This window comes from Salvelinus namaycush, chromosome 13 (genome assembly GCF_016432855.1).
Source record: "Salvelinus namaycush isolate Seneca chromosome 13, SaNama_1.0, whole genome shotgun sequence".
Lineage (NCBI taxonomy): Eukaryota > Metazoa > Chordata > Actinopteri > Salmoniformes > Salmonidae > Salvelinus > Salvelinus namaycush.
The window spans coordinates 24,208,018-24,352,196 of NC_052319.1; the positions used below are offsets into that span (position 1 = coordinate 24,208,018).

The following is a 144,179-nucleotide window of genomic DNA, read 5'->3' on the forward strand; positions in this document are numbered from 1 at the left end:
ATCTCTGTGGGTGACTACATAGAAATATAATCTCTGTGGGTGACTACATAGAAATATAATCTCTGTGGGTGACTACATATAAATAAAATCTCTGTAGGTGACTACATAGAAATGTAATCTCTGTAGGTGACTACATAGAAATGTAATCTCTGTGGGTGACTACATAGAAATATAATCTCTGTGGGTGACTACATAGAAATATAATCTCTGTGGGTGACTACATAGAAATATAATCTCTGTAGGTGACTACATAGAAATATAATCTCTGTAGGTGACTACATAGAAATATAATCTCTGTGGGTGACTACATAGAAATATAATCTCTGTGGGTGACTACATAGAAATATAATCTCTGTAGGTGACTAGCCTACTCATGAAAGTAAGGTCACTTACAGTAGCAGAAAGTGGGAGTCACTATCATCTAAAAGTCTTCAGAGTGTTTATTCTGTGGAAATACCTTTTCATTTGGGTTGTTACAAAAACCAAAAGCAAAATTATAAATACATAGAGTTGAAATAAAATATCCTTCCCTGGATAAAACACTAGCAAAAGAAAAATCAACAAAAATGTATAAAATTGATAAGATAACAATAATCAGAATCATTATCATAATAATAAGGTGACAACATGATTTGACCTCCCATCCAATGATTTGACACATTAACACAAACAGTGAAAACTCTCCCCCATAAGCAGCAGTCTGAATTTGTCCCAGCTACACTGTATTTAGACCAGGCTTTTGTAATGACAAAAACATCAAACCACCAGCCCAATTCTGATCATTTTTCCACAAATTGGTCTTTTGACCAATCACATCGGATCTGAAAAATATCTGATGTGAAAAGATCTGATGTAATTGGTCAAAAGACCAATTTGTGGAAAAATGATCAGAATTGGGCTGTCTGTGTAAACGCAGCCTATGTCATGTCCGTTGGAAGTCATGCATTCATGGTCTGATGTTTTTGTCGTTACAAAAGGCTGGCCTAAATACAGTGTAGCTGGGACAAATTCAGACTGCTGCTTATGGGGAGAGTTTTCACTGTTTGTGTTACTGTGTCGAATCATCATGAAGTCCTCTTTACAGTGGGTCTGATACAATGGAGGCTGCTGAGGGGAGGATGGCTCATAATAATGTCCAGAACGGAGTAAATGGAATAGTATCAAGCACATTTTTGTTCCATATGTATGGTACCATTCCTTCCACTCAATCCCAGCCATTATTATGAGCCATCCTCCCCTCAGCAGCCTCCATTGGTTTGATATATGACATTCATGATATCCCCTTAGAATCCATGTCAGTAAGCTCAACCAAATGGATCTAGTCATAAACAAACATAAAACCTGAACACTGAACTTTTAAAAAGCCCAAAAGGACAGAGTTGTGCCCTGTTGCAGAGACAACACGAGACACCATTTCTACTGTACAGAGACATTTGTTGTATGTGTCAGCACTCAGCAGACCAATGAACATACAAATATGCTTATGAATCCAATGACTTCCAGAGTCTCTCACTAACACCACAGATGTCACTATCACCACAGATGAGCTTTGGACAAAGGCAGATGTTTCACCTCAGACTTTTACATGTTAGAAATAGATGAATTCAACACCGTCTACAATCATTTACATAGAGCATGTGGCGAACCAATCATATCATTTACATAGAACATGTGGCGAACCAATCATATCATTTATATGACATTCTAGAAAGATGGATTTGATTGTGACTGCGCTGTTTGATTCAAGTCTTTGCATTCATTTTTTACAATGTATTTCCCAAACCCCTAACACTGCCCCCCGCCAAAATACATTTCTCCATTAGTTTAAGTTACATCCATACATGGTAAACAACCTGCATTCATAATATATACCACATAAAATACCTCAGTTCATAATCGAACAGATATGAAAAGCCATAACCTGGTGCGATAAAGATATACCATTCTAGAGTACGGACAAGAACCTTAGCATAACAGAACACACACAGTCTTTAGACAACATAGCATAATGCAAGCAACACTGAATAATGAGCTATTAAAACATCCATGAAGGAACCCTATCAGTCTGTGTACAGGGCATAGATATTGGTCTGACCCATAGGCCTGACCCAAACAGAGTGCTGTTACGGTGTATGGCCACATTGTATATTTAGTTGAAGTCGGAAGTTTACCTACACCTTAGCCAAATACATTTAAACTCTGTTTTTCACAATTCCTGACATTTAATCCTAGTAAAAATTCCCTGTCTTAGGTCAGTTAGGATCACCACTTTATTTTAAGAATGTGAAATGGCAGAATAATAGTAGAGAGAATGATTTATTTCAGCTTTCATCACATTCCCAGTGGGTCAGAAGTTTACATACACTCAATTAGTATTTGGTAGCATTGCCTTTAAATTGTTTAACTTGGGTCAAACGTTTCAGGTAGCCTTCCACAAGCTTCCCACAATAAGTTGGGTGAATTTTGGCCCATTCCTCCTGACAGAGCTGGTGTAACTGAGTCAGGTTTGTAGGCCTCCTTGCTCGCACACGCTTTTTCAGTTCTGCCCAGAAATGTTCTATGGGATTGAGGTCAGGGCTTTGTGATGGCCACTCCAATACCTTGACTTTGTTGTCCTTAAGCCATTTTGCCACAACTTTGGAAGTATGCTTGGGGTCATTGTCCATTTGGAAGACCCATTTGCGACCAAGCTTTAACTTCCTGACTGATGTCTTGAGATGCTGCTTCAATATATCCACATAATTTTCCTGCCTCATGATGCCATCAATTTTGTGAAGTGCACCAGTCCCTCCTGCAGCTAAGCACCCCCACAACATGATGCTGCCATCCCCGTGCTTCACGGTTCATTATGGTAAACAGTTCTATTTTTGTTTCATCAGACCAGAGAACATTTCTCCAAAAAGTACGATCTTTGTCCCCATGTACAGTTGCAAACCGTAGTCTGACTTTTATTTATGGCAGTTTTGGAGCAGTGGCTTCTTCCTTGCTGAACGGCCTTTCAGGTTATGTCGATATAGGACTCGTTTTACTGTGGATATAGATACCTTTGTACCTGTTTCCTCCAGTATCTTCACAAGGTCCTTTGCTGTTGTTCTGGGATTGATTTGCACCTTTCGCACCAAAGTACGTTCATCTCTAGGAGACAGAACGCGTCTCCTTCCTGAGCGATTTGACGGCTGCGTGGTCCCATGGTGTTCATACTTGCATGCTATTGTTTGTACAGATGAACGTGGTACCTTCAGGCGTTTGGAAATTGCTCCCAAGGATGAACCAGACTTGTGGAGGTCTACATTTTTTTTTGTCTTGGATGATTTCTTTTGATTTTCCCATGATGTCAAGCAAAGAGACACTGAGTTTGAAGTTAGGCCTTGAAATACATCCACAGGCACACCTCCAATTGACTCAAATTATGTAAATTATTCTATCAGAAGCTTCTAAAGCCATGACATCATTTTCTGGAATTTTCCAAGCTGTTTAAAAGCACAGTCAATTTAGTGTATGTAAACTTCTGACCCACTGGAATTGTGATACAGTGAATTATAAGTGAAATAATCTGTCTGTAAACAATTGTTGGAAAAATGACTTGTGTCATGCACAAAGTAGATGTCCTAACCGACTTCCCAAAACTATAGTTTGTTAACAAGAAATTTGTGGAGTGGTTGAAAAACGAGTTTTAATGACTCCAACCTAAGTGTATGTAACCTACCAACTTCAACTGTATATACGCACGCACACGCACACACACACACGTGCAGTGAATAACAGATATCTTTCTCCCCAGAACATTTTGCGAAGCAACTCCCGTTATTTCAACAAAAGGAGTATATTTGAGAGACAGAGGAAAAAAAAGAAAAAAAGAAGACAGAGACAGTGAATAAAATAGAACCAGAAAAGGCCGGTCCGTTTCATACACAACACAATTCCTTAGTGTAGAAGGGACGCACATTCAAATACAGAACACCTCCTTGTGTTCAGTGTTTAACACCACTGGTGTCAACGTTGGATTCAAGTATTTTTAGATGGAGAATAGAGTAGCAGAACAGAGTAGAGGTGTGGACTGGACTGGGATCAGGATCAGACTGAAATGGAATGGACAGGACCAGTGGGAGGCAGATTGGGGGAGGGGTGTATCTGAATGGCTGACAATACACATGGTGAATTGTGTGAAGATGTTTCATGTTTTTCAGGATGTGTGAATTATTTTGCATATATGTGTGTGTTTTTGCATTGTTTATTAGTGGAATACAAATCCTTCCACATCCTAAGCTGTAGGTTTAGATCACATTGGTCTCTGTGTGTGTGCACATCGTTTTGTGAGCACATCGTTTTGTGTGTGTTCACACATTAGCCTGTGTGTGTGTGTGTGTGAGTGTGTGTCACACAAAGGTCTCTGGCCCCGGTGCGTAGTAGGCAAAGCCAGCCCCTGAGAGGCGGAGCATGTAGGGGCTGAGGGTGCAGCGGTCTGCCCCGCCCCCATCAGTCCAGTGGGCCAATAGTAGTTTGTGGGGGAAGGACTCAGACCTGTGGAGTGGGAGGGGCTTCGGAACCCTGATGTGGAGGTGGGAGGAGTCAGTGCTCTTCCGTTTGGAGGAAGGGCCAGAAGGGCATGAGAGCACGGGGGTCAACTCTGCTACACTGCCCTGCAACAGCTTGTCAACGTCCTGGAGAAGGAGGGAAGGAGACAACGGAGAAAAACAGAGGGAGTGTTTAAATCACTGAAAATACCCTAGTCTGTTTCAGGTTGAACTCACATTCAGATGATCAGCATGCAATGAAAATGAAACGTTCACACACATGCTGTATCATCTTCTAACAGCAGAGGTCAGTGTTCCTCATCCAAATGGCCACTAATGTTGCCTGATCTTTTATTCAATTCAGTGTACAGAACAATAATCAATGCCATTGTTTTCCCTGTGTGTTAAATCTTCATGTTTAAGATTCCAAATATATTTATTTGTACAAAATTGCAGTGATATCATTGACTCTGACCCCCGTGTTGGAATGGACAGTATGAGAGTGATCCAATATTAAGACAGAGCTCATCCACCTTACAGCAGCTCTCAGCAGGACAGAAGGATAGCCAGAAAATGCCTCTGTTGCACCCCAAGAGAGTTTACAATAGAGTACCAACCCAAGCAAGTCACCCTGACCCTCCAGACAAACCACCCGAAGAAAATCATGACAATCAAAATACCCAGACAGCCCCATGCGTTGCATTCCACAATTGTGATTCGTCCCAAGTGAGCAAGCCTCTCAGCACAGTAGAGCACCTAGCATCACCCCCTAGCAGGAAATAAAATGCCCCCCAACTATCAGCACCCCTCCAGAACCACAGTGCAACAGGCAGCCATATTAGCAGCATTGCCACTCTTGACATATTCTGTGGCCATTGGCGTTCAGTTACCGTAGCAACCCTAGTTCTCTGTTGGGGAATGGTCTAGGGGCTGGCTGAGCAGGTAGTTAGGGTTGTGTGACATCATGGAGTCATAGGTCCTGGTAGCTTGCACCCCTCCACCTCCTCTGTCCCTCTCACAGGTCCTAGCAGGGCAAAGCATGTCTCTCTCACTGCCTCCACCTCCAACAGGACTGGCGTCCGGGGCAGAGGACACACTCCCCATCAGCCTTCACCCTCTGTGGGCAAACAGTAGGGTGAGCAGGGGTCAGGAACCAGGAGGTTCTAAATAGAAGCCATGCGGTGAACCATTGAACTGTAACAAACTGTATGTGGCATGCAATGATAGCCCTTCAACTTCCCAGTGTCCTGCTGAGGATTACTCCAGTGTAGAAAACAAAACATCAGTCCAAGTTAGCATTTGGATGGAATAACACATTCATGTACATTTTATACATCAATTTCCAGTAGATACATTTGAACAGCATCCATAGAGGAACATGAATAGAAGAGATGCTGAATATGGTACTGGGTGAGATTGTTAGGCTAGCAGGATGCTAACAGAAGGATCAAAATTAGTACAACCTGTTATCAACTGTAGCATGGTCAGCAGTAGCATATATAGCAGTGTGAATGATAGTATTGTCTGGTAATTGAGTTGAATTGTTTGAAATGGAAGCCCTGGATGGTGAGAGCCCTGGATGGTGAGAACCCTGGATGGTGAGAGCCCTGGATGGTGAGAGCCCTGGATGGTGAGAGCCCTGGATGGTGAGAGCCCTGGATGGGAACACTACAGTGATTGTGATTGATGTTTGAAAGTTGGGAGTTAATGTTGAAACACTGATTTAACTGAATGAAGGTGGACCACTGATGTAATTTTGACATTGGCACATGCCACCATGCACATAAAGTGTTTAAAAAGTCACCTCCTCCTCCTCTGCAGTCTCTCTGCCAATCAGAAACTCAATCTGCTATCGGACTGAGAAAGCACGAAGATGGTGGACGGCTCCACGGTAAGGCACGGGCGATTGGACTGTCGTTTCCCCAGGTAACGGGGTCAGAGGGCGGAGGTTACAGGAAGAGGAGTGGAGGAGGGAGACAGAGAGAGCGGTGGGGAGAGGAGAGAGATAGAAAGGGAAAGGGGGACGGTGGTGGGTTCAATTAGGAAGCAGAGCAGAGAGAGAGGGGAAGAGGAAAGAAATCCGTTAGATTTAGCTACAGATCCGTTTCCCAAATGTACATCTACAAAGCATTGGATAGGTATAAGCAATATGATATGCTTCATCTTGCCTTCTGAGAGGCTGGGTGTAATCTTCACTATGTTGCTCACACCTATGCAACGGTGTCAGATCTACAGGAGTGCTAAGGGCTGGCTAAGGGTCTATTTGGAATTCAGCACTTGAATCACAGGAAGCAGGAAATTCAGCTAAGCAGTGACAGGAAGTAGTAATATCAGATGAAAGGAGGTCGACAGGAGTTTTTACAGTGTGGGTTAACACAGGGTCAATCTTTTAGGACATGGGTGTCAAACTAAATTTCCCAGCGGGCCGCATTTAGTCTTCACCAGACTGGAGGGCCGCATTTAGTCTTCACCAGACTGGAGGGCCGCATTTAGTCTTCACCAGACTGGAGGGCCGCATTTAGTCTTCACCAGACTGGAGGGCCGCATTTAGTCTTCACCAGACTGGAGGGCCGCATTTAGTCTTCACCAGACTGGAGGGCCTCATTTAGTCTTCACCAGACTGGAGGGCCTCATTTAGTCTTCACCAGACTGGAGGGCCGCATTTAGTCTTCACCAGACTGGAGGGCCGCATTTAGTCTTCACCAGACTGGAGGGCCGCATTTAGTCTTCACCAGACTGGAGGGCCGCATTTAGTCTTCACCAGACTGGAGGGCCGCATTTAGTCTTCACCAGACTGGAGGGCCGCATTTAGTCTTCACCAGACTGGAGGGCCGCATTTAGTCTTCACCAGACTGGAGGGCCGCATTTAGTCTTCACCAGACTGGAGGGCCGCATTTAGTCTTCACCAGACTGGAGGGCCGCATTTAGTCTTCACCAGACTGGAGGGCCGCATTTAGTCTTCACCAGACTGGAGGGCCGCATTTAGTCTTCACCAGACTGGAGGGCCGCATTTAAATTGGATTATATCCGGCCTTGAGATTGACACGCGTTTTAGGAGTTTTAGTACTGGGTCGTCTGGCATGTGAGAGGCAGCTATACCTGGATACATTTGGTCAGTAGAGAAGGTATTTTTGATGTGATTATACATTTAGGTCTACATACTATCTACTGTACATATTGAGGGCCGCAATCAAATAACTCTTCAATTAACTGGTGCAGTCGTATTTCCTGAGCTGTGGTCAAGTTGCGGTCCTACCTGTGCAAGATGGGTGGCGGTGGGCCACAGTGTTCTGCAGAGGACCTTCTTGACCACATCAGGCAGCAGGCTGACCATAATGAGCAGGATGATGCTGAGCCAAGCTGGACCGCTGGACAACATCTGCATGAACACATAGTACATCCTCTGGTAGTTCAGGAAAGGCCTGGAGGGAGAGGAGAGGATCTAGTTATTCTATATCTATGTTTAAGGGAAATTAATAATGTACAGAGTAAGAACCAGTCAGTTGTAAGAATGAGAGGCCTACCAGATGATGCCTCCCCAGAGCAGAGAGAAGATGACATAGAAAAGCAGGGAGCCCCAGATGACAAAATGGTTGATCCAGGTCCAGTGGTGTGTGTCCAAGGCAAGCTGCAACACACAGGATACACACACACACGTTATCAATCAGTCCATAGTAACGCCTCCAGGGCTTACAGCTCTAACGAATGATGAGAAAGTCAATCAATTATCTCACAGACATATACATGCAAAGAGATTATTCAATCCACTATTATCAGATTCACTCAGTCTCTTACTCCTTCACACGGTGTAAACACACACACACACACCTTGAGCGTGACCGTGAACACCAGCACAGTAAAGACGAGAGTCCCGAAAGTCCAGTTCCCAAACATCTAGAGGAGAACAGAGCAGGAAGTCAGCCACATCTCACCAGGCACACATTTCATCCATCCTTTATACGCATTCGGAAAGTATTCAGACCCCTTGACTTTTTCCACATTTTGTGTTACAGCCTCATGTTACAGCCTCATTCTAAAATGTATTGTATACATTTTCCCCTCACAATACCCCATGACAGAGCAAAAACTGGTTTTTAGAACTGTTTGCAAAATTAAAAACTGAAATACTTTATTTACATAAGTATTCAGACCCTTTGCTATGAGACTCGAAATTGAGCTCAGGTGCATCCTGTTTCCATTGATCATCCTTACGATGTTTCTACAACTTGATTGGAGTCCAATTGTGGTAAATTCAATTGATTGGACATGATTTGGAAAGGCACACACCTGTCTATATAAGGTCCCACAGTTGACAGTATGTCAGAGCAAAAACCAAGCCATGAGGTTGAAGGAAATGTCCGTAGAGCTCCGAGACAGGATTGTGTCGAGGCAACGATCTGGGGAAGGGTACCGAAACATTTCTGCAGCATTGAAGGTCCCTAAGAACACAGTGGCAAACTGAGCAATCGGGGGAGAAGGGCCTTGGTCAGGGAGGTGACCATGAAACCGATGATCCCAGAGCTCAAGAGTTCCTCTGTGGAGATGGGAGAATCTTTCAGAAGGACAACCATTTCTGCAGCACTCCAGCAATCAGGCCTTTATGGTAGAGTGGCTACACGGAAGACTCTCCTCAGTAAAAGGCACATGACAGCCCACTTGGAGTTTGCCAAAATGCACAAAAAGGACTCTCAGACCATGAGAAACAAGATTCTCTGGTCTGATGAAACCAAGATTGAACTCTTTGGCCTGAATGCCAAGCAAGTCTGGAGGAAACCTGGCACCATCCCTACGGTGAAGCATGGTGGTGGTAGCATCATGCTGTGGGGATGTTTTTCAGCAGCAGGGACTGGGAGACCAGTCAGGATTCAGGGAAAGATGAACGGAGCAAAGTACAAAGAGATCCTTGATGAAAACCTGCTCCAGAGCGCTCAGGACCTCAGACTGGGGCGAAGGTTCACTTGACAACAGGACAACGACCCTAAGCACACAGCCAAGACAATGCAGGAGTGGCTTCGGGACAAGTCTCTGAATGTCCTTGCGTGGCCCAGCCAGAGCCCGGACTTGAACCCGATCAAACATGTCTGGAGAGACCTGAAAATAGCTGTGCAGCGACGCTCCCCATCCAACCTGACAGCTTGAGAGGATCTGCAGAGAAGAATGGGAGAAACTCCCCAAATACAGGTGTGCAAAGCTTGTAGAATCATACCCAAGAAGACTCGGCTGTAATCGCTGCCAAAGGTGCTTCAAGAAAGTACTGAGTAAAGGGTCTGAATACTTATGTAAATGTGATATTTCCGTTTTTTATTTTTAATACATTTGCTAAAAATTACAAAAAAACGTATTTCTTTGTCATTGTGGAGTATTGTGTGTAGGGGTAATTTAATAAATTTTAGAATAAGGCTGTAACATAACCAAATGTGGAAAAAGTCAAGGGGTCAACACCATCATTGATCATCTGTTGAAACCATTGACTTGTATAAATATCAGTTGGAACTATTCACAGCGATATGAGCACAGAGCACTGTGATTACTTCATTTAAACCTGTGTTGTAGTTGATTCTAAACGCACGTAAATGCCGTTCACACATCTTTTACATTTTTCGCGAGCGTCTACCCACCTTTTGTGGCTAAATGCATTTAAGAATAGGTAACATTACTTTACTTACCATGAACGGCGATCAGCTTTTACCCATATATTCTGTACCACTACATCACTGATTACAATCCTAAACCCTATAGTGTTTGATGCTGCAACAAGCTACGTCCATTTTACCTGTATTTCACCTGGTCTTTTACTGATGTATGGCATCCCATTCACGTAGGTCTCATATTAAGCTAATTATGGTAAATAACCTTGAAACTTGAGAGCAAAAGCAGGATGCCAAATATATAAATATATACATATATAAATTTAGAGTAAAAAATAGAGCAAATCTACTCTTTTTTCATTAGCCATCTCCCGCGCTTTCTCTCTCTCTGATGCCAAATGGATCTCGTGCTCTTTGAGGATGTGTTCTCTACTCACAGATGACAAAAAACTGCCATCAGGAAGGAACAGATGGAAGAGGAGGAGGAGGAGGAGGAGAAAGAGACAGGGAGTGAGATGGCAAGCAAGAGAGAAATATGGAGGAGAGGTAGAGTGAGAGATGGAGAGCAAGAGAGAAATATGAAGGAGAGGTAGAGTGAGAGATGGAGAGCAAGAGAGAAATATGAAGGAGAGGTAGAGTGAGAGATGGAGAGCAAGAGAGAAATATGAAGGAGAGGTAGAGTGAGAGATGGAGAGCAAGAGAGAAATATGAAGGAGAGGTAGAGTGAGAGATGGAGAGCGGGGGGTGGAAGGAGGATAGTGGAAGGCAGTTGGAACCTCCATGTTCTCATCCCTGACTACCCCTCCTCCTCTAACATCAGCCATCTCTCAATTCACACCCTGGCCTAATCAACACATGTACACTAGAAATACACCTCTCTCTACACTAGAAATACACCTCTCTCTACACTAGAAATACATCTCTCTCTACACTAGAAATACATCGCTCTCTACACTAGAAATACATCTCTCTCTACACTAGAAATACATCTCTCTCTACACTAGAAATACACCTCTCTCTACACTAGAAATACACCTCTCTCTACACTAGAAATACACCTCTCTCTACACTAGAAATACACCTCTCTCTACACTAGAAATACATCGCTCTCTACACTAGAAATACATCGCTCTCTACACTAGAAATACATCGCTCTCTACACTAGAAATACATCGCTCTCTACACTAGAAATACATCGCTCTCTACACTAGAAATACATCGCTCTCTACACTAGAAATACATCGCTCTCTACACTAGAAATACACCTCTCTCTACACTAGAAATACACCTCTCTCTACACTAGAAATACATCGCTCTCTACACTAGAAATACATCGCTCTCTACACTAGAAATACATCGCTCTCTACACTAGAAATACACCTCTCTCTACACTAGAAATACACCTCTCTCTACACTAGAAATACACCTCTCTCTACACTAGAAATACACCTCTCTCTACACTAGAAATACACCTCTCTCTACACTAGAAATACACCTCTCTCTACACTAGAAATACATCGCTCTCTATACTAGAAATACATCGCTCTCTACACTAGAAATACACCTCTCTCTACACTAGAAATACATCTCTCTCTACACTAGAAACACATCTCTCTCTACACTAGAAACGCATCTCTCTACACTAGAAACGCATCTCTCTACACTAGAAATACATCTCTCTCTACACTAGAAATACATCGCTCTCTACACTAGAAATACATCTCTCTCTACACTAGAAATACATCTCTCTCTACACTAGAAATACATCTCTCTCTACACTAGAAATACATCTCTCTCTACACTAGAAATACATCTCTCTCTACACTAGAAATACATCTCTCTCTACACTAGAAATACATCGCTCTCTACACTAGAAATACATCGCTCTCTACACTAGAAATACATCGCTCTCTACACTAGAAATACATCGCTCTCTACACTAGAAACGCACCTCTCTAGACGAGAAACGCATCTCTCTACACTAGAAACGCACCTCTCTATACGAGAAACGCATCTCTCTACACTAGAAACGCATCTCTCTACACTAGAAATACATCTCTCTACACTAGTCTACACTAGAAATACATCTCTCTCTACACTAGAAATACATCTCTCTACACTAGAAATACACCTCTCTCTACACTAGAAACGCATCTCTCTACACTAGAAATACATCTCTCTCTACACTAGAAATACATCTCTCTCTACACTAGAAATACATCTCTCTCTACACTAGAAATACATCTCTCTCTACACTAGAAATACATCTCTCTACACTAGAAATACACCTCTCTCTACACTAGAAACGCATCTCTCTACACTAGAAATACATCTCTCTCTACACTAGAAATACATCTCTCTACACTAGAAACACATCTCTCTACACTAGAAATACACCTCTCTCTACACTAGAAATACACCTCTCTCTACACTAGAAATACACCTCTCTCTACACTAGAAATACATCTCTCTCTACACTAGAAACACATCTCTCTACACTAGAAACACATCTCTCTACACTAGAAATGCATCTCTCTCTACACTAGAAACACATCTCTCTACACTAGAAACACATCTCTCTACACTAGAAATACACCTCTCTCTACACTAGAAATACACCTCTCTCTACACTAGAAATACACCTCTCTACACTAGAAATACACCTCTCTCTACACTAGAAACACATCTCTCTACACTAGAAATACACCTCTCTACACTAGAAATACACCTCTCTCTACACTAGAAACACATCTCTCTACACTAGAAACACATCTCTCTACACTAGAAATACACCTCTCTCTACACTAGAAATACACCTCTCTACACTAGAAATACACCTCTCTCTACACTAGAAACACATCTCTCTACACTAGAAATACACCTCTCTCTACACTAGAAATACATCTCTCTCTACACTAGAAATACATCTCTCTACACTAGAAACACATCTCTCTACACTAGAAATACATCTCTCTACACTAGAAATACATCTCTCTACACTAGAAATACATCTCTCTCTACACTAGAAATATATCTCTCTCTACACTAGAAATACACCTCTCTCTACACTAGAAATACATCTCTCTCTACACTAGAAATACATCTCTCTACACTAGAAATACATCTCTCTACACTAGAAATACATCTCTCTCTACACTAGAAATACATCTCTCTCTACACTAGAAATACACCTCTCTCTACACTAGAAATATATCTCTCTCTACACTAGAAATACACCTCTCTCTACACTAGAAATACACCTCTCTCTACACTAGAAATACACCTCTCTCTACACTAGAAATACACCTCTCTCTACACTAGAAATACACCTCTCTCTACACTAGAAATACACCTCTCTCTACACTAGAAACGCATCTCTCTACACTAGAAACACATCGCTCTCTACACTAGAAACGCATCTCTCTACACTAGAAACACATCTCTCTACACTAGAAATACATCGCTCTCTACACTAGAAACGCATCTCTCTACACTAGAAACACATCTCTCTACACTAGAAATACATCTCTCTCTACACTAGAAATACACCTCTCTCTACACTAGAAACACATCTCTCTCTACACTAGAAATACATCTCTCTCTACACTAGAAACACATCTCTCTCTACACTAGAAACACATCTCTCTCTACACTAGAAATACATCTCTCTACACTAGAAATACATCTCTCTACACTAGAAATACACCTCTCTACACTAGAAATACATCTCTCTCTACACTAGAAATACATCTCTCTACACTAGAAACACATCTCTCTCTACACTAGAAATACATCTCTCTACACTAGAAACACATCTCTCTCTACACTAGAAATACATCTCTCTACACTAGAAACACATCTCTCTACAAATGCCTAGAGAGTTTTCAGCTATACTTTTCGTGGCTGTTTATTTACCACCACAGGCGGATGCTGGCACTAAGGCCGCACTCAGTCAGCTGTATAAGGAAATAAGCAAACAGGAAACCACTCACCCAGAGGCGGCACTCCTAGTGGCCGGAGACTTTAATGCAGGGAAACTTAAATCAGTTCTACCTAATTTCTATCAACATGTTAAATGTGCAACCAGAGGGAAAACAATTCTATACCACCTTTACTCCACACACAGACGCGTACAAAGCTCTCCCTCGCCCTCCATTTGGCAAATCCGACCACAACTCTATCCTCCGGATTCCTGCTTACAAGCAAAAATTAAAGTGGGAATCACCAGTGACTGAGTCAATAAAAAAGTGGTCAGATGAAGCAGATGCTAAACTACAGGACTGTTTTTCTATCACAGACTGGAACATGTTCCGGGATTCTTCCGATGGCATTGAGGAGTACATCACATCAGTCACTGGCTTTATCAATAAGTGCATCAAGGACGTCGTCCCCACAGTGACTGTACGTACATACCCCAACCAGAAGCCTTAAGTAGGCAACATTCGCACTGACCTAAAGGGTAGAGCTGCCGCTTTCAAGGTGCGGGACTAAAACCCGGAAGCTTAAAAGAAATCCTGCTATGCCCTGCGACGAACCATCAAACAGGCAAAGCGTCAATACAGGGCTAAGATTGAATCATACTACACCGGCTCCGACGCTCGTCTTATGTGACAGGGCTTGCAAACTAATACAGACAACAAAGGGAAGCCCAGCCGCGAGCTACCCAGTGACACGAGCCTACCAGACGAGCTAAATCACTTCTATGCTCGCGTCGAAGCAAGCAACACTGAGGCATGCATGAGAGCATCAGCTGTTCCGGACGACTGTGTGATCACGCTCTCTGTAGCCGACGTGAGTAAGACCTTTAAACAGGTCAACAAACACAAGGCTGCGGGGCCAGACGGATTACCAGGACGTGTGCTCCGGGCATGTGCTGACCAACTGGCAGGTGTCTTCACTGACATTTTCAACATGTTCCTAATTGAGTCTGTAATACCAACATGTTTCAAGCAGACCACCATAGTCCCTGTGCCCAAGAACACAAAGGCAACCTGCCTAAATGACTACAGACCCATAGCACTCACGTCCGTAGCCATGAAGTGCTTTGAAAGGTTGGTAATGGCTCACATCAACACCATTATCCCAGAAACCCTAGACCCACTCCAATTTGCATACCGCCCAAACAGATCCACAAATGATGCAATCTCTATTGCACTCCACACTGCCCTTTCCCACCTGGACAAAATGAATGCTTATGTTTTAATGCTATTCATTGACTACAGCTCAGCATTCACCATATTACCCTCAAAGCTCATCACTAAGCTAAGGATCCTGGGACTAAACACCTCCCTCTGCAACTGGATCCTCAACACTGGAGCTATAGCAACACATCTGCCAGGTTGATCCTCAACACTGGAGCTCCACAGGGGTGCGTGCTTAGTCCCCTCCTGTACTCCCTGTTCACCCACGGCTGCATGGCCAGGCACGACTCAAACACCATCATTAAGTTTGCAGACGACACAACAGTGGTAGGCCTGATCACCGACAACAACGAGACAGCCTATAGGGAGTAGGTCAGAGACCTGGCTGGGTGGTGCCAGAATAACAACCTATCCCTCAACGTAACTAAGACTAAGGAGATGATTGTGGACTACAGGAAAAGGAGGACCGAGCACACCCCCATTCTCATCGACGGGGCTGTAGTGGAGCAGGTTGAGAGCTTCAAGTTCCTTGGTGTCCACATCAACAACAAACTATAATGGTCCAAACACACCAAGACAGTCGTGAAGAGGGCACGACACAGCCTATTCCCCCTCAGGAAACAAAAAGATTTGGCATGGGTCCTGAAATCCTCAAAAGGTTCTACAGCTGCATCATCGAGAGCATCCTGACTGGTTGCATCACTGCCTGGTACGGCAATTGCTCAGCCTCTGACCGCAATGCACTACAGAGGGTAGTGCGTATGACCCAGTACATCACTGGGTTTAAGCTGCCTGCCATCCAGGACCTCTATACCAGGCGGTGTCAGAGGAAGGCCCTAAAAATTGTCAAAGACCCCAGCCACCCCAGTCATAGACTGTTCTCTCTACTACCGCATGGCAAGGGGTACCGGAGTGCCAAGTCTAGGGCAAAAGGGCTTCTCAACAGTTTTTACCCCCAAGCCATAAGACTCCTGAACAGGTAATAAAATGGCTACCCGGACTACTTGCATTGTGTGCCCCCCCCAACCTCTCTTTTTATGCTGCTGCTACTCTCTGTTTATCATATATGCATAGTCACTTTAACTCTACATTCATCTACATACTACCTCAATTGGGCCGACCAACCAGTGCTCCCGGACATTGGCTAACCGGGCTATCTGCATTGTGTCCCGCCACCCACTAACCGGTGTCTGTATGTAGCTTCGCTACTTTTATAGCCTCGCTACTGTATATAGGCTGTCTTTTTACTGTTGTTTTTATTTCTTTACCTACCTATTGTTCACCTAACACCTTTTTTGCACTATTGGTTAGAGCCTGTAAGTAAGCATTTCACTGTAAGGTACACTTGTTGTATTCGGCGCACGTGACAAATAAACTTTGATTTGAAATGCTAGAAATACATCTCTCTACAAATACAGAAACGTAGTTAGGGTGAGAGATCACCCTCCAAGACAGTGCAGCTAGAATGAATCCATGTTATTAAAACAGCAGAGAGACCGCTTTTTTCACAAAATGTATTGTCTATGTACTACTACACACACACACACACACACACACATTTCTCACATGCACAGACACACACACACAGGTTATTTTAAGTCTACTACCAGGACAACACATAAGGATGTGGGGGAGAGACTAGTGTATGTATATTAGTAGAGTGGAGCTGCTGACGTCAGGTGTTGGGCTGGGTAGAGAGGCCCTAGATGTGGTACCTAACTACACAGCGGAGGGAGGATGGATGGATCAATGTTTTGGGATGAAACGGTAAAACTCAAAGCTAAACTCATAACTAAAAATGAACAGAAGTTAAAAGCACATGATAGACAGAGACAGACACAGAGAGAGACAGACAGAGAGAGAGAGAGGCTTACCATCTGTGTGTTGGTGGTCATAAGCTGAGGAACAGGAAGAAAAGCAAAATAAAGAGAGAAGCAGCAGAGGAGGAAGACGAGAAGAAGAAGCAGAGAGGAGGAAGAAGAGAAGAAGAAGAGAAGAAGAAGCAGAGAGGAGGAAGAAGAGAAGAAGAAGAAGCAGAGAGGAGGAAGAAGAGAGAAAATAATCAGGACATAGAATAAATTAATTCCAGGGTGTTTCAACTTAAAGAGAAAAAACAGGACCAAAGGCAACAGTTAATATGACATAAATCAACAGTGCAGAGAAAGATGCTATAGCGTTGTCCATATGAATGGAATCCTGATGGTTGCCAAGCTAAAGAGGACCACTGAGACCCTGAACACAACTAAACCACAACCTGACCATAACTTACCCATAGATAACCAGAACCTGACCACATTGTCTTACTCTGGTGTTATGGGACAATCACGTGGAGATGGGTGTTCTAGAAACCATCACTATGGTGACTCTCAAATGGAATCCTTTGACCTACACACAGTGCACCTCTTCTGACTAGAGCCAAACAGGGTGTTGTTGAATCAAGCTAATGGTCAATGCTTATGACTTGGTGTTGGTCATCTGATCCTAGATCTGTAGTTGGGGGCAACTTGTCAACTGGTCCTTGACAGTTGTCCGTGGAGGTGGTTGCTGGGGCTCACCTGTCCGTTGCTAGTGAAGGTGGTGTTGTCGAACAGGAAGTAGGCACCAAAAAAGAAGATACAGGCGTCGAATAAGCCCAGGCATGTCCAGTACAGGAACACGGGCCAGCGCAGGAGAGAGTTCTTAGTTATGTCCCTGGGAGAAGGTGAGAGAGGAGGCGTAGAGAGAGGGAGCGAGAGGGAGAAAGAGAGGGGTAGGGGTGAGAGGGGGGAGAGAGGGAGAAAGAAAGGGGGGAGGGAAGCGAGAGGGAGAGCGAGAGAGATTGTGAGAGGAGGGGTAGAGAGAGAGAGAGAGATCGAGAGATCAGAGAGAGAGATCGAGAGATCGATCGATCGAGAGAGAAGAGAATGGGGGGAGAGAGAGAGAGAGAAGAGAGAGGGGGAATGGGGAGAGAGAGAGAATGGAGGGAGAGAGAGCGAGGGGGAGGGAGGGAGATCAAAGTAAAATTGTTAAACAAAACAAAACCTGTGAATTACATTGACTTTCAAATAAGTGTTCATTTGGGTGGGATGTTCCTCTGACCTGTACAGAGTGGGGTCTCTCTTCAGTGTCTCTATGCTGATGTGTTTCTCTATGAGGCTGTAGAGGAGGATGGGCAGGGAGGTGAAGCTGATGTTGTACAGCGTCAGGTAGGCTGTGTCGTACAGGGGCTTTACGGGGACACACAGAGCACAGTCAGTAATATACAGACTACACATGACCAAACAGGCAACCATGAGGTCATTTGGGGTGATTCTGAGCACCAACCTGCTGAGAGAATCCACAGAAGAACTGATAGAGGAACTGAGGGAAGATGAAGCACACATTCTGGAGAGAGAGAGAGGGGCAGAAGCAAAGTGAGAAAGTAAGGACTAAACATTGTTCATCAGTCTATACTGACTCAGCTACTTGCAGCGTAGAGCCTGGAGATTTGTGCTGTCCTGGGCCAGCTACCAGACTGGGGTGGTGTCGAGCCCCCAAGTTGTGTAATTCATTACTAAAGAATTGCAACGTGATCTCAGTAAATGCTCAGTATTAGTGTCAGTAGTAAAGCCCACCTTATAGAAGAAGTACTGCACCAGCTCAGCGATGCGGATGTAGTAGATGTGGCCGTGAACTAGCAGCATCTTCTTCAGATGTTTGAACTTTGGGATGGCATAGTCGCTGTTCCTCGCTGCCTGGCGACCCTCCTTACCCATGATGCCTTAAGAGAGAGGGAGGGATTGGTTGATTGATGGATTAATAATTATAGATAGAAAACAAACATACACCAATGAGATATCTTGGAGCCAAAGCCCCCTACCAATCAAAGAAGAAAGATGAGTGCTAGCTGATGGTTCCCACCAATCAGAGTACAAACACATGGGGCTTGCCAATCAGTGTAGAGATGAGCTTACCGATGCCCACGTGTGCCTCGAGGATCATGCTGACGTCGTTGGCTCCGTCTCCGATGGCCAGAGTGATGGGGTGCTCCTTAGATGCCTTGATCAGCTTCACAATCTGGACAGACAACAGTCATACCACAACTCATGAAACACTTTGACTGACCGACCGTCCATTCATCCAAACACCATCTCTCCCTGGATTCCCATGTGAGACAGGAAGTGAGATCACACCCACCTGTGCTTTCTGTAGGGGCGCCATGCGGCAGCAGAGAACGGCGCTGCAGTTCCTACAGATCTCCAGGAAGATCTCTCTGTAGTTCCCAGAGCCAGAGCTCTCTGGACTGGGCTTCAGTACCGCAGACAGGGTGGCCCCATCGATGATCAGACCATAGTCCTGACAGTCTACAGACAGCCTGGGGAAAAACACACAGATATACAGATGTTAACAAACAGAGATGCATGAATACTGTACATACACAGTACCAGTCAACAGTTTGGACACACCTACTCATTCAAGGGTTTTTATTTTTACAATTTTCTACATTGTAGAATAATAGTCAAGACATCAAAACTATGAAATAGCGCATATGGAATCATGTAGAAACTAAAAAAAGTGTTAACTCTAAATATATTTTAGATTCTTCAAAGTGGCCACCCTTTGCCTTGATGACAGCTTTGCACTCACTCAACCAGCTTCACCTGGAATGCTTTTTCAACAGTCTTGAAGGAGTTCCCACATATGCTGAGCACTGGTTGGCTGCTTTTCCTTCACTCTGCGGTCCAACTCATCCCAAACCATCTCAATTGGGTTGAGGTCGGGTGATTGTGGAGGCCAGGTCATGTGATGCAGCACTCCATCACTCTCCTTGGTCAAACAGCCCTTACACAGCCTGGAGGTGTGTTGGGTCATTGTCCTGTTGAAAAACAACTGATAGTCCCACTAAGCCCAAACCAGATGGGATGGCTTATCGCTGCAGAATGCTGTGGTAGCCATGCTGGTTAAGTGTGCCTTGAATTCGAATTAAATCACCGACAGTGTCACCAGCAAAGCACCCTTACACCATCACCCCTCCTCCTACATGCTTCACGATGTGAACCACACATGCAGAGATCATCAGTTCACCTACTTTGCGTCTCACAAAGACACAGCGGTTGGAACCAAAAATCTCAAATTTGGACTTATCAGACCAAAGGACAGATTTCCACCAGTCTCATGTCCATTGTTCGTGTTCCTTGGCCCAAGCAAGTCTCTTCTTATTATTTGTGTCCTTTAGTAGTGGTTAGGCCTGATTCACGCAGTCTCCTCTGAACAGTTGATGTTGAGATGTGTCTGTTACTTGAACTCTGTGAAGCATTATTTGGGCTGCAATTTCTCAGGCTGGTAACTCTAATGAACTTATCCTCTACAGCAGAGGTAACTCTGAGTCTTCCTTTCCTGTGGCTGTCCTCATGAGAGCCAGTTTCATCATAGCGCTTGATGGTTTTTGAGACTGCACTTAAAAACTACGGATAGCCAGCCAGCCAACTTCTACCGAAACAGTACAACGGAACGATTTGATTAGTGTAGTGTTAGCTAGCTACCTAGTTGTCTTTGCTGTCCTTGTATCTAAGATAATTGTGTAGTTTGGAGTAATTATCTAGCCAGTTATCGAGGTTACCTAGCCAGCTCCACTTTCAAACAAAGTCAGCTAGCCAGCTATTTTCGCCATCCTAACGTTGTCAACACTGCTAGCTAGCCAGCTAGCCAACTTCTACCGAAACAGTACAACGGAACGATTTGATTAGTGTAGTGTTAGCTAGCTACATAGTTGTCTTTGCTGTCTTTGTATCTAAGATAATTGTGTAGTTTAGAGTAATTATCTAGCCAGTTATCGAGGTTACCTAGCCAGCTCCACTTTCAAACAAAGTCAGCTAGCCAGCTATTTTCGCCGTCCTAACGTTGTCAACACTGCTAGCTAGCCAGCCAGCCAACTTCTACCGAAACAGTACAACGGAACGATTTGATTAGTGTAGTGTTAGCTAGCTACATAGTTGTCTTTGCTGTCCTTGTATCTAAGATAATTGTGTAGTTTAGAGTAATTATCTAGCCAGTTATCGAGGTTACCTAGCCAGTTATCGAGGCTACCTAGCCAGCAACACTTTCAAACAAAGTCAACAACGCAGCCACTGCTAGCTAGCCTACTTCACCAGCCAGCAGTACTGCATCATTTTAATCATTTTAGTCAATAAGATTTTTGCAACGTAAGCTTAACTTTCTGAACATTCGAGACGTGTAGTCCACTTGTCATTCCAATCTCCTTTGCATTAGCGTAGCCTCTTCTGTAGCCTGTCAACTATGTGTCTGTCTATCCCTGTTCTCTCCTCTCTGCACAGACCATACAAACGCTTCACACCGCGTGGCCGCTGCCACCCTAACCTGGTGGTCCCAGCGCGCACGACCCACGTGGAGTTCCAGGTCTCCGGCAGCCTCTGGAACTGCCGATCTGCGGCCAACAAGGCAGAGTTCATCCCAGCCTATGCTTGCCTCCAGTCCCTCGACTTCTTGGCACTGACGGAAACATGGATTACCACAGATAACACTGCTACTCCTACTGCTCTCTCCTCGTCTGCCCACGTGTTCTCGCACACCCCGAGAGCTTCTGGTCAGCGGGGTGGTGGCACTGGGATCCTCATCTCTCCCAAGTGGACATTCTCTCTTTCTCCCCTGACCCATCTGTCTATCGCCTCCTTTGAATTCCATGCTGTCACAGTTACCAGCCCTTTCAAGCTTAACATCCTTATCATTTATCGCCCTCCAGGTTCCCTTGGAGAGTTCATCAATGAGCTTGACGCCTTGATAAGTTCCTTCCCTGAGGATGGCTCACCTCTCACAGTTCTGGGTGACTTTAACCTCCCCACGTCTTCCTTTGACTCATTCCTCTCTGCCTCCCTCTTTCCACTCCTCTCCTCTTTTGACCTCACCCTCTCACCTTCCCCCCCTACTCACAAGGCAGGCAATACGCTTGACCTCATCTTTACTAGATGCTGTTCTTCCACTAATCTCATTGCAACTCCCCTCCAAGTCTCCGACCACTACCTTGTATCCTTTTCCCTCTCGCTCTCATCCAACACTTCCCACTCTGCCCCTACTCGGATGGTATCGCGCCGTCCCAACCTTCGCTCTCTCTCCCCCGCTACTCTCTCCTCTTCCATCCTATCATCTCTTCCCTCTGCTCAAACCTTCTCCAACCTATCTCCTGATTCTGCCTCCTCAACCCTCCTCTCCTCCCTTTCTGCATCCTTTGACTCTCTATGTCCCCTATCCTCCAGGCCGGCTCGGTCCTCCCCTCCTGCTCCGTGGCTCGACGACTCATTGCGAGCTCACAGAACAGGGCTCCGGGCAGCCGAGCGGAAATGGAGGAGAACTCGCCTCCCTGCGGACCTGGCATCCTTTCACTCCCTCCTCTCTACATTTTCCTCTTCTGTCTCTGCTGCTAAAGCCACTTTCTACCACTCTAAATTCCAAGCATCTGCCTCTAACCCTAGGAAGCTCTTTGCCACCTTCTCCTCCCTCCTGAATCCTCCCCCCCCTCCTCCTCCCTCTCTGCGGATGACTTCGTCAACCATTTTGAAAAGAAGGTTGACGACATCCGATCCTCGTTTGCTAAGTCAAACGACACCGCTGGTTCTGCTCACACTGCCCTACCCTGTGCTTTGACCTCTTTCTCCCCTCTCTCCCCAGATGAAATCTCGCGTCTTGTGACGGCCGGCCGCCCAACAACCTGCCCGCTTGACCCTATCCCCTCCTCTCTTCTCCAGACCATTTCCGGAGACCTTCTCCCTTACCTCACCTCGCTCATCAACTCATCCTTGACCGCTGGCTACGTCCCTTCCGTCTTCAAGAGAGCGAGAGTTGCACCCCTTCTGAAAAAACCTACACTCGATCCCTCCGATGTCAACAACTACAGACCAGTATCCCTTCTTTCTTTTCTCTCCAAAACTCTTGAACCTGCCGTCCTTGGCCAGCTCTCCTGCTATCTCTCTCAGAATGACCTTCTTGATCCAAATCAGTCAGGTTTCAAGACTAGTCATTCAACTGAGACTGCTCTTCTCTGTGTCACAGAGGCGCTCCGCACTGCTAAAGCTAACTCTCTCTCCTCTGCTCTCATCCTTCTAGACCTATCGGCTGCCTTTGATACTGTGAACCATCAGATCCTCCTCTCCACCCTCTCCGAGTTGGGCATCTCCGGCGCGGCCCACGCTTGGATTGCGTCCTACCTGACAGGTCGCTCCTACCAGGTGGCGTGGCGAGAATCTGTCTCCTCACCACGTGCTCTCACCACTGGTGTCCCCCAGGGCTCTGTTCTAGGCCCTCTCCTATTCTCGCTATACACCAAGTCACTTGGCTCTGTCATAACCTCACATGGTCTCTCCTATCATTGCTATGCAGACGACACACAATTAATCTTCTCCTTTCCCCCTTCTGATAACCAGGTGGCGAATCGCATCTCTGCATGTCTGGCAGACATTTCAGTGTGGATGACGGATCACCACCTCAAGCTGAACCTCGGCAAGACGGAGCTGCTCTTCCTCCCGGGGAAGGACTGCCCGTTCCATGATCTCGCCATCACGGTTGACAACTCCATTGTGTCCTCCTCCCAGAGCGCTAAGAACCTTGGCGTGATCCTGGACAACACCCTGTCGTTCTCAACTAACATCAAGGCGGTGGCCCGTTCCTGTAGGTTCATGCTCTACAACATTCGCAGAGTACGACCCTGCCTCACACAGGAAGCGGCGCAGGTCCTAATCCAGGCACTTGTCATCTCCCGTCTGGATTACTGCAACTCGCTGTTGGCTGGGCTCCCTGCCTGTGCCATTAAACCCCTACAACTCATCCAGAACGCTGCAGCCCGTCTGGTGTTCAACCTTCCCAAGTTCTCTCACGTCACCCCGCTCCTCCGCTCTCTCCACTGGCTTCCAGTTGAAGCTCGCATCCGCTACAAGACCATGGTGCTTGCCTACGGAGCTGTGAGGGGAACGGCACCTCCGTACCTTCAGGCTCTGATCAGGCTCTACACCCAAACAAGGGCACTGCGTTCATCCACCTCTGGCCTGCTCGCCTCCCTACCTCTGAGGAAGTACAGTTCCCGCTCAGCCCAGTCAAAACTGTTCGCTGCTCTGGCACCCCAATGGTGGAACAAACTCCCTCACGACGCCAGGTCAGCGGAGTCAATCACCACCTTCCGGAGACACCTGAAACCCCACCTCTTTAAGGAATACCTAGGATAGGATAAAGTAATCCTTCTAACCCCCCCCCCCCCTTAAAAGATTTAGATGCACTATTGTAAAGTGGCTTGTCATTTCTCTTTGCTTATTGGAGCTGTTCTTGCCATAATATGGACTTGGTCTTTTACCAAATAGGGCTCTTCTGTATACCACCCCTACCTAGTCACAACACAACTGATTGGCACAAATGCATTAAGGAAAGAAATTCCACAAATTAACAAGGCACACCTGTTAATTGACATGCATTCCAGGTGACTACCTCATGAAACTGGTTGAGAGAATGCCAAGAGTGTGCAAAGCTGTCATCAAGGCTACTTTGAAGAATCTCACATATTTGATTTCTTTAACACTTTTTTGGTTACTACATGATTCCATATGTGTTATTTCATATTTTTGGTGTCTTCACTATTATTCTACAATGTAGAAAATAGTAAAAATAAAGAAAAACCCTTGAACGAGTAAGTGTGTCCAAACATTTGACTTGTACTGGTCATTTGACTTGTACTGGTCACACAGTGTGCGCTCGCAAAACACAGGATACATTGGTGTGTGTGTGTGAGTGTGCAGCGTACCCCGACAGGGAGCGCTGTCTCAGTACGGTTCTGCTCAGGTCAAACAGAACATCATGTAGACTCTGTTCCTCGGTGCGTTTCTTGGTCAGCTCCAATATTTGGGTGGAGCGGCGGAACAGCTTGCTAGCATAACATGTAGCAGCCGCCGTCTCCATCTTGTCCCCAGTCAGGACCCACACCTTCATCCCAGCCTTGTGGAGAGACTCGATGGTGTCTGCTGCCTTCTCCTGGAGCCTGCACAGCAGTCAATACAGCAGTCAATACAGCAGTCAACACAGCAGTCAACACGGCAGTCAGCACAGCAGTCAACACAGCAGTCAACACAGCAGTCAGCACAACAGTCAACACAGCAGTCAGCACAACAGTCAACACAGCAGTCAATACAGCAGTCAACACAGCAGTCAACACAGCAGTCAACACAGCAGTCAACAGGTTAATAGCACTAAGCATCAATATGGTCCTTTCAAAGAATGTATCAATGATCACAGCACTGATCAACAACCTATTGAATTTATATTGATTTGATTAAAATATAATGTAAAGATAACCTCTGATTAAAAATCCTGATTAAAACAGTACATTTATTCTACACCATAAAGGATTGTAAAAACAATCAAGGCAGGAGTTAATAGTTTTTCCGTTGTGGTCCTTGATAACTACTGTAGTCAATAAGTCTCCTTGGCCAGTAGCCAATGGGTTAACACACTGATCAATCACTCAGTCTAAGTATTGATGACTAATCTACAGTATACAGTCGTGGCCAAAAGTTTTGAGAATGACACAAATATCAATTTCCACAAAGTTTGCTGCTTCAGTGTCTTTAGATATTTTTGTCAGATGTTACTATGTAATACTGAAGTATAATTACAAGCATTTCATAAGTGTCAAAGGCTTTTATTGACAATTACATGAAGTTGATGCAAAGAGTCAACATTTGCAGTGTTGACCCTTCTTTTTCAAGACCTCTGCAATCCGCCCTGGCATGCTGTCAATTAACTTCTGGGCCACATCCTGACTGATGGCAGCCCATCCTTGCATAATCAATGCTTGGAGTTTGTCAGAATTTGTGGGTTTTTGTTTATCCACCCGCCTCTTGAGGATTGACCACAAGTTCTCAATGGGATAAAGGTCTGGGGAGTTTCCTGGCCATGGATCCAAAATATCGATGTTTTGTTCCCCGAGCCACTTAGTTATCACTTTTGCCTTATGGCAAGGTGCTCCATCATGCTGGAAAAGGCATTGTTCGTCACCAAACTGTTCCTGGATGGTTGGGAGAAGTTGCTCTTGGAGGATGTGTTGGTACCATTCTTTATTCATGGCTGTGTTCTTAGGCAAAATTGTGAGTGAGCCCACTCCCTTGGCTGAGAAGCAACCCCACACATGAATGGTCTCAAGATGCTTTACTGTTGGCATGACACAGGACTGATGGTAGCGCTCACCTTGTCTTCTCCAGACAAGCTTTTTTCCGGATGCCTCAAACAATCGGAAAGGGGATTCATCAGAGAAAATGACTTTACCCCAGTCCTCAGCAGTCCAATCCCTGTACCTTTTGCAGAATATCACTCTGTCCCTGATGTTTTTCCTGGAGAAAAGTGGCTTCTTTGCTGCCCTTCTTGACACCAGGCCATCCTCCAAAAATCTTTGCCTCACTGTGCGTGCAGATGCACTCACACCTGCCTGCTGCCATTCCTGAGCAAGCTCTGTGCTGGTGGTGCCCCGATCCCACAGCTGAATCAACTTTAGGAGATGGTCCTGGCGCTTGCTGGACTTTCTTGGGCGCCCTGACGCCTTCTTCACAACAATTGAACCGCTCTCCTTGAAGTTCTTGATGATCCGATAAATGGTTGATTTAGGTGCAATCTTACTGGCAGCAATATCCTTGCCTGTGAAGCCCTTTTTGTGCAAAGCAATGATGATGGCACGTGTTTCCTTGCAGGTAACCATGATTGACAGAGGAAGAACAACGATTCCAAGCACCACCCTTCTTTTGAAGCTTCCAGTCTGTTATTCGAACTCAATCAGCATGACAGAGTGATCTCCAGCCTTGTCCTCATCAACACGCACACCCGTGTTAACGAGAGAATCACTGACATGATGTCAGCTGGTCCTTTTGTGGCAGGGCTGAAATGCAGTGGAAATGTTTTGGGGGGGATTCAGTTTATTTGCATGGCAAAGAGGGACTTTGCAATTAATTGCAATTAATCTGATCACTCTTCATAACATTCTGGAGTATATGCAAATTTCCATCATACAAACTGAGGCAGCAGACTTTGTGAAAATTAATATTTGTGTCATTCTCAAAACTTTTGTCCACGACTGTACATGGCTAGGTCAACGTGTACCATACACTAGAAGGCTAGTCCATTAGGAAATCAAGCTGTCATCAATCAGGAAATCCATGATAGTGAATCTCTCACACATCTCTCTCTCTTAGTCTCTCCCTCTTCTTCTTTCCCTGCTCTCTCCTAGTCTCTTCCTCTTCTTCTTTCCCTGCTCTCTCCGAGTCTCTCCCTCTTCTTCTTTCCCTGCTCTCTCCTAGTCTCTCCCTCTTCTTCTTTCCCTGCTCTCTCCTAGTCTATCCCTCTTCTTCTTTCCCTGCTCTCTCCTAGTCTCTCCATCTTCTTCACTCCCTGCTCTCTCCTAGTCTCTCCCTCTTCTTTACTCCCTGCTCTCTCCTAGTCTCTTCCTCTTCTTCTTTCCCTGCTCTCTCCTAGTCTCTCCCTCTTCTTCACTCCCTGCTCTCTCCTAGTCTCTCCCTCTTCTTCACTCCCTGCTCTCTCCTAGTCTCTCCCTCTTCTTCACTCCCTGCTCTCTCCTAGTCTCTCCCTCTTCTTCACTCCCTGCTCTCTCCTAGTCTCACCCTCTTCTTCACTCCCTGCTCTCTCCTAGTCTCTCCCTCTTCTTCACTCCCTGCTCTCTCCTAGTCTCTCCCTCTTCTTCACTCCCTGCTCTCTCCTAGTCTCTCCCTCTTCTTCTTTCCCTGCTCTCTCCTAGTCTCTCCCTCTTCTTCTTTCCCTGCTCTCTCCTAGTCTCTCCCTCTTCTTCACTCCCTGCTCTCCTAGTCTTTTCCTCTTCTTCTTTCCCTGCTCTCTCCGAGTCTCTCCCTCTTCTTCTTTCCCTGCTCTCTCCTAGTCTCTCCCTCTTCTTCTTTCCCTGCTCTCTCCTAGTCTATCCCTCTTCTTCTTTCCCTGCTCTCTCCTAGTCTCTCCCTCTTCTTCACTCCCTGCTCTCTCCTAGTCTCTCCCTCTTCTTTACTCCCTGCTCTCTCCTAGTCTCTTCCTCTTCTTCTTTCCCTGCTCTCTCCTAGTCTCTCCCTCTTCTTCACTCCCTGCTCTCTCCTAGTCTCTCCCTCTTCTTCACTCCCTGCTCTCTCCTAGTCTCTCCCTCTTCTTCACTCCCTGCTCTCTCCTAGTCTCTCCCTCTTCTTCACTCCCTGCTCTCTCCTAGTCTCTCCCTCTTCTTCACTCCCTGCTCTCTCCTAGTCTCACCCTCTTCTTCACTCCCTGCTCTCTCCTAGTCTCTCCCTCTTCTTCACTCCCTGCTCTCTCCTAGTCTCTCCCTCTTCTTCACTCCCTGCTCTCTCCTAGTCTCTCCCTCTTCTTCTTTCCCTGCTCTCTCCTAGTCTCTCCCTCTTCTTCTTTCCCTGCTCTCTCCTAGTCTCTCCCTCTTCTTCACTCCCTGCTCTCCTAGTCTTTTCCTCTTCTTCTTTCTCTGCTCTCTCCTAGTCTCTCCCTCACTCCCTGCTCTCTCCTAGTCTCTCCCTCACTCCCTGCTCTCTCCTAGTCTCTCCCTCTTCTTCACTCCCTGCTCTCTTCTAGTCTCTCCCTCTTCTTCACTCCCTGCTCTCTCCTAGTCTCTCCCTCTTCTTCACTCCCTGCTCTCCCCTAGTCTCTCCCTCTTCTTCACTTCCTGCTCTCTCCTAGTCTCTCCCCCTCTTCTTCACTTCCTGCTCTCTCCTAGTCTCTCCCTCTTCTTCACTTCCTGCTCTCTCCTAGTCTCTCCCTCTTCTTTTTTCCCTGCTCCCTTTCTAACTCCACTCCCCTGCTTCTTTCAGGCCACACAGTCACACTCACTCGCTCAATTAAATTAAATTAAATTAAATTCAAGGGCTTTATTGGCATGGGAAACATATGTTAACATTGCCAAAGCAAGTGAAATAGATAATAAACAAAAGTGAAATAAACAATAAAAATGGGTCTCCCTCTTTCTCCCTTTCTCTTATATATACACATCCCCGTTCAAAAGTTTGGGGTCACTTAGAAATGTCCTTGTTTTTTTAAAGAAAAGCAAATTTTTTGTCCATTAAAATAACATCAAATTGATCAGAAATACAGTGTAGACATTGTTATTGTTGTAAATGACTATTGTAGCTGGAAACGGCAGATTTTTAATGGAAAATATACATAGGTGTACAGAGGCCGATTATCAGCAACCATCACTCCTGTGTTCCAATGGCACGTTGTGTTAGCTAATCCAAGTTTATCATTTTGGAAGGCTAATTGACCATTAGAAAACCCTTTTGCAATTATGTTTGCACAGCTGAAAACTGTTGTTCTGATTAAAGAAGCAATACAACTGGCCTTCTTTAGACTAGTTGAGTATATAGAACATCAGCATTTGTGGGTTCAATTACAGGCTCAAAATGGCCAGAAACAAAGAACTTTCTTGTGAAACTTAGTCTATTCTTGTTCTGAGAAATGGAGACTATTCCATGCAAGAAATTGCCAAGAAAATTAAGATCTCGTACAACGCTGTGTACTACTCTCTTCACAGAACAGCTCAAACTGGCTCTAACCAGAATAGAAAGATGAGTGAGAGGCCCCGGTGCACAACTGAGCAAGAGGACAAGTACATTAGCCCCCGCGATATGCAACTTTTCAGGGAAGTCAGGAACCAATATACTCAGTCAGTTAGGAAAGCCAAGGCTAGCTTTATCAAACAGAGATTTGCATCCTGTAGCACTAATTCCAAAATGTTTTGGGACACTAAAGTCCATGGAGAATGTATATACAGTTGATGTCGGAAGTTTACATACACCTTAGACAAATACATTTAAACTCAGCTTTTCACAATTCCTGACATTTAATCCTGGTAAAAATTCCATGTCTTAGGTCAGTTAGGATCACCACTTTATTTTAAGAATGTGAAATGGCAGAATAATAGTAGAGAGAATGATTTCTTTCAGCACATTCCCAGTGGGTCAGAAGTGTACATACACTCAATTAGTATTTGGTAGCATTGCCTTTAAATTGTTTAACTTGGGTCAAACGTTTCAGGTAGCCTTCCACAAGCTTCCCACAATAAGTTGGGTGAATTTTGTCCCATTCCTCCTGACAGAGCTGGTGTAACAGTCAGGTTTCTAGACCTCCTTGCTCACACACGCTTTTCAGTTATTCTCACAAATTTTCTATAGGATTGAGGTCAGGGCTTTGTGATGGCCACTCCAATACCTTGACTTTGTTGTCCTTAAGCCATTTTGCCACAACTTTGGAAGTATGCTTGGGGTCATTGTCCATTTGGAAGACCCATTTGCGACCAAGCTTTAACTTCCTGACTGACGTCTTGAGATGTTGTTTCAATATATCAACATAATTTTCCTGCCTCATGATGCCATCTATTTTGTGAAGTCCCTCAGTCCCTCCTGCAGCAAAGCACCCCCACAACATGATGCTGCCACTCCCATGCTTCATGGTTGGGATGGTGTTCGTCGGCTTGCAAGCCTCCCCCTTTTTCCTCTAAACATAACGATGGTCATCATGGCCAAACAGTTCTATATTTGTTTCATCAGACCAAAGGAAATTTCTCCAAAAAGTACGATCTTTGTCCCCATGTACAGTTGAAAACCGTAGTCTGGCAATTTTTATGGAGGTTTTGGAGCAGTTTTGGAGCAGGTCCTTTGCTGTTGTTCTGGGATTGATTTGCACTTTTCGCACCAAAGTACATTCATCTCTAGGAGACAGAACGCGTCTCCTTCCTGAGCGGTATAACGGCTGCGTAGTCCCATGGTGTTAATACTTGCGTACTATTGTTTGTACAGATGAACGTGGTACCTTCAGGCGTTTGGAAATTGCTCCCAAGGAACCAGATTTTTGGAGGTCTACAATTTTTTTCTGGGTTCTTGGCTTTCTTTTGATTTTCCCATGATGTCAAGAAAAGAGGCACTGAGTTTGAAAGTAGTCCTTGAAATACATCCACAGGTACACCTCCAATTGACTCAAATTATGTCAATTAGCCTATCAGAAGCTTCTAAAGCCATGACATGATTTTCAGGAATTTTCCAAGGTGTTTAAAGGCACAGTCAACTTAGTGTATGTAAACTTCTGACCCACTGGAATTGTGTACAGTGAATTATAAATTAAATAATCTGTCTGTAAACAATTGTTGGAAAAATTACTTAGGACATCTACTTTGTGCATGACACAACAGACTTGCCAAAACTTTAGTTTGTTAACATGAAATTTGTGGAGTAGTTGAAAAACCAGTTTTAATGACACCAACCTAAGTGTATGTAAACTTCCCACTTCAACTGTATATATTTAAGTGACTTGCTCTCTCTTACTGCCTCCTGTGTCCCCCTCTCCTACCTGTCCTCCACAGCCGTGGCCCCCAGCAGGGTGAAGTCCCTCTCGATGAGGTCATAAGCCTGCGCCAGTCGCTGCTCCCTGTCCTGCAGGGCTAGCTTGGCGTCGCTCAGCTGATGACACGCCTCCTCGTACTCTGCTAGGGAGAGACTTCTGTATGCCACACACAGGGTCCGCAAGCCCTCCTGACAGAGGTAAAGGTGAGATGGTTAGGGTTCTCTCTTTGTACTGTGGCCCTATCACTATAGTAGGTATAAGAGTCAGGGTTGTGTGACTGAATATATACAGTACATTCGGAAAGTATTCAGACTCCTTGACTTTTTCCACATTTTGTTACGTTACAGCCTTATTCTAAAATTGGTTAAATATATTTTTCCTCATCAATCTACACACAATACCCCATAATGACAATGCAAAAACTGTTTTTTATACATTTTTGCAAATGTATTAATAAAAAAAATTATGAAATATCACATTTGCATAAGTATCCAGACCTTTTACTCAGTACTTTGTTAAAAGCACCTTTGGCAGCAATTTCAGCCTCTAGCCTTCTTGGGTATGACGCTACAAGCTTGGCACACCTGTATTTGGGAAGTTTCTCCCATTCTTCTCTGCAGATCTTCTCAAGCTCTGTCAGGTTGGATGGGGAGAGTCACTGCACAGCTATTTTCAGGTCTCTCCAGAGATGTTCAATCAGATTCAAGTTCGGGCTCTGACTAGGCCACGCAAGGACATTCAGAGACGTGTCCTGAAGCCACTCCTGCGTTGTCTTGGCTGTGTGCTTAGCGTTGTTGTCCTGTTAGACTGGGGCGAAGGGTCACCTTCCGAGGTCCTGAGCGCTCTGGAGCAGGTTTTCATCAAGGATCTCTTTGTACTTTGCTCCGTTCATCTTTCCCTCAATCCTGACTAGTCTCCCAGTCCCTGACGCTGAAAAACATCCCCACAGCATGATGCTGCCACCACCATGCTTCACCGTAGGGATGGTGCCAGGTTTCCTCCAGGCGCAACGCTTGGCATTCAGGCCAAAGAGTTCAATCTTGGTTTCATCAGACCAGAGAATCTTGTTTCTCATGGTCTGAGAGTCTTTTAAGTGTCTTTTGGCAAACTCCAAGCAGGCTGTCATGTGCCTTTTACTGAGGAGTGGCTTCCGTCTGGCCATTCTACCATAAAGGCCTGATTGCTGGAGTGCTGCATAAATGGTTGTCCTTCTGGAAGGTTCTCCCATCTCCACAGAGGAACTCTTGAGCTCTGTCAGAGTGACCTTTAGGTTCTTGGTCACCTCCCTGACCAAGGCCCTTCTCCCCTGATTGCTCAGTTTCTTGGTGGTTCCAAACTTCTTCCATTTAAGAATGATGGAGGCCACTGTGTTCTTTGGGACCTTCAATGCTGCAGAAATGTTTTCATACCCTTCCCCAGATCTGTGCCTCGACACAATCCTGTCTCAGAGCTCTATGGAGAATTCCTTCAATCTCATGGCTTGGTGTTTGCTCTGACATGCACTGTCAACTGTGGGACCTTTATATAGACAGGTGTGTGTGTCTTTCCAAATCATGTCCAATCAATTGAATTTACCACAGGTGGATTCCAATCAAGTTGTAGAAACATCTCAAGGATGATCAATGGATACAAGATGCACCTGAGCTCAATTTCGAGTCTCATAGCAAAGGGTCTGAGTACTTATGTAAAAACCTGTTTTCGCTTTGTCATTATGGGGTTGTGTGTGTAGATTTCTGAGGAAATGTTTTTATTTAATCAATTTTAGAATAAGGCTGTAACGTAACAAACTGTGGTAAAAGTCTATTGGTCTGAATACTTTCCCAACGCACTGTATATACTTAGAGTTTTAGTTATGATACAGGCATATAAGGAGTAAGAGTATTGGGTTAAGGAGTGTGTTTAGGGAATTGGTGTAGGTATAAAGGCAGAGGTAATACTGTATATACAACGTGTGTGCGCGTGTTCGAATACCCGAGCCGACAAGGTAAACATCTGTTGATGTGCCCTTGAGCGAGGAACTTAATCCCGACTTTCTCCATGGTCGCTGTACTACTATGCCTGACCCTATAAAACAACACATTTCACTGCACCTATCCGGTGTATGTGACAATAAAAAAAATAAATAATAATTACTATCCTCGTGGGTACCGAAAATACCCAAAAGTCCTCACAAGGACAAAGGCTATTTTAGGTTTAGTGGTTAAGCCTAAAAGGTTAAGGGTTACAGTTAGGGTTAGGAGTTAGGGTAAAGGGTAAGGTTAGGGCTAGGAAAGTAGGGAAGAAATTATTTTGAATGGAAATCAATTTAAGGTACCCAAAAGGATAGTAAAAGATATGCTGCGTGTTTGTGTGTATGTGTAGGCTTACCAGAGCGTTCTGCTCCACCCGCGCCCTCACCTGCCCCACCTTCCCTGACACCACCCTGGGGAAGATGGAGGAGTCAGCCCCCTTACAGAACAACAGGTACTCCCCTGGGGACAATAGAGTTAGTTAAGAGAGTGTGAGTGACAGAAAGATCATGTAGAGATAGATCATGTCTATGTGTGTGTGTTTGTATGTGTGTTACCTGCACTAGACTTGACAATGACGCTCATTCTCCTCCTGACAGAGTCAAAGTTCAGCACGTGAAGCAGCTCAAACCTGGAACACACACCAGAGTAGACGTCTCGTTTAGGATCAGACAAAATACACAGCACATTCTAACAATGTACACAGCAACACGAGTGGCTAGAGACAAGCAAAAACACAACGGGCCTTTGTAAAGAGGAATTATCCTTCTCTGTCCCTCCCTTTCTTCCATTAGGTGGTGTGTTTAAAATGTTGCAATAAGACAACTTAACTTTAGTAAGACAACACTGCCAAGAGTGTGGCAGCCCTGTGAGAAGACACATAGAAGAGTGTGACAGCCCTGTGAGAAGACACATAGAAGAGTGTGAAAGCCCTGTGAGAAGACACACAGAAGAGTGTGACAGCCCTGTGAGAAGACACACAGAAGAGTGTGAAAGCCCTGTGAGAAGACACACAGAAGAGTGTGAAAGCCCTGTGAGAAGACACACAGAAGAGTGTGAAAGCCCTGTGAGAAGACATACAGAAGTGTGAAAGCCCTGTGAGAAGACATACAGAAGAGTGTGAAAGCCCTGTGAGATGACACACAGAAGAGTGTGAAAGCCCTGTGAGAAGACATACAGAAGAGTGTGAAAGCCCTGTGAGAAGACACACAGAGGAGTGTGAAAGCCCTGTGAGAAGACACACAGAAGAGTGTGAAAGCCCTGTGTGAAGACACATAGAAGAGTGTGAAAGCCCTGTGAGAAGACATACAGAAGAGTGTGAAAGCCCTGTGAGAAGACACACAGAAGAGTGTGAAAGCCCTGTGAGAAGACACACAGAAGAGTGTGAAAGCCCTGTGAGAAGACACACAGAAGAGTGTGAAAGCCCTGTGAGAAGACACACAGAAGAGTGTGAAAGCCCTGTGAGAAGACATACAGAAGTGTGAAAGCCCTGTGAGAAGACATACAGAAGAGTGTGAAAGCCCTGTGAGATGACACACAGAAGAGTGTGAAAGCCCTGTGAGAAGACACACAGAGGAGTGTGAAAGCCCTGTGAGAAGACACACAGAAGAGTGTGAAAGCCCTGTGTGAAGACACATAGAAGAGTGTGAAAGCCCTGTGAGAAGACATACAGAAGAGTGTGAAAGCCCTGTGAGAAGACACATAGAAGAGTGTGAAAGCCCTGTGAGAAGACACACAGAAGAGTGTGAAAGCCCTGTGAGAAGACACACAGAAGAGTGTGAAAGCCCTGTGAGAAGACACATAGAAGAGTGTGAAAGCCCTGTGAGAAGACATACAGAAGAGTGTGGAAGCCATGTGAGAAGACATACAGAAGAGTGTGGAAGCCCTGTGAGAAGACATACAGAAGAGTGTGAAAGCCCTGTGAGAAGACATACAGAAGAGTGTGAAAGCCCTGTGAGAAGACACATAGAAGAGTGTGGCAGCCCTGTGAGAAGACACATAGAAGAGTGTGAAAGCCCTGTGAGAAGACACACAGAGGAGTGTGAAAGCCCTGTGAGAAGACACACAGAGGAGTGTGAAAGCTCTGTGAGAAGACACACAGAAGAGTGTGAAAGCCCTGTGTGAAGACACATAGAAGAGTGTGAAAGCCCTGTGAGAAGACATACAGAAGAGTGTGAAAGCCCTGTGAGAAGACACATAGAAGAGTGTGAAAGCCCTGTGAGAATACATACAGAAGAGTGTGAAAGCCCTGTGAGAAGACACATAGAAGAGTGTGGGAGCAGAAGCCAGTAGATCGTGTGGGACAGTGGTTTTTATCAAGGGTATAAATAGCAGGTTTGGATCCCATAGGCACTGCTTGTATAACATCAGTATCTACATCCCCCTCTGCAGTGGGCTGTCTATGAAACAGCTGTTTAGAGAGAACGAAGGTGTATCTAGATTTTGACAATTGGCAGCAATATGGATTTAACTTCTATTAATTAGATTGAATTAATAACTTGGGATATGAATGTGTAAATCTATGGTAACTCCATGCTTTCTCAGGAAGCTGTGAAATATGAAAGGCCAAATTAAAAGATGTTGTGAGCAGAGCCCCACCTCTCAATCTCATCCTCCTTATTGAGAATCTCCATATGACGGTCTTTGAGTCTTAGATATGTGTACCCCAACCTGAGAGAGAGGGACAGAGAGCGAGATGAGAGGGAGAGAGAGAGAGGGGGACAGAGAGCGAGATGAGAGAGAGAGAGAGAGAGCGGGACAGAGAGCGAGATGAGAGAGAGAGAGAGAGAGAGAGAGAGAGAGAGAGAGAGAGAGAGAGAGGGGGGGACAGAGAGCGAGATGAGAGGGAGGGACAGAGAGCGAGATGAGAGGGAGAGAGAGAGAAAGAGAGAGAGAGAGAGAGAGAGAGAGAGAGGGGGGGGGGACAGAGAGCGAGATGAGAGAGGGAGAGAGAGAGAGAGGGGGACAGAGAGCGAGATGAGAGGGAGAGAGAGAGAGGGGGACAGAGAGCGAGATGAGAGAGGGAGAGAGAGAGAGAGGGGGACAGAGAGCGAGATGAGAGAGAGAGAGAGAGAGAGAGAGAGAGAGAGAGAGAGAGAGAGAGGGGGGGACAGAGAGCGAGATGAGAGGGAGGGACAGAGAGCGAGATGAGAGGGAGAGAGAGAGAAAGAGAGAGAGAGAGAGAGAGAGAGAGAGAGGGGGGGGGACAGAGAGCGAGATGAGAGAGGGAGAGAGAGAGAGAGGGGGACAGAGAGCGAGATGAGAGGGAGAGAGAGAGAGGGGGACAGAGAGCGAGATGAGAGAGGGAGAGAGAGAGAGAGGGGGACAGAGAGCGAGATGAGAGGGAGAGAGAGAGAGGGGGACAGAGAGCGAGATGAGAGGGAGAGAGAGAGAGAGGGGGGGACAGAGAGCGAGATGAGAGGGAGAGAGAGAGGGGGACAGAGAGCGAGATGAGAGGGAGAGAGAGAGGGGGACAGAGAGCGAGATGACATGGAGAGAGAGAGAGGGGGACAGAGAGCGAGATGAGAGGGAGAGAGAGAGAGGGGGACAGAGAGCGAAATGACAGGGAGAGAGAGAGGGGGACAGAGAGCGAGATGAGAGGGAGAGAGAGAGAGAGGGGGGCAGAGAACGAGATGACAGGGAGAGAGAGAGAGGGGGACAGAGAGCGAAATGAGAGGGAGGGAGAGAGAGGGGGACAGAGAGCGAGATGAGAGGGAGAGAGAGAGAGAGAGGAGGACAGAGAGCGAGATGAGAGGGAGAGAGAGAGAGAGAGGGGGACAGAGAGCGAGATGACAGTGAGAGAGAGAGGGGGACAGAGAGCGAGATGAGAGGGAGAGAGAGAGAGGGGGGGACAGAGAGCGAGATGAGAGGGAGAGAGAGAGAGGGGGGCAGAGAACGAGATGACAGGGAGAGAGAGGGGGACAGAGAGCGAAATGAGAGGGAGAGAGAGAGAGAGGGGGACAGAGAGCGAAATGAGAGGGAGAGAGAGAGAGGGGGACAGAGAGCGAGATGACAGGGAGAGAGAGAGAGAGAGAGGGGGACAGAGAGCGAGATGAGAGGGAGAGAGAGAGAGAGAGGGGGACAGAGAGCGAGATGACAGTGAGAGAGAGAGAGAGGGGGACAGAGAGCGAGATGGGAGAGAGAGAGAGGGGGACAGAGAGCGAGATGGGAGAGAGAGAGAGGGGGGGACAGAGAGCGAGATGGGAGAGAGAGAGGGGGGGGGACAGAGAGCGAGATGAGAGGGAGAGAGAGAGAGGGGGGCAGAGAGCGAGATGAGAGGGAGAGAGAGAGAGGGGGACAGAGAGCGAGATGAGAGGGAGAGAGATGAGAGGGAGAGATGAGAGAGAGAGAGAGAGAGGGGGACAGAGAGCGAGATGAGAGGGAGAGAGAGAGAGAGAGAGAGAGAGAGGGGGACAGAGAGCGAGATGAGAGGGAGAGAGAGAGAGAGAGAGAGAGGGGGACAGAGAGCGAGAGGAGAGGGAGAGAGAGAGAGAGAGAGAGAGAGAGAGAGAGAGGGACAGAGAGCGAGATGAGAGGGAGAGAGAGAGAGAGAGAGAGAGAGGGGGACAGAGAGCGAGATGACAGTGAGAGAGAGAGAGAGAGAGAGAGAGAGAGGGGGACAGAGAGCGAGATGAGAGGGAGAGAGAGAGAGAGAGAGAGAGAGAGAGAGAGGGGGACAGAGAGCGAGATGAGAGGGAGAGAGAGAGAGAGAGAGAGAGGGGGACAGAGAGCGAGATGAGAGGGAGAGAGAGAGAGGGGGACAGAGAGCGAGATGAGAGGGAGAGAGAGAGAGGGGGACAGAGAGCGAGATGACAGTGAGAGAGAGAGAGGGGGACAGAGAGCGAGATGAGAGGGAGAGAGAGAGAGAGGGGGGGACAGAGAGCGAGATGAGAGGGAGAGAGAGAGAGGGGGGGGGGGACAGAGAGCGAGATGAGAGGGAGAGAGAGAGAGGGGGACAGAGAACGAGATGACAGGGAGAGAGAGAGAGGGGGACAGAGAGCGAGATGGGAGAGAGAGAGGGGGGGACAGAGAGCGAGATGAGAGGGAGAGAGAGAGAGGGGGGCAGAGAGCGAGATGAGAGGGAGAGAGAGAGAGGGGGGCAGAGAGCGAGATGAGAGGGAGAGAGAGAGATGAGAGGGAGAGAGAGAGAGGGGGACAGAGAGCGAGATGAGAGGGAGAGAGAGAGAGATGAGAGGGAGAGAGAGAGAGGGGGACAGAGAGCGAGATGAGAGGGAGAGAGAGAGAGAGAGGGGGACAGAGAGCGAGATGACAGTGAGAGAGAGAGGGGGGGACAGAGAGCGAGATGAGAGGGAGAGAGAGAGAGGGGGGGACAGAGAGCGAGATGAGAGGGAGAGAGAGAGAGAGGGGGGGACAGAGAGCGAGATGAGAGGGAGAGAGAGAGAGGGGGACAGAGAGCGAGATGAGAGGGGGACAGAGAGCGAGATGAGAGGGAGAGAGAGAGAGAGGGGGACAGAGAGCGAGATGACAGTGAGAGAGAGAGAGGGGGACAGAGAGCGAGATGACAGGGAGAGAGAGAGAGGGGGACAGAGAGCGAGATGAGAGGGAGAGAGAGAGAGAGGGGGGGAGAGAGAGCGAGATGAGAGGGAGAGAGAGGGGGGGACAGAGAGCGAGATGAGAGGGAGAGAGAGAGAGAGGGGGGGACAGAGAGCGAGATGAGAGGGAGAGAGAGAGAGGGGGGCAGAGAACGAGATGACAGGGAGAGAGAGAGAGGGGGACAGAGAGCGAAATGAGAGGGAGAGAGAGAGAGGGGGACAGAGAGCGAGATGAGAGGGAGAGAGAGAGGGGGACAGAGAGCGAGATGAGAGGGAGAGAGAGAGAGGGGGGGAGAGAGAGAGAGATGAGAGGGAGAGAGAGAGAGAGGGGGGGACAGAGAGCGAGATGAGAGGGAGAGAGAGAGAGGGGGACAGAGAGTGAGATGAGAGGGAGAGAGAGAGAGAGGGGGACAGAGAGCGAGATGACAGTGAGAGAGAGAGAGGGGGACAGAGAGCGAGATGACAGGGAGAGAGAGAGAGGGGGACAGAGAGCGAGATGAGAGGGAGAGAGAGAGAGAGGGGGGGACAGAGAGCGAGATGAGAGGGAGAGAGAGAGAGGGGGGCAGAGAACGAGATGACAGGGAGAGAGAGAGAGGGGGACAGAGAGCGAAATGAGAGGGAGAGAGAGAGAGGGGGACAGAGAGCGAGATGAGAGGGAGAGAGAGAGAGAGAGGGGGACAGAGAGCGAGATGAGAGGGAGAGAGAGAGAGAGAGAGGGGGACAGATAGCGAGATGAGAGGGAGAGAGAGAGGGGGACAGATAGCGAGATGACAGGGAGAGAGAGAGAGGGGGACAGAGAGCGAGATGACAGGGAGAGAGAGAGAGAGGGGGACAGAGAGCGAGATGACAGTGAGAGAGAGAGAGGGGGACAGAGAGCGAGATGACAGGGAGAGAGAGAGGGGGACAGAGAGCGAGATGAGAGGGAGAGAGAGTGTTCAGTAGGTTAGAGAAAAGGCATGACTATTTGTGTGCTTGTCTGTATTATCCCTAAGTGTGTGTGTGTATCACCAAGTGTGTGTGTATTGTTAAGTGTGTGCATGTATTGCTTAGTATGTGCGTGTGTCTGTGTTCTTCAGTATGTGTGTGTGTCCTTCAGTATGTGTGTGTCCATTCTTCAGTGTGTGTGTGTGTGTGTCCTTCAGTGTGTGTGTGTTTCAGTGTGTGTGTGTTTCAGTGCGTGTGTGTGTGTGTTTCTGTTCTTCAGTGTGTGTGTCCGTTCTTCAGTGTGTGTGTGTGTGTGTGTGTGGGTCCTTCAGTGTGTGTGTGTGTGTGTGTGTGTGTGTGTGTGTGTGCGCGCGTGTTCTTCAGTGTGTGTGTGTGTGTGTGTCCTTCAGTGTATGTGTGTCCTTCAGTGTGTGTGTGTGTGTGTGTTCTTCAGTGTGTGTGTGTGTGTGTGTGTGTCCTTCACTGTGCGTGTGTGTGTCCTTCACTGTGCGTGTGTGTGTCCTTCACTGTGCGTGTGTGTGTCCTTCACTGTGCGTGTGTGTGTCCTTCACTGTGCTCGTGTGTGTCCTTCACTGTGCTCGTGTGTGTCCTTCACTGTGCTCGTGTGTGTGTCCTTCACTGTGCTCGTGTGTGTCCTTCACTGTGCTCGTGTGTGTGTCCTTCACTGTGCTCGTGTGTGTGTGTGTGTGTGTGTGTGTGTGTGTGTGTGTGTGTGTGTGTGTGTGTGTGTGTGTGTGTGTGCGCGCGTGTTCTTCAGTGTGTGTGTGTCCTTCAGTGTATGTGTGTCCTTCAGTGTGTGTGTGTGTGTGTTCTTCAGTGTGTGTGTGTGTGTGTGTGTGTGTGTCCTTCACTGTGCGCGTGTGTGTCCTTCACTGTGCGTGTGTGTGTCCTTCACTGTGCTCGTGTGTGTCCTTCACTGTGCTCGTGTGTGTGCTTCACTGTGCTCGTGTGTGTCCTTCACTGCGCTCGCGTGTGTCCTTCACTGCGCTCGCGTGTGTCCTTCACTGCGCTCGCGTGTGTCCTTCACTGCGCTCGCGTGTGTCCTTCAGTGTGCGCGTGTGTCTTTCAGTGTGCGCGTGTGTCCTTCAGTGTGCGCGTGTGTCCTTCAGTGTGCGCGTGTGTGTCCTTCAGTGTGCGCGTGTGTGTCCTTCAGTGTGCGCGTGTGTGTCCTTCAGTGTGCGCGTGTGTGTCCTTCAGTGTGCGCGTGTGTGTCCTTCAGTGTGCGCGTGTGTGTCCTTCAGTGTGCGCGTGTGTGTCCTTCAGTGTGCGCGTGTGTGTCCTTCAGTGTGCGCGTGTGTGTCCTTCAGTGTGCGCGTGTGTGTCCTTCAGTGTGCGCGTGTGTGTCCTTCAGTGTGCGCGTGTGTGTCCTTCAGTGTGCGCGTGTGTGTCCTTCAGTGTGCGCGTGTGTGTCCTTCAGTGTGCGCGTGTGTGTCCTTCAGTGTGCGCGTGTGTGTCCTTCAGTGTGCGCGTGTGTGTCCTTCAGTGTGCGCGTGTGTGTCCTTCAGTGTGCGCGTGCGTGTCCTTCACTGTGCTCGTGTGTGTCCTTCACTGTGCTCGTGTGTGTCCTTCACTGTGCTCGTGTGTGTCCTTCACTGTGCTCGTGTGTGTGTCCTTCACTGTGCTCGTGTGTGTGTGTGTGTGTGTGTGTGTGTGTGTGTGTGTGTGTGTGTGTGTGTGTGTGTTCTTCAGTGTGTGTGTGTCCTTCAGTGTATGTGTGTCCTTCAGTGTGTGTGTGTGTGTGTTCTTCAGTGTGTGTGTGTGTGTGTGTGTGTGTGTGTCCTTCACTGTGCGTGTGTGTGTCCTTCACTGTGCTCGTGTGTGTCCTTCACTGTGCTCGTGTGTGTGCTTCACTGTGCTCGCGTGTGTCCTTCACTGCGCTCGCGTGTGTCCTTCACTGCGCTCGCGTGTGTCCTTCACTGCGCTCGCGTGTGTCCTTCACTGCGCTCGCGTGTGTCCTTCAGTGTGCGCGTGTGTCTTTCAGTGTGCGCGTGTGTCCTTCAGTGTGCGCGTGTGTCCTTCAGTGTGCGCGTGTGTGTCCTTCAGTGTGCGCGTGTGTGTCCTTCAGTGTGCGCGTGTGTGTCCTTCAGTGTGCGCGTGTGTGTCCTTCAGTGTGCGCGTGTGTGTCCTTCAGTGTGCGCGTGTGTGTCCTTCAGTGTGCGCGTGTGTGTCCTTCAGTGTGCGCGTGTGTGTCCTTCAGTGTGCGCGTGTGTGTCCTTCAGTGTGCGCGTGTGTGTCCTTCAGTGTGCGCGTGCGTGTCCTTCAGTGTGCGCGTGTGTGTCCTTCAGTGTGCGTGTGTGTGTCCTTCAGTGTGCGTGTGTGTGTGTGTGTCCTTCAGTGTGCGTGTGTGTGTCCTTCAGTGTGCGTGTGTGTGTCCTTCAGTGTGCGTGTGTGTGTGTTATTCAGTGTGCGCGTGTGTCCTTCAGTGTGCGCGTGTGTTCTTCAGTGTGTGTGTGTTTTCTTCAGTGTGTGTGTTACCTCTTCACGCCCTCCACCAGGGCCACCTCATCAGGAGAAGATGATATGTAGAAGGAGGTGGGTTTTCCCTGGTGGATCCCTCTCTTGATGCTATCCACTGTCCCCTCCTCCTTCACCTGCACCGTGTGGCACAGACACAGAGCCCGGAAGAACAGCTCCTCATGCTCCTGAGACACATACACTGTTAGACACACACAAACAGACACAGAGCCCGGAAGAACAGCTCCTCATGCTCCTAGAGACACATACACTGTTAGACACACACAAACAGACACACACACACACACAAACAGACAGACAGACAGACACGCAGACAGACAGACACGCAGACAGACAGACACGCAGACAGACAGACACACGCCAGACAGACAGACACACGCCAGACAGACAGACAGACAGACAGAGACAGACAGACTCTCTCGGTCTTACCCTGTGGTCTCCTCCAGGTGAGGAGTCGATCATGTCTATGCTGGAAGCAGCACTGAGGATCTGTCCATTACAGATGGCGTGGGGGATATAGACGTGTCCGTCCACACAGCACTCTATAAACTCCATGTTGTTCTCTGTCAACGTCCCCGTCTTATCAGTAAACACATACTCCACCTGTACAGACCAGGTAGATGCTGATCTGAGGTCAGTTTTTGGAATGTGTGTCCAGCATACATGTAACAGCTGATTATAAGTGTCTGTGCTGTATATGCACATTATACGTGTGTGTGTGTGTGTGTGTGTGTGTGTGTGTGTGTGTGTGTGTGTGTGTGTGTGTGTGTGTGTGTGTGTGTGTGTGTGTGTACACACACAAGTGAGTCTAGTATATCTATATCTATATATATCTATGTGTGTGTGTGCACACGAGTGAGTCTAGTATATATTTATATACAGTGGGGAGAACAAGTATTTGATACACTGCTGATTTTGCAGGTTTTCCTACTTACAAAGCATGTAGAGGTCGGTCATTTTTATCATAGGTAAACTTCAACTGTGAGAGATGGAATCTAAAACAAAAATCTAGAAAATCACATTGTATGATTTTTAAGTAATTAATTTGCATTTTATTGCATGACATAAGTATTTGATCACCTACCAACCAGTAAGAATTCCGGCTCTCACAGACCTGTTAGTTTTTCTTTAAGAAGCCCTCCTGTTCTCCACTCATTACCTGTATTAACTGCACCTGTTTGAACTCGTTACCTGTATAAAAGACACCTGTCCACACACTCAATCAAACAGACTCAAACCTCTCCACAATGGCCAAGATCAGAGAGCTGTGTAAGGACATCAGGGATAAAATTGTAGACCTGCACACGGCTGGGATGGGCTACAGGACAATAGGCAAGCAGCTTGGTGAGAAGGCAACAACTGTTGGCGCAATTATTAGAAAATGGAAGGAGTTCAAGATGACGGTCAATCACCCTCAGTCTGGGGCTCCATGCAAGATCTCACCTCGTGGGGCATCAATGATCATGAGGAAGGTGAGGGATCAGCCCAGAACTACACGTCAGGACCTGGTCAATGACCTGAAGAGAGCTGGGACCACAGTCTCAAAGAAAACCATTAGTAACACACTACGCCACCATGGATTAAAATCCTGCAGCGCACGCAAGGTCCCCCTGCTCAAGCCAGCGCATGTCCAGGCCCGTCTGAAGTTTTCCAATGACCATCTGGATGATCCAGAGGAGGAATGGGAGAATGTCATGTGGTCTGATGAGACAAAAATAGAGCTTTTTGGTCTAAACTCCACTCGCTGTGTTTGGAGGAAGAAGAAGGATGAGTACAACCCCAAGAACACCATCCCAACCGTGAAGCATGGAGGTGGAAACATCATTCTTTGGGGATGCTTTTCTGCAAAGGGGACAGCACGACTGCACCGTATTGAGGGGAGGATGGATGGGGCCATGTATCGCGAGATCTTGGCCAACAACCTCCTTCCCTCAGTAAGAGCATTGAAGATGGGTCGTGGCTGGGTCTTCCAGCATGACAACGACCCGAAACACACAGCAAGGGCAACTAAGGAGTGGCTCCGTAAGAAGCATCTCAAGGTCCTGGAGTGGCCTAGCCAGTCTCCAGACCTGAACCCAATAGAAAATATTTGGAGGGAGCTGAAAGTCCGTATTGCCCAGCGACAGCCCCGAAACCTGAAGGATCTGGAGAAGGTCTGTATGGAGGAGTGGGCCAAAATCCCTGCTGCAGTGTGTGCAAACCTGGTCAAGAACTACAGGAAACGTATGATCTCTATTGCAAACAAAGGTTTCTGTACCAAATATTAAGTTCTGATTTTCTGATGTATCAAATACTTATGTCATGCAATAAAATACAAATTAATTACTTAAAAATCATACAATGTGATTTTCTGGATTTTTGTTTTAGATTCCGTCTCTCACAGTTGAAGTGTACCTATGATAAAAATTACAGACCTCTACATGCTTTGTAGGTAGGAAAACCTGCAAAATCGGCAGTGTATCAAATACTTGTTCTCCCCACAAAGTATTTAGTCAGCCACCAATTGTGCAAGTTCTCCCACTTAAAGATGAGAGAGGCCTGTAATTTTCATCATAGGTACACTTCAACTATGACAGAAAAAAATTAGGGGGAAAAATCCAGAAAATCACATTGTAGGATTTTTTATGAATTTATTTGCAAATTATGGTGTTAAATAAGTATTTGGTCAATAACAAAAGTTTCTCAATACTTTGTTATATACCCTTTGTTGGCAATGACAGAGGTCAAACGTTTTCTGTAAGTCTTCACAAGGTTTTCACACACTGTTGCTGGTATTTTGGCCCATTCCTCCATGCAGATCTCCTCTAGAGCAGTGATGTTTTTGGGCTGTTGCTGGGCAACACGGACTTTCAACTCCCTCCAAAGATTTTCTATGGGGTTGAGATCTGGAGACTGGCTAGGCCACTCCAGGACCTTGAAATGCTTCTTACGAAGCCACTCCTTCGTTGCCCGGGCGGTGTGTTTGGGATCATTGTCATGCTGAAAGACCCAGCCACGTTTCATCTTCAATGCCCTTGCTGATGGAAGGAGGTTTTCACTCAAAATCTCACAATACATGGCCGCATTCATTCTGTCCTTTACACGGATCAGTCGTCCTGGTCCCTTTGCAGAAAAACAGCCCCAAAGCATGATGTTTCCACCCCCATGCTTCACAGTAGGTATGGTGTTCTTTGGATGCAACTCAGCATTCTTTGTCCTCCAAACACGACGAGTTGAGTTTTTACCAAAAAGTTATATTTTGGTTTCATCTGACCATATGACATTCTCCCAATCTTCTTCTGGATCATCCAAAAGCTCTCTAGCAAACTTCAGACGGGCCTGGACATGTACTGGCTTAAGCAGGGGGACACGTCTGGCACTGCAGGATTTGAGTCCCTGGCGGCGTAGTGTGTTACTGATGGTAGGCTTTGTTACTTTGGTCCCAGCTCTCTGCAGGTCATTCACTAGGTCCCTCGGTGTGGTTCTGAGATTTTTGCTCACCGTTCTTGTGATCATTTTGACCCCACGGGGTGAGATCTTGCGTGGAGCCCCAGATCGAGGGAGATTATCAGTGGTCTTGTATGTCTTCCATTTCCTAATAATTGCTCCCACAGTTGATTTCTTCAAACCAAGCTGCCTACCTATTGCAGATTCAGTCTTCCCAGCCTGGTGCAGGTCTACAATTTTGTTTCTGGTGTCCTTTGACAGCTCTTTGGTCTTGGCCATAGTGGAGTTTGGAGTGTGACTGTTTGAGGTTGTGGACAGGTGTCTTTTATACTGATAACAAGTTCAAACAGGTGCCATTAATACAGGTAACGAGTGGAGGACAGAGGAGCCTCTTAAAGAAGAAGTTACAGGTCTGTGAGAGCCAGAAATCTTGCTTGTTTGTAGGTGACCAAATACTTATTTTCCACCATAATTTGCAAATAAATTCATAAAAAATCCTACAATGTGATTTTCTGGATTTTTTTTTCTCATTTTGTCTGTCATAGTTGAAGTGTACCTATGATGAAAATTACAGGCCTCTCTCATCTTTTTAAGTGGGAGAACTTGCACAATTGGTGGCTGACTAAATACTTTTTTGCCCCACTGTATATATATATACATACACACACACAGTTGAAGTCGGAAGTTTACATACAGGTTGGAGTCATTAAAACTCGTTTTTCATCCACTCCACAAATTTCTTGTTAACAAACTATAGTTTTGGCAAGTGGGTTAGGACATCTACTTTGTGCATGACACAAGTCATTTCTCCAACAAATGTTTACAGACAAATTATTTCACTTATAATTCACTGTATCACAATTCCAGTGGGTCAGATGTTTACATTCACTAAGTTGACTGTGCCTTTAAACAGCTTGGAAAATTCCAGAAAATGACACCATGGCTTTAGAAGCTTCTGATAGGCTAATTGACATAATTTGAGTCAGTTGGAGGTGTACCTGTGGATACATTTCAAGGCCTACCATCATGGGAAAATCAAAAGAAATCAGCCAAGACCTCAAAAAATAAATTGTAGACCGCCACAAGTCTGGTTCCTCCTTGGGAGCAATTTCTAAACGCCTGAAGGTACCAAGTTCATCTGTACAAACAATAGTACACAAGTATGAACACCATGGGACCACGCAGCCGTCATACCGCTCAGGAAGGAGACGCGTTCTGTCTCCTAGAGATGATCGTACTTAGGTGTGAAAAGTGCAAATCAATCCCAGAACAACAGCAAAAAGACCTTGTGAAGATGCTGGAGGAAACAGGTACAAAAGTATCTATATCCACAGTAAAACGAGTCCTATATTGACATAACCTGAAAGGCCGCTCAGCAAAGAAGAAGCCACTGCTCCAAAACCGCCATAAAAAAGCAAGACTACGGTTTGCAACTGCAGATGGGGGAAAAATATGGTACTTTTTGGAGACATGTCCTCTGGTCTGATGAAACAAAAATAGAACTGTTTGGCCATAATGACCATCGTTATGTTTGGAGGAAAAAGGGGGAGGCTTGCAAGCCGAAGAACACCATCCCAACCGTGAAGCACGGGGGTGGCAGCATCATGTTGTGGGGGTGCTTTGCTGCAAGAGGGACTGGGGGACTTCACAAAATAGATGGCATCATGAGGAAAGTTATGTGGATATATTGAAGCAACATCTCAAGACATCAGTCAGGAAGTTAAAGCTTGGTCGCAAATGGGTCTTCCAAATGGACAATGACCCCAAGCATACTTCCAAAGTTGTGGCAAAATGGCTGAAGGACAACAAAGTCAAGGTATTGAAGTGGCCATCACAAAGCCCTGACCTCAATCCTATAGAAAATGTGTGGGCAGAACTAAAAAAGCGTGTGCGAGCAAGGAGGCCTGCAAACCTGACCCAGTTACACCAGCTCTGTCAGGAGGAATGGGCAAAACTTCACCCAACTTATTGTGGGAAGCTTGTGGAAGGCTACCTGAAAAGTTTGACCCAAGTTAAACAATTTAAAGGCAATGCAACCAAATACTAATTGAGTGTATGTAAACTTCTGACCCACTGGGAATGTGATGAAAGAAATAAAAGCTTAAATAAATAATTCTCTACTATTATTCTGACATTTCACATTTTTTAAATAAAGTGGTGATCCTAACTGACCTAAGACAGGGAATTTTTACTAGGATAAAATGTCAGGAATTGTGAAAACGGAGTTTAAATGTATTTGGCTAAGGTGTATGTAAACTTCCAACTTCAACTGTATATATATGTTTGTGTGTGTGTGTGTGTGTGTGTGTGTGTGTGTGTGTGTGTGTGTGTGTGTGTGTGTACATGAGTGAGTCTAGTATATCTATATCTATATACACTGCTCAAAAAAATAAAGGGAACACTTAAACAACACAATGTAACTCCAAGTCAATCACACTTCTGTGAAATCAAACTGTCCACTTAGGAAGCAACACTGATTGACAATAAATTTCACATGCTGTTGTGCAAATGGAATAGACATAAGGTGGAAATTATAGGCAATTAGCAAGACACCCCCAATAAAGGAGTGATTCTGCAGGTGGTGACCACAGACCACTTCTCAGTTCCTATGCTTCCTGGCTGATGTTTTGGTCACTTTTGAATGCTGGCGGTGCTTTCACTCTAGTGGTAGCATGAGACGGAGTCTACAACCCACACAAGTGGCTCAGGTAGTGCAGCTCATCCAGGATGGCACATCAATGCGAGCTGTGGCAAGAAGGTTTGCTGTGTCTGTCAAGCGTAGTGTCCAGAGCATGGAGGCGCTACCAGGAGACAGGCCAGTACATCAAGAGACGTGGAGGAGGCCGTAGGAGGGCAACAACCCAGCAGCAGGACCGCTACCTCCGCCTTTGTGCAAGGAGGAGCACTGCCAGAGCCCTGCAAAATGACCTCCAGCATTTTGTGCACATTTGTGGCCTGCTGGAGGTCATTTTGCAGGGCTCTGGCAGTGCTCCTCCTTGCACAAAGGCGGAGGTAGCGGTCCTGCTGCTGGGTTGTTGCCCACCTACGGCCTCCTCCACGTCTCCTGATGTACTGGCCTGTCTCCTGGTAGCGCCTCCATGCTCTGGACACTACGCTGACAGACACAGCAAACCTTCTTGCCACAGCTCGCATTGATGTGCCATCCTGGATGAGCTGCACTACCTGAGCCACTTGTGTGGGTTGTAGACTCCGTCTCATGCTACCACTAGAGTGAAAGCACTGCCAGCATTCAAAAGTGACCAAAACATCAGCCAGGAAGCATAGGAACTGAGAAGTGGTCTGTGGTCACCACCTGCAGAATCACTCCTTTATTGGGGGTGTCTTGCTAATTGCCTATAATTTCCACCTTTTGTCTATTCCTTTTGTCTATTCCTTTTGTCTATTTGTCTATTCTATTCCATTTGCACAACAGCATGTGAAATTTATTGTCAATCAGTGTTGCTTCCTAAGTGGACAGTTTGATTTCACAGAAGTAGGATTGACTTGGAGTTACATTGTGTTGTTTAAGTGTTCCCTTTATTTTTTTGAGCAGTGTATCTATGTGTGTGTGTGTGTGTGTGTGTGTGTGCGCGCACACACACGAGTGAGTCTAGTATATGTATATATGTGTGTACCTGTCCCAGCTCTTCATTGAGGTCTGATGTGTTGACCTGAGCCCCCTCCCCCAGCTCATCATCGTACATATCCTTGTCCCAGGCGATGAAGTAAGACCCCAGGAACTTCTGCATCTCCACGGTAACATACATGGAGACTGGAATGATGTAGTTAAACAACACCATGAAGGCCAGGAAGTCTGTGAACGCCCTGATCACCTAAGAGAGAGAGGAGAGGATGAGGGAGATAGAGAGGAGATTTAGAGAGAGAGAACAACAGCCTTAATCAGAATCAGTGAATGTTAAGCTGGGAGACACCTGATGAATCGTTTTACTGTGACAACATGCATTGTGGGTAGTGTAGTTGCTTGCGGGACTAACCACGTGGCGTTCTCTGTCGATCTCGGTCCTGTGGTTGTACCAGGGTTGGTCGTGGTCAGCAAACCACTGCCACGCGTACTTCAGAACCGTGTTAATGACCGCTTTACTGATCAGGATACACAGATACACTATGAGGAATGCGTTCATAGACCTGGGGGAGAGAGAGGGAGGGAGAGAGAGATGGAGGGGGGAGAGAGATGGAGGGGAGAGAGAGATGGAGGGGAGAGAGAGATGGAGGGGAGAGAGAGATGGAGGGGGGAGAGGGAGAGAGAGATGGGGGGGAGAGAGAGAGATGGAGGGGAGAGAGAGAGAGGGAGGGGAGAGAGAGAGATGGAGGGGAGAGAGAGATGGAGAGGAGAGAGAGATGGAGGGGGGAGAGGGGGGAGAGGGAGAGAGAGATGGAGGGGGGAGAGGGGGGAGAGGGAGAGAGAGATGGAGGGGAGAGAGGGAGAGAGAGATGGAGGGGAGAGAGAGATGGAGGGGGGAGAGAGATGGAGGGGAGAGAGAGAGATGGAGGGGAGAGAGAGAGATGGAGGGGAGAGAGAGAGATGGAGGGGAGAGAGAGATGGAGGGGGGAGAGGGAGAGAGAGATGAGGGGTGAGAGAGATGGAGGGGTGAGAGAGAGATGGAGGGGGGAGAGGGAGAGAGAGATGGAGGGGGGAGAGGGAGAGAGAGATGGAGGGGAGAGAGAGAGATGGAGGGGAGAGAGAGAGATGGAGGGGAGAGAGAGAGAGGGAGGGGAGAGAGAGAGATGGAGGGGAGAGAGAGAGATGGAGGGGAGAGAGAGAGATGGAGGGGAGAGAGAGAGATGGAGGGGAGAGAGAGAGAGATGGAGGGGAGAGAGAGAGATGGAGGGGAGAGAGAGATGGAGGGGAGAGAGAGATGGAGGGGAGAGAGAGATGGAGGGGAGAGAGAGATGGAGGGGGGAGAGAGATGGAGGGGGGAGAGAGAGATGGAGGGGGGAGAGGGAGAGAGAGATGGAGGGGAGAGAGAGATGGAGGGGGGAGAGAGAGGGAGGGGGAGAGAGAGAGAGGGGGGGGAGGGAGAGAGAGAGGGGGGGGAGAGAGAGATGGAGGGGAGAGAGAGATGGAGTGGGAGAGAGAGAGAGAGGGAGAAAGAGATGGAGGGGGGAGAGAGAGGGAGTTAGGGAGAGAGAGATGGAGGGAGGGGGTTAGGGTGAGAGAGGGGGTTAGGGAGAGAGAGATGGAGGGGGGAGAGGGAGGGAGAGAGAGAGGGAGGGAGAGAGATGGAGGGGGAGAGAGGTAAGAAAGAGAGGGGAAGAGAGATGGAGGGGGAGAAAGAGAGGTAAGAGAGAGAGGGGGAGAGAGATGGAGGGGGAGAGAGAGTTAGGGAGTGAGAGAGGGAGTGAAGAGAGAGATGGGGAGAGGGAGGGAGGGAGAGCGAGGGAGAGAGGGAGGGAGAGAGAGATAAGGGGGCAGAGAGTGTTAGGGAGAGAGAGATGGAGGGAGAGAGAGAGATGGAGGGGGAGAGAGAGAGATGGAAGGGGGAGAGAGAGGGAGGGAAAGAGAGATGGAAGGGGGAGAGAGAGAGATGGAAGGGGGAGAGAGAGGGAGGGAAAGAGAGATGGAAGGGGGAGAGAGAGGGAGGGAGAGAGATGGAGAGGGGAGAGAGATGGAGGGAGAGAGAGATGGAGGGGAAGAGAGAGGTAGGGAAAGAGAGATGGAGGGGGGAGAGGGAGGGAGAGAGAGGTGGAGGGGGGAGAGAGAGGGAGGGAGAGCGAGATGGACGAGGAGCGGGGTGGAGGGGGAGCGGGGTGGAGGGGGGAGAGAGAGGGAGTTAAGGAGAGAGAGATATGGAGGGTGGAGAGAGATATGTAGGGAGAGAGAGATGGATGGGGAGAGAGAGAGAGTGAGGGAGGGAGGGAGATGGAGGGAGAGAGAGATGGAGGAGGGAGAGAGAGATGAGGGGGCAGAGAGCGGTAGGGAGAGAGAGATGGAAGGGGGAGAGAGAGGGAGGGAGAGAGATGGAGGGGGGAGAGAGATGGAGGGAGAGAGAGATGAGGGGGCAGAGAGCGGTAGGGAAAGAGAGATGGATGGGGAAAGAGAGAGGGAGAGAGAGATGGAGGGGGAGAGAGAGGGAGAGTTGGAGAGAGAGATGGAGGGGGAGAGAGAGGGAGGGGGAGAGAGAGATGGAGGGAGAGATGGAGGAGGAGCGGGGTGGAGGGGGAGCGGGGTGGAGGGGGGTGAGAGAGGGAGTTAAGGAGAGAGAGATGGAGGGGGAGAGAGAGAGAGAGAGAGAGAGAGAGAGAGAGAGCGAGAGAGAGAGAGAGAGAGAGAGAGGGAGGGAGGGAGAGAGAGATGGAGGGGGCAGAGAGAGGTAGCGAGAGAGAGATGGAGGGGGAGAGAGAGGTAGGGCGAGAGAGAGAGGTAGGGCGAGAGAGAGAGAGGGGAGAGAGAGGGAGGGGGAGAGAGGGAGGGCGAGAGAGAGGGAGGGGAGAGAGAGAGGGAGGGGAGAGAGAGAGGGAGGGGAGAGAGAGGGAGGGCAGAGAGAGAGGGAGGGGAGAGAGAGAGGGAGGGGAGAGAGAGAGGGAGGGGAGAGAGAGGGAGGGGAGAGAGAGAGGGAGGGGAGAGAGAGAGGGAGGGGAGAGAGAGAGGGAGGGCAGAGAGAGAGGGAGGGCGAGAGAGAGGGAGGGCGAGAGAGAGGGAGGGCGAGAGAGGGCAAGAGAGGGAAGGGGGGAGTTAGAAGAAGTTTAGATGAGCTAAATGCAGATTGATTCGGCAGAACTGGATGTAAAAGGATTGTCAATAGAGTTACACACACACACACACACACACACACACACACACACACACACACACACACACACACACACACACACACACACACACACACACACACACACACACACACACACACACACACACACACACACACACACACACACACACACACACAGCCTGAATGAAATCAAAGAATGATGCAGCCATTATGTAATAACAGCAAGAGCAGCAGGTTGAGAAAGGAGCCAGCTGGTCTAATATATTCAATAGATTGTTTTCCAAAATCAAACTGTCTGTGGGGGAGCCATTCAGTACAATACAGTACACTACAGTACATCACACTACACTACAGTACACTAGTGCCTTCTCCTTATGCACTATTTCTTGCATGTTTAGGTACTCTGTGGGTTGGATTGGTGATTAAACATCCTACCATCATTCTGCTGTTCCAACTCCTACCATCATTCTGCTATTCCAACTCCTACTATCATTCTGCTATTCCAACTCCTACCATCATTCTGCTGTTCCAACTCCTACCATCATTCTGCTGTTCCAACTCCTACCATCATTCTGCTGTTCCAACTCCTACCATCATTCTGCTGTTCCAACTCCTACCATCATTCTGCTATTCCAACTCCTACCATCATTCTGCTGTTCCAACTCCTACCATCATTCTGCTGTTCCAACTCCTACCATCATTCTGCTATTCCAACTCCTACTATCATTCTGCTGTTCCAACTCCTACCATCATTCTGCTGTTCCAACTCCTACCATCATTCTGCTATTCCAACTCCTACCATCATTCTGCTATTCCAACTCCTACCATCATTCTGCTATTCCAACTCCTACTATCATTCTGCTGTTCCAACTCCTACCATCATTCTGCTATTCCAACTCCTACTATCATTCTGCTATTCCAACTCCTACTATCATTCTGCTGTTCCAACTCCTACCATCATTCTGCTGTTCCAACTCCTACCATCATTCTGCTATTCCAACTCCTACTATCATTCTGCTATTCCAACTCCTACTATCATTCTGCTATTCCAACTCCTACTATCATTCTGCTATTCCAACTCCTACCATCATTCTGCTGTTCCAACTCCTACCATCATTCTGCTATTCCAACTCCTACCATCATTCTGCTATTCCAACTCCTACTATCATTCTGCTATTCCAACTCCTACTATCATTCTGCTATTCCAACTCCTACTATCATTCTGCTATTCCAACTCCTACTATCATTCTGCTATTCCAACTCCTACTATCATTCTGCTATTCCAACTCCTGCTATCCTTCATCAGACATATAGTTCTACCCTAACTAAAGCAAATCAGACACAGTGGGGAGGGAGGTATAGATCTACCTACTACTGGAATAGATCTACCTATTACTTTAATAGATCTACCTACTCCTGGAATAGATCTGCCTACTACTGGAATAGATCTCCCTACTACTGGAATAGATCTCCCTACTACGGGAATAGATCTCCCTACTACTGGAATTGATCTCCCTACTACTGGAATAGATCTACCTACTACTGGAATAGATCTACCTACTCCTGGAATAGATCTCCCTACTACTGGAATAGATTTACCTACTACTGGAATAGATCTACCTACTACTGGAATAGATCTACCTACTACGGGAATAGATCTACCTACTACTGTACATACCACTTTCCTTCCAAATGATCTTGTCTACACACAGCACACACTTAAATTCTATATTCTGACACATGCTCACTCTAATATACTGTATCTACCCTTGGATTGTTAATTGGACTCATTCTGTCATTTATAGATTCAGGATTATTTGTGTATTTGTATAGTATTTATGAGACATTCTACTGCATTGTTAGGAGCTAGTAACATAAACATTTAGCTGCACCTGCTATAACACCTGCAAATCTTTGTATGTGACCAATAAACTTTGATTTGATCTTACTTTTCTACAGCGGAGCGTTTCTGGGATTTGGACTGGTAGTTCAGCGTCATCTTGGTGTCCATGCCCGTGTAGATGGCTACAGCTGTGGGGACAACAACCAGAGGTTACCATCACTACAGACACAGTGTGTGTGTGTGTGTGTGTGTGTGTGTGTGTGTGTGTGTGTGTGTGTGTGTGTGTGTGTGTGTGTGTGTGTGTGTGTGTGTGTGTGTGTGTGTGTGTGTGTTACCATAAATGTGTTCTGTGTTCTTCAGGGTGGCTCCTCTGAGGAGAAGGTTCTCAGCTCCCAGGGGTCTGAAAAAAGAGGAGGAACAAATGAAGGATGAAAAGTTTGACACAGACAAAGACATTTTAGGAATGAGAGATGGGAATGTTGGTCTTACCTGGCTATGGGATCTTCACTTTCCTTATAAATATTGATGCGCCCCACAAATCTGTATGAGAAAAAAAAAAAAAGTGATGCCATTTTCAACAAACGAACAGGTCAATCATAATGATTCTGTGTTAAACATGTGTCACTCACTTGTAGAGATCAGGCTGTGGTTGTTCACATTCAATAGTCGCATGTAGAGAGTCCACCTCCTGCTCTGTCTTAAAGGCCATGGTGTCTGGTACAGCATAGTAGGTCTGATACAGAGAGAGAGAGAGAGAGAGAGAGAGACAGAGAGAGACAGAGAGAGAGAGAGTGAGAAAGAGAGAGAGTGAGAGAGAGAGTGAGAGAGAGAGAGTGAGATGAGTCACGAAAAGTCATGTTTGATCAGAGAGCGTGCTGGGAGAATGGTGCAGTGTGTGTCTGTGTGTGTTTACCTTGTGGCTGGACTCGCCATCCAGGCTGGTGGTGGTGACGTAGCAGGTTCCGTCATCGCGGCTGGATGAGAGCAGGATGAGGTCACAGGGGAACGTCTCGTCTTCACTCGCCATGACAACGTCCCCCACCTGACAGGACAAGCACATCAACAATGACCATCACCTTAGACTATAGAAATACAGTCCCAAATCACACCCTATTCCCTTGTGCACTACTGTTGACCTTGGGGGCGGCAGGTAGCCTTGTGGTTAGAGCGTTGGGCCAGTAACCGAAAGGTTGCTGGATTGAATCCCTGAGCTACAAGGTAAAAAAATCTGTTGTTCTGCCCCTGAACAAGGCAGTTAACCCACTGTTCCCCGGTAGGCCGTCATTGTAAATAAGAATTTGTTCTTAACTGACTTGCCAAGTTAAATAAAGGTTAAATAAAATAAATGACCTGATATAAATGTAGTGGACTACCCTATTCCTCATGCAGATTGTCAAAATGTGTGCACTAGTTGGGGGGGATGTCATTTAAATGAACTCACTATAAACCCCAATGTCATTGTAAACAAACATTATTTCACAAAAGGTATTTTGGATCTGGTGAGCCACCATACTGCTGCAGATCCAGAAAGAATCACACATGATTAGGAGCTCTTCTACAGGAAACACATACATCTTTTCCCATTCCTTTTCTCCTGGCGATTGAGTTGTTGCATAACGGTGGGATTAAATAGCCTATAAATCCCATCTCCACGCAGACCGTACACACCACAGTAAGGGAAAGTGGGGTAAGTTGAGCCACCCTTGTTTCTAGGAAACCATACACAAAATGTATCATTTGACCAAATGTTTAGGAAGAGGTCATCCTTTCCTGGAGTCTGAAGGAAGAAACCACATGGAAAAAGTGGTAAATTACAGTAGGTCCAATTTTCTTTCCACCAAGTCAAATTTATTGATTGTGTTAGAAGTTGTGTCTAAACCAAAGTAGATAATTTTAAGATTGTGTATATATATAGAACAATCAGTTGGGGTCTCCATAAGCTTCAATATGAGGTCCTAAACCTAGCATGAACGTACATCCTTGTAGCTGTGTGGGCTAATATAGTCAAAATGCGTAATTGAAGGCATTATCACTGGAATATGAGGTAACAACAGGGCCTGGCCTATGTTAAACGTTTTAAAAAAAGTGTTTGTTAGGTTTTAAAAAATGCTTAAAATTATTAAAAGACCAAAAATGGTGTTGAATTGTGTTTGGGTAATGAAGATAGTCATGGTTTTAAAAATGTAGTGATAATATTTCATTCAGTACAGAAAGGCGGCTTAACTTACCCTGTTCCATGACTCAACTTACCCCTTTCCCAGGTAAGTTGTGCCAAGAGACCACTTTTTTTGGACAAGCTATGTTTTCAAAACTGCAATGTTTACATGAATTCAGATTTTTCCTGAAATACATCCTGAAATATATGTAGATGTCTATGTTATAAATAATTCTATATATCCCTTGATGGAGTGTTGCTGAATGTAATGGCTCAACTTACCCTACTGTACATACGCTATATAGCTACAAGTTATCATGATGAATATTTTCATCATTACTCTTCCTGTTTGATCTGTGGGGGGGCCATGGGTGAGGACCATCCGGAGAATGTGTGTGTGTGTGTGTGTGGATATAGAATGTTTTTCAACTTTCATTCAATCAATAACATTTATAAAGCCCTTTTTACATCCGCAGATGTCACAAAGTGCTTATACATATACCCAGCCTAAAACCCAGAACAGCAACAATGCAGATGTAGAAGTACGGTGGCTAGGAAAAAGGCAGGAACCTAGGGGTCCCCAGTCCTCTTCTGGCTGTGCCGGGTGGAGATTATAAGAGTACATTGCCATTAAGGCCAAATCGTTCTTCAAGATGTTCAAACGTTCATAGATGACCAGCAGGGTCAAAAAATAATCACAGTGGATATAGATGGTGCAACAGGTCAGCACCTCAGGAGTAAATGTCAGCTGACTTTTCATAGCCGCCAAGCATTCAGAGGTTCGAGACAGCAGGTCCGGGACAAGGTAGCACGACCAGTGAACATGTCAGGGCTCCATAACCGAAGGCAGAACAGCAGAAACTGGATCAGTAGCACGACAAAGACACGTTTCGGTGGACGGCATGGCTATGGCAACACGTGCCAACACACTCAAATATAGCCATATATATTACATAGACCTGCCGGACACTGCAGGGTGCTTCTCTAAATGGGACATAGTCCCTGTCTCCACTCTGTAATATCTGATATGTGGTTATTATGACACTGCAATCTGCTCCACAGTAACACCCATAGAGATCCTATTCAATTCTAATTCCTAATTCTATGGTAGCGCCACTGTTTTGACCCTAGTCCTGTCTGACATCAGAGTAGATAACAGGATAATAGCGGTCCTTCATATCAGTCATATTGATGTTTAATCTCTGTCTGGAGAGACAAATCTTTTCCCCTGTATGCGACCAGAGTAATCACAACAGGAATGTTTGAGATGGTATTGTAGGGGGAATGTTAATCTTCTCTCGGACGCTAGCTAGGGCATCGCAGACAAACTCAGGCACATACATACACACAAAGGGCAGGCACCCGGGTGTCTCGTTCCCATGGAGACCAGCTTAAAAGGTCTCAGGAATGGATTGCATGGTAATTAGTATAATGATTAAAGATGATAGCTGTGGCTATGACTTAAATGTTCATAAATATTGCCGTTCTGTATTGGCCGTCACAGACAGGCCTATGCCTGCTAACAGTTCCAACTGACAATTATCACTGCGCCTCCATCATAATATCATGTTCATGTTGCTGTCCCAATCATCTCTTGTATATATCGCGAACATTATTCCCCTTGCCTGGCATTTAGTTTGGTACAGCGGGGGTTAATATAAGCCTAGCATTTAGTTTGGTACAGCAGGGGTTAATTTAAGCCCAGCATTTAGTTTGGTACAGCAGGGGTTAATATAAACCTAGCATTTAGTTTGGTACAGCGGGGGTTAATATAAGCCTAGCATTTAGTTTGGTACAGCAGGGGTTAATATAAGCCTAGCATTTAGTTTGGTACAGCGGGGCTTAATATAAGCCTCTGTCTGACCTCGGAAACAATGTTTTACTAACAACCAGATTTTTGTCTGGACTATACCTTCTGGTGGAAGAATGACATTGTATGAATTGACTCATTAAAATGAAATGTAAATGAAAATATTTAATTCATCATTGTTGTTTTGTTGTAAAAGCAACAAGGCATGTGAGGCAGTGTTCTGAGGCAGCTATCGCGTCAGGCAAAACAACACCATTTACCTGTGAGTGTATTCATGATACAGCGCTGCCACTTGTGCTTTCATTACATAGAAGAGGGATGAGCTCACAAACTAGTTCATATGCTAGCCATACTAGTGTAACGGATGTGAAATGGCTAGCTAGTTAGCGGGTACGCGCTACTAGCGTTTCAATCAGTTACGTCACTTGCTCTGAAACCTACAAGTAGTGTTGCCCCTTGCTCTGCAAGGGCCGCGGCTTTTGTGGAGCGATGGGTAACGACGTGTCGTGGGTGTCAGTTGTTGATGTATGCAGAGGGTCCCTGGTTCGCGCCCGTGTCGGGGCGAGGGGACGGTTTAAAGTTATACTGTTACATTGGTGCCGTGACCCGGATCACTGGTTGCTGCGGAAAAGGAGGAGGTTGAAAGGGGGGTGAGTGTAACGGATGTGAAATGGCTAGCTAGTTAGCGGGTACGCGCTACTAGCGTTTCAATCAGTTACGTCACTTGCTCTGAAACCTACAAGTAGTGTTGCCCCTTGCTCTGCAAGGGCCGCGGCTTTTGTGGAGCGATGGGTAACGACGCTTCGTGGGTGTCAGTTGTTGATGTATGCAGAGGGTCCCTGGTTCGCGCCCGTGTCGGGGCGAGGGGACGGTTTAAAGTTATACTGTTACACTAGCTAACATACAATGCATTCGGAAAGTATTCAGACCCCTTGACTTTTTCCACATTTTGTTACAGCCTTATTATGAAATAGATTAAATATTTTTTCCCCCTCATCAATCTACACGCAGTGACCCATAATGACCTTGCAGCCACAAGGTCCTTTTGATGCTGCACTCGCATAACAGGTGGTCAGCCTGCCACGCAGTCTCCTTGTGGATTGCAATGTAATCGGCCACAATCGACGTCAAAACAGGCCGATTACCGATTTTTATGAGAACTTGAAATCGGCCATGCCGATTAATCGGTCGATCTCTAATCAAGGCACCCACTTTGAAGATGAGTAATGCTCCAGCAGCATCAGTTTCTACTTCCACTACTTAGTCCTTTTCCAGATATGACAGGAGTCATCCGTCAGTTATACGAGATGGTTGTCAGATGCTGTGGTTGGGTCAATCTGAATGAATCTGTTGTGCCAATTGAGTAGAGAGCATCTTTCCCTTGTTGCCATGACAAAAGTGCCCCCTTAAACCATTTAAATACACTGCTCAAAAAAATAAAGGGAACACTAAAATAACACATCCTAGATCTGAATGAATGAAATATTCTTATTAAATACATTTTTCTTTACATAGTTGAATGTGCTGACAACAAAATCACACAAAAATGATCAATGGAAATCAAATTTATCAACCCATGGAGGTCTGGATTTGGAGTCACACTCAAAATTAAAGTGGAAAACCACACTACAGACTGATCCAACTTTGATGTAATGTCCTTAAAACAAGTCAAAATGAGGCTCAGTAGTGTGTGTGGCCTCCACGTGCCTGTATGACCTCCCTACAACGCCTGGGCATGCTCCTGATGAGGTGGCGGATGGTCTCCTGAGGGATCTCCTCCCAGACCTGGACTAAAGCATCCGCCAACTCCTGGACAGTCTGTGGTGCAACGTGGCGTTGGTGGATGGAGCGAGACATGATGTCCCAGATGTGCTCAATTGGATTCAGGTCTGGGGAACGGGCGGGCCAGTCCATAGCATCAATGCCTTCCTCTTGCAGGAACTGCTGACACACTCCAGCCACGTGAGGTCTAGCATTGTCTTGCATTAGGAGGAACCCAGGGCCAACCGCACCAGCATATGGTCTCACAAGGGGTCTGAGGATCTCATCTCGGTACCTAATGGCAGTCAGGCTACCTCTGGCAAGCACATGGAGGGCTGTGCGGCCCCCCAAAGAAATGCCACCCCACACCATGACTGACCCACCGCCAAACCGGTCATGCTGGAGGATGTTGCAGGCAGCAGAACGTTCTCCACAGCGTCTCCAGACTCTTTCACGTCTGTCACATGTGCTCAGGGTGAACCTGCTTTCATCTGTGAAGAGCACAGGGCGCCAGTGGCGAATTTGCCAATCTTGGTGTTCTCTGGCAAATGCCAAACGTCCTGCACGGTGTTGGGCTGTAAGCACAACCCCCACCTGTGGATGTCGGGCCCTCATACCACCCTCATGGAGTCTGTTTCTGACCGTTTGAGCAGACACATGCACATTTGTGGCCTGCTGGAGGTCATTTTGCAGGGCTCTGACAGTGCTCCTCCTGCTCCTCCTTGCACAAAGGCAGAGGTAGCGGTCCTGCTGCTGGGTTGTTGCCCTCCTACGGCCTCCTCCACGTCTCCTGATGTACTGGCCTGTCTCCTGGTAGCGCCTCCATGCTCTGGACACTAGGCTGACAGACACAGCAAACCTTCTTGCCACAGCTCGCATTGATGTGCCATCCTGGATGAGCTGCACTACCTGAGCCACTTGTGTGGGTTGTAGACTCCGTCTCATGCTACCACTAGAGTGAAAGCACCGCCAGCATTCAAAAGTGACCAAAACATCAGCCAGGAAGCATAGGAACTGAGAAGTGGTCTGTGGTCACCACCTGCAGAACCACTCCTTTATTGGGGGTGTCTTGCTAATTGCCTATAATTTCCACCTGTTGTCTATTCCATTTGCACAACAGCATGTGAAATGTATTGTCAATCAGTGTTGCTTCCTAAGTGGACAGTTTGATTTCACAGAAGTGTGATTGACTTGGAGTTACATTGTGTTGTTTAAGTGTTCCCTTTATTTTTTTGAGCAGTGTATATGAAATGACATTTGGAATGTGTAAAAGGCTATTGTAAACACATTGTTCTTTAATATTAGGCTATATTGTTGTATGGGTGAAATTAAAAGTATTGCGTAATCTCTGCTTTGCCTTGCCCTATTGAATAAAAAGCATTTCTTATAGCCCAACTATTCTCTTTTTTTAATAATTTAAACACATTGAGCATATACAATGTCATTGTTGTGGTAGTCTACTTAGGCAAACCATCTTCATTATCACAATGGCACCTCCATGTGCTACTCAGACCTTCTGGGAGAAAAGTACCTGGCATTGAACTTGTTAGTAGTAGTTGTGTGTTTTAAGCTAAGGACCCCATCTCCTGCTTCCAGACACTTCACCACCTAGATTACAAGGGTTGGATTTGTGATAAACAATTTAAATGTCAGCGCAAGGCATGTACAAAATCAAGTACAATGATTAGCCTCATATACATTGTCTACTGGTATCGTTTATTGTTTGGAGAACATATAGCTGAACAATATGTAAACAATGTGTGCTTTAAGCTTTTCTCTGCTTCAGATGCACAATGTCAAGGGGTGCATTGCAAATGCCAATAAGGCTAATGCCATCATACGGTGGTTCCTAACTTCGGTCCTCGAGTACCCCCGGTTTTATTGTAGACCCGGACAAACACACCTTTGTCCGAATTCAACTTGTAAACTAATCATCAGGCCCTAAATAAGTTGAATCAGGTATGTTTGTAAGGGGCTACAACTAAAATGTGTACTGTTGCATTTTGCAATGTGTACAGTTGCACAAGCATTTCGCTACACCACAAGCATTTCGCTACACCACAAGCATTTCGCTACACCACAAGCATTTCGCTACACCACAAGCATTTCGCTACACCACAAGCATTTCGCTACACCCGAAATAACATCTGCTAAACATGTGTATGTGACATAACATTTGATTTGATTTATTGGGGGTACTCAAGGACCGGAGTTGGGAACCCCTGCTGTAGAACTATGACTGTATTGGATTACATGCCATTATCAGCTGCAAAATGAGTTCACATGGATATCATGAAAAAATTGTGACAATCAAATAATGCAACACAAACACAGACAAATTGGAAACAGATTCCCTTCCCCTCTATTGCAGGATTGTGATCTGTGATTCATCAACACTAGTTCATCTTGAATAATAGTTAAGGTAACAAAGAAAACACATTTAAAACACTTCACTTCAAAGCATCAACAAATTCATTTCAACGTGTACAAGTAAGCTAACTCATATGTAAAGGTTAGACATTTTTGTAACAAGTAGGCTATTATTACGAAAACATAATTTCAGGTTTTTAAAAAAGTCAATACCGTTGGTGTCCAACCTCGCTCCACTGATCCCTGATCTACTGGGTGAGCACACTTGATTATTAACTAATTAGGTTTGATACATTGAATCAGGTGTGTTAGTGCTGGGCTTGAACAGAACGCTGCACACCCAGCAGGGTCGGCCTGCTCCACTTGTAATAGGTTTATACATTGTGTGACTTTTAAACTGTATTTTTGTTTATAAAATTTGCTAACATAGTTAGGAATACATAATCCATGGTTAATCCATAAGGATTTACACTTATTCTCTTGGGACATTCACCGGGACCTCTTCATCTGCTGACAGAAAACATCACAAAGAAACTGCATGATACTCAAATTAGACAGCACTGAATATTATGTTGCTATATCGCTCTGTCCTCAGTTTTTCTCACAAGGGACTGGAACTGGAGAATATTTCCACAATGTCCTCCTACAAAGGTGCCTGCCCTATCCAGAGTAGCCTACTCACCCCCCCAACTCTGACAGCTGAAAGTGCTAATGTTAGCTAAACCTTTCACCCTCTTCCATTGCTGTTAGCTAGCTACCTAGATACAAATGCATTTGGAGTTACAATGATAAATACATCAAGATAACTAATTAGCTAAAATGAAGTTAGCTAGCTGGTGATATTTAATTCACTTGGTCAGCTATACATTATGTAAAGTTATCTAATAGCTAACGAACATTACATTAGCAGCTCATTTGAGTTAGCCTGCACACAAAGTTCCTGTAGCAAGCTATCTACCTAATAACAGCTACAACGTTTTTGATCATTTTCAAAATATATTTACTTACTTGCATAGGTTCTCCCACTTCCTCCGTTTTCTGGGTCCTCAGAAAAACAAAATAATGAGCAATCTTCCAGAAGTTTCCGGTGGTAGCAAAACGCAGCCAGCCATGTGGACGATTGGCGCCCCCCCCCCTTGGGTTGTGCCGTGGCAGAGATCTTTGTGGGCTATACTCGTCCTTGTCTCAGGATGGTAAGTTGGTGGTTGAAGGTATCCCTCTAGTGGTGTGGGGGCTGTGCTTTGGCAAAGTGGGTGGGGTTATATCCTGCCTGTTTGGCCCTGTCCGGGGGTATCATCGGATGCGGCCACAGTGTCTCCTGACCCCTCCTGTCTCAGCCTCCAGTATTTATGCTGCAGTAGTTTTTGTGTCGGGGGGCTAGGGTCAGTCTGTTATATCTGGAGTATTTATCCTGTCTTATCCGGTGTCCTGTGTGAATTTAAGTATGCTCTCTCTAATTCTCTCTTTCTTTCTCTCTCTCGGCAGACCTGAGCCCTAGGACCATGCCTCAGGACTATCTGGCATGATGACTCCTTGCTGTCCCCAGTCCACCTGGCCGTGCTGCTGCTCCAGTTTCAACTGTTCTGCCTGCGGCTATGGAACCCTGACCTGTTCACCGGACGTGCTACCTGTCCCAGACCTGCTGTTTTCAACTCTCTAGAGACAGCAGGAGCGGTAGAGATACTCTCAATGATCTGACATTTCCTCCTGAGGTTCTGACTTGTTGCACCCTCGACAACTACTGTGATTATTATTATTTGACCATGCTGGTCATTTATGAACATTTGAACATCTTGGCCATGTTCTGTTATAATCTCTACCCGGCACAGCCAGAAGAGGACTGGCCACCCCTCATAGCCTGGTTCCTCTCTAGGTTTCTTCCTAGGTTTTGGCCTTTCTAGGGAGTTTACTAGCTCATATACTAGCGACTTTATCTATCTGAATATGAATGAACATAAATGTATGGTTAGAATAGATAAACAACAGCCAATGCAGCCCAAAGGCATCACAATGATGTGTAGTAGACTGGAGAGTAGAAGGCCCATTACTAGGACAGTCATAATGATGTGTGGTAGGCTGGAGAGTAGAAGGCCCATTACTAGGGCAGTCATAATGATGTGTGGTAGACTGGAGAGTAGAAGGCCCATTACTAGGGCAGTCATAATGATGTGTGGTAGGCTGGAGAGTAGAAGGCCCATTACTAGGGCAGTCATAATGATGTGTGGTAGGCTGGAGAGTAGAAGGCCCATTACTAGGGCAGTCATAATGATGTGTGGTCGACTGGAGAGTAAAAGGCCCATCCTGTCAAATCCAAGATGGCGTAGCAGTCAGACGTCTTTGTCTTTGTCTTGTCTTGTCCCATGTATACATCTTTCTATATCTTTTCCTTCGCATTCTTTTTAATATACCTCAACATCAAAATACTCTCCTTTCTATTTACCTCCGAACTGGAATACCTCAACTGAAGCTAGCTAGCTAACTAGCTACCAGCTATCAGCTATCAGTCAGCTAACCACAGCTTGCGGTCATCAGCTAACCTTTAGCTCGGAAAGTTCTCGCCAGTTCGTACAATGCGTTTCAAACCAGAGCATACCGGACCTATTTTTCTCTCCATATCCCCGGATTCCTACAGCAAACTCTGAACCTTTTCATCTGGATAATCGCAGCTAGCTAACCGCAACCCGGGTTGACTACTCCTGGCCAACGCTTCCGTCCCGGAGCAAGCACCAACTAGCCTGGAACTAGCCCATGCTAGACCCATCTCCCGGCTAGGGCTCCTGGGCTACTCCTGAAGCTCACTCCTCGGCTACAATATCCGGACCCCTGCTCCTGCCGGTACTGGGCACGGAACCACGCCGATCCTTCACGAGTGGAATACCGACATAATCTGCCCGAGGATCCCAACAGGCCCCTCAGGCACGACATCCCCTGAAGGCCCATTCTGCTAACCGCGGCCTGCTAGCTATCTATAGCATATTGGACTGTTAGCTGATCCATCGGCCAGTTTCTTGGACCACCATACCCATTTTACAAATTGGACTTGGACCCATCTAATGCTTGGAACCCTACTAATTCCACGACTGGTCTATCGACGTCACCGCACGAGGAGGCAAAAACAGACTTTCCCCCATCGCAACGTCCCTCTAAGGCCCTTATGCTAGCTTGCTAGCCCCGGCCTGCTAACTGCTAGCTTGCTAGCTCCGGCCTGCTAACTGTCTGAATCGCCGTGTCCCCAGCCAGCCCAACCACTCACTGGACCCATACGATCACTTGGCTACGCATGCCTCTCCCGAATATCAATATGCCTTGTCCATTACTGTCCTGGTTAGTGATTACTGTCTTATTTCACTGTAGAGCCTCTAGCCCTGCTAAATACGCCTTAACCAACCATGTTGTGCCACCTCCCACATATGTGATGACATCACCTGGTTTAAACATCTCTAGAGACTATATCTCTCTCACCATTACTCAATGCCTAGGTTTACCTTCAATGTACTCTCTTCCTACCATACCTTTGTCTGTACATTATGCCTTGAATGTATGCTATCGTGCCCAGAAACCTGCTCCCTTTACTCTCTGTTCCGAACGTTCTAGACGGGCAGTTCTTATAGCCTTTAGCCATACCCTTATCCTACTTCTCCTCTGTTCCTCTGGTGATGTAGAGGTTAAATCAGGACCTGCAGTGCCTAGCTCCACTCCTACTCCCCAGGTGCTCTCATTTGTTGACTTCTGTAACCGTAAAAGCCTTGGTTTTATGCATGTTAACATTAGAAGCCTACTCCCTAAGTTTGCTTTATTCACTGCTTAACACACTCTGCCAACCTGGATGTCTTAGCCGTGTCTGAATCCTGGCTTAGGAAAACCAACAAAACCCCTGAAATTTCCATCCCTGACTATAAAATTTTCCGCCCAGATAGAACTGCCAAAGGGGGCGGTGTTGCAATCTACTGCAGAGATAGCCTGCAGAGTTCTATCCTACTATCCAGGTCTGTACCAAAACAATTCGAGCTTCTACTTCTAAAAATTCACCTTTCCAGAAACAAGTCTCTCACCATTGCCGCTTCCTATAGACCACTCTCTGCCCCAAGCTGTGCCCTGGCCACAATATGTGAATTGATTGCCCCCCATCTATCTTCTGAGCTTGTGCTGCTAGGTGACCTAAACTGGGACATGCTTAACACCCCAGCCATCCTACAATCTAAGCTTGATGCCCTCAATCTCACACAAATTATCAATGAACCTACCAGGTACAACCCCAAATCCGTAAACACGGGCACCCTCATAGATATCGTCCTAACTAACTCGCCCCCCAAAAACACCTCTGCTGTTTTCAACCAAGATATCAGTGATCACTGCCTCATTGCCTGCATCCGTAATGGGTCCGCGGTCAAACAACCACCCCTCATCACTGTCAAACGCTCCCTAAAACACTTCAGCGAACAGGCCTTTCTAATCGACCTGGCCGGGGTATCCTGGAATGACATTGACCTCATCCCGTCAGTAGAGGATGCCTGGTTATTCTTTAAAAGTGCTTTCCTCACCATCTTAAATAAGCATGCTCCGTTCAAAAAATGTAGAACCAGGAACAGATATAGCCCTTGGTTCACCCCAGACCTGACTGCCCTTGACCAGCACAAAACATCCTGTGGCGTTCTGCATTAGCATCGAATAGCCTCCGTGATATGCAACTCTTCAGGGAAGTTAGGAACCAATATACACAGTCAGTTAGGAAAGCTAAGGCTAGCTTTTTCAAACAGAAATTTGCATCCTGTAGTACAAACTCAAAAAAGTTCTGGGACACTGTAAAGTCCATAGAGAATAAGAGCACCTCCTCCCAGCTGCCCACTGCACTGAGGCTAGGAAACACTGTTACCACCGATAAATCCACAATAATTGAGAATTTCAATAAGCATTTTTCTACGGCTGCCAAGCTTTCCACCTGGCTACCCCTACCCCAGGTCAACAGCCCTGCGCTCCCCACAGCAACTCGCCCAAACCTCCCCCACTTCTCCTTCACCCAAATCCAGATAGCTGATGTTCTGAAAGAGCTGCAGAATCTGGACCCCTACAAATCAGCCGGGCTAGACAATCTGGACCCTCTCTTTCTAAAATTATCTGCCGAAATTGTTGCAACCCCTATTACTAGCCTGTTCAACCTCTCTTTCGTATCGTCTGAGATTCCCATAGATTGGAAAGCTGCCGCGTTCATCCCCCTCTTCAAAGGGGGAGACACTAGACCCAAACTGCTACAGACCTATATCTATTCTACACTTTCTAAGGTCTTTGAAAGCCAAGTTAACAAACAGATTACCGACCATTTCGAATCTCACTGTACCTTCTCCGCTATGCAATCTGGTTTCAGAGCTGGTCATGGGTGCACCTCAGGCACGCTCAAGGTCCTAAATGATATCATAACCGCCATCGATAAGAGACATTACTGTGCAGCCATATTCATCGACCTGTTTAAGGCTTTCGACTCTGTCAATCACAACATTCTTATTGGCAGACTCAACACCCTTGGTTTCTCAAATGATTGCCTCGCTTGGTTCACCAACTACTTCTCCGATAGAGTTCAGTATGTCAAATCGAAGGGCCTGTTGTCCGGACCTCTGGCAGTCTCTATGGGGGTGCCACAGGGTTCAATTCTCGGGCCGACTCTCTTCTCTGTATACATCAATGATGTCGCTCTCGCTGCTGGTGATTCTTTCATCCACCTCTACGCAGACGACACCATTCTGTATACCTCTGGCCCGTCGTTGGACACTGTTAACTAACCTCCAGATGAGCTTCAATGCCATACAACTCTCCTTCCGTGGCCTCCAATTGCTCTTAAATGCAAGTAAAACTAAATGCATGCTCTTCAACCGATCGCTGCCCGCACCTGCCCGCCCGTCCAGCATCACTACTCTGGACGGTTCTGACTTAGAATATGTGGACAACTACAAATACATAGCTGTCTGGTTAGACTGTAAACTCTCCTTCCAGACTCACATTAAACATCTCCAATCCAATATTAAATCTAGAATCGGCTTCCTATTTCTCAACAAAGCATCCTTCACTCATGCTGCCAAACATACCCTCGTAAAACTGACCATCCTACCGATCCTTGACTTCGGTGATGTCATTTACAAAATAGCCTCCAACACTCTACTCAACAAATTGGATGCAGTCTATCACAGTGCCATCCGTTTTGTCACCAAAGCCCCATATACTACCCACCACTGCGACCTGTATGCTCTCGTTGGCTGGCCCTCGCTTCATACTCGTCGCCAAACCCACTGGCTCCAGGTCATCTACAAGTCTCTGCTAGGTAAAGCCCCACCTTATCTCAGCTCACTGGTCACCATAGCAGCACCCACCCGTAGCACGCGCTCCAGCAGGTATATCTCACTGGTCACCCCCAAAGCCAATTCTTTCTTTGGCCGCCTCTCCTTCAAGTGCTCTGCTGCCAATGATTGGAACGAACTGCAAAAATCTCTGAAGCTGGAGACTCTTACCTCCCTCACTAGCTTTAAGCACCAGCTGTCAGACCAGCCCACAGATCACTGCACCTGTACATAGCTCATCTGTAAATAGCCCATTCAATCTACCTCATCCCAATAGTGTATTTATTTATCTTGCTCCTTTGCACCCCAGTATCTCAACTTGCACATTCATCTTCTGCACATTCTACCATTCCAGTGTTTAATTGCTATATTGTAATTACTTTGCCCCCATGGCCTATTTATTGCCTTACCTCTCTTATCCTACCTCATTTGCACACACTGTATATAGATTTTTCTACTGTATTATTGATTGTATGTTTGTTTATTCCATGTGTAACTCTGTGTTGTTGTATGTGTCGAACTGCTTTATCTTGGCCAGGTCGCAGTTGTAAATGAGAACTTGTTCTCAACTAGCCTACCTGGTTAAATAAAGGTGAAATAAATAAATAAAATAAAACTAAGGCAGTCATACCCGTAGCTTGTGACTCTGTGTCCTCACCACCGTCCCTTCCTTCACCACGTCCACAGGACACTCATTTATACTGCAGTCTGCCTTGTGTCTCAGCCAGTCTTCATAACCCTGGGCGAGAGAGGAAGAGGGGGAGGAAGGGAGGGGAGAAGGGGTTGAGATATACAAGGAGCAAAGGGCAGGAGAAATATGTAGGGATCGTTGGAAGAAATGGAACATAGAGGAGAGAGGGCGATACCGTCATACAAGGTCATACAGTACGTGGTATCAAATTAGTGGTATGTTCTGTCAGCATGGTGACCTGTATCCAGGGCATCTACACAACATGTCATCTTGTAGATTAATGATTGCATATGACCTGACCTGGGCCCTGTTAGCCAGGAGAGGTTCATACATCCCTGCTGTTAGCACATCTGTCTCTAACGGAACACAGTGGAGGAAGGCTTCCAACACCAATGAACAGAGAATTAACATACACCGCATTCAGAAAGTATACAGACCCCTGGATTTTTCCCACATTTTGTTACGTTAGAGCCTTAATCTTTTTCTCATCAATCTACACACAATACCCCATAATGACAAAGCAAAAACTGTTTTTTAGAAATGTTTGCAAATGTATTACAAATAAAAAACTGAAATATAACATTTACATAAGTATTCAGACCCTTTACTTGGTACTTTCTTGAAGCATCTTTGGCAGTGATAACAGCCTCAAGTGTTCTTGGGTATGATGCTACAAGCTTGGCACATTTGGGGAGCTTCTCCCATTCTTCTCTGCAGATCCTCTCAAGCTCTGTCAGGTTAGATGGGGAGCGTCGCTGCACAGCTCTTGTCAGGTCTCTCCAAAGATGTTCAAGTCTGGGCTCTGGCTGGGTCACTCAAGGACATTCAGTGACTTGTCCCGAAGCCACTCCTGCGTTGTCTTGGCTGTGTGCTTCGGGTCGTTGTCCTGTTGGAAGGTGAACCTTTGCCCCAGCCTGAGGTCCTGAGTGCTCTGGAGCAGGTTTTCATCAAGGATCTCTCTGTACTTTGCTCCGTTCATCTTTCCCTCGATCCTGACTAGTCTCCCATTCCCTGACGCTGAAAAACATCCCCACAGCATGATGCTGCCACCACCATGCTTCACTGTAGGGATGGTGCCAGGTTTCCTCCAGACGTGACGCTTGGCATTCAGGCCAAAGAGTTCAATCTTGGTTTCATCAGACTAGAGAATGTTGTTTCTCATGGTCTGAGAGTCCTTTAGGTGCCTTATGGCAAACTCCAAGTAGGCTGTCATGTGCCTTTTACTGAGGAGTGGCTTCTGCCTGGCCACTCTACCATAAATTCCTGATTGGTGAAGTGCTGGAGAAATGGTTGTCGTTCGGGAAGGTTCTCCCATCCCCACAGAGGAACTCTGGAGCTCTGTCAGAGTGACCATCGGGTTCATGGTCACCTCCCTGACCAAGGCCCTTCTCCCCTGATTGGTCAGTTTGGCTGGGCGGCCAGCTCTAGGAAGAGTCTTGGTGGTTCCAAACTTCTTCCATTTAAGAATGATGGAGGCCACTGTGTTCTTGGGGACCTTCAATGCTGCAGAAATGTTTTGGTACCCTTCCCCCAGATCTGAGCCTCGACACAATCCTGTCTCGGATCTCTACAGACAATTCTTTCAACCTCATGGTTTGGTTTATGCTCTGACATTATATAGACATGTGTGTGCCTTTCCAAATCATGTCCAATCAATTGAATTTACCACAGATGGACTCCAATCAAGTTGTTGAAACATCTCAAGGATGATCAATGGAAACAGGATGCACATGAGCTCAATTTCGAGTCTCATAGCAAAGGGTCTGAAAACTTATGTCAATAAGGTATTTCTGTTTTTCATTTTTAATACATTTCTAAAAACGTATTCTTTCTTTTTCATTATAGTGTATTGTTTGTACATTGAGGAAAAATATATATTTCATCAATTTTAGAATCAGGTTGTAGCGTAACAAAATGTGGAAAAAGTCAAGCGGTCTGAATACTTTACGAATGCACTGTATACCATTAATTATGACATTTTGTTCAGATCAACAGACCTGTTTAATGGCAGTGACGGTGATGACAAAGAATAGAGGCAGTCCGCTGGTGACGGGGCTGGTAGGCGTGTCTATGATGAGCTGAGGAGAGAGAAAAAGAGGAAGGAGGCAGGGAACAAGGAGGTAGAGAGGGAGGGAACAAGGAGGTAGAGAGGGAGGGAACAAGGAGGTAGAGAGGGAGGGAACAAGGAGGTAGAGAGGGAGGGAACAAGGAGGTAGAGAGGGAGGGAACAAGGAGGTAGAGAGGGAGGGAACAAGGAGGAGAGTAGAGCAGGAGTCAATAAATATCGTTTCAAATAAATTCCAGTTCGGGGGGAGTGATGGAGCGCAATCAGGTGACTTCAGTTTATATCTCCGCCTCCCCACAGTATTTAACCACACCTGCATACCTAACGTCCTCCTACCCGCTGGTTACTCATTACTCATAACTCATTCATTTCAGTTTAAAGGGATGGTTTGAGATGAACTCATGGATACCATTTTTATGTCTTTGTGTGCAGTTTTAATGATGTTGAAGGTAGTTTCTGGCGCCATTCTACACAAGGTTGAATTCAAGCCAGACCTCAGGGTTGTGTGTGTGTCTCAGTTTGAGAGAGCAACAGAGAAAGAGTGAGATTGCTAACATCCGCTAGAGCAATAACTGGAAGTGTACAGGAGCAGCTAGCATGCCAAAATCTTAAACTATCCCTTCAACCATTGTAGCAAGCTGGACCAGCCACCTTAGTCTCCTCCTCATAGTGCTACTGGACGGGGTCATATCATATCTATCATGGACCATGATCATAGGCCCATGCCTACTTGACCAATGTAATTCCAAGCCAAATAATTAACGTTACCTAATTAACTGTCACATTGACTTCACATAGCCTACGTCTTTAACTAATAGTGTGTAACCTGAACATGTGAAACCCCAGTCTGTGCAATATGTATGGTAAAATGGCATATTGTCACCTGGACCAGGAAGATGAGCAGGAAATAGAAGTTGGCGATTCTTCTGAACTGTTCAAACAGGTTCTTGGGGATGAAGTTCCATACGGTGTACTGGTAGAGAGAACACACACACTATTAACAGGCAGTCTAGAGAGAGGAACAGCAGTGTGTGTGTGTGTGTGTGTGTGTGTGTGTGTGTGTGGTCCAAAAGGTTGCTAACCCTAAAGGACAGAGATACTGTTAATGGAGCACAACAGGCTTGGTTATCAAGGTATCGATTTGGTATTCAGGGGTAGGTGATGCTGTTGTTATGCCAACTGCTTGGTTGCTGTGGAGCCTGCTCACCTTGGAAGAGACAATGCGGTTGTCGGGATAACGCTGAGGGATGTAGGCATCGGCCCCCAGCGGGGGTTCTTTGTGACCGATGTATACTGTCCGGCTGTCCACCCAGTACTCCTCCCCAGCACACTGTTAGAGAACGAGAGAGAGAACGAGAGAGAGAGAGAGAACAGGAACATTTTACATCTGGCTATAAATTAGTAAGGAAATTATCTCAATAGAGAAAATGTTTGTAATGTGTGCTACCTATATCCCCCCAGTAGAATCCCCATACCTTAACAACGACAGCTTCTCCATTCTAGAAGGGGAGATCCACCATTTCCAGGCCCAGGGACATGCACTAGTCTGTGGTGCCCTAATTGCCAGAACTGGACAAGAACCTGACACCCTCAGCACACAGGGCGACAAACACCTACCTGGAGGTGACATCATTCCCTCCTCCATATGCCCCCTTAGACACAACATTACTCTCTCTTGGCATTACTCTGGACCCTGATCTCTCCTTTGACAAACATATCAAGACTGTTTCAAGGACAGCATTTTTTTTTCTCCATCTACCTAACATTGCAAAAATCAGAAATTTTATGTCCAAAAATGATGCAGAAAAATGTATCCATGCTTTTGTCACTTCTAGGTCAGACTACTGCAATGCTCTACTTTCCGGCTACCCGGATAAAGCACTAAATAAACTTCAGTTAGTGCTAAATACGGCTGCTAGAATCCTGACTAGAACCAAAATATTTGACCATATTACTCCAGTGCTAGCCTCCCTACACTGGCTTCCTGTTAAGGCAAGGGCTGATTTCAAGGTTTTACTGCTAACCTACAAAGCATTACATGGGCTTGCTCCTACCTATCTTTCCGAGTTGGCCCTGCCGTACATACCTACACGTGCGCTACGGTCACAAGACGCAGGCCTCCTAACTGTCCCTAGAATTTCTAAGCAAACAGCTGGAGGCAGGGCTTTCTCCTATAGAGCTACATTTTTATGGAATGGTCTGCCTACCCATGTGAAAGACGCAGACTCGATCTCAACCTTTAAGTCTTTATTGAAGACTCATCTATTCAGTAGGTCCTATGATTGAGTGTAGTCTGGCCCAGGAGTGTGAAGGTGAACGGAAAGGCACTGGAGCAACAAACCGCCCTTGCTGTCGCTGCCTGGCCGGTTCCCCTCTCTCCACTGGGATTCTCTGCCTCAAACCCTATTACAGGGGCTGAGTCACTGGCTTACTGGTGCTCTTCCATGCCGTCCCTAGGAGGGGTGCGTCACTTGACGTGATCTTCCTGTCTGGGTTGGCGCCCCCCCTTGGGTTGTGCCGTGGCGGAGATCTTTGTGGGCTATACTCGGCCTTGTCTCAGGATGGTAAGTTGGTGGTTGAAGATATCCCTCTAGTGGTGTGGGGGCTGTGCTTGGGCAAAGTGGGTGGGGTTATATCATGCCTGTTTGGCCCTGTCCGGGGGTATCATCGGATGGGGCCACAGTGTCTCCTGACCCTCCTGTCTCAGCCTCCACTATTTATGCTAAAGTAGTTTATGTGTTGGGGGGCTAGGGTTAGTCTGTTATATCTGGAGTATTTCTCCTGTCTTATCCGGTGTCCTGTGTGAATTTAAGTATGCTCTCTCTAATTCTCTCTTTCTTTCTTTCTCTCTCGGAGGACCTGAGCCCTAGGACCATGCCTCAGGACTACCTGGCATGATGACTCCTTGCTGTCCCCAGTCCACCTGGTCGTGCTGCTGCTCCAGTTTCAACTGTTCTGCCTGCGGCTATGGAACCCTGACCTGTTCACCGGACGTGCTACCTGTCCCAGACCTGCTGTTTTCAACTCTCTAGAGACAGCAGGAGCGGTAGAGATACTCTCAATGATCGGCTATGAAAAGCCAACTGACATTTACTCCTGAGGTGCTGACCTGTTGCACCCTCGACAACTATTGTGATTATTATTATTTGACCATGCTGGTCATTTATGAACATTTGAACATCTTGGCCATGTACTGTTATAATCTCCACCCGGCACAGCCAGAAGAGGACTGGCCACCCCTCATAGCCTGGTTCCTCTCTAGGTTTCTTCCTAGGTTTTGGCCTTTCTAGGGAGTTTTTCCTAGCCACCGTGCTTCTACACCTGCATTGCTTGCTGTTTGGGGTGTTAGGCTGGGTTTCTGTACAGCACTTTGAGATATCAGCTGATGTAAGAAGGGCTATATAAATAACTTTGATTTGATTAGAACATCACCATCAAAAACGGGTCACAACTCCTGCATCTCTGTTGGATGCTGGGTAGGTACATAGTCAATGGTAAGCTTCGAGGGGACTCCTACGGTAGGTACACCTATAGCTCATCTCTTGGCAGTAGTACTGTAGACTACATTATCACTAGGGATGCACGATATATCGGTGAACATATCGGAATCGGACGATATTAGCTAAAAATGCCAACATCGGTATTGGCCCGATGTCTAGTTTAATACCGATGTCAAAGCTACCGTGCATACCTATATAACGTAGGTACATGATGCAATGACGCCATGTAAAATTTTGCGCTACACGTGCAACATAGCGTTCCTAACCTAGCCCACAATGTCTGCTGTGTGGATCGAGCAGTCAACAAGTCGAGCAGTCATTTGAAAGAGTAAGAACATTTCAGCGAGACAACTCAAAAGGTGAAATCCATTAAAGCCAAGATAATGGAATTCATTGCCCTTGACAATCAACCGTACTCTGTTGTGGGTGATGTTGGCAATCGCCGCCTGGTCGAGCAGTTTTTCAGATGTTGCAATACCGGAGTTACACAGTAATAGCGTCACTGCTATTAGCTTCACGACATACTATGGAAAGCCGTTTGTGTCTTTGCGTGTCAAAAAAGATACAGTAGCACTGTCAAAGCTGTACAAAAAAGTCTGCAAACAAGCAAACACCGGCCACGAACAATGTGTTTACACTACCGCGTTGGTAATAAAGCATAATTTGTTCAACCGCAACTTCTGGGGTAGCTAGCTTTGGCTTGGTACCTAGCTAGCACAAATACAACCAGCCTGAAAACAATGACCAGTAGAAACTGCAGTCATTTTCATTTTTCTTAGCAATGATTTAGGAATCTTTGTGAGTAAGTATTAGCTTGTTTGCCACTTGTTGTTCGCTTATTGAAATTGAACTTCAGTTCCTGAAAATAAATAGCTAGCCAACTGCTTAACCCTGTTGCCCAAAGCTAACGTTATAAGCAGCCAGCTAGCTTCATCTGGCTAGTGAGGCTCGATCAGACCGGGTTATGTGTTGTGAAGCTAGCCACAATAAGGATTAGGCACAATAGTGGAATTTGCGGTTTGCCTTCAAAATAACAGTATGTCACTGACAGTGATGCAAATGAATACAAATAGTATACTTTTTATTTTGAAGGCTAACCGCAAAGTCCACTATTGTGGCTAACCCTTATTGTGGCTAGCTTCACATAGATGGGTCCGACCACCATTAATCAAATTAGAACAGTTTTATAAATTAGGGTTATTTTAGATGACACCTAGCTACTGAAACCGATTATGTTGTTTTGCTATGTTTTTGGGGAAGAACATTGTTTGCATCCATGAGCTAGCTAGCTTTTTTTATGACCAGCACTGCAGGTGCCCGAGACAACTTCACCAGCATCATAGCATACGTATCGATGAATCGTTGTGACATATGAAATACGAGTGATAGTGTAATCAATGTGTAATAACTACGTAAAAAATGTATAAACGCGTTATATTATTATGTGACATGCAGTCATATTCAGGTCCTGATTGGTCAACAAGCTTATCTGACACATCAAATAGTGTTATTTGTATCTTTTTTGACACGCAAAGACCCAAACGGCGTTCCATCGAAATCCTGGTTGAGAATGAAACGACTGAACAAAACAATGAAACAGCACAGCAAGTAAGTGAAAGAAATAGGTTTTGATTATGTTTTACTGGCAATGGGGACATACCTAAATGCCAACAAAATAGCTTTTTGGTCAGTACGGTGTGTGTAAAATTGATTTAACTTGGCAAGTCAGTTATGAACAAATTCTTATTTACAATGACGGCCCGGAGGACGCTGGGCCAATTGTGCGCCACCCTATGGGACTCCCAATCACAGCCAGATGTGATACAGCCTGGATTCGAACCAGGGACTGTAGTGACGCCTCTTGCACTGAGATGCAGTGCCTTAGACTGCTGCGTCCATGTGTGTGTGTTAACTATTTAACTGTACTAGAATGCTTAAAAGGATGCTAAAATGTTAGATGTCGGTTATCGGTATCGTTTCTTTTACAAGGTAAATGTCGGTTATCGGTATCGTTTCTTTTACAAGGTAAATGTCGGTTATCGGTATCGTTTCTTTTACAAGGTAAATGTCGGTTATCGGTATCGTTTCTTTTACAAGGTAAATGTCGGTTATCGGTATCGTTTCTTTTACAAGGTAAATGTCGGTTATCGGTATCGTTTCTTTTACAAGGTAAATGTCGGTTATCGGTATCGTTTCTTTTACAAGGTAAATGTCGGATATCGGTATCTACTAAAAATGTCATATCGGTACATCACTAATTATCACTAACCTCAACCCAGTCTCTCAGAGCGTTCACAGTTAGTTCACTGACACCCCTATCAGATCACAGCAAAATCACACTCTACTTGAACAGAGCTTTGCTCAATCATGAGGCATCAAAGACAAAGGAACTGAATAATATTAAGAAATGCTATAGAAGGAAGGAAAGTAGTGTGGAAATCTCCCAAAAAACAATTAGGCAACAATAAATTCAATCACTTCTAGACAACTTCCTGAACAAAATGCTTCACTGTAATAGTGAAGGTCTAAACAGCTTCCCTATCAAATCAAAATATTTCAAGCAGACAACCTAAGAACATTATCAACAATGATAAATGGTTTGAAATTGAGAAACCTATCCAACCAAAAACATAGAGACCCAGAAAACCTTCACCATGGTGAATCACTAAAACAATACAGGTCTACACTACGTAAAAAGAAGGAACAGCACGTCAGAAATCAGCTCAATGTAATTGAAGAATCCATAGACTCTAACCACTTCTGGGAAATTTGGAAAACACTAAACAAACAACAACATGAAGAATTATCTATCCAAAATGGAGATGTATGGATAACCCACTTCTCCAATCTTTTTGTCTCTATAACAAAAAACAAAGAGCAAAAACATATACATGATCAAATACCAATCTTAGAATAACCTATTAAAGACTACCAGAACCCACTGGATTCTCCAATTACCTTGAATGAGCTACAGAACAAAATACAAACCCTCCAACCCCAAAAGGCATGTGGTGTTGATGGTATCCTCAATTAAATTATTAAATATACAGACACCAAATTCCAATTGGCTATACTTAAACTATTTAACATCATCCTTAGCTCTGGCATCTTCCCCAATATTTGGAACCAAGGACTGATCACCCCAATACACAAAAGTGGAGACAAATTTGACCCCAATAACTACCGTGGGATATGCGTCAACAGCAACCTTGGGAAAATCCTCTGCATTATCATTAACAGCAGACTCGTACATTTCCTCAGTGAAAACAATGTACTGAGCAAATGTCAAATTGGCTTTTTACCAAATTACCGTACAACAGACCATATATTCACCCTGCAAACCCTAATTGACAAACAAACAAACCAAAACAAAGGCAAAGTCTTCTCATGCTTTGTTGATTTCAAAAAAGCTTGACTCAATTTGGCATGAGGGCCTGCTATACAAATTGATGGAAAGTGGGGTTGGGGAAAAATATACAACATTATAAAATCCATGTACACAAACAACAAGTGTGCGGTTAAAATAGGCAAAAAACACACATTTCTTCCCACAAGGGCATGGACTGAGACAGGGATAAAGCATAAGCACCACCCTTTTCAACATATATATCAACGAATTGGCGAGTGCACAAGAACAGTCTGTAGCACCCTACTAGAATCTGAAGTCAAATGTCAACTGTTTGCTGATGACCTGGTGCTTCTGTCACCAACCAAGGAGGGCCTACAGCAGCACCTAGATATTCTGCACAGATTCTGCCAGACCTGGGCCTTGACAGTAAATCTCTGTAAGATATAAATAATGGTGTTCCAAAAAAGGTCCAGTAGCCAGGACCACAAATACAAATTCCATCTAGACACCGTTGCCCTTGAGCACACAAAAAAACGATACATACCTCGGCCTAAACATCAGCGCCACAGGTGACTTTCACAAAACTGTGAACGATCTGAGAGACAAGGCAAGAAGGGCATCCTATACCATCAAAAGGAACATAAAAGTTAACATACCAATTAGGATCTGGCTAAAAATACTTGAATCAGTTATAGAACTCATTGCCCTTTATGGTTGTGAGGTCTGGGGTCCGCTCACCAACCAACAAAATGGGACAAAAGAATTCTGCCGTTACCCGCTAATTATCAAAATCCAGAAAAGAGCTGTTAAATTCTACAACTACCTAAAAGGAAGCGCTTCCCAAACCTTCCATAACAAAGCCATCACCAACAGAGAAATTAACCTGGAGAAGAGCCCCCTAAGCAAGCTGGTCTTGGGTCTCTGTTCACAAACACAAACAGACCCCACACAGCCCCAGGACAGCAACACAATTAGACCCAACCAAATCATGAGAAATCAAAAAGATAATTACTTGACAAATTGGAAAGAATTGACAAAAAAACTGAGCAAACTACAATGCTATTTGGTCCTTAACAGAGAGTACACAGTGGCAGAATACCTGACCACTGTGACTGACCCAAAATGAAGGAAATCTTTGACTATGTACAGAGTCAGTGAGCATAGCCTTGCTATTGAGAAAGTCGACCGTAGGCAGACCTGGCTCTCAAGAGAAGACAGGTTATGTGCACACTGCCCACAAAATGATGTGGAAACTGAGCTGTACTTCCTAACCTCCTGCCAAATGTATGACAATATTAGAGACACATATTTACCTCAGATTACACAGACACAAAGATTTTTTTTAAATCCAATTTTGATAAACTCCCATATCTACTGGGTGAAATACCACAGTGTGCCGTCACAGCAGCAAGATGTGACCTGTTGCCACAAGAAAAGGTCAACCAGTGAAGAACAAACACAATTGTAAATACAACCCATATTTATACTTATTTATTTTCCCTTTTGTACTTTAACTACTTGCACATCGTTACAACACTGTATAATGACATAATATGACATTTGAAATGTCTTTTTTCTTTTGGAACTTTTGTAAGTTTAATGTTTACTGTACATTTTGTATTGTTTATTTCACTTTTTATTTTCTATTTCATTTGCTTTGGCAATGTAAACATATGTTAACCATGCCAATAAAGCACTTAAATTCATATTGAATTGAGAGAGAGAAAAAGCGAGCAAGAGAGAGCCAGAGAGGGATAGAGACAGAGAGACAGAGACAGAGAGACAGAGACAGAGAGACAGAGAGACAGAGAGACAGAGAGACAGAGAGACAGAGAGACAGAGAGACAGAGAGACAGAGAGGAATAGAGAGCCAGAGAGGAATAGAGAGCCAGAGAGCCAGAGAGCCAGAGAGCCAGAGAGACAGAGACAGAGACAGAGACAGAGAGACAGAGAGGGATAGAGAAAGAAAGAGGGAGGAGGGAATAACAGGTTTAGTTCAGGATGTGAAATGAAAATGACCGTTCATATTGGACAAGTTCATGTTCAGCAGTACCTTGTCAGTTTCAAAACGTTTCCTCCTTTCCTGCCTACTGAACATGACCCAAGTTAGACAAGGAAGTTGAGCTGCCCTGAATTGAACAATGTTCCACAAAATTGTCAAAAAACAGAAGTGACATGGCTGATGCAAACCATTGCTTCAGATTGCAGCTGTGCCATTACCACAGAAATGTCAAAGAATACACAAGGTTGAATTCAAGCCAGATCTCAGGGTTGTGTATGTGTGTGTCTCAGTTTTAGAGAGAGTAACAGAGAAAGAGTGAGAAGGGGGAGTGAGGGGAGCAGATTGTGTTTTTGTGCAGCAGCCCACACATCCTGTGATCTCTCCGCCACAGAGTGGGGTTCTTCCTCCCTGGCCTGGCAGAGCCCTGCACACCGGGTGGCTCTGGAACTCTCTCCAGGAAACAGATAGTCTCAAATTAAACAAAATACCGGAGACGGAAATAGAGAGCATTGTATTGCACATGACATTTGACACATTTACAACATTTTTTTCCATTTGGTGTTACAGAGTTTACAATTGTCTCTTATCACTGCAAAAGCCCAGTGCTCCAGTCTGGACATTTAGCAGAATGTTCTGGTACCAATGCTGTCGTGTGTTAGTTAGCTCTAAGCCTTCCAAACCAACATTTCAGTCCCCCGACGGTGGTAAAACCTTCTGGAGAAATAAAATGTAACATTAAAATAACAAATACTAGAAAAAGCACCTCTGTAACTTTAGTCATCCTACCCGTGATGTCCTCTCCACTCACTGTTTCTCACAACATCTTGAATGTATGACTGATATAAAGCAGCTGATCTGACTAACCAAAGGCAGCGTGAGAGCTCACATTTCTCTGCCATAGATTACATTCAATAATAGGTCAGAACATAGAATTAGAATTCTTTGGATGAAATCATAATAAGTTGATAAGGTCTAAACATATGTTATGCTAATTGTGATACTGGATGCCATTACTGCCTCTGCGCTGTCTCTCTCCCAGGGGTAAAGTCCATGACAGGACAGCCCAGCCCAGGCTGATCAACAGGCATTTGGCAGCCAGTTATAAATAGTCACTTAGCCAACAGAGAGTGTCAGCCGACTTTGGCCCGCTGAACAACAACAAAAACACATGAGGAATGCCATGACCCAGAGAGAGAGAGAGAGAGAGAGAGAGAGAGAGAGAGAGAGAGAGGATAGAGTGAGATAGAATAGAGAGTGAGAGAGCGAGAGAGATAGGATAGAGTGAGATAGAATAGAGAGTGAGAGAGTGAGCGAGAGAGATAGGATAGAGTGAGATAGAATAGAGAGTGAGAGAGCGAGCGAGAGAGATAGGATAGAGTGAGATAGAATAGAGAGTGAGTGAGCGAGAGAGATAGGATAGAGTGAGAGAGCGCAAGAGATAGAATAGAGAGTGAGAGAGAGCGAGCGAGAGATAGGATAGAAAGTGAGAGAGCGCGAGAGATATGATAGAGTGAGAGAGCGCGAGAGATAGAATAGAGTGAGAGAGCGCAAGAGATAGGATAGAGAGTGAGAGAGCGCGAGAGATAGGATAGAGAGTGAGAGAGCGCGAGAGATAGGATATAGAGTGAGAGAGCGCGAGAGATAGGATAGAGTGAGAGAGCGCGAGAGATAGGATAGAGTGAGAGAGCGCGAGATATAGGATAGAGTGAGAGAGCGCGAGAGATAGGATAGAGAGAGAAAGAATAGAGAGTGAGAGAGCGAGCGAGTGAGAGTGATAGGATAGAGTGAGAGAGCGCAAGAGATAGGATAGAGAGTGAGAGAGCGCGAGAGACTGGATAGAGTGAGAGAGCGCGAGAGACTGGATAGAGAGTGAGAGAGCGAGAGATAGGATAGAGAGTGAGAGAGCACGAGAGATAGGTTAGAGAGTGAGAGAGCGCGAGAGATAGGTTAGAGAGTGAGAGAGCGCGAGAGATAGGAGAGAGAGAGCGCGAGAGATAGGAGAGAGTGAGAGAGCGCGAGAGATAGGATAGAGAGTGAGAGAGCACGAGAGATAGGAGAGAGTGAGAGAGCGCGAGAGATAGGATAGAGAGAGAGAGAGAGGTGGGATTTGTGTGGGGTGTGGAGGGGTCCGTGGGTGGCTAGTGATCATTGTATTGGATTCCTCATGTCTTACTCATTGTTAGGAAGAATTATGGTCCAAATCAGATGGGTATTATATTTATTGAAGATTACATGAATCCTATAAATGAAAATGGCCAATTTGAGTGCAATCAATTAGTTTAATTTCTCAGAGATCAAATTATATTTCAACAAAATAATGTTTCAGGAATGCTAATGTTATCTGTTTCTAACTACAGAAACAACTTCAGAACATGGTGGGTGTCATGGCTTGCTGAAATTACATGGAATGACCCTTGGGTAAGCTGATCCTACTGTAGATCTGATCCTACAGTAGATCTGATCCTAGATTTGGACAACTGGCTCCAGGAGGGGAGCTGGGACTGAGAATGTGGGTCGGGGTCTTATCTGATCGCTGCTGTGGTTTATCCCATCCATGTCACAACAGATTATGACAACATGACCTGTGGTAGGATCAGCGATGACGTAACACCATCTTTATATAGAGACAGACCTCTTTAGTTATTAATAAAACACATCAAAACAATATGTCGCCACACTGTCTCTGTCCGTAGGTCTCTTCTCATCAGCAGAAAAAGGGTAGGACGTGACGGTTTGATAGGGATCAGAACGGATTACTGATCAGACAGCTGCAGACTGTAAAGCTTTCCTTCTCTCACACAGTCACATTTACAGAACTGACAGGGAGGGGATTGGAGAGGAGAGGAAGGAAAGGGATGGGAATGGAGGTGTGGGGTGTGGGGGGAGATCCGTGGGTGGCTAGGAATCATTGTATTGGATTCCTCATTTCTTACTCATTGTTAGGAAGAATTATGGTCCAAATCAGATGTTCGGTACTAAACTCAGCAAAAAAAGAAATGTCCCTTTTTCAGGACCCTGTCTTTCAAAGATCATTCGTAAAAATCCAAATAACTTCACAGATCTTCATCGTAAAGGGTTTAAACACTGTTTCCATGCTTGTTCAATGTACCATAAACAATTAATGAACATGCACCTGTGGAACGGCCGTTAAGACACTAACAGCTTACAGACGGTAGGCAATTAAGGTCAGTTATTAAAACTTAGGACACTAAAGCGGCCTTTCTACTGACTCTGCCTTAGGCATGCTGCAAGGAGGCATGAGGACTGCAGATGTGGCCAGGGCAATAAATTGGAATGTCCGTTCTGTGAGACGCCTAAGACAGCACTACAGGGAGACAGGACGGACAGCTGATCATCCTCGCAGTGGCAGACCACGTGTAACAACACCTGTACAGGATCGGTACATCCGAACATCACACCTGCGGGACAGGTACAGGATGGCAACCACAACTGCCCGAGTTACACCAGGAACGCATAACTCCCTCCATCAGTGATCAGACTGTCCGAAATAGGCTGAGAGAGGCTGGACTGAGGGCTTGTAGGCCTGTTGTAAGGCAGGTCCTCACCAGACATCCCCGGCAACAACATTGCCTATGGGCACAAACCCACCGTCGCTGGACCAGACAGGACTGGCAAAAAGTGCTCTTCACTGACGAGTCGCGGTTTTGTCTCACCAGGGGTGATAGTCGGATTCGCGTTTATCGTCGAAGGAATGAGCGTTACACCGAGGCCTGTATTCTGGAGCGGATCGATTTGGAAGTGGAGGGTCCGTCATGGTCTGTGGCGGTGTGTCACTGCATCATCGGACTGAGCTTGTTGTCATAGCAGGTAATCTCAACGCTGTGCGTTACAGGGAAGACATCCTTCTCCCTCATGTGGTACCCTTCCTGCAGTCTCATCCTGACATGACCCTCCAGCATGACAATGCCACCAGCCATACTGCTCGTTCTGTGCGTGATTTCCTGTAAGACAGAATTGTCAGTGCTCTGCCATGGCCAGCGAAGAGCCCAGATCTCAGTCCCATTGAGCACGTCTGGGACCTGTTGGATCGGAGGGTGAGGGCTAGGGCCATTCCCTCCAGAAATGTCCGGGAACTTGCAGGTGCCTTGGTGGAAGAGTGGGGTAACATCTCACAGCAAGAACTGGCAAATCTGGTGCAGTCCATGAGGAGGAGATGCACTGCAGTACTTAATGCAGCTGGGGCCCACACCAGATACTGACTGTTACTTTTGATTTTGACCCCCTCTTTGTTCAGGGACACATTATTCCATTTCTGTTAGTCACATGTCTGTGGAAATTGTTCCGCTTATGTCTCAGTTGTTGAATCTTATGTTCATACAAATATTTACACATTACGTTTGCTGAAAATAAACACAGTTGACAGTGAGAGGATGTTTCTTTTTTGCTGAGTTTATATTTATTGAAGATTATATGAATCCTATAAATAAAAAAAGGGCATTAATTTCTCAGAGATCAAATTATATTTCAGCAAAATACTGTTTCAGTAATGCTAATCTTATTTAACTACAGCAACGATTTCAGAACAATCTGACATGGTGGGTGTCAAAATCCTCTTTCTTGTTCTTTTTAAGGTGGAATGACTCCCTTCCTTAAATTCTTACCTAAATTATTAAAGGACAAAACACAAAACAGGACATGGATCAGCATCAACAGGAGCTTTCAGCCTCCAACTCCCTCCCTCCTATTCCACCTCCCCAATCTCCTCCTCTATCCCACCCCACTTCTCCAATCACCTCCTCTATCCCACCCCACTTCTCCAATCACCTCCTCTATCCCACCCCACTTCTCCAATCACCTCCTCTATCCCACCCCACTTCTCCAATCACCTCCTCTATCCCACTTCTCCAATCATCTCCTCTATCCCACTTCTCCAATCATCTCCTCTATCCCACTTTTTCAATCACCTCCTCTATCCCACCCCACTTCTCCAATCACCTCCTCTATCCCACTTCTCCAATCATCTCCTCTATCCCACTTCTCCAATCGCCTCCTTTATCCCACCCCACTTCTCCAATCACCTCCTCTATCCCACTTCTCCAATCATCTCCTCTATCCCACTTCTCCAATCATCTCCTCTATCCCACTTCTCCAATCACCTCCTCTATCCCACCCCACTTCTCCAATCACCTCCTCTATCCCACCCCACTTCTCCAATCACCTCCTCTATCCCACCCCACTTCTCCAATCACCTCCTCTATCCCACCCCACTTCTCCAATCACCTCCTCTATCCCACCCCACTTCTCCAATCACCTCCTCTATCCCACCCCACTTCTCCAATCACCTCCTCTATCCCACCCCACTTCTCCAATCACCTCCTCTATCCCACCCCACTTCTCCAATCACCTCCTCTATCCCACCCCACTTCTCCAATCACCTCCTCTATCCCACCCCACTTCTCCAATCACCTCCTCTATCCCACCCCACTTCTCCAATCACCTCCTCTATCCCACCCCACTTCTCCAATCACCTCCTCTATCCCACCCCACTTCTCCAATCACCTCCTCTATCCCACCCCACTTCTCCAATCACCTCCTCTATCCCACCCCACTTCTCCAATCACCTCCTCTATCCCACCCCACTTCTCCAATCACCTCCTCTATCCCACCCCACTTCTCCAATCACCTCCTCTATCCCACCCCACTTCTCCAATCACCTCCTCTATCCCACCCCACTTCTCCAATCACCTCCTCTATCCCACCCCACTTCTCCAATCACCTCCTCTATCCCACCCCACTTCTCCAATCACCAGCCACCTTGCTCCCAGTAGGGCTTCCATCCACCACAGCTGTTATCGTGTAATTAAGGTCCTCTCCACTCACCATTAACCCCCTTATTAAATGTGTGGCAGAGTCCTCTTCTGCTATCCCAGGGCTACCCCACACTGCACTGAATTGCCACAGACGTTAAGCAGCTACCCCTCATTAACTACCAGATTAAATATCCACTGTTCTGCTTTGAGCCTCACCTTAATATAGTACTTTCATTACACACCAGTGTTATGGCACGCACACACGTTTATACGCACATTTATATGCAATCAGGATTTAGAATAGGTTTTAGAATCAGACACTGATTGACAGACAGACAGAGAATAGCAAATGAAATGCTCAAAGACAGCAACATCGTGTCCATCTAAAAATGTGGTCGAACTCTTCTACTGTGTATATGACTGGGAGAAACACGTCTGTCTATCTGTGTGTCTGTGTGTCTGTCTCTGAGCAGCGATACCGCCACAGTTACAATCTCTGCGCCACACTCACGATGTCACCACTGATCTGTCATTAATCGTCATGGCAACACAGCAGGGAGCCACCAAAAAGTAGAGGAGAGACAAAAGCTGTGTCTTCAAAGAATGAGTGTAGTAGTAGTAGTAGTAGTACAGTAGTAGTAGTACAGTAGTAGTAGTACAGTACAGTAGTAGTAGTAGTAGCAGTAGTACAGTAGTAGTAGTACAGTAGTAGTACAGTAGTAGTACAGTAGTAGTACAGTAGTAGTAGTACAGTAGTAGTAGTAGTAGTAGTAGTACAACAGTAGTAGTAGTACAACAGTAGTAGTAGTAGTACAGTAGTAGTAGTACAGTAGTAGTACAGTAGTACAGTAGTAGTACAGTAGTAGTAGTAGTACAGTAGTACAGTAGTACAGTAGTAGTACAGTAGTAGTAGTACAGTAGTAGTACAACAGTAGTAGTAGTAGTACAGTAGTAGTAGTACAGTAGTAGTAGAGTAGTAGTAGTAGTACAGTAGTACAGTACAGCAGTAGTAGTAGTAGTAGAGTAGTAGTAGTACAGTAGTAGTACAGTAGTAGTAGTAGTACAGTAGTAGTAGTACAGTAGTAGTAGTACAGTAGTAGTAGTAGTAGTACAGTAGTAGTAGTAGTACAGTAGTAGTAGTAGTACAGTAGTAGTAGTACAGTAGTAGTAGTAGTAGTAGTAGTAGTAGTAGTACAGTAGTAACGTAGTAGTACAATAGGACCTGATATTGACTTAATATGGAAAACAGGTCTACTTCTATGACAGGAGGGGGGAGAATGAGAGAGTGAGTAGACGTCTGTCCAGACAGACAGATCTGTTTCCACGATGACAGGAAACAGCACATAACATCAATGTAGACCTGCTATATAAACACCGTGCAGGACATAACATCAATGTAGACCTGCTATATAAACACCAGGCATGACATAACATCAATGTAGACCTGCTATATAAACACCGTGCAGGACATAACATCAATGTAGACCTGCTATATAAACACCAGGCATGACATAACATCAATGTAGACCTGCTATATAAACACCGTGCAGGACATAACATCAATGTAGACCTGCTATATAAACACCAGGCATGACATAACATCAATGTAGACCTGCTATATAAACACCAGGCATGACATAACATCAATGTAGACCTGCTATATAAACACCAGGCATGACATAACATCAATATAGACCTGCTATATAAACACCAGGCATGACATAACATCAATGTAGACCTGCTATATAAACACCGTGCAGGACATAACATCAATGTAGACCTGCTATATAAACACTGTGCAGGACATAACATCAATGTAGACCTGCTATAAACACCAGGCATGACATAACATCAATGTAGACCTGCTATATAAACACCGTGCATGACATAACATCAATGTAGACCTGCTATATAAACACTGTGCAGGACATTACATCAATGTAGACCTGCTATATAAACACCGTGCAGGACATAACATCAATGTAGACCTGCTATATAAACACCAGGCATGACATAACATCAATGTAGACCTGCTATATAAACACCAGGCATGACATAACATCAATGTAGACCTGCTATATAAACACCGTGCAGGACATAACATCAATGTAGACCTTTTTGAAGATGGCGTTGACTGACATGGCAGCTCTTCTTCTAGCTCCTAAGCAACTTTGCAGTATGTTTTTTGTGTGTGTTGATTCTTACATTATTAGCCGAGAATGTTTTTTGTGTTATAACATTCAGCCGGAAATAACTGTTGGATATCAGAGCGGTGGTAACTCACCACATATTCCGACCAGAAATACAACTTTCCCAATTTTGGATTCTTTGTTCTTACCCCCACAAGGCAATTGAACTTATCCCAGAGGTTGCTCCAAGACACCGCCGGCGGAGAAGAAGCATTCGGGTTGGACTTCTAGTCCGACTAAGGAGGCGTGCACACCATCCTCCGCTTCTGAGTATATTACTTGCTAATGTTCAGTCCATGGACATAGTAGACGAGCTCAGGGCGAGGATCTCCTTCCAGAGACACATCAGGGACTGAAACATACTCTGTTTCACAGAATCATGGCTCTCTCCGGATATATTGTCCCCGTCCATACAGCCAGCTGGGTTCTCAGTACATTGCACAGACAGCAATAAAGAACTCTCCGGGAAGAAGAAAGGCAGAGGTGTATATTTCATGATGAACTACTCATGGTGTGATTATGATAACGTACAGAAACTCAAGTCCTTTTCTTCACCCAACCTAGAATACCTCACAATCAAATGCCAACCATATTACCTCGCATGAGAATTCTCTTCGGTTATAGCCTTATATATTCCCCCTCAAGCCGATACCACGATGGCCCTCAAGGAACTACACTGGACTTTGTGCAAACTGAAAACCCACATATCCTGAGGCCGCATTTATTGTAGCTGGGGATTTAAACAAAGCAAATTTGAGGAAAACGCTACCGAAGTTCTATCAACACATTGCCTGTAGTTCTTGTGCTTCAAAAACTCTTGACCATTGTTACTCTCCGTTCTGGGATGGCTACAAAGCCCTCCCCCACCCTCCCTTCGGCAAATCAGATCACGACATTCTGCTCCTCCCTTCCTATAGGCAGAAACTCAAACAGGAAGTACCCGTGCTAAGGTCTATTCAACGCTGGTCTAACCAATCGGAATCCATGCTTCACGATTGTTTTGATCACGCAGAATAGGATATGTTCCGGGTTGCCTCTGAGAATAAAACTGACGTATACACAGACACCGTGATGGAGTTCATCACTGTGTAGGGGGTGTTGTTCCCACCGTGACTATTAAAACCTACCCAAACCAAAAACCGTGGATAGATGTTAGCATTCGCGCAAAACTGAAAGCGCGAATCACGTCAAGGTGACTGGGAAAATGGTTGAATACAAACAGTGCAGTATTGCCCTCCGTAAGGCAATCAAACAAGCAAAACTTCAGTACAGAGACAAAGCGGAATTGCAATTCAACGGCTCAGACATGAGACGTATGTAGCAGGGACTCCAGACAATCACAGATTACAAAGGGAAAACCAGCCATATCGCGGACACCGACATTTTGCTCCCGGACAAGCTAAACATATCTTTGCCTGCTTTGAGGATAACACGGTGCTACCGACGCAGACTGCTACCAAAGACTGTGGACTCTCGTTCTCCGTGGCCGACGTGAGTAATACATTTAAGCGTATTAACCCTCGCAAGGCTGCCGGCACAGGCGGCATCCCTAGCCGCGTCCTCAGAGCATGCGCAGACCAGCTGGCTGGAGTGTTTACGGACATCTTCAATCTCCCCCTATCCCAGTCTGCAGTCCCCACTTTCTTCAAGATGTCCACCATTGTTTCTGTACCCAAAATGACTATCGCCACGTAGCACTCACTTCTGTCATCATGAAGTGCTTTGAGAGGCTAGCTTGGCCCCACTACCCTCTGTAGCGCCTTGCGGTCAGAGGCTGAGCAGTTGGGATACCAGGCAGTGATGCAACCAGTCAGGATGCTCTCAATGGTGAAGCTGTAGAACCTGAGGTTCTACACCATTGTCTTGATCACGGTGAGAGAAAGGTTGTTGTCCTGGCACCACACAACCAGGTCTCTGACCTCCTCCCTATAGGCTGTCTTGTCGGTGATCAGGCCTACCACTGTTGTGTCATTGGCAAATGTAATGATGGTGTTGTAGTCATGCCTGCCCGTGCAGTCATGAGTGAACAGGGAGTAGAGGAGGGGGCTGAGCATGCACCCCTGAGGGGCCCCTGTGTTCAGGATCAGCGTGGTGGATGTGTTGTTACCTACCCTTACCACCTTGGGGCGGCCCGTCAGGAAGTCCAGGATCCAGTTGCAGAGGGAGGTGTTTAGTCCCAGGGTCCTTGGCTTATTGATGAGCTTTGAGGGCACTATGGTGTTGAACGCTGAGCTGTAGTCAATGAATAGCATTCTCACATAGGTGTTCCTTTATCCAGGTGGGAAAGGGCAGTGTGGAGTGCAATAGAAATTGCATCATCTGTGGATCTGTTGGGGTGGTATGCAAATTGGAGTGGGTCCAGGGTTTCTGGGATGATGGTGTTGATGTGAGCCATGACCAGCCTTTCAAAGCACTTCATGGCTACAGACGTGAGTGCTACGGGTTGGTAGTCATTTAGGCAGGTTACCGTAGTGTTCTTCGGCACAGGGACTCACTAGTCGGCTACCAGCCAGTTACTCAACCGTGCACCTTAGAGGCTGCTGCCCTATGTACATAGACATGATATCACTGGTCACTTTAATAATGAAACACTTTCCATTTTAATTATGTTTACATACTGTTTTACTAATTTCATATGTATATACTGTATTCTATTGTATTTTAGTCAATGCCACTCCGACATTGCCTGTCCTAATATTTATACATTTGTTAATTCCATTCTTTTACTTTTAGATTTGTGTCTCTGTGTCCGTCTCCCGCTGTCCATCTCCCGCTGTCCATCTCCCGCTGTCTCTCAATTCAATTGAAGAGGCTTTATTGGCATGGGAAATATATGTTTACATTGCCAAAGCAAGTGAAATGAACAATAAACAAAAAATTTACAGCATCCCCCATCCAGCAAAATACCAGGAGTAAAACAGATAGCGAACAGAACCAGGGAGAATACTCATTTGGTATAGAGCAGACCTAAATCACTCTATTAAATTAATCAAAACAGGAACATTTTACATTTCGCTTGAAATTTTTAATGAAATTATCTCAACAGCCTGGCCACAGCTGTAAAGTAAATAGATGCTACACTAAACAAAACAAAGCCTCTGCACTCCTCCTCTCACCCTCTCCACCACTCTTCCTCTCCACCACTCCTCCTCTCACCCTCTCCACCACTCCTCCTCTCACCCTCTCCACCACTCTTCCTCTCACCACCACTCTTCCTCTCCACCACTCTTCCTCTCACCCTCTCCACCACTCCTCCTCTCACCCTCTCCACCACTCTTCCTCTCACCCTCTCCACCACTCCTCCTCTCACCCTCTCCACCACTCCTCCTCTCACCCTCTCCACCACTCTTCCTCTCACCCTCTCCACCACTCTTCCTCTCACCCTCTCCACCACTCTTCCTCTCACCCTCTCCACCACTCTTCCTCTCACCCTCTCCACCACTCCTCCTCTCACCCTCTCCACCACTCCTCTTCCTCTCACCCTCTCCACCACTCCTCTTCCTCTCACCCTCTCCACCACTCCTCTTCCTCTCACCCTCTCCACCACTCCTCTTCCTCTCACCCTCTCCACCACTCCTCTTCCTCTCACCCTCTCCACCACTCTTCCTCTCACCCTCTCCACCACTCTTCCTCTCACCCTCTCCACCACTCTTCCTCTCACCCTCTCCACCACTCTTCCTCTCACCCTCTCCACCACTCTTCCTCTCACCCTCTCCACCACTCCTCCTCTCACCCTCTCCACCACTCCTCCTCTCACCCTCTCCACCACTCTTCCTCTCACCCTCTCCACCACTCCTCTTCCTCTCACCCTCTCCACCACTCCTCCTCTCACCCTCTCCACCACTCCTCCTCTCACCCTCTCCACCACTCTTCCTCTCACCCTCTCCACCACTCCTCCTCGCACCCTCTCCACCACTCTTCCTCTCACCCTCTCCACCTCTCCACCACTTCCTCTCACCCTCTCCACCACTCCTCCTCTCACCCTCTCCACCACTCCTCCTCTCACCCTCTCCACCACTCCTCCTCTCACCCTCTCCACCACTCCTCCTCGCACCCTCTCCACCACACCTCCTCTCCTCCACTCCTCCTCTCACCCTCTCCACCACTCCTCCTCTCACCCTCTCCACCACTCCTCCTCGCACCCTCTCCACCACTCCTCCTCTCACCCTCTCCACCACTCCTCCTCTCACCCTCTCCACCACTCCTCCTCGCACCCTCTCCACCACTCCTCCTCGCACCCTCTCCACCACTCCTCCTCTCACCCTCTCCACCACTCCTCCTCTCACCCTCTCCACCACTCTTCCTCTCACCCTCTCCACCACTCCTCCTCTCACCCTCTCCACCACTCCTCCTCTCACCCTCTCCACCACTCCTCCTCTCACCCTCTCCACCACTCCTCCTCTCACCCTCTCCACCACTCCTCCTCTCACCCTCTCCACCACTCCTCCTCTCCTCCTCCTCTCCACCACTCCTCCTCTCACCCTCTCCACCACTCCTCCTCGCACCCTCTCCACCACACCTCCTCTCCTCCACTCCTCCTCTCACCCTCTCCACCACTCCTCCTCTCACCCTCTCACCCTCTCCACCACTCCTCCTCGCACCCTCTCCACCACTCCTCCTCGCACCCTCTCCACCACTCCTCCTCGCACCCTCTCCACCACTCCTCCTCGCACCCTCTCCACCACTCTTCCTCTCACCCTCTCCACCACTCCTCCTCTCACCCTCTCCACCACTCCTCCTCTCACCCTCTCCACCACTCCTCCTCTCACCCTCTCCACCACTCCTCCTCGCACCCTCTCCACCACTCCTCCTCGCACCCTCTCCACCACTCCTCCTCTCCTCCACTCCTCCTCTCACCCTCTCCACCACTCCTCCTCTCACCCTCTCACCCTCTCCACCACTCCTCCTCTCACCCTCTCCACCACTCCTCCTCTCACCCTCTCCACCACTCCTCCTCTCACCCTCTCCACCACTCCTCCTCTCCTCCTCTCCACCACTCCTCCTCTCACCCTCTCCACCACTCCTCCTCGCACCCTCTCCACCACACCTCCTCTCCTCCACTCCTCCTCTCCACCACTCCTCCTCTCACCCTCTCACCCTCTCCACCACTCCTCCTCGCACCCTCTCCACCACTCCTCCTCGCACCCTCTCCACCACTCCTCCTCGCACCCTCTCCACCACTCCTCCTCTCACCCTCTCCACCACTCCTCCTCGCACCCTCTCCACCACTCCTCCTCGCACCCTCTCCACCACTCCTCCTCGCACCCTCTCCACCACTCTTCCTCTCCTCCACTCCTCCTCTCACCCTCTCCACCACTCCTCCTCTCACCCTCTCACCCTCTCCACCACTCCTCCTCTCACCCTCTCCACCACTCCTCCTCTCACCCTCTCCACCACTCCTCCTCTCACCCTCTCCACCACTCCTCCTCTCCTCCTCTCCACCACTCCTCCTCTCACCCTCTCCACCACTCCTCCTCGCACCCTCTCCACCACACCTCCTCTCCTCCACTCCTCCTCTCCACCACTCCTCCTCTCACCCTCTCACCCTCTCCACCACTCCTCCTCGCACCCTCTCCACCACTCCTCCTCGCACCCTCTCCACCACTCCTCCTCGCACCCTCTCCACCACTCCTTCTCGCACCCTCTCCACCACTCCTCCTCGCACCCTCTCCACCACTCCTCCTCTCACCCTCTCCACCACTCCTCCTCTCACCCTCTCCACCACTCCTCCTCGCACCCTCTCCACCACTCCTCCTCTCACCCTCTCCACCACTCCTCCTCTCACCCTCTCCACCACTCCTCCTCTCACCCTCTCCACCACTCCTCCTCTCACCCTCTCCACCACTCCTCCTCTCACCCTCTCCACCACTCCTCCTCTCACCCTCTCCACCACTCTTCCTCTCACCCTCTCCACCACTCTTCCTCTCACCCTCTCCACCACTCTTCCTCTCACCCTCTCCACCACTCTTCCTCTCACCCTCTCCACCACTCCTCCTCTCACCCTCTCCACCACTCTTCCTCTCACCCTCTCCACCACTCTTCCTCTCACCCTCTCCACCACTCTTCCTCTCACCCTCTCCACCACTCCTCCTCTCACCCTCTCCACCACTCCTCCTCTCACCCTCTCCACCACTCCTCCTCTCACCCTCTCCACCACTCTTCCTCTCACCCTCTCCACCACTCTTCCTCTCACCCTCTCCACCACTCCTCCTCTCACCCTCTCCACCACTCCTCCTCTCACCCTCTCCACCACTCTTCCTCTCACCCTCTCCACCACTCCTCCTCTCACCCTCTCCACCACTCCTCCTCTCACCCTCTCCACCACACTTCCTCTCACCCTCTCCACCACTCCTCCTCTCACCCTCTCCACCACTCCTCCTCGCACCCTCTCCACCACTCCTCCTCGCACCCTCTCCACCACTCTTCCTCGCACCCTCTCCACCACTCCTCCTCGCACCCTCTCCACCACTCCTCCTCTCACCCTCTCCACCACTCCTCCTCTCACCCTCTCCACCACTCCTCCTCTCACCCTCTCCACCACTCCTCCTCTCACCCTCTCCACCACTCCTCCTCTCACCCTCTCCACCACTCCTCCTCTCACCCTCTCCACCACTCCTCCTCTCACCCTCTCCACCACACTTCCTCTCACCCTCTCCACCACTCCTCCTCGCACCCTCTCCACCACTCCTCCTCTCACCCTCTCCACCACTCCTCCTCTCACCCTCTCCACCACTCCTCCTCTCACCCTCTCCACCACACTTCCTCTCACCCTCTCCAACACTCCTCCTCTCACCCTCTCCACCACTCCTCCTCTCACCCTCTCCACCACTCCTCCTCTCACCCTCTCCACCACACTTCCTCTTACCCTCTCCACCACTCCTCCTCTCACCCTCTCCACCACTCCTCCTCTCACCCTCTCCACCACTCCTCCTCTCACCCTCTCCACCACTCCTCCTCTCACCCTCTCCACCACTCCTCCTCGCACCCTCTCCCCACACACACACACACACACACACACACACACACACACACACACGTCTTTCTCTGCCCAGCACCAGTCAACAGCAGGCAGGCAATATACCACTTCTATTATTACCAGCCTACAAAACAACATGCTACAGGAGGGAGTGGACCCAACACACACACACACACACACACACACACACACACACACACACACACACACACACACACACACGTACTTAGACACTTACACACACTAACACAACACTAACACACACTTAGACACACACATGCAAAAAGAGGCCCATGACACACAGCATTACACACACTAAGTGACATCTACTCAAACAATCACTTTCACACACAGTCAAGCATCCATTCCCACCACCGTCAAGCATCCATTCCCACCACCGTCAAGCATCCATTCCCACCACCGGCTCAGTTGAAACCCTAAACCAGTTATACAAGGTTGGAACCGTAGGGGGTCGTTTAACAGAAAAGAACAAGAAGACGCTATAGTTGAGACGGCTGTTCTGGAAATAGACATAATTAGCAATACATTCTCTTACTGTTTTCCTTCTTTAGTAGTCTGGAGGGAGAGGTGCATGAACGTACACACACGCAGAGAATTTCCACTCATACCTGAGATAACATGAGGTATTCACAGGACAGAGTTAGGGTGCCAGCATGTAAAAAAAAAGCTGTGCATCAGTGGCGTGTTTTCATGGATGCTAAGGGAAGCCAGGTTTCCCCCCCAAAAAATTGACCAAGAAAAATATAAAAAATACAATTATTTAACTTTCGTCTCTGTGTTTTATCATTTTCCTTAAATTCGCAAGAGGCTGAATGTATCTCACAGGAGAAAGCATCCAAGCGAGCGAAAGAGCGCCCCTCTGTCTCTCTACCTGTACGCCATATATCTGATGCCGTCTGGTCCAAACGAGCATGACATTGTTCCCGCCCGTAGCATTGAAGGTAAGGGAAGCCAGCGAGCATTTGGCCTCCCTTGATAAAAAATGTTTTCAAAAAAATGGGCCAATCAGCGTTGAACTAAACTGAGCGAGCTTAACTGTGAATGGTCCTGATGCACCAAAAAATAAGTGTCAAGGGAAGCCAGCTTGGATTTGGAGTGACTCCTATCAAACTCATTGAGAACATACGTCATTGACAGAAAAACTTGAATTGTTGCATCTTGTTGTGTTGTTGTCCTCCGGTGGCCAGCTAGCCAAAATTGTCCCTTTCCTATATTAGATATGGATTGAGTTAGGGATTTGGACTTGTGGTTTCACTTAAATTCTCTGTAATGGCCAATGATTATAACAGCGTTTCTGATCCAACCATTAATTCATACATTGTTGTGCCCCTGGCCTGAGAGGATGGAAGTTCAATATGTAGCTAGATGTAGAAGGCTAATGTTAACTAGCTAACGTTGCCCATGAATGGAAGTTAGACTAGCGAGCAAACATTTTAGCCATGTAGCCTAAGACAACAAATAAAAGCGTGTACTGTATGACAGAGTGATAGACGGTTTCTTCAACACGAAAGAGATGAGGATGGTATTGGTGTTTCTCTACAAGTCGGGTGAGTCAACATGTTTTTCTACTTGTACAAACGCGTGCGCACACACACACACACAGAAATCACAACCATGGACAGCCACATACTTAGCTTACGTTGATTGAACTAAATTGTTTTTGGTGTCTTTTAGTTGTCACTGTATTAGGCTAAGCAGAGTTGGTATGATGATGTTGAAATGGTGCTGGAATAGTGGAGGCAGTTTGGAGGTTTGTTTGTTCTTCACTGGTTGACTTTTTCTTGTGGCAACAGGTCACAAATCTTGCTGATGTGTTGGCACACTGTGGTATTTCACCCAGTAGATATAGGAGTTTATCAAAATTGGATTTGTTTTAGAATTCTTTGTGATCTGGAAATATGTGTCTCTAATATGGTCATAAATTGGGCAGGAGGTTAGGAAGTGCAGCTCAATTTCCACCTCATTTTGTGGGCAGTGTGCACATAGCCGGTTTTCTTTTGAGAGCCAGGTCTGCCTACAGTGGCCTCTCTCAATAGCAAGGCTATGCTCACTGAGTCTGTACATAGCTTTCGTTCATTTTGGGTCATTCACAAAATTCAGGTATTCTGCCACTGTGTACTCTCTGTTTAGGGCCAAATAGCATTCCAGTTTGCTCTGTTTTTCATTAAATTCCTTCTAATGTGTCAAGTAATCTCTCTCTCTAGAAAGGCAGTTACCCCATTGTTCCCCGGGCACCGATGACGTGGATGTGGATTAAGGCAGCCCCCCCACCTCTCTGATTCAGAAGTGGTGGGTTAAATGCTGAAGACACATTTCAGTTGAATGCTTTCAGTTGGCCTCCATTTTCTCTCGCCCTTTTAGTTGGTCTCTTTGGTAACACTTACTAATAACTGTCAATCATAAGCCATTAGAAATACTTTTACCCTCTTTACCATGTCTCACTGTGTGTGTGTGTGTGTGTGTATGTGTGTGTGTGTGTGTGTGAAATGACTTGCAGCGTTTCTTTCTTGCCCTGCACCAACACACCTGATTGAAAATAATGTGCCGTTTGATTAGACAGTTAGATCAGGTGTGTTGTTGCTGGCCTCTGGGAATGAAAGAACAAGAACCTATAAAGCATGTTCTTCAAAAGCACAATAAACGAACCAGCCAAGTTTATCTGTATTCATATTCCACACACTCTTCCAATGCATCCGTCTGGACCTTTCTGGCACATTCGACATTCAGCTCGAAAACGGTTACCGGATGACATGTTACGGTTACCGGAGCCTGGACTGCCGTTTAGCTGTGACAAACCTTTGATCACATGTTTGTTATCAAACATTAACAAACCGCCGACTCAAACAACTGGAAAAAATAACCTACAAAACCCACGTACGTCCGTGTTTCTACAAGTCAACATTGTTACATTGTAACTAATATTTAACAGAATGCCAATTGCAGATGATGTTACTGGAATGCAACGCAAACATACTGGCGTTTATCGATCCGCTACTTACGTATCTACTGATGAGATTCCGTAGTACGCTAAAATCCATCCTTTTGACAGCTCCCCACCAGCTATTCTTTACTGTCCACTTTCCAGTTTCCTTGGATATTTACCGACGCTACCTAATGTTCATCTCTCCTCCAGCATACATCGTTCACAAGCACTGTCTCTCCATCTATATGAGCGTGAGAAAGCAGTGGTCTTTCAGTCGGATGTTCTGATTTCCATGTCATCCTTTCATGTTTGCGCTTTGGACAGCCATGCAGCTGTTAAATGTGACTGTACTGCTATCCTTGATTCATAGTTTCCAGAATGTCCCTTTTCACAACGAATAAACGTTTGCAAAACGGATCATTGCAAGGGCTTTCGAACAGCTTATTTTCACCTCTTCCATTGGTTGTTTGTTCCAAGAGTGCGTTTATCTTCTTGTCCTTCTATAAATCTCCTTTCACATCAGTCTTTCCCCCCAGTCCCGCTGCCTTTTCGATCTGTTATGGTTCTTCCATCTGGAGGGAGAAAATGCGAAATGTTCATTGCTTCCATACGTCAGAATGCTATGCTGCGCCTGCGTATTGAAATTGTTCTCGCCATGCACAGCCTGGTAACATAGACTAGACGTAACATAGTAAATGTAAATCCTAGACTCTCAAATTAGTATGATATGTTACGTTTGGTATGGGTACATAAGACAGAAGGTTACTTAAAGCAAAAACGAAAGGACGGTGATTGGTTGGGGGGTTCATCAATGACAATTTTACGTAATTAGCAACTTCCCTACTACTTATTACTTTTTAATAAGTAGTAGCAGAATTTGTTTTTAACTGACTTGCCTAGTAAAATTAAGGTTAAATAAAATCATAAAAAAGTTTATGAAATAAATGAAATACTGTAAGCTTGTTCACTCAGGTTCCCTATATATAATATTAGGGTTTGGTTGAAGATCTGATAACATTCAGTATCAAAAATATGCAAAAGTAGAGAAAATTAGAAAGGGGGCAAATACTTTCTCATGGCACTGTATATATAGTTTTACGTTTAAAGGTTTAATGTCGCCTGCACAAGTACAGTGTAATTACTTTTTTGAAACTCAAAACTCAACAATGCAATAATCAATAACAATGTAATACTAGAAAAAAACACTAGGAATAAAAATAATATGAAGAATACGATAAGTAAGTAAGTAAGTACTACTACAGTTGAAATCTGAAGTTTATATACACCTTAGCCAAATACATTTAAACTCAGTTTTTCACAATTCCTGACTTTTAACCCAAGTAAAAATTCCCTGTCTTAGGTCAGTTAGGATCACCACTTTATTTTAAGAATGTGAAATGGCAGAATAATAGTAGAGAGAATGATTTATTTCAGCTTTGATTTCTTTCATCACATTCCCTGTGGGTCAGAAGTTTACATACACTCAATTAGTATTTAGTAGCATTGCCTTTAAATTGTTTAACTTGGGTGAAACCTTTCGGTTAGCCTTGCACAAGCTTCCCACAATAAGTTGGGTGAATTTCGGGCCATTCCTCCAAACAGAGCGGGTGTAACTGAGTCAGGTTTGTAGGCCTCCTTGCTCGCACACACTTTTTCAGTTCTGCCCACAGATTTTCCATAGGATTGAGGTCAGGGCTTTGTGATGGCCACTCCAATACCTTGACTTTGTTGTCCTTAAGCCATTTTGCCACAACTTTGGAAGTATGCTTGGGGTCATTGTCCATTTGGAAGACCCATTTGTGACCAAGCTTTAACTTCGTGACTGATGTCTTGAGATGTTGCTTCAACATATCCACATATTTTTTGTACCTCATGATGCCATCTATTTTGTGAAGTGCACCAGTCCCTCCTGCAGCAAAGCACCCCCACAACATGATGTTGCCACCCCCATGCTTCACGGTTGGGATGGTGTTCTTCGGCTTGCAAGCATCCCCCTTTTTCCTCTAAACATAACGATGTTCATTATGGCCAAACAGTTCTATTTTTGTTTCATCAGACCAGGGGACATTTTTCCAAAAAGTACCATCTTTGTCCCCATGTGCAGTTGCAAACCGTAGTCTGGCTTTTTTATGGCGGTTTTGGAGCAGTGGCTTCTTCCTTGCTGAGCGGCCTTTCAGGTTATGTTGATATAGGACTCGTTTTACTGTGGATATAGATACTTTTGTACCTGTTTCCTGCAGCATCTTCACAAGGTCCTTTGCAGTTGTTCTGGGATTGATTTGCACTTTTCGCACCAAAGTACGTTCATCTCTAGGAGACAGAACGTGTCTCCTTCCTGAGCGGTATGACGGCTGTGTGGTCCCATGGTGTTTATACTTGCGTACTATTGTTTGTACAGATGAACGTGGTACCTTCAGGCGCTTGGAAATTGCTCTCAAGATGAACCAGTCTTGTGGAGGTCTACAATGTTTTTTCTGAGGTCTTGGCTGATTTATTTTGATTGTCCCATGATGTCAAGCAAAGAGGCACTGAGTTTGAAGGTAGGCCTTGAAATACATCCACAGGTACACCTCCAATTGACTCAAATAGTGTCAATTAGCCTATCGATATTGTGTAATATTGGCTAAGATGTATGTAAACTTCCGTCTTCAACTGTATATACTGTATATAGAGAGAGAGAGAGAGAGAGAGGAGAGAGGAGAGAGGAGAGAGAGAGAGAGAGAGAGAGAGAGAGAGAGAGAGAGAGAGAGAGAGAGAGAGATCGCAGCAGAGTAAAACAAGCATGGCTCTATACAAAAGCCGAAGTGTAAAATAAGTCTAGTCTAGTGTACAGCCTAAGTCCTGACATAACATTTTGACTACGAGGATTGCTCAGAGGGTTAACAAGAACTCATCTCTTCCATTAGACCCATGACTATGTATTTGTTGAGCTGAGCATATAGACAGTTAAAAAAGCCTCTTCTCCCATCAGAGAAAGATTCACTGGCAGCAGAATACCAGGGTGTGTCTGACTGTCTGCCCAGACATTTAATTTGTGGAGTTATGACTTTCAATTAGCATCAACGTTATCAATAATGCATAAGGGATCCAGCACTTACTGCGGTAATGTGCTAGTGCTGGCTGTCGCTGTTTACATCTCCCTCATCCCCTGGGTTATACATGTTTAATGATGAATACAGTATTACACTTCCCTCTTTTGTAGCCATACATCACATAGGTGTGTTGTGGTTTTGAAATGTATTGTCGGCATTGTTTTGTGTTGCTTGTAAAACTGAGGACAGGTCACCATTCATTCATTTGTTAATTCATTTATTAATTTATCCATCTATCCATACATCCATCCATCCTTTATCCATCATCCATCCATCATCCATTCATATGAAGTGCTATTGTAGGTGCCGATCATTCTATGAATTCAGCTATCTTAATCCCTTTAATAATGTTATCTTCCAGCCCCATAGCACCAATATTAACTCCAGCTAAATACACTTCAGATAGGATGCTATCTGTGTTCTAGTATTGGACTGCAAGGTGGCCAAATAAAATGGAATGGTTGGGCCTCATGTTTGGTCCAATGAGCAGCAAGGAGTGGTGTTTGTTCTGTCGGTTGTTGCCGTGGTTATCTCATAGATGACTGCACATGGTGGCTCCAGCTGACTGTGGGAAATGGGTCGGCGATAATGCTCCTTCGCCCGCTAGCTGTCTAATTGTGGGGGCACCGCCGTAGCGCACAAGAGACTAGCAGGAAATAGGCCACAGGGTAACCAACATCACAAGAAGTGTTAGAGGTGGGTCATTCCGGGTGGGTTACTCTGGCCTGCTTCACTCTTTCATTTCAGATTGTGTCTGGAGATGTTGCTGTTTACCTGCCCGTGACTGAAACTATCTGAGAATGGTCACATGGAGGCAACTTTAGAGCTAGAAGTTGTCTTTAATTGTCTTTATCATAGATCTAGCATGAGATTACCCTACCCTGACCTTAATCTAGAGAAATTGGACAAAAAAAATTGGACTGTGTCAGTGTTTCACTTATTCCTAATATGTAGTAGGCCATTAGGCCAACCATACATGGTTTAGGTTTCGAGTGTAATTAGAGAGTAGTGACAGGAGCAGGGCTACTTCCACCGCCCCAGATAGCATTACCATATCTGAATGAGGATGGCTACATATGTAGGATCTTCATTTGAGCCAGTTTGCTACAGTAGGAAACTAATCATGCTGCAACAGGACATTTTATTCTTATATTTTTTTTGTAGGGGTTGATACTTTTTTGGGAAATTACAAACTTTAGAAGCCTTTTTAAATCTTGAATACACTACATGTTTGCATTTCCTGCCGTGCAGGAAAATTCTCAGCAACAAAAGAGTGATCAAATTAAGATCCTACACCTGTAATAGAAACTGTGGACAATGGCCTTGGTAAAAACCTTGACATCAGAGGATGTAAGAAGGGACGTGTGTTACAACTGTTAGGCCAGAAGGGTAGAGTCCAGGGTAACACACAGTTCAGGCAATGACTTTCTGTGATTGTCCAAGTCAGAGAGGAAGAGGCTGTCCAAAATCTGTCCAAAATAAGCCCAATGCGACTCCCAATGTTAGGGTGGAAACATGAGCATCTCGTCATTATATACAGATCTCTGTTCAAGTTCACCTCACATTAGGAAGCTTTCAGGATGAAATATTAGTATGTGCTGCCATCTAGTGGTATGTTGTTGAACATGCACACTTCAGATTTTCTAATCCACCGCTCCATGTTGTGAATCCACTAGGGTTGAATTGAAAGTCAGGAACCCTTCATCAGAACGCATGTTAACGTTTATTGTCGTGAATTTTGCTCTGGAGGCAGAACTGATTATTTCCTGTTGTTGCAACCAGCTTTCACAGTCTCACGTCAGAATTAGACGTTCACCCATGTTTCTCAAACGTCAAATTTCAAAGTTGTTCCTAACGTCAAATTTTGAAGGGTTTAGGCATTATCTCTGAATTTTTAAGGATAGGGTTAGGTTTAGAAACTGTGGAGCCGAATCAAATGACTGGATTTAAAATGACATTGATGAGATTTTGATTGAGTGAGTGACTTTGTGACTGTTGGTTTTAGGTATGTTTGAGAAACCTAGCGAGGCTGTGAGTGACTTTGTGACTTGGTTTTAGGTGTGTTTGAGAAACCTAGTGAGGCTGTGAGTGACTTTGTGACTGTTGGTTTTAGGTATGTTTGAGAAACCTAGCGAGGCTGTGAGTGACTTTGTGACTTGGTTTTAGGTGTGTTTGAGAAACCTAGTGAGGCTGTGAGTGACTTTGTGTCTGTTGGTTTTAGGTATGTTTGAGAAACCTAGTGAGGCTGTGAGTGACTTTGTGACTGTTGGTTTTAGGTATGTTTCAGAAACCTAGTGAGGCTGTGAGTGACTTTGTGACTGGTGGTTTTAGGTATGTTTGAGAAACCTAGCGAGGCTGTGAGTGACTTTGTGACTTGGTTTTAGGTATGTTTGAGAAACCTAGTGAGGCTGTGAGTGACTTTGTGAATGTTGGTTTTAGGTGTGTTTGAGAAACCTAGTGAGGCTGAGAGTGACTTTGTGACTGTTGGTTTTAGGTGTGTTTGAGAAACCTAGTGAGGCTGTGAGTGACTTTGTGACTGTTGGTTTTAGGTATGTTTGAGAAACCTAGTGAGGCTGAGAGTGACTTTGTGAATGTTGGTTTTATGTATGTTTCAGAAACCTAGTGAGGCTGTGAGTGACTTTGTGAATGTTGGTTTTAGGTGTGTTTGAGAAACCTAGTGAGGCTGTGAGTGACTTTGTGACTGTTGGTTTTAGGTGTGTTTGAGAAACCTAGTGAGGCTGTGAGTGACTTTGTGAATGTTGGTTTTAGGTGTGTTTGAGAAACCTAGTGAGGCTGTGAGGGACTTTGTGTGTAAGTGAACACGGAAGGACCATGTAGCATGGGTAATGATAATAGGTGTGTGTCTGTGACGTTGGCAGTGGTGCTGGGCACCCCGCCCCGCTCCTCTCCAAGCCCAGATTGGGTGCCAGGAGAGGGACTTATAGCTGCGTCTGAAGACGGGAGCTGTGGAGATCCCAGGGAGAGAATGTCTGGCACCGCTAAATAGGATTTGGGATGGAGCTGAGCGATGAAGCGAGAGGGAGAGGGGACTCTGCCAAGTACTCTCTACGGCTTTGGTGCCCCCCTCACCCCTCCAACACACACATGAACGCATACCCACACACGCACACACACACTCACCCACACACACACGTGTGGTAGCAAAATGAGAATGACACTGTGACATAGGCAGACAGAGTGACTGAACATGTGTTCATCACAGAAATCAGCTTATACAACACGCTAATCCTGCCATGTCTACACCAGGTGGTGTGTGTGTGAGTGTGAGTGTGTGTGCGTGAGTGTTTGTGTGTGTCAGCGTCACATACGGCTAGTTAACGAGACAGTTTCAAACATAAAGATAGGAGCCAATGGCTAAGACAGAGAGCAAGAGAGAGAGAAAGAGAGAGAGGCAGAGAGAGAAAGAGAGAGAGGCAGAGAGAGAAAATTAGAAAGAGAGAGAAAGAAAGAGAGAAAAAGAGAGAAAGAGAAAGTGAGAGCGAGAGAGAGAGAGAGATAGAGAGATAAAGAGAGAGAGAGAGAGAGAGAGAGAGAGAGAGAGAGAGAGAGAGAGAGAGAGAGAGAGAGAGAGAGAGAGAGAGAGAGAGAGAGAGAGAGAGATTGCCAGGGTTGCAATCTGAGCCCTGCACTCTTCAATATTTAGATCAACGAATTGGCCACTATTCTTGAAAAATCGTCAGCCCCTGGTGTTAGTTTCCACAATTCAGAGGTTAAATGGCTGCTCTTTGCAGATGACCTGTGCCTGCTGTCACCCACAGTACATGGCCTACAGCAGAGCCTGGACCTACTTGAGCAGTACTGCCAGACCTGGGCCCTGGCAGTAAACTCCAAAAAGACAGAAATAATGAATTTCCAGAGAAGATCCAGATCTCAGGAAATTAGAACAAAGTTCTCAATTGGTTCAACATATATAGAGTACTGCATGCACTACAATTACTTAGGTTTAAACATAAGCTCAACTGGACACCTTAATGAAGAAGTGAATGAACTGAGAGAGAAACCCTGCATGCAAAGTTCTGTAAGATTCTGTAAGATTCAAAAAAGAGCAATTACGTTTTGGAAACATCTAAAATACAGTGACCCCCCTCTCATGTCATTACCAAGCCCTGCAATGCCAAGAGCTGAGAAAAGAAAGGAGTCACCTCACCCAGCTGATCCTGGGGCTGAGTTCACAAACCTGTTCTACTAACACACTAAAGCCTTAGGACCAGAACATCCAATCAATCAGAATAAACCAAATTACAACACGGTCAAAACAAAACTACAATGCTTATTGGGAAACACAAGCACAAGCACAAAGCAAAATGCAGTGCTATCTGGCCCTAAATCGACAGTACACCATGGCTAACTATTTGACCATGGTTACTGATCAAAACCTTAGAATAACCTTGACAAAGTGCAGGCTCAGTGAGCACAGCCTTGCCATTAAGAAGGGTAGACAGGAAAACCTGGCTCCCTGTAGAGGAAAGGCTGTGCAACCACTGCACCACAGCAGAACCCGAGACGGAGCTGCATTTCCTGGAGAAAGTAAATAAATATATAAAACAATCAGAGAGTGTTTTCATGACGTGACAATCATTAATGTGATGAGATGCTATTTTATCAAATCAATTAACTATGTTTAATTATTACGTTATTAAATTAATCATGTAACAATTAACTCATTAGCAATCTTGGGGCACCACAGAAAAAGTTTGTTTAATGAGTTACCATTTCTTGAATTAACTCAAGAATATCAGAATATATCGTTATCATATTAGTCATCCAATAATTATTATTACCTCATATCAGTCTCATTCTGAACGTCGTTGACTTCAAATCTGCACAAACCCTAGTCTAAAGGATGATTCAGCGATACACAAATTGGCTTAATTATTTATTTACTAACTAACTAAATAACCACACAGAATTACATAAACACACACACAGGATAGATTATACATTGATTACTGACATAATGCAATGAAAGTCCCTAGTGGACTAACCCGATATGACGGCTGGTTACACAATGAAAGGGGTGGGGAAAGAAAGAGAGGGAGGAGGAGAGACAAAGGAGTTCAACTATCATACATACAGTTGAATAATACGCTCATCGTAAATATGGATATTTAGCACCCTAACAACCACTCATTCGGATTTAGAACTGCAATGTACATATTTACACTTGTATGTCTTTGTCGTCTCTCTCTGTTGAAATCGCTTGATCTGTCTTTGATGAATAGTTTGACAGAAAGTCTCTGTGTAAGTCTCTGGTTGTCCACCAGAGTTCACCATGTCCTTAGTAGCTAGTAGTAGTAGTAGCTTTCTTTGTTCTGGAAGTGTTCGATAGACTGGATACTCCAGACATTCCAATTGTCGTTTGATAAGATCTTCCTTGTGTCTTTGGTCAAAGTTCTAGACTACTTTACATACAGGCATGCAGGCGGTGCATATCTTAGTCTTCTTCACTCATCGAGTTTCAGAGGGTCTTGCAGTTTTAGACCATTTGTCACATATTCAGCTCGTGCTGCAAGCATAGTGGTCTAGTAGTTTTAAACCATTTTACACGCCAGTAGCAACCCTGAAATGTACTGGTCTGTATTTATATTGCAACCATTTCAACGAGTAGCCACCGCAACATGTTTTCTGGTCTAATGTACATTTCGTTAGGAATTATTTTATGCCCTCGCTTTGGAGGGTGGATCCATCACGTTGCCACAATGTCTGTGCTCATGTGGGTGTGGTTACTGCCTTGGCAAAAGTTTACATAAAAACAATTATCTCATTTAGAAGGCTAAAACCACATCTCATCTTCTCACAAATAGTTTCATATTTAATCATATAAGTTTTACAACATTTAGATGTAAACCTGCGTACACTTTCAGAGATACAGTTATTTAGTTATACCGTCCTTAATGATATCACAAAACAACACTGATTTGACATGATTATTGTTTGGAGCCCTACCAACCAGTTCCCACATTCTTTATGAAGAAATATTGTTTCATTATAAACTTTTGGATGTTGGAGTTTTGGCGGCAGATTCTCTCTCTACACACAAAGGATTTTTGACTTCTCCGTACTGATGTGCACGAGAGAGAAAGTTTACGACTGGTCATTAAAGTCCTAGAATCAGCACCACTTCCCCCCCTTCCTCTCTGGTGGGGGGATGGGGGGTGGTTCTCCTTGATCCTCACCCAGCAGGGAAAGTCATGACAGTGTCATTTCCCCAAATTGTAAACCCTTGTTCAAGGTTTCAAAACATCTCTGATGAGGATAGGCTACCTGTCTTGTTGGGGGAGGACGCAGAGAGCTGCGGGTTGGCAGCGCACTACATTGCTGCCTGCCATAAGACGAGGGACAGTGTCTGACAGACCAACAAACCTGCACATGCCGTCTATGCTTATTGTTATTGTTATTGTTCAATGTATGGTTATTTTTCGTTGTTACTGTTGTCCCTTTGACAATATGGATTATTATTATTTTAATTATGTTAATATTGTAAATCTCAAAAGTAAACTTTGGCAATATGTACATTGTTACAGTGTCATGCCAAGAAACCCCTCCCAGACCAGCGAGACACCCTCCCGAAGGACCTGCATCGAGAGAAACCACGCCAAGAGGACCTACACCCAGACCACAGCTTCACCAGCCACACCCCAACCAGCTGAGACCACCCCAAACAAACCCTGGCCACACCCTATATAGGCCCCCCAGATCAGACCTATGCCCGTTCTGCCCCCCCATGCCCCCCGCCCCGCAGCAAAGACCTCAACATGAGAGCCGCACATATGCCCAGGCCTAAGCAGAGCAACAGGCCCAACCACCACTAATACACCCGCACAAGCCCCATCCTGCAACCTAAGAGGTATGTATCAGATGCTCAACATGCTCTGCTCACACACTGTAATGGTCCGGGCCTAAACCCCACAAAAACAACACTAGACACTATGGAACACAAAGCTTTTACTATCTCATCCTGGGATATACAAGGGCTGAGGTCATCTGCCTTTGGTCTAAAGAGCAGGAACCCAGACTACACCAAAGAAATTGGAAATAAAGACATTGTCATCCTACAAGAAACATGGTATAGAGGAGACGGACCCACTGGTTGCCCTCTAAGTTACAGAGAGCTGGCAGTCCCATCCAGCAAACTACCAGGTGTGAAACATGGAAGAGACATAGGGGGTATGCTACTTTATTGTAGAGCAGACCTAACCCACTCCATGAAATTTGTCAAAACAGGAACATTTTACATCTGGCTACAAATTAATAAGGAAATGATTTCAACAGAGAAAAATGTCCTCCTGTGTGCTACCTACAGTTGAAGTCAGAATTTTACATACACTTAGGTTGAAGTCATTAAAACTAGGTTTTCAACCACTCCACAAATTTCTTGTTAACAAACTATAGTTTTGGCAAGTCAGTGAGGACATCTACTTTGTGCATGACACAAGTCATTTTTCCAACAATTGTTTACAGACAGATTATTTCAATTAAAATGTTCTGTATCACAATTCCAGTGGGTCAGAAGTTTACATACACTAAGTTGACTGTGACTTTCAACAGCTTGTAAAATTCCAGAAAATTATGTCATGGCTTTAGAAGCTTCTGATAGGCTAATTGACATAATTTGAGTCAATTGGAATTGTACCTGTGGATGTATTTCAAGGCCTACCTTCAAACTCAGTGCCTCTTTGCTTGACACAATGGGAAAATCATTAGAAATCAGCCAAGACCTCAGAAAATAAATTGTAGACCTCCACAAGTCTGGTTCATCCTTGGGAGCAATTTCCAAACGCCTGAAGGTACCACGTTCATCTGTACAAACAATAGTACGCAAGTATAAACACCATGGGACGACGCAGATGTCATACCGCTCAGGAAGGAAACAATTTCTGTCTCCTAGAGATGAACGTACTTTGGTGCGAATAGTGCAAATCAATCCCAGAACAACAGCAAAGGATGTTGTGAAGATGCTGGAGGAAACAGGTACAGAAGTATCTATATCCATAGTAAAACGAGTCCTACGTCGACATAACCTGAAAGGCCGCTCAGCAAGGAAGAAGCCACTGCTCCAAAACCGCCATAAAAAAGCCAGACTACGGTTTGCAACTGCACATGGGGACAAAGATGGTACTTTTTGGAGAAATGTCCTCTGGTCTGATGAAACAAAAATAGAATGAAAAAAAAAAAATGTTTGGCCATGATGACCATCGTTATGTTTGGAGGAAAAAGGGGGAGGCTTGCAAGCCAAAGAACACCAACCCAACTGTGAAGCACGGGGGTGGCAGCATCACGTTGTGGGCGTGCTTTGCTGCAGGAGGGACTGGTGCACTTCACAAAATAGATGGCATCATGAGGAAGGAACATTATGTGGATATATTGAAGCAACATCTCAAGACATCAGTCAGGAAGTTAAAGCTTGGTGGCAGATGTGTCTTCCAAGTGGACAATGACACCAAGCATACTTCCAAAGTTGTTGCAAAATGGCTGAAGGACAACAAAGTCAAGGTACTGGAGTGGCCATCACAAAGCCCTGAATTCAATACTATAGAACATTTGTATATAGAACTGAAAAAGCGTGTGCGAGCAAGGAGGCCTACAAACCTGACTCAGTTACACCAGCTCTGTCAGGAGGAATGGGCCAAAATTCACCCAACTTATTGTGGGAAGCTTGTGGAAGGCTAAATCCCAGTCTACCTGAACAGAGCTATGCTCAATCATGAGGCATCAAATCCAAAGGAACTGAATAATATTAAGAAATGCTATAGACGGAAGGAAAGTAGCGTGTAAACCTACCAAAAAACAATTAGGCAACAACAAATTCAATCCATTTAGACAACTTCCTGGACAAAACATTTCACTGTAATAGTGAAGGTGTAAACTTGGCAGTAGAAAGCCTATTTGACCTTTCAGCTTCCCAATCAAATTGAAAAATGTCAAGCAGACAACCTAAGAAACAATGACAAACGGTTTGTTGAAGAATGCAACAACCAAACAAAGAAATTGAGAAACCTATCCAACAAAACCTGAGTCTATGCCTTCACTATGGTGAATCACTAAAACAATACAGAAATACGCTATGGAAAAAGAAGAGACAGCATGTCAGAAATCAACTCAATGTAAATGAAGAATCCATAGAATCAAACCACTTCTGGGAAAACACACTAAACAAACAACCACACAAAGAGTTATCTATCCAAAACCGAGAAGTGTGGATAAACCACTTCTCCAATCTTTTTGGCACTATAACAGAGAACAAACAACAAAAACACATACATGATCAATTACAAATCTTAGAATCAGCTATTAAAGACTACCAGAACCCACTGGATTCTCCCATTACATTGAATGAACTACAGGACAAAATACAGAGAGAGAAAGAGAGAGAAAATGAGAGTGAGAGAGAGAGATAGAAAGAAAGAAAGAAAGAAAGAAAGAAAGAAAGAAAGAAAGAAAGAAAGAAAGAAAGAAAGAAAGAAAGAAAGAAAGAAAGAAAGAAAGAAAGAAAGAGAAAGAGAGAAAGAGAGAGTGAAAGAAAGAGAGAGAGAGAAATAGAGACAGAGAGAAAAAGAGCGAAATAGAGAAAACGAGAGAGAGAAAGAGAGAGAGAGAGAATGAGAGAGAGAGAAAGAGGGAAAATGAGAGATAGAGAGAGAGAGAAAGAGAGAAAGAGAGAGAGAGATTGCAAATGACTGTCCTCTAGTGTTACTTACATGGTTGTCAATTGAGGTGATTGATTTTCTGCCTCCTTTTATCAAAGGTAACAGCCACTACCCTGTAACAAACTCTCTCTCACACACACACACACACACACACACACACACACACACACACACACACACACACACACACACACACACACACACACACACACACACACACACACACACACACACACACACACACACACACACACATAAAAACACACACATAAAAACACACACACACACACACACACACACACACACACACACACACACACACACACACACACACACACACACACACACACACACACACACACACACAGGGGAAGGGGTGAATAAATCTGTCTTGGAAATGGAGCGGATAAATGAGACGGGGGGATGAGATGTGGAGATGGGTGTCTTATAACAAGTGAGGGCTCTCTTCCCCTCAGCAGATGTTTGGCTTTGAAGTATTTCTGTTTCTTGTCACATCTGTCTCAATCTGAGTGTACAGAGTGCTGATCTGAAAGCAGCTATTCGTCTTCCTCAGAGGAACAAAGCAGTGTACAGATCAACCTAGGAGAGAAGCAGAGAGTATGAACATGAGTGAGTGATACTGTACGTTGTTTAAGGAAAGGAAACAACTGTTTATTAAGGAAAGGAAATAACTGTTTAAGGAAAGGAAATGACTGTTTAAGGGAAGGAAATGACAGTTTAAGGAAAGGAAAGGATCCACATTGAGTTCTGAACCAGAGAGAATGGATCACTTAAAAATGTACAACATCTCTCTTTATGTCCGTCAGATATGGGTCAAATACATAAATATAACTTGCTTTTGTTTCTGGTTTGAAGTGTGTGTACAGTATATGTCTGTTCTAAGGCCTAAGATGGTGTGATGCTAATACCTGTCTAGGTTATCTCAGGTTCCAGACCTCTCCACTTACAATACGCTGCCCAGAGGATGGCTCAAGGCATGGTTTCATATTCAACCCCATCAATCACAGGTAATTATGTGATCGCATGCACACACACACCGATAGGCATGAAAACAGCAGGTGTGTCTCAATCCTCTGAGGGGTCTTTCTTCTTGTCCTACTCCAACCCTCCTTTCTCCACACTGCTGTTCAACTTTGTTGACTCTTTCTGTCCTAAACTTTCTTACAAGGAACTTGTTCTGAGCACTTGAAAAGCTTGAAGTTCTGCCTGGGCTCGGGAGTCATGCGTCCTCCAAAACATGACCCACCAAACCGTGCTTCTTAACACCCACCCACTTAACCCAGAAGCACCAATGTGTCAGAGGAAACACCGTTCAACTGACAAACGAAGTCAGCCTGCAGGCTCCCAGTGCATCACAAGGAGTCACTAGAGCGTAGTGAACCAAGTAATGCCCCCCCCCCCCAGCCAAACCCTCTACTAACCCGGACAACACTCCCCTAACCCGGACAACCCTCCCCTAACCCAGACAATACTGGGCCAATTGTGCGGCGCGCTATGGGACTCCCGATCGGTTGTGACACCGCCTGGGATCGAACCCAGGTCTGTAGTGACACCTCAAGTACTGCAATGCAGTGCCTTAAACCGCTGCACCACTCGGGAGGCTCACAGGAAAAATAATTATAATCCTATACCCTCCTGCCATTGTTTCAAGTCTTAGGAGGTTTTAATTGTTCTGTCTCCACCATCCTAAAACAGAATGGGAACAACCACTGAGAGGAAAAGGTGTTATTCTCCCTCTTCTTGTTGAATATATTGTGCAATTGATCAAATTAATAGACAGCCAGACAGCAATACCATGAGCAGGGCAGTCTAGTTGTCTTTTTCTGCTCCATGTTCTGATACTAAAGGTGGACAGTTTTTGTTCAGGTGGATATAAAGAAGACATGGTTTCTACACTAAGGCAACGCTTGAAACTTGATAATTTCCCCCTGAAAACAAAAGAGAGACAGGCCTTTCTGTCTGCCCAAGGCTGCACAGGACCCTTATTAAGATCCTCTACCAGAAAGAAAGATACCGAGATGTCTGAAATACTCACACGAACACACACAAATGCACACACACACACACATACACACTCACACACACACACACACACACACAAAACTGCCCTATTTTCCTGAGAGACATGTTGACAAGTTGGTTGGGTTTTTAATGATTTCTCCTCATGCTGGAGCTGTGGAGACTGGAGATGTGTATCATGCTGTATGTGTGCGGTGGAAACATGATTGTGCTGTTGAGTGAATGATGCAGTGACAGTGGCTCTGACAGATAGATGTATCTCTATTACACGTAGCTCTTGTTTTTATATGTTCTACATGTTATACAATATAGATCACAGAGTTCTGTAAAATGTGGAAACAATAGTTATAATAGAATGGAGAGCAAAGCATTTCAAAACAAGCACTAACGTTTACAGTACATTCCACCCAACGCTGACCACTTTGTCATTATTTTCATTGGATGCCAACTCCCATGGAAGTAAAGCGGGGCAAGGTTTCACCAACCTTCGCCTCAACCAAGGTCTCACTCTAACATAAAAATCACCTTTTCCACTTTACCAGGGCAAATTGTGGGTGAAACTGAGAGTACAGGAACTAATTTCTTGCTCTGGGAATACGGGACGGGACCACCCTCTTTAGACCCCATGTGGGGTGACAGGAGTACCCCCCGTACTCTCTAACCCCAGCCTGCATCATTACCATATTCACCTGGAATCCAAGATGGCGTTGCAGTAGGATGTATATATCTGTCTTTGTCTTATCCCGTGTCTTATCCCTTGTAAATAGCCAGTCTTTTTCGTATATATCTTAATCTCACTTTCTATCTACGAACTAAATATACTTTCCTACAACCCGCCTCACCCAATGTGGTACGAATCTGCCTTAGCACGGACAACGGCGCGATATCAACCCAGAGCATATCGGACTGTTTCTCTCTACTATATCACCGGATTCCTGCAACCCGCCTCACCCAATGTGGTATGGGTCTGTTATTTTTATTCCTTATAACTGGAACCTCCATCAGGAGCTAGCCAGCTAACTAGCTACTAGTCTTTGTTAGCCACGGCTAGCGATCCTCGCCTTTTTCCCTGGAATCAGCCAGCCTTAGCTTTGACAATCACCTGCCAGTCTGCACAGCGCGATATCAATCCAGAGCATATCGGACTGCTTCTCTCTACCAGATCATCGGATTCCTGCTGCTCTGGATCATTACTCTGGATCATTACTCCGGATCATCGCAGCTAGCTAGCTGCAAACAAGTGGCTACTGTTAGCTAACGCCTCTGTCCTGAAGCAAGCACCAGCTAGCCTTGAGCTAGGCCCATATATCAGCTAATTCTAGGGAAAAATACCTCCTTTGCCAATTGGCCTGGACCCTTTATTATTGACACAGAGCCCCGCCGATCCATCACGACTGGTCTGCAGACGTAATCGCCTGATGTGGTCTCAACATTCTATTCTGTTTTACGATATCGCCGCAGAACCATCTACTAGCCCCGGCCCGCTAGCTGTTTCTGAACGCTGTGTCCCCTGCTTGCCCAGCGTAGACGTGATAACCAAACAGCACTATGACTCACCTATTGCTACTCTACTCTACACAGCTGATGCCCCCTGGACTGTTTCAAAAACACAGAACCTCATTTTGTTTATCTGTCGGCCCCAGCCTCGAACTCAAGTCCTGCATGTACCTAACTGGCCCGCTCTGCCCACTCATCACCATTTACCTGTTATTGTCTTAGCTCTCCTGATCAACACCTGTGATTTCTTTATGCCTCTCTCTAATGTCAATATGCCTTGTCTACTGCTGTCTTGGCTAGTTTTTATTGTTTCATTTCACTGTAGAGCTCTCAGTCTCACTCAAAATGCCTTAGATAGCTCTTTCGTCCCACCCCACACACATGCGCAGACCTCACATATGTTAATTGATGCCTCCAGAGATGAAACCTCACTCATCGTTATGCAACGCATAGGTTTACCTCCACTGTACTCACATCCTACCATACCCTTGTCTGTACATTATGCCTTGAATCTATTCTACTACGCCCAGAAATCTGCTCCTTTTATTCTCTGTCCCCAACGCACTAGACGACCAGTTCTTATAGCCTTTAGCCGTTCCCTTATCCTACTCCTCCTCTGTTCCTCTGGTAATGTAGAGGTTAACCCAGGCACTGGAGCAACCACTTCCACTCCTATTCCCCAGGCGCTATCATTTGTTGACTTCTGTAACCGTAAAAGCCTTGGTTTCATGCATGTTAACATAAAAAACCTCCTCCCTAAGTTTGTTTTATTTACTGCTTTAGCACACTCCGCAAACCCTGATGTCCTAGCCATGTCTGAATCCTGGCTTAGGAAGGCCACCAACAATTCTGAAATTTCCAACCAAACTACAACATTTTCCGCCGAGATATAACTACCAAAAGGGGTGGAGTTGCAATCTACTGCAGAGATAGCCTACAGAGTTCTGTCATGCTATCCAGGTCTGTGGCCCAAACAGTTCGAGCTTCTACTTCTAAAAATCTACCTTTCCAGAAATAAGTCTCTCACTGTTGCCGCTTGTTATAGACCCCCCTCAGCCCCCAGCTGTGCCCTGGACATCATATGTGAATTAATTGCCCCCCATTTATCTTCAGATTTTGTACTGTTAGGTGACCTAAACTGGGATATGCTTAACACCCTTAACACACCCTTAACACGTTCTACAATCTAAGCTAGATGCCCTCATTCTCACACAAATTATCATGGAACCTACCAGGTACAACCCCAAATCCGTAAACACGGGCACCCTCATAGATATCATCCTGACCAACCTGCCCTCTAAATACACCTCTGCTGTCTTCAACCAGGATCTCAGCGATCACTGCCTCATTGCCTGCGTCCGGAATGGGTCCGCGGTCAAACGACCACCTCTCATCACTATCAAACACTCCCTAAAACACTTCAGCGAGCAGGCCTTTCTAATCGACCTGGCCCGGGTATCCTGGAAGGATATTGACCTCATTCCGTCAGTAGAGGATGCCTGGTTATTCTTTAAAAGTGCTTTCCTCACCATCTTAAATAAGCATGCCCCATTCAAAAAATGTAGAACTAAGAACAGATATAGCCCGTGGTTCACTCCAGACCTGACTGCCCTTGACCAGCACTAAAACATCCTGTTGCGTACTGCATTAGCATCGAATAGCCCCCGCGATATGCAACTTTTCAGGGAAGTTAGGAACCAATATACACAGCCAGTTTGGAAAGCAAAGGCTAGCTTTTTCAAACAGAAATTTGAATCCTATAGCACAAACTCCAAAAACTTCTGGGACACTGTAAAGTCCATGGAGAATAAGAGTCTCTCCTCCCAGCTGCTAGCCCACTGCACTGAGGCTAGGAAACACTGTCACCACCGATAAATCCACGATATTTGAGAATTTCAATAAGCATTTTTCTACGGCTGGCCATGCTTTCCACCTGGCTACCCCTACCCCGGTCAACAGCTCTGCAGCCCCCACAACAACTTGCCCAAGCTTCCCCATTTCTCCTTCACCCAAATCCAGATAGCTGATGTTCTGAAAGAGCTGCAAAATCTGGACCCCTACAAATCAGCCGGGCTACACAATCTGGACCCTCTCTTTCTAAAATTATCCACCGAAATTGTTCCAACCCCTATTACTAGCCTGTTGAACCTCTCTTTCGTATTGTCTGAGATCCCCAAAGATTGGAAAGCTGCCGCGGTCATCCTCCTCTTCAAAGGGAGAGACACTCTAGACCCAAACTGTTACAGACCTATATCCATCCTGCCCTGCCTTTCTAAGGTCTTCGAAAGCCAAGTTAACAAACAGGTCACCGACCCTTTTGAATCCCACCGTACCTTCTTCGCTATGCAATCTGGTTTCCGAGATGGTCATGGGTGCACCTCAGCCACGCTCAAGGTCCTAAAAGATATCATAACCGCCATCGATAAAAGACAATACTGTGCAGCCGTATTCATCGACCTGGCCAAGGCTTTCGACTCTGTCAATCACCACATTCTTATCGGCAGACTCAACAGCCTTGGTTTCTCAAATGACTGCCTCGCCTGGTTCAACAACTACTTCTCAGACAGAGTTCAGTGTGTCAAATCGAAGGGCCTGTTGTCCAGACCTCTGGCAGTCTCTATGGGGGTGCCACAGGGTTCAATTCTCGGCCCGAATCTTTTCTCTGTATACATCCATGATGTCGCTCTTGCTGCTGGTGATTCTCTGATCCAGCTCTATGCAGATTACACCATTCTGTATACTTCTGACCCTTCTTTGGACACTGTGTTAACAAACCTCCAAACAAGCTTCAATGCCAAAAAACTCACCTTCCGTGGCCTCCAACTGCTCTTAAATGCAAGTAAAACTAAATGCATGTTTTACTGTAGTTTTTTTTTTGTAGCTAATTATTTTTGCTTTGATTCAAAGAAACCTATGTTGTGATGTTATTGTATTTCATCAATACATTTCAGATTTTGTTCAATGATTCCACTGTGTCTGTAGTGTTTTGTACTTCAATATTTAATGATTGTACGAGCAACTACACAGTGAAACTATCGGTATCTTGTGTGTGAGTGATCTAAATTAATGTTCCTATGGTATTTCAGGATAAATTAGTTATTTGAACCAATGAGTCTGCAAGTGCAAGGTTTCTTTAAAGATATGAATGCACAATGCAATGTTTTGAACATTGGACAGCCTGTGTTACAAGTGATGACCGTTTTGAGTTTTGTGTCTAGAGTTTTGAAAAATGACCACAAGGTCTGAAATCAGTGCCAAAGTGATTGTAAAAAAATGTAACTGGAAGTGTGGAGTTACCCTGGTTGAGATGAGGTGCCAGGTGATGGACGAATGGACGAACCGACGTACGGACAGATGGATGGACGGACGGACGGCTGGACAGATAAACAGACTGAGAGGCGAATGGATGAATACACAACACTACAACCACTCTAGTTTCGTCCGGGGTGACAACAACTGGACAAGAGTGAGAACAAGACAGGAGCATCACTCCCATGCCGATCCAATTAATCAACTAATCAATTAAGCAATTAGCATATTACAGTGGAGAGGAATGACTCTTCAGACTGATAATGATCATAATCAATGGGGGAGGCTGTTGACCAAGGCTTCTTCTGAGTACCAATCAATTAACCCAATAATGAAGCCCTTATTACGCTTCGAATCTCCAACTGAAAATACATGGACACTTCATAAGTGTCATTAGTAATTATGATAAGATCATGCTGATTATCACAATTCTGGATTGTATTCAATGGCCCCAAAGAGTGTATGTCATTTGAGATTTTTCAGAGTGAGTCAAAGGTTAAGGGGTCAGACAGTGAAGGATGTTTAACCAGAGTATAAGGCCTCTCTCACCTGCCATTAAAAACAGGGTGTATGTGTATGTACCTACACCTGTCCTTTCTAGAGTTAGGGTTAGGGTTATAGCTAGAGTTAGGGTTAGGTTTAGGAGTAGGGTTATAACTAGATTTAGGGTTAGGTTTAGGTTTAGGATTAGGGTTATAGCTAGAGTTAGGGTTAGGGTTATAGCTAGAGCTAGGATAGAGCCACAGTCAGCTTGGACTTGGGTCATGGGACCATAGGAAAGTGTGGAGAGACTTGTCAGATGACAGTGAGCATGGCTCAATGCTTATCCTAAACCCCCCAAATAGGGATCCTCCATCTCTAAATTCTCAATTCAACCCGTTATATTGTTACTCTGATATTTTATTATTACTCAAGAAGTCATTTATTTTGATCTACACACATGTATAGTTATTCTGCTGCTTGTGTCATGTTAGGGGAGATGTGTGTGCGTGTGTGCCTGAGTGTGTGCACACATGTTTGCTTGTGTGTGTGTGTGCATGTGTGAGAGAGAGGGGGTCAGGATACTCCTGTGTTGACTGAAGGATTATTATAGGATTAGAGGTGTCTCGGTTACCACGGTGAGCTGATAATCACGATGTCCATCCTCTGATCTCCACGGGGATAGGAATGTCAATCGCACTGTTACTACGGCAACAAAGAGAGGGGATCCTCAGAGATATGTGTGTGTGTGTGTGTGTGTGTGTGTGTGTGTGTGTGTGTGTGTGTGTGTGTGTGTGTGTGTGTGTGTGTGTGTGTGTGTGTGTGTGTGTGTGTGTGTGTGTGTGTGTGTGTGTGTGTGTGTGTATCTCTGTGTTTTTGTGAAACCTTCCCATCTTAAAGGATTTGTATAGTCAGGATAGGATATGTGTCTGCCTGTGTTTGTTCTCTCATTCCCGCTCTCTCTCTCTCTCTCTCTCTCTCTCTCTCTCTCTCTCTCTCTCTCTCTCTCTCTCTCTCTCTCTCCTTCTCTCTCTCTCTCTCTCTCTCTCTCTCTCTCTCTCTCTCTCTCTCTCTCTCCTTCTCTCTCTCTCTCTCTCTCTCTCTCTCTCTCTCTCTTTCTCTCTTTCCCTCTCTCCCTCTCTCCCTCTCTCTCTCTCCCTCCTTCTCTCTCTCTCTCCCCCTCTCCCTCTCTCTCTCTCTCTCTCTCTCTCTCTCTCTCTCTCTCTCTCTCTCTCTCTCTCTCTCCCTCTCTCTCTCTCTATCTCTCCCCCCCAGATGGTCCCTGTGGAGACAGACAGACAGAGAGACAGCAGGGTGATTATGTAGCCCATGAGAGTGTTGTTACCTGAGACTCTTTAAGTCGGGTGGGCGGTATTGTGCCACGCCAATCCTGACGTCCCCAGGAGACTGAAAACGATCCCCCTCTTTAGCCCCGTCTCTCCTTCGTTCCATAACCGGCTAGATTTACTGCACCCCACCCCGTATCCCCACCCTCTCCTGCTGTCTCCTCCCTCCCCCTCAGCCAGGTCTCTCAAGATCCACTGCGAAATTAGATGTCCTTCCAGGTAAGCAAGACGTCAGGAGATTACTCCAAACCCGGCCACTAGGGGCAACAGTGAGCTCTGTTACCATCAAGTGCTTGTATTTTGCTAGGGCGCTGTGGACGGGGATGACAGATGGGCGTAAGCCGCAAGCACCGGTTCCGAGGGTGGTGTGTTCAATCCCAGAATATCCCAGGGTTATTCTTAAACTTCCCCTCAACCTTCCTATAAATAAACAACCAACACAGTCAATAAAGCCTCCCTCCTTTTGATTTGCCATCTTCCATCCCTCATCTCTTTCTCCCTCTATCTCTCCCTCCATCCAGTCAGCTAATTAGCAAGGTCTACAGTTTCAGCACCCTTCTCTTTCTACTCATCATGAGTGATATGACTTTATCAGACCTGTCCATCAGACTGCAAGGGTCGGGGAACAGAGCGGTGTGTGTATGTGGCTGTGCGTGCATATGGATCTGTTTAACTATACTTGTGGGGACCAGAAGTCCCCACAAGAATAGTAAACAAGCAAACATTTGACCAACTGGGGACATTTTGTTAGTCCCAACAAGGTCATATGCTATTTTTTGTGGATTTAGGGTTAAGGTTAGAGTTAGTGTTAGGGTTAGAATTAGGTTTAGGGATAAGGCTAGGTTTTTGTATTAAGGTTAGGTTAAGGTTAGAGTTAGGGTAAGAGTTAGGATTAGGTTTAGGGTTAGGGGTTAGGCAAAATAGGATTTTGAATGGGACTGAATTTTGTGTTCCCACAAGGTTAGTTGTACAAGACCGTGTGTGTGTGTGTGTGCGTGCGTGCGTGCGTGCGTGCGTGCGTGCGTGCGTGCGTGCGTGCGTGCGTGCGTGCGTGCGTGCGTGCGTGCGTGCGTGTGTGTGTGTGTGTGTGCACAGTCAGAGAGAGGAAGAATCAGAGCGGAACCAGAGGTGGGTAACAGGTGACCAGGGTAACGGATCGTAACCCAAACCGGTAACACCTGAGCAGCTTGCAGGTCAAGATTGACTTCAAAATTGGACAGTCCTGAGGACGTCGTGAAATGCCTTCATAACCGGCCACTAGGGGCAACAGTGATTGCAAGTAGCCTTGGGTTTTGATATTGCGTTGTAGACGGGGGTGGTGAATGGGTGTTATCCCATGGCTCCGGATCCGAAGATCTCGTATTCAATCCCATGGCTCCGGATCCGAAGATATCGTGTTCAATCCCATGACTACGGATCCGAAGATATCGTGTTCAATCCCATGGCTCCGGATCCGAAGGTCTCGTGTTCAATCCCATGGCTCCGGATCCGAAGATCTCGTATTCAATCCCATGGCTCCAGATCTGAAGGTCGCGTGTTCAATCCCATGGCTCCAGATCCGAAGGTCGCGTGTTCAATCCCATGGCTCCAGATCCAGTCTGGAGTCCGCCTGGCCTTGCTGCTATTCCAGTTTCAACTGTTCTGCCTGCGGTTATGGAACCCCTACCTGTCCCAGACCTGCTGTTTTCAACTCTTAATGATCAGCTATGAAAAGCCAACTGAGATTTATTCCTGATTATTATTTGACCATGCTTGTCATTTATGAACATTTTGAAAATCTTGGCTCTCTAATTTTCTCCTTCTCTCTTTCTTTCTCTCGGAGGACCTGAGCCCTAGGACCATACGTCGGGACTACCGGGCGTGGTGACTCCTTGCTGTCCCCAGTCCGCCTGGCCTTGCTGCTATTCCAGTTTCAGCTGTTCTGCCTGCGGTTATGGAACCGCCACCTGTCCCAGACCTGTTGTTTTTCAACTCTTAATGATCAGCTATGAAAAGCCAACTGAAAATTATTCATGATTATTATTTGACCATGCTTGTCACTTATGAACATTTTTGAACATCTTGGCATAGTTCTGTTATAATCTCCACCCGGCACAGCCAGAAGAGGACTGGCCACCCCTCATAGCCTGGTTCCTCTCTAGGTTTCTTCCTAGGTTTTGGCCTTTCTAGGGAGTTTTTCCTAGCCACCGTGCTTCTACACCTGCATTACTAGCTGTTTGGGGTTTTAGGCTGGGTTTCTGTACAGCACTTCGAGATATTAGCTGATGTACGAAGGGCTATATAAAATAAAATTGATTGATTGATTGATTGATCCGAAGGTCGCTTGTTCATTCCCATGACTACGGATCCGAAGGTCGCGTGTTCAATCCCATGGCTCCAGATCCGAAGGTCTCGTGTTCAATCCCATGGCTCCAGATCCGAAGGTCTCGTGTTCAATCCCATGGCTCCAGATCCGAAGGTCTCGTGTTCAATCCCATGGCTCCAGATCCGAAGGTCTCGTGTTCAATCCCATGGCTCCAGATCCGAAGGTCTCGTGTTCAATCCCATGACTCTGGATCCGAAGGTCTCGTGTTCAATCCCATGACCCCAAATCCGAAAGTCTCGTGTTCAATCCCAGTGGTAGATAGTCATTTTTTGTTTTTTGTTTTAACCCCATCGCAACCTTATCCAGATCCGAAGGTCGCGTATGCAATCCCATGACTACGGATCCGAAGGTCGCTTGTTCAATCCCATGGCTCCGGATCCGAAGGTCGCGTGTTCAATCCCATGGCTCCAGATCCGAAGGTCTCGTGTTCAATCCCATGGCTCCAGATCCGAAGGTCTCGTGTTCAATCCCGTGGCTCCAGATCCGAAGGTCTCGTGTTCAATCCCATGACTCTGGATCCGAAGGTCTCGTGTTCAATCCCATGACCCCAAATCCGAAAGTCTCGTGTTCAATCCAAGTGATAGATAGTCATTTTTTGTTTTTTGTTTTAACCCCATCGCAACCTTAACCTTTAACTTCTAAATTTCACGTTTGGAGAAATTTGGATAAACGTCGGAATGTGAAATAAAATTGGTAAAACCATGAGATCTGGTTGGGCGGTTGGGCTTCCAGCTTAGAGAGAAAAGAAGGAGGATGGTGGAGGAGAAGAGAGTGGAGGGATAAGGAGAGCAGGGTTGGTGATTATTTCAGCGCTGCCCGTCCTCCATCCACTCTCAGCAGCAGTCAGCTCATCAGCAATGAACAACAAGGTCACGCCCCTTTTGGAACACTGGCGTGACATGTGACGTCGTGACACGGTCGGAGGGACAGCAGACAGACAGTGAGAAGGTGATAAGAGCTGGTGGTAAAACCACAGAGGTCCTCTTTCACAACAAGCCTCTATTACTACTGCCTCCTTCATGTCCTCTACGTGTGTTTGTCTACATTAAACACTGTCAACATATGACTGTGCTACTTCTGACTCTGTCTCTCTCAAAAGAGTTTATTGCTTTATTTCTGTTTCTACAGTTTGTTGGAGATGCGGTCAAGTAGATTCAAAAGAGGGCAGTGTTACCACACTTGCCCCCGTTCCGTCTCCTTCCCTTTCCTTCTCCCTCTTCCACCCTCCCTCCCTCTTTCTCTCTCTCTCTCTGTCGCACACTCCCACACACACCAGGATTTAGGAGTTCTCAGAGCTGAGTCCGTATTTCTATAAATAAGCCTCAGGAAGTAGGGTGTGTGTTTTTCTATATGAGTACTGTGAGTCTATCTGACGACTGAGAGTTGGCTCTGAAAGCCAGTTGCTCTGTGCTCAGAATAAGTCACACTCTTTTGTCTGGGAGCCAAACAAACAGCCTGCCAACAGAAAATAACAAGCACGATGCAAGTCAGTAGTAAACTAACAGAATAGAGAAGAAAACTAAGCAGGGGGGAACAAATACATTTCACCATGTTACAAACCAACATGAGTTCAATAGGAGTTCAACATGCTGCTAAATGAAATGACCTGGGGTCAGATTGTAGAGAAAATATGTGATCCCCTTGGAGCGAAACATAATAATGAAATGACCTGGGGTCAGATTATAGAAAATATCAGTGGACCCCTTGGAGCAAAACATAATAAGAAGCCCATGAACAAAATGACACCTAAGGGCCAACCACAATGTCTTGATTTCACAGAGCGTAGCAGAACACAGAAAACATACTCAATTCAACTAAACTGACCACTTAGCTGGGTTTGGAACAGGTGTCACACAGAGAAAAGCTAGAGAAATTGATTTTCAGATATAGGATCTTAATCAGTCTTTTGTTCAGTCTTTTGTTCCTGAGAAATTTCCAGTGATTTACATTAATTCACTGTAAACCCACACTAACACAATAGTATTGCACTTTTCATGTAGCTTACTTTTGGCCAGCAAATAGCCTAACCACCGATCAAGCAGCATTATGGACCAAATGCTCAAATCATATTGCTGCAGGATTATTTTTCTCTGACAAAATAGGTAACAAACAATCCTACATCTGTAGCTGGCCTTGGGTGAGCTGTTCCCATTTTATTAACACAGTGGACTGTACCTGGGCAATGCTTACCTATAAAAATTGTTATAAATAAAAAACATTTATTGGTTGCATACCCAGATTTGCAGAAATTATTGCAGATGCAGCTAATGCTTGTGTTTCTAGCTCCAACATCACAATAATAGCAAGCAGTACAAAACAATACACACATAATCCAAAAGTAATAGTAAATACATTACCTGTCACGTTCCTGACCGGTTTTCTGTTATTTTGTATGTGTTTGACGGTCAGGGCGTGAGTTTGGGTGGGTAGTCTATGTTATGTGTTTCTATGTTTGTTAATGGGTGACCTGATATGGTTCTCAATTAGAGGCAGGTGGTTTTCATTTCCTCTGATTGAGAGCCATATTAAGGTAGGTGTTTTCACATTGATTGTTGTGGGTGGTTGTCTCCTGTGTCTGTGTCTATGTTGCGCCACACGGGACTGTTTCGGTTTGTTTGTCCGTTCGTTCGTTTTGTGTAGTCATTTTTCCTGTTCGTGCGTTCTTCGTTACATGTAAGTTCTTACGTCCAGGTCTGTCTACATCGGTTTTGTTATTTTGTTTATATTCAAGTATAGTTCGTTTTTTGTCTTTGTTAAATAAATATAATGTCATTTCACAACGCTGCGTTTTGGTCGAATCCCTGCTCTTCCTCTTCGAATGAAGAGGAGGAGGAAATCCGTTACATTACCTGTCAAAAGTTTAGACACACCTACTCATTCCAGGCTTTTTCTTTATTTTTACTATTTTCTACATTGTAGAATAAAAAAACTATGAAATAACACATATGGAATCATGTAGTAACCAAAAAAGTGTTAAACAAATCAAAATATATTTTATATTTGAGATTCTTCAAAGTAGACACCCTTTGCCTTGATGACAGCTTTGCACAATCTTAGCATTCTGTCAACCAGCTTCATGAGGTGGTCACCTGGAATGCATTTCAATTAACAGGTGTGCCTTGTTAAAAGTTCATATGTGGAATTTCTTTCCTTCTTAATGTGTTTGAGCCAATCAGTTGTGTTGTGACAAGGTAAGGTTGGTATAGTGAAGATAGCCCTATTTGGTAAAATACCAAGTCCATATTATGGCAAGAACAGCTCAAATAAGCAAAGAGAAATGACAGTCCATTACTTTAAGACATGAAGGTCAGTCAATCCAGAAAATGTCAAGTACTTTGAAAGTTTCTTCAAGTGCAGTCACAAAAACCATCAAGCTATATGATGAAACTGGCTCTCATGAGGACCGCCACAGGAAGACCCAGTGTTTGGGCTCCCGAGTGGCGCAGTGGTCTAATGCACCTCATCTCAGTGCTAGAGGTGTCACTACAGACCCTGGTTCGATCTTGGGCTGTATCACATCCGGCCGTGATCGGATGTCCCATAGGGCGGCGCACAATTGGCCCAGCGTCGTCCGGGTTAGGGTTTGGCTGGGGTAGCCCGTCAATGTAAATAATAATTTATTCTTAACTCGCTTGCCTAGTTAAATAAAGGTTAAATTAGAAAATATATATAAAATAGTTGCCTCTGCTGCAGAGGATAAGTTCATTAGAGTTACCAGTCTCAGAAACTGCAGCCCAAATAAATGCTTCACAGAGTTCATGTAACAGAAACATCTCAACACAGGAGACTGCATGAATCAGGCCTTAATGGTCGAATTGCTGCAAAGAAACCAATACTAAAGGACACCAATAATAAGAAGAGACTTGCTTGGTCCAAAAACACGAGCAATGGACATTAGACCGGTGGAAATCTGTCCTTTGGTCTGGAGTCCAAATTTGAGATTTTTGGTTCCAACCGATGTATCTTTGTGAGACGCAAAGTAGGTGAGCGGAGGATCTCTGCATGTGTGGTTCCCACCGTGAAGCATGGAGGAGGAGGTGTGATGGTGTGGGGGTGCTTTGCTGGTGAAACTGTCTGTAATTTAATTAGAATTTAAGGCACCCTTTACCAGCATGGCTACCACAGCATTCTACAGCGATACGCCATCCCATCTGGTTTGCGCTTAGTGGGACTGTCATTTGTTTTTAAACAGGACAATGACCCAACACACCTCCAGGTTGTGTAAGGGCTATTTGACCAAGAAGGAGAGTGATAGAGTGCTGCATCAGATGACCTCAACCCAATTGAAGATGGTTTGGGATGAGTTGGACCGCAGAGTGAAGGAAAAGCAGCCAACAAGTGCTCAGCATATGTGGGAACTTCTTCAAGACTGTTGGAAAAGCATTCCAGGTGAAGCTGGTTGGGAGAATGTCAAGAGTGTGCAAAGCTGTCATCAAAGCAAAGGGTGGCTACTTTGAAGAATGTAAAAAATAAAACATATTTGACAGCGTTTTACATGATTCCATATGTGTTATTTAATAGTTTTCATGTCTTCACAATATAGAAAATATTGTAGTAGGTGTGTCTAAACTTTTGACTGGTACTGTATATGGGTGATTATGCAACTTCGGGCACTTTGGCCGTGCAAACTTTCAGAAATTAAAACACCATTTTACCAGTATTGTACTTGTCTTTGATTTGTCTAGGAAAGATATCTGATAATGGCTGCGATCGTACTATTCAGGAATTTATATATTTTTGTCAATTTTCCCAGACAGCCACACACAAATGTAATTTCCATCATGTCATTAAACATCAATTTTAGTTGAAAATGAAATATCATACAATTGATTTATAACGGATTTCTTATACATTTGTACATGAACTTGTATTGAATAATATTTAAAGTGATTTTTAAGTTTTTCCTAATAATAATAATTCAACATGACGCCTGAATGTATTAACTTACCTTGGTGACAGCTGAAAACATTTATTTATCATGAAAAATTATATATTTCCATCCAACCTTTTTATGAGATTATGACAACAACCATATAATTTCCATATCTAAAACAAATAAATGTATGTAAATTATACATAATATACTAATTTACCTCAAAATATGGGTTGTGATGGAAATGACAAGGTGTGGTGGAAATGACAAGGTGTGGTGGAAATGACAAGGTGTGGTGGAAATGACAAGGTGTGGTGGAAATGACAAGGTGTGGTGGAAATGACATGGTGTGGTGGAAATGACAAGGTGAGGTGGAAATGACAATGTGTGGTGGAAATGACAAGGTGAGGTGGAAATGACAAGGTGTGGTGGAAATGACAAGGTGTGGTGGAAATGACAAGGTGAGGTGGAAATGACAAGGTGTGGTGGAAATGACAAGGTGTGGTGGAAATGACAATGTGTGGTGGAAATGACAAGGTGTGGTGGATATGACAAGGTGTGGTGGAAATGACAAGGTGTGGTGGAAATGACAAGGTGTGGTGAAAATGACAAGGTGTGGTGGAAATGACAAGGTGTGATGGAAATGACAAGGTGTGGTGGAAATGACAAGGTGTGGTGGAAATGACAAGGTGTGATGGAAATGACAAGGTGTGGTGGAAATGACAAGGTGTGGTGGAAATGACAAGGTGTGGTGGAAATGACAAGGTGTGGTGGAAATGACAAGGTGTGGTGGAAATGACAAGGTGTGGTGGAAATGACAAGGTGAGGTGGAAATGACAAGGTGTGGTGGAAATGACACAATGTGAGGTGGAAATGTCAAGGTGTGGTGGATATGACAAGGTGTGGTGGAAATGACAAGGTGTGGTGGAAATGACAATGTGAGGTGGAAATGACAAGGTGTGGTGGAAATGACAATGTGAGGTGGAAATGACAAGGTGTGGTGGAAATGACAAGGTGTGGTGGAAATGACAAGGTGTGGTGGAAATGACAAGGTGTGGTGGAAATGACAAGGTGTGGTGGAAATGACAAGGTGTGGTGGATATGACAAGGTGTGGTGGAAATGACAAGGTGTGATGGAAATGACAAGGTGTGGTGGAAATGACAAGGTGTGGTGGATATGACAAGGTGTGGTGGAAATGACAAGGTGTGATGGAAATGACAAGGTGTGATGGAAATGACAAGGTGTGGTGGAAATGACAAGGTGTGGTGGAAATGACAAGGTGTGGTGGAAATGACAAGGTGTGGTGGAAATGACAAGGTGTGGTGGAAATGACAAGGTGTGGTGGAAATGACAAGGTGTGGTGGAAATGACAAGGTGTGATGGAAATGACAAGGTGTGGTGGAAATGACAAGGTGTGGTGGAAATGACAAGGTGTGGTGGAAATGACAAGGTGTGGTGGAAATGACAAGGTGTGGTGGAAATGACAAGGTGAGGTGGAAATGACAAGGTGTGGTGGAAATGACAAGGTGAGGTGGAAATGACAAGGTGTGGTGGAAATGACAAGGTGTGGTGGAAATGACAAGGTGTGGTGGAAATGACATCTATGTAAAAACAAATCGTATGAAAACAACATTTTATTGCAAACATTTTGAACAACAACCATTGTTAAACATTTCAGACCTATACTGGGTTGTAGGCCCATCACTCACAAAGTGTACAGCAGTAGCCAATAGGCAGAGCTCAAGGAAGTAGGCCAGTGTTTTTGAGAGATGGGCCCAGATAACAGAGGGGGGGGGGGGTCATGCTGCATAGAAGAGCTCAGTGAGCAAAGTGAAACGGTATCATTTGTGGTATATCCAACACAGGTGTGGAGGGTCACTTGCTTGTGAGAATCACCAAAGTGAACTGCCTGGATTTCACTGGTGTATTTACACAGGTAGTTCTCTGCAAAGTCAATATGCACAATGATCTCCTCTTCCCCCAGAGTGTCTTTTAATTCTCTCAACTGAGTATTGGTGTGGAATGTTGTACACGTGTTTCCCCAACTTCTCTTTCAATCCTTTGGAGAAGTCCTCCAGTAGAATCTGCAGTGCCACATACCTTTTCTTATACTGTCAAATGTATAGTGAACTTCTCCACGTTTCCCTCTTTGTTCTTCTTCTCTCTCTCTTCAGCTTTGTTTTCCCACTCAAACCACCATGTCTGCTCACCAGCAGCAAAGTCAGATGTTTTACGCGCTTTTGCTTGACAAAGGCAGCACTCTCTATATATGCACTCTTTCTTCAGGTTCTCACAGCACAAAGACTCAATAACTTTCTCAATGTTGCTGCAGCTGATCACTTTGTGATGCTGTAGTTTGTCCGCCATGAACTGGAGGTTGGCGTGGGTTTTGCAGAGGCATGTGTCCCTATCCTGGACTGCTGGCTTGACAACCCTAAAAGGACCTATTTTGCAGAATTCACAGTAGGAAATTTGGATTTCTGAATATTCCCTCTTTAACTTTTGATAAAGGTTCTGAATTGTGCCGTTCAAAATCCAAATTCTCTCTTTGCGGCTTTGACCAGCCCATACTTTCTCAGAATGTTGCCTCTGAGAATTTTTGAAGCCACTTGTTTGTCTTTGGCACTGCACATTTTTTTATACTTTTGTTTTAACTCTGCAATGATGGTATTTTGAAACAATAAAATCCTTCTCAAGTTCTTCGGAGTTCCCTTCATTTGCTGTTCTGTCTTTGTTTTGGGGAATCTTGTCTCTTCATTTTGTTCATCAGTCGATCATACCTTTTTTTGTATTTTTCACTTTCCGTAAAGCATTATCAAGTTTGACATTTGTCATACTAAGATCTCTGTATGCTTTTGAGTGACCTCTTCCAACCTTTTTCCTTCCAGCAAGTATTCGACTTCTCATTCATGTTGCAGACGATGAGGTTGGGGTACCAGGGTGTGCATCAGGGGTATGTAAGTCAGGGGCAGGTATGTTGGCCTCATGTTCTGGCTGCAAGTCATCTGGTGACTGAGGTGGTGTGTTGGCTGATAGGTAGGTCTCCATTGCAACGGTTCTCTTTAAAGTCTGTCTTCTATTCCGTTGATTACATTTCCATTGCCATCTCTTGTTTCTTTGTTCTCGCTTTGTAAGCTCAGAGATAGATTTCACTTCTCCCTTCTCTTTTTTTCTTCCAGTATCTCTCCCTGTCTTTTTACAGATGTTCCTGGTATCATATAGGATCATTTTTTATTTTGTTTCTATATGTCTGTGACCTCTGTGTTGTTTTATTTGGCATCTTCTAAAAAAATTAAGACAAATACTACTTCGTTTTTAACTTGTGCACACCTTGGAGAATTTTCAAGATTCAATTAATTTAAAACATGATTAAATAAGCCTAAAGTTTAAAAAAAAGTTAAGTAAAAACGAATAAGATAATGGATTTGTGTCATTTCCACCACTTTGTCATTTCCACCACACCTAAGTTTGTGATGGAAATGACTGTGATGGAAATGACATTTCTACAGTTTCTGGAGAAAATTGACAGACAACTTAGCATGCTTTGATTAGTATTACAGCTAGCATATCGTTTACCTTAAATACATAAAGTATTTTTTTTTTAATCAAAAGTTCTACCACAAATTAAAGTAATTATAGCCTGTTTAGAAATGACTGACAATTAAAATATTCTCTACACAAGCAATATTTACCTTGACTTCTCTTAAACTTCAGGACATCACATCTGGAACAACTGTCCACTGCAGCCATGTGCTTCAGTGTCACAATATGTTTCCATGGTAACTAAATTAACATTCTCTTGAAGGAATTTGTCCTCAGTGGTGGAAATGACACCACTCCCAAAGGACAGGTATATTTTGTGTAAAAAACAATATAAAGGGCATACTCACAATAAATATTGATATAGATTTTTATTAATTTACTCTTTCTGTAGTGCATAACATTATATAATGCGTAATTATTAATGTTTTCTCATAGAAAAACTTAGTAGAAGCTTAAAAGTCTGGGTCAGGGACAAGGGCAAAATAGTGAAATTGAGATATAAAATGCATGTTACAGCTTTATTCTAAAATGGATTACATCGTTTTTCCCCTCATCAATCTATACACAATAGCCCATAATGACAAAGCAAAAACAGGTTTTTAGAAATTTTTGCAAATGTATTTTTATATTTTCATCCTGTTTCCATTGATCATCCTTCAGTTGTTTCTACAACTTGCTTGGAGTCCACCTGTGGTAAGTTCAATTGATTGGACATGATTTGAAAGGGCACACACCTGTCTATATAAGGTCCCACAGTTGACAGTGCTTGTCAGAGGAAAAACCAAGCCATGAGGTCAAAGGAATTGTCCATAGAGCTCAGAGACAGGATTGTGTCGAGGCTCAGATCTGGGGGAAGGGTACCGAAACATTTCTGCAGCATTGAAGGTCCCCAAGAACACAGTGGCCTCCATCATTCTTAAATGGAAGAAGTTTGGAACCACCAAGACTTCCTAGAGCTGGCCGTCAGGCCAAACTGAGCAATTGAGAGAGAAGGGCCTTGGTCAGGGAAGTGACCAAGAACCCGATGGTCACTCTGAAAGAGCTCCATAGTTCCTCTGTGGAGATGGGAGAACTTTCCAGAAGGACAACTGTTTCTGGAGCACTCCACCAATCAGGCCTTTATGGTAGAGTGATCAAGACGGAAGCCACTCCTCAGTAAAAGACATAACAGCCAGCTTGGAGTTTGCCAAAAGGCATCTAAAGGACTCCCAGACCATGAGAAACAAGATTCCCTGGTCTGATGAAACCAAGATTGAACGCTTTGGCCTGAAAGCCAAGCGTCACATCTGGAAGATACCTGACACCATCCCTATGGTGAAGCATGGTGGTGGCAGCATCATGCTGTGGGGATGTTTTTCAGCAGCAGGGACTGGGATACTAGTCAGGATCGAGGGAACGGAGCAAAGTACAGAGAGATACTTGATGAAAACCTGTTCCAGGGTGCTCAGGACCACAGACTGGGGCGAAGGTTCACCTTCCAACAGGACAATGACCCTAAGCACACAGCCAATACAACACAGGAGTGACTTCGGGACAAGTCTCTGAATGTCATTGAAGTCTGACAGCAGCTCTGGTGGACATTCCTGCAGTCAGCATGCCAATTACACATTCCCTCAAAACTTGAGACTTCTGTGGCATTGTGTTGTGTGACAAAACTGCACATTTTAGAGTGGCCTTTGTTGTCCCCAGCATAAGGTGACCTGTGTAATGATTATGTTGTTTAATCAGCTTCTTGATATGCCATACCTGTCAGGTGGATGGATTATCTTGGCAAAGGAGAAATGCTTACTAACAGGGATGTAACCAAGTTTGTGTACAGAATTTGAGACAAATAAGCTTTTTGTGCTTATGGAAAATGTATGGGATCTTTTATTTAAGCTCATGAAACATGGGACCAACACTTTACATGTTGTGTTTATGTTTTTGTTTAGTATAATATATAGGATCAGCCATGACTAGAATACAGTATACATATCAAGTGGGTCAAACAGTATGTAAGCATTATTAAAGTGACCCGTGTTCAGTGACTATGTACATAGGGCAGCAGTCTCTGCGTAGTAGAGTACCGGGTGGAGGCCTGCTGATAGTGACTGTTTAACAGTCTGATGGTCTGGAGATAGAAGCTGTTTAACAGTCTGATGGTCTGGAGATAGAAGCTGTTTAACCGTCTGATGGTCTGGAGATAGAAGCTGTTTAACAGTCTGATGGTCTGGAGATAGAAGCTGTTTAACAGTGTGATGGTCTGGAGATAGAAGCTGTTTATCAGTCTGATGGTCTGGAGATAGAAGCTGTTTAACAGTCTGATGGTTTGGAGATAGAAGCTGTTTAACAGTCTGATGGTCTGGAGATAGAAGCTGTTTATCAGTCTGATGGTCTGGAGATAGAAGCTGTTTATCAGTCTGATGGTTTGGAGATAGAAGCTGTTTAACAGTCTGATGGTCTGGAGATAGAAGCTGTTTAACCGTCTGATGGTCTGGAGATAAAAGCTGTTTAACAGTCTGATGGTTTGGAGATAGAAGCTGTTTAACAGTCTGATGGCCTGGAGATAGAAGCTGTTTAATTAACAGTCTGATGGTCTGGAGATAGAAGCTGTTTATCAGTCTGATGGTCTGGAGATAGAAGCTGTTTAACAGTCTGATGGTCTGGAGATAGAAGGTGTTTAACAGTCTGATGGTCTGGAGATAGAAGCTGTTTATCAGTCTGATGGTCTGGAGATAGAAGCTGTTTAACAGTCTGATGGTCTGGAGATAGAAGCTGTTTATTAGTCTGATGGTTTGGAGATAGAAGCTGTTTAACAGTCTGATGGTTTGGAGATAGAAGCTGTTTAACAGTCTGATGGTCTGGAGATAGAAGCTGTTTATCAGTCTGATGGTCTGGAGATAGAAGCTGTTTAACAGTCTGATGGTCTGGAGATAGAAGCTGTTTAACAGTCTGATGGTCTGGAGATAGAAGCTGTTTAACAGTCTGATGGTCTGGAGATAGAAGCTGTTTATCAGTCTGATGGTCTGGAGATAGAAGCTGTTTAACAGTCTGATGGTTTGGAGATAGAAGCTGTTTAACAGTCTGATGGTCTGGAGATAGAAGCTGTTTAACAGTCTGATGGTTTGGAGATAGAAGCTGTTTAACAGTCTGATGGTTTGGAGATAGAAGCTGTTTAACAGTCTGATGGTCTGGAGATAGAAGCTGTTTAACAGTCTGATGGTCTGGAGATAGAAGCTGTTTAACAGTCTGATGGTTTGGAGATAGAAGCTGTTTATCAGTCTGATGGTCTGGATATAAAAGCTGTTTAACAGTCTGATGGTCTGGAGATAGAAGCTGTTTAACAGTTTGATGGTTTGGAGATAGAAGCTGTTTATCAGTCTCTCGGTTCCAGATTTGATACACCTGTACTGTCTCCGCCTTCTAGATGGTAGCGGGATGAACAGACCTTGGCTCGGTACTGAAGTCTATGATGATCTTCTTGGCCTTCCTGTGACACCAGGTGCTGTAGATGTTCTGGAGGGCAGGTAGTGTGCCGCCGGTGGAGAGCCCTGTGTTTGCGGACGGTACAGTTGCCGTACCAGGCGGTGACACAGCCTGTGTAATTTTTTAGGGTCTTAGGGGCCAAGCCAAAATGTTTCAGCCTCCTGAGGTTGAACAGGCGTTGTTGCATCTTCTTCACCAAGCTGTCGGTGCGGTGATGTGCACACCGAGGAACTTTTAACTTTTGGCCCTCTCCATTGCAGCCCAGTCGATGTGGATGGGGGCATGCTCTCTCTCCTGTAGTCCATGATCAGCTCCTTCGTTTTGTTGACTTTGCTGGAGAAGTTAGTTTCCTGGCTCCACTTCGCCAGGGCTCACACCTCCTTCATTGCTAGTAATCAGTCCTACCACTGTTGTGTCATCAGAAAACTTGATAAATGAGTTGGAGATGTGCATGGCCTCACAGTCATGGGTGAACAGGGAGTGCAGGAGGGGGCAGAACACGCACCCCTGTGGGGCCCCCTTATTGAGGATCAGAGTGGCAGAGGTGTTGTTGCCTACCTTCACCACCTGGTGTCATCTGTGGATCTGTTTGGGGGGGGAATGTGAATTGTAGTGGGTCTAGGGTAAGGCTGAGGTGATATGATCCTTCATTAGCCTCTCTAAGCACTTCATGATGACAGATGTGAGTGCTACGGGGCGATAGCCTGCGCTATCTTGGGTACAGGAACAATGGTGGACATCTTTAAGCAAGTGGGGATAACATGGAGAGATTGAATATGGATAGATTGAGTATGTCCGTAATAACTCCAGCCAGCTGGGCTGCACATGCTCTGAGGACACGACTGTGGATGCCGTCTGGGCTGGAAGCCTTGCGAGGGTTAACACTCGTAAATGACTTACTCACGTCGGCCACGGAGAACGAGAGCACACAGTCCTTGTGGTGGAGTGAGCGACCCTAGCAGCCGTGGAGCGGGAGGCAGAGAGCCAGCCCAGTAGGCAGGCAGGGTCTGATCCGATGAGTACTTCTGAGGGGATCAGTGGTTGAAAGGCAGCCGCCGCCACACCTCAGCTCACCCAATCAGAGAACACAGCCAGTCCAGCCCACACACACCCACCTGAGAGTAGCTCACCTGTCTGACACACACACACACCCACACATACATATACATATACTCACACTGAGTACGCACGCGCACACATGCGCATGCACAGGTACAAGCAAACACACAGACACACACACACCTGAGAGTCCCTTACCGGCCTACCACTTCTCAGGGGGAACAGTGAAGGAGAGTGCGAGATGTAACCTGAAACAGTCAGGCGTGGGGATGGAGGGATGGAGGGAGGAGTGGATGTGGGGAGGAGGAGAGGAGAGGTGGCTATGGCCCTCTGTCAAGTGCTTTGTGTTCCACGACCAGGAGGCATCTGGTTACGCTGGTCCTGAAATGAGACGCCCGAGAAGGGGATTCAAACAGACACGTGTGAGCCTCTCTCCCTCTCTGGACGTCCTGCCTGGGCTGATCACAGCCAGGTTCTGAGAACAGCAACAACAACAACAAATACAGCGACAAGCAACAACTAATATCTGATGAATATTTAATAACATGATAAAATAATATGATCATTTATGATTCCTCCAAAGCGAGTTATGGTTTGTACGAATGGAACACATGGTCAAGCCGTGTCAGCCCGTGCATGAGAATGGGGCATTTTAGAAGTAGGCCATGCTTTTGTGCTTTGTCTTACGAATTGCCCTTTGGGGATAATAAAGTTGTTATTGAAATAGTATACTACAGTCACGTGATCAAAGGGTCCTGGAAGTATACAGCGCTTCAAGATACACAGATCAAAAAATGTTATCCTCCATGGAGTGTTGAGCATAAAATATAGAAAAAGGATATAAGGTTATTAAGAACCATCTTAGTCCCTGCCCACGCTAATAAGTTATCAAAATCAAATATATTCTGGATTCTTATGAGTCACTTAAAGTGTAATTGTTTTTAATTCACATAAAACTCCATATGGATTGACAGGATCAGAGTGGGTCCCTGACACGCAGCTGAACAGCTTGGTAATTGGTAAACGTGGTTTAGAGCTCCTCACCACTCCTCTCCGCCTATACTAGTCTACACTCTAATTAAAAATAGGTAGAAGGACGTAGAGAGAGAGAGAGGTAGAGATAGGGAGAGGGGGGATGAAGAAGTAAGAGAGAGAAGAAAATAAGAGGGAGAGAGAGGTAGAGAGAGAGAGAGAGCGAAAGAGAGGGGAAGAATGTCTCCAAGGACACTCAGAGACAAGTAAACCCGAGACGCAGAGCACCACTCTTCTCCAGGCGTCAACAGTATGACCAGAGCAGCACTGCTGTTTGAAGTCGTAACAGAGGAGAGACAAAAGAGTCTGGAACTGAACTGTCACCTTCTGGGAATGGAGAGAGAGAGAGAGAGAGAGCGAGAGAGAGAGAGAGAGAGAGAGAGAGAGAGAGAGAGAGAGAGAGAGAGAGAGAGAGAGAGAGAGAGATAGTGAGTGAGATGTATACACAGAATGATGTGCACAGACAAAGAGAGAGAAAAAGTCCTTTCTCTCCCTTTCCTCTCCTCTAGCTCGTTACCTCTCTCAAGTCATCATGTTTACACAAGCTGTTATACTAATTTCCCTGTTGTCCTTTCCCTCCTTTACTTCCTCCTTCTCCTCTTTCTTCCCCTCTTTCTTTGTCTTTTTCTTGCTGGTAGGAAATCTGCAAGGCTTGCTCATCTACGCCAGCCAAAGTTAGTTAATCCTCTCCCAAAGCACCTTAGCAACGCTGCCTGGGAATTTAGAGATGCTAAAAAAAACACACACAGACGACAACAACGACAACAACTGTTCTTAACACTGGGCTCACTGTTGGCAAGAGTGGCCACATCTTGAGATGTGTGTGTTTCCGTAAGTAGTACAGAACAATCTGCAGGGGTGTGATAACCAGAGATCTCTCCGGAGTGTGTGTGTGTGGCTGTGTCTCTCTGTGAGAGTGTGTGTGTGTGTGTGTGTGTGTGTGTGTGGCTGTGTCTCTCTGTGAGAGTGTGTGTGTGTGTGTGTGTGTGTGTGTGTGTGTGTGTGTGTGTGTGTGTGTGTGTGTGTGTGTGTGTGTGTGTGTGTGTGTGTGTGTGTGTGTGTGTGTGTGTGTGTGTGTGTGTGTGTGTGTGTGTGTGAGTGTGTGTGTGTGTGTGTGAACAGGGAGAGGTACTGTGCCTATCAGAGCAACATGCTGGTAATGACTTTGTGTAGTCACATGAGATGCCTATTACCATGTTCCTGTACACAGTCTGTCTGGGTGAAACGACACCTGTATATCAAATTAAATCAAATCAAATGTATTTATATAGCCCTTCGTACATCAGCTGATATCTCAAAGTGCTGTACAGAAACCCAGCCTAAAACCCCAAACAGCAAGAAATGCAGGTGTAGAAGCACGGTGGCTAGGAAAAACTCCCTAGAAAGGCCAAAACCTAGGAAGAAACCTCGAGAGGAACCAGGCTATGAGGGGTGGCCAGTCCTCTTCTGGCTGTGCCGGGTGGAGATTATAACAGAACATGGCCAAGATGTTCAAATGTTCATAAATGACCAGCATGGTCAAAGAGAGAGACATCCCACAGACTAACACATCATGTTCCTGTACACAGTCTGGCTGTACAGGAACATCCCCCAGAGTAACACACCACGAAACTAACTACAACATCACACTGTAGCACTGCTACTAATAGCAATCAAATCCTGTGTTGGTTTCCAGTCATTTCAAATCCCAGGTTGGTAGCAGCTAGATAGACATAATATGTGTATTTCTCTGTGTGAGTGTGTGTGTGTGTGTGTGTGTGTGTGTGTGTGTGTTTTTCTTCTAGTGTTTGTGTGTGTGTTTGTGTGTGTGCACCTGTGAATGCGTGTTAACAATAGGGTGACGGAACACAATCAACTTAGATGACTTCACTTTATTTTGCATTTTATTTATATTTCAAGGGAAAGATTTACAGTCAATCCTCAAAATGGACAGAGGCAAGACTTCATCAACAAAAATTATTTTGATTTCAACTTAATACGTTGATATAAAATCTTTAATACAAATCCATAAAGATGATTGTTTGATTAAGCCATTGTTGATGCAATCAAAATCTCGACATTGGATTAAATGCTTAAATCTGCAGAGTATTTCCCTACCACAGATATAACCACTGCATCAAGCATCTCCCAGATAAATTACATTAATTAAAAAACACAAGCTTAAGGAACAGATTTCAAATGAATGAAAAACTATTGAAATTACATATTATAGTTTGTTTGTGGCCTCACATAACAGTTGTCCTCACCTTTCCTCCTTGTACTCTACAATGATCCTCTATTTTAATTCCCTCTCTAACGGAACTGAGATTGTCTCCTCTGGCTTCAAGGGAAGGTGACAGAAAGCAATTTGAAAGTGTATATTGAAAATGTATTGTTTCTTTGTGGTATCACTCAAGGTAGAAGAGTTGTATGACTACAAAATGCACACTGTGTCTTGGCCATGAGCTGGAGAGGTGAAGGATGAGTGGTAAGACTTCACTGGAGAGGAGAAGGATGAGTGGTAAGACTTCACTGGAGAGGAGAATGATGAGTGGTAAGACTTCACTGAAGAGGAGAAGGATGAGTGGTAAGACTTCACTGGAGAGGTGAAGGATGAGTGGTAAAACTTCACTGGAGAGGTGAAGGATGAGTGGTAAGACTTCACTGGAGAGGAGAAGGATGAGTGGTAAGACTTCACTGGAGAGGAGAAGGATGAGTGGTAACACTTCACTGAAGAGGAGAAGGATGAGTGGTAAGACTTCACTGGAGAGGAGAAGGATGAGTGGTAAGACTTCACTGGAGAGGAGAAGGATGAGTGGTAAGACTTCACTGAAGAAGAGAAGGATGAGTGGTAAGACTTCACTGGAGAGGTGAAGGATGAGTGGTAAGACTTCACTGGAGAGGTGAAGGATGAGTGGTAAGACTTCACTGGAGAGGAGAAGGATGAGTGGTAAGACTTCACTGGAGAGGAGAAGGATGAGTGGTAGACTTCACTGAAGAGGAGAAGGATGAGTGGTAAGACTTCACTGGAGAGGTGAAGGATGAGTGGTAAAACTTCACTGGAGAGGAGAAGGATGAGTGGTAAAAATTCACTGTAGAGGAGAAGGATAAGTGGTAAGACTTCACTGGAGAGGAGAAGGATGAGTGGTAAAACTTCACTGTAGAGGAGAAGGATGAGTGGTAAGACTTCACTGGAGAGGAGAAGGATGAGTGGTAAAACTTCACTGTAGAGGAGAAGGATGAGTGGTAAGACTTCACTGGAGAGGAGAAGGATGAGTGGTAAGACTTCACTGAAGAGGTGAAGGATGAGTGGTAAGACTTCACTGGAGAGGAGAAGGATGAGTGGTAAAACTTCACTGTGGAGGAGAAGGATGAGTGGTAAGACTTCACTGGAGAGGAGAAGGATGAGTGGTAAGAATTCACTGGAGAGGAGGATGAGTGGTAAGACTTCACTGGAGAGGAGAAGGATGAGTGGTAAGACTTCACTGAAGAGGTGAAGGATGAGTGGTAAGACTTCACTGGAGAGGAGAAGGATGAGTGGTAAGACTTCACTGGAGAGGAGAAGGATGAGTGGTAAGACTTCACTGGAGAGGAGAAGGATGAGTGGTAAGACTTCACTGGAGAGGAGAAGGATGAGTCGTAAGACTTCACTGGAGAGGTGAATGATGAGTGGTAAAACTTCACTGTAGAGGAGAAGGATGAGTGATAAAACTTCACTGGAGAGGAGGAGGATGAGTGGTAAAACTTCACTGTAGAGGAGAAGGATGAGTGGTAAGACTTCACTGGAGAGGAGAAGGATGAGTGGTAAAACTTCACTGTAGAGGAGAAGGATGAGTGGTAAGACTTCACTGGAGAGGTGAAGGATGAGTGGTAAGACTTCGCTGGAGAGGTGAAGGATGAGTGGTAAGACTTCACTGGAGAGGTGAAGGATGAGTGGTAAGACTTCACTGGAGAGGAGAAGGATGAGTGGTAAGACTTCACTGGAGAGGTGAAGGATGAGTGGTAAAACTTCACTGGAGAGGAGAAGGATGAGTGGTAAGACTTCACTGGAGAGGAGAAGGATGAGTATTAAAACTTCATTGGAGAGGAGAAGGATGAGTGGTAAGACTTCACTGGAGAGGAGAAGGATGAGTCGTAAGACTTCACTGGAGAGGTGAATGATGAGTGGTAAAACTTCACTGTAGAGGAGAAGGATGAGTGATAAAACTTCACTGGAGAGGAGAAGGATGAGTAGTAAAACTTCACTGTAGAGGAGAAGGATGAGTGGTAAGACTTCACTGGAGAGGAGAAGGATGAGTGGTAAAACTTCACTGTAGAGGAGAAGGATGAGTGGTAAACCTTCACTGGAGAGGAGAAGGATGAGTGGTAAGACTTCACTGGAGAGGTGAAGGATGAGTGGTAAAACTTCACTGTAGAGGAGAAGGATGAGTGGTAAGACTTCACTGGAGAGGAGAAGGATGAGTGGTAAAACTTCACTGTAGAGGAGAAGGATGAGTGGTAAGACTTCACTGGAGAGGTGAAGGATGAGTGGTAAAACTTTACTGTAGAGGAGAAGGATGAGTGATAAAACTTCACTGGAGAGGAGAAGGATGAGTGGTAAGACTTCACTGGAGAGGAGAAGGATGAGTGGTAAGACTTCACTGAAGAGGTGAAGGATGAGTGGTAAGACTTCACTGGAGAGGAGAAGGATGAGTGGTAAAACTTCACTGTGGAGGAGAAGGATGAGTGGTAAGACTTCACTGGAGAGGAGAAGGATGAGTGATAAAACTTCACTGGAGAGGAGAAGGATGAGTAGTAAAACTTCACTGTAGAGGAGAAGGATGAGTGGTAAGACTTCACTGGAGAGGAGAAGGATGAGTGGTAAAACTTCACTGTAGAGGAGCAGGATGAGTGGTAAGACTTCACTGGAGAGGAGAAGGATGAGTGGTAAAACTTCACTGGAGAGGTGAAGGATGAGTGGTAAGACTTCACTGGAGAGGAGAAGGATGAGTGATAAAACTTCACTGGAGAGGAGAAGGATGAGTGGTAAGACTTCACTGGAGAAGAGAAGGATGAGTGGTAAGACTTCACTGGAGAGGAGAAGGATGAGTGGTAAGACTTCACTGGAGAGGAGAAGGATGAGTGGTAAGACTTCACTGGAGAGGAGAAGAATGGGTACACATTGCTTGTCTTTTCTCCTTTATCTTTATAGAACCTCTTCCTAGGTGCTAACTAGCCCGGATGCCTGTCAGTTTGCCAGGCATTGGCTGGTCCTTTGTCACTGTCCTGCCAAACAGGAGTAATCTGGTGATGTATGTAAGAGAGGATAAACCTAGCACGTACTCTCTGGTCAGGGTGCCAGTCTGTCTCAGTCTGTTCTAGCTAGCTGTTTGGCATGCAGGGCTGGCTGACTGTTCAAATAGACTGAAGGCTACAAAATGTTTATTAGTCACAATTTGAGGGGGTTTAGAAATGTTAACATGCAGAGCGCTGCTGGGACATAGGCCAATAGAGGGAGACAGGGTATTTACATAGGAGGCAGGCTAAGGTGTGTGGGGGTAGGGAGGGGGTGGGTGGGGGGAGGGACCGTTGGGGTGAGGAGTGTAGGGAGTGATTAGTGACAGACAGGTGGAGGATGGGTATGTTCCAAAGTGGTTGGGATAAGGAACATGGGGAAAGTGTAAGGGGGTTTGAGTGAGGTGTGTTGAGGTGTTGGTACATAGGGTGAGTCAGTGAGGTGTGTGGGGGTGTTGGTACATAGGGTGAGTCAGTGAAGTGTGTGGGGGGGTGTGTTGCAGCTAACTGCAGTCTAGATGATTTGAATGATAAATATGGGCATTAGATAACATTAGATAGCATTAGGTAACATTAGCTGAGGTACTTGGGGGATGGGAGGAAGTCTGGGGCTCTGGCGATCGTTGACATTTTTTGTACGGTCCTGTCGCCGTATAGCAAATCTCCTCCTGCTCATCGTAATGACGGCCTGCCAGCCAGACGGGGCTAGCGCCTGTCTGTCAATCACAGGTTTCCATGATGATCCATGGACAGTCCCTCATGACAGTCCTCATACTGGACACCCGAGAGAGAGAGAGAGAGAGAGAGAGAGAGAGGGGGGGATTAGTGAGACAGACCTCTAAAGGTCAGCAGTCAGTCAGTCCAGCCAGCACAACAGTATGTATCTCTCCCAGTCTCTTGTGTACACACAGAGTGGCAGGCTGTGGGACATAACAGATAGGTCTAATAATTGACCAGGTAGAGTCATTATTTACTACTCATGTAGAGTAATTGTACCTCCCATGCTTAAAACAACAAAATATACACAAGCCAGAAGAGCACACACGCACGCACGCACGCACGCACGCACGCACGCATGCACACACACACACACTTATCAGCACACTTAGAAATGAATAAATAGAATCCCATTTCACCTAGCTCTGCTAAACTGTCTGATAGCTGACAACAGTGTAATGGAGTCGAGTTATCATAATTATTAAAGGTTACTTATACCCTGTCTACTGAGGGGTTAGTGTGAAGTACACATCCCTCACAGGTTAGAATCTGACCCCATCCAAATGGCCCCGGTTGTTGATCACTAGACCTCACAAAGGTCAGAGGTCAGGGAGTCAGACAGCTATCAGCGATGTGCAGGGCAGCAACATCAGGGAACCACTGTCTCTTATCACCACTCATTGACCTCCCCTTTCCACGCCACTTTGGAAATAATCACCTGCCACTCAGACATCCTTTACAGCAGTGTGTGTGTGTGTGTGTGTGTGTGTGTGCGTGCGTGCGTGCGTGCGTGCGTGCGTGCGTGCGTGCGTGCGTGCGTGCGTGCGTGCGTGCGTGCGTGCGTGTGTGTGTGATTACATGCCCAAAGATTTTGCAGCAGTGCTCTAAAAGGATTAGCTACTGTATCTTGGCAGCAGAAAGCAATGTGCATACAGCAGCAGTCTCTCTCTCCACTGGTGTTGATGTGAATGGAGAACACATGGAGGACGGCTGACACAAAACACTCTGACCCATGAAATACCTTCGTTTTAAACCATTATCACTTTGTTCCCAATGCATAGACGGATAATTACAGAGGTCAATGTGACATCACTCATTTCTGACCTTGTTGGCCTACAGAAGCATTCATAGAGATACAGATGAATTAAAGGAAAACCTCTACACAATCTGAGGATCTTTACATCTCTCTCTTTCTCACACACATTATATTGTCTCTCTCTCTCTCTCTGTGAGGAGAGAAAGAACGAAAGAGAGAGCAACAGAGAGAGAGAGAGAGAGAGAAAGAGAGAGGGAGAAGGAAAGGAAGGAAGGAAGAAAGAAAGAAAGACCTTGCAGATGTGGCTCTGTGGAGGGAGTAAATGCTGGGGAGGAAGGAGTGAGCGGGTGGGTGGGGAGACAAACGGACAAGCTCAGAGCCCCCAGCCAACACCAAACGGGACGAAAAGTGCCCTCATTTCACTGTGACATGGTCTTTAAGTAATAACGCGCTGCTCCCTATCCCTCCCTTTTCGTGCGCCTCCGGGCATGAGCACCTGCTGCCATCGACCGAGCGAAAGGGAGCTGTGAGCGCTCCCATGTCTGCACCAGCCCTCCTAGCAAAGCCCCCCCCCCCCCCCTTCCCCCAAACCTCGCTGTCTGTTTACAATGAGCCAGTCTTCACAACAACAAATAAACCGACTCAAAGACCCCCACGAGAACAATGAGCGATCCATAAACATCAAGTATTTTGGTTCTCTTCTCTCTCCCTTTATTGGCAGCTCGTAGATGATAGCTCTGGACTGAAGCGGCTCAGACGCAATCTGCGGTATAAGTTTGCCCCAACACACAAAAACAGCAAGCAACCATTGGAGGAAACATACAGGTGTGGTTGTCTGGTTGACTCCGGGAGAGGGGTGAAATACAGGCTCGCTAAAGTCTATATAAACTGTCTGAAGAAGGCCCATAGGTCCAGAGTTTTGGTGACCAATT

The 144,179-nt window shown here is 45.6% G+C and overlaps 2 protein-coding genes across 5 annotated transcripts; both read right to left on the reverse strand.

The window, feature by feature from the left end:
* Nucleotides 1–3,654: 3,654 nt before the first annotated feature.
* On the reverse strand, nucleotides 3,655–99,073 carry LOC120058356 (probable phospholipid-transporting ATPase IH). Of its 4 annotated transcripts, none has more exons than XM_039006962.1 (31): nucleotides 98,548–99,073; nucleotides 72,948–73,070; nucleotides 72,624–72,713; nucleotides 71,673–71,753; nucleotides 69,616–69,723; nucleotides 55,476–55,604; nucleotides 55,192–55,295; nucleotides 55,052–55,102; nucleotides 54,898–54,962; nucleotides 54,669–54,750; nucleotides 49,981–50,131; nucleotides 49,621–49,818; nucleotides 42,989–43,162; nucleotides 42,560–42,726; nucleotides 36,186–36,257; nucleotides 34,145–34,218; nucleotides 33,946–34,049; nucleotides 31,585–31,766; nucleotides 25,001–25,234; nucleotides 19,399–19,576; nucleotides 19,176–19,278; nucleotides 18,837–18,982; nucleotides 18,547–18,606; nucleotides 18,322–18,449; nucleotides 17,799–17,934; nucleotides 8,343–8,408; nucleotides 8,039–8,142; nucleotides 7,771–7,936; nucleotides 6,319–6,425; nucleotides 5,405–5,631; nucleotides 3,655–4,661 (listed from the first exon to the last, which is right to left on the reverse strand). In XM_039006962.1, the coding sequence occupies exons 1-29, from the start codon at nucleotides 98,584–98,586 to the stop codon at nucleotides 6,348–6,350; spliced, it is 3,393 nt and encodes a 1,130-aa protein (XP_038862890.1). In that variant the 5' UTR covers nucleotides 98,587–99,073; the 3' UTR covers nucleotides 3,655–4,661; nucleotides 5,405–5,631; nucleotides 6,319–6,347. The 4 variants fall into 4 exon arrangements, with proteins under 4 accessions (XP_038862890.1, XP_038862889.1, XP_038862888.1 ...); XM_039006961.1 differs by having other exon boundaries at nucleotides 5,405–6,169; XM_039006960.1 differs by having other exon boundaries at nucleotides 5,405–6,182.
* A 39,581-nt stretch (nucleotides 99,074–138,654) lies between these two features.
* On the reverse strand, nucleotides 138,655–142,497 carry LOC120058043 (flocculation protein FLO10-like). Its single transcript, XM_039006526.1, has 4 exons — nucleotides 142,491–142,497; nucleotides 140,433–141,355; nucleotides 139,342–140,261; nucleotides 138,655–139,213 (listed from the first exon to the last, which is right to left on the reverse strand). Exons 1-4 carry the CDS (start codon nucleotides 142,495–142,497, stop codon nucleotides 138,655–138,657), a joined length of 2,409 nt encoding a protein of 802 aa, XP_038862454.1.
* Nucleotides 142,498–144,179: the final 1,682 nt, after the last annotated feature.

Bases quoted from the DNA above. Each gene is read 5' to 3' on its own strand.
- LOC120058356 (XM_039006962.1), bottom strand. From the start codon at position 98,586: ATGGATTTTAGCGTACTACGGAATCTCATCAGTAGATAC. The intron at 73,071-98,547 runs GTAAGTAGCGGA...GTTCTCTAACAG, and splicing joins GGAATCTCATCAGTAGATAC to TGTGCTGGGGAGGAGTACTG. The intron at 8,143-8,342 runs GTGTGTGTGTGT...TGTGTGTTGCAG, and splicing joins TGTTCACGGTCACGCTCAAG to CTTGCCTTGGACACACACCA.
- LOC120058043 (XM_039006526.1), bottom strand. The intron at 140,262-140,432 runs GTGAAGTTTTAT...TCTCCAGTGAAG, and splicing joins ACTCATCCTTCTCCTCTCCA to TCTTACCACTCATCCTTCTC. The intron at 139,214-139,341 runs GTCTTACCACTT...TCTCCTCTTCAG, and splicing joins TCCTTCTCCTCTCCAGTGAA to TGAAGTCTACCACTCATCCT.